The sequence below is a fragment of the Pelobates fuscus genome, chromosome 9, assembly GCF_036172605.1.
Source record: "Pelobates fuscus isolate aPelFus1 chromosome 9, aPelFus1.pri, whole genome shotgun sequence".
Lineage (NCBI taxonomy): Eukaryota > Metazoa > Chordata > Amphibia > Anura > Pelobatidae > Pelobates > Pelobates fuscus.
In genome coordinates this window covers 12,333,910-12,436,572 of record NC_086325.1, presented here as the reverse complement: position 1 = coordinate 12,436,572, position 102,663 = coordinate 12,333,910, and the positions used below count along the sequence as shown (strand labels likewise).

The 102,663-nt window shown below is 41.5% G+C and overlaps 1 protein-coding gene across 1 annotated transcript; it reads left to right on the top strand.

Moving 5' to 3' along the window:
• Nucleotides 1-24,072: 24,072 nt before the first annotated feature.
• On the top strand, nucleotides 24,073-97,395 carry LOC134572281 (cytochrome P450 2G1-like). The gene is made up of 10 exons (XM_063431150.1): nucleotides 24,073-24,204; nucleotides 25,758-25,985; nucleotides 26,348-26,510; nucleotides 35,000-35,152; nucleotides 38,049-38,209; nucleotides 67,988-68,164; nucleotides 73,530-73,671; nucleotides 90,365-90,552; nucleotides 94,989-95,130; nucleotides 96,766-97,395. Exons 2-10 carry the CDS (start codon nucleotides 25,809-25,811, stop codon nucleotides 96,945-96,947), a joined length of 1,485 nt encoding a protein of 494 aa, XP_063287220.1. The 5' UTR covers nucleotides 24,073-24,204; nucleotides 25,758-25,808; the 3' UTR covers nucleotides 96,948-97,395.
• Nucleotides 97,396-102,663: the final 5,268 nt, after the last annotated feature.

Below are 102,663 nucleotides of genomic sequence, written 5' to 3'. Positions count from 1 at the left end.
TTAGAACATTTCTTATTTCTGCTCCAATAAACCTGCTTACTTTTGTTTCACCCTGAGTGCCTGGACTATCATTTATTCTTTGGAATTGTATAGACAAATTAGGAAGCAATGTCAATCGGCAGCAGTTAAGGCCAGTAAGACCATGTTTAAATAGGGGCAATCATTTTCAGGATGGAAATATAATTTTGCCTCTTTATAAATCACTGGTAAAACCAAACTTTGAATATGCTGTGCAATTTTGGACACCTGTTCTAAAGAAATATATTATGGCACTGGAAAGAGAGCAGAGGTGGGCTACAAAATTAATACAAGGAATGGAGCATTTTAGTAATGAAGAACGATTAAATGGATACCTCATTGAAGTGGTTTTGGTTCAGTGTCCATATTGTCCTTAGTCCTGCCAAGTAAAACATTGCAGGTTTAGATGAACTGTAATGTTTCCATTGCAGCACTAAGTCAGCCTTTAGTGTCCAAAAGTTGTCTAACTGACGATGGACATCTTCACACTCTGCATGAGCACCGACCCAGTGCTGAGGAAGATCAGTGCTGGGATCGGGTAAGTAAATAAAAGTTTTTTGTTCCTAACACTACAGTATAGTAGCACTTTAACAAATTTAATTCTGTTTAGTTTAGCTTTCAGAGGGGATATGATAGCGTTATACAAATATATTTAGGACCCTTACAAACCATTGTCTGGATATCTATTTAGAAATAGAACAATACATAGGACATTAGATCATGCATTTAGACTAGAAGAAAGGAGATTTAGTCTAAGACAAAGGAAAAGTTTGTTTACCGTAAGAACAATAAAGATGTGGATTCTCTTCCTGAAGAGGTGGTTTTATCAGAGTCTGTACAGAAGTCTAAACTGCAAGTGGATGAATACTTGCAAAAACATAATATTCAGGGATATATATTTTAATATGTGGGTGACAGCTTCTTGAACCAAGGACAGGGCCGGCGCGTCCATTAGGGCGCCAGAGGAGGGGGGCGCAAAAATCCGAATCCCCTGCCACTGGCTGGAGACTCGGATTTTTAATCTCACCTCTCTCCCTGCAGCCAGCACACAGCAGGAGCCTGGCAGTGAAGTCAGCCGTCCTCCTCTGATGATGTCAGAAGGGGGCGGGACTTCTACTGCTTCCAGACTCCCCAGCGGTCCTGACTCTATCTGCAGCAGCTCCAGCCTGTCCCAGCCGACCACCAGGGATAAGGTTCTCCCTCCTGGCCCAAGGTAAGCCCCTGGGAGGGGGAGGGGAAGGGGAATAACTTTTAGTATGTTTACTTTTATTTTATTTTTTTTAAATCAAAACGTTTTTTTGTTGTTTTTTTTGCAGCCCCTCTCTACTGCCACCACTATACTACCCCTGCCCCCACCATAGTGCCCCTGCCCCACTATACTACCCCTGCCCCCACCATACTACCCCTGCCCCCACCATACTACCCCTGCCCCCACCATACTACCCCTGCCCCCACCATACTACCCCTGCCCCACCATACTACCCCTGCCCCCACTATACACTATACTGCCCCTACCATACTACCCCTGCCCCCACCATACTACCCCTGCCCCACCATACTACCCCTGCCCCTTAACAGCCCCTCTATAGCCTCTGTCCCCACCATACTGCCCCATGTGCCCCTCTACAGCACTTCTACTTCCCTCTATAGCCCCTACCCCCACCATTCTGCCCATGCCCCCTCTACGTCCCTCTATAGCGCCTGCCCCCACCATACTGCCCCATGTGTCCCTCTACAGCACCTCTATAGCCCCTGCCCCACCATACTGACCCTGTCCTCCTCTACTGCCCCATGTGCCACTCTACAGCACCTCTATTTCCCTCCATAACCCCTGCCCCACCATACTGCCCCTCTACAGTCCCTCTATTTCCATCTACAGCCCCTGCCCTGTCTACAGCCCCTCTATTTCCCTCTAAAGCCTCTACCCCACCATACTGCCCATGCGCCCCCTATACAGCCCATGACCCCCTCTACAGCCCCTGTCCCCACTATACTGCCCATGTCCCCCTCTATTGCTTCTGTGACCCCCTCTTTATCCCCTGTGCCTCCTCTATTTCCCTCTACAGACCCTGCCCCCTGCCACTGCCCCCCTTTCACATGCCTCTACTGCCTCTGTCTCCCCCCTCTACTTCCCCTACCCCCTATACAGCCCCTGTTCCCCCCGTCTCCCTCTCTACTTCCCATTTACCCCACCATACTGTTCCTGTGACACTGCTTTATTGCCGCAGTGTCCCTCGTTACAGCCTGTGCCCACACCATTCTGCCCCTGTGTCCCCCTCTACTGCCCGTTTCCAACCACATTGCCCATTTGCTCCCACCACAGCCCCTATACTCCCTTCTACAGCCCCTAACTCCCTTACTTCACATCCCTTCCACTCCCTTGTACAGCCCCTATTCCCTTACTACAGTCCTTACCCCCACTACAGCCCCTCTCCCCCAATTGCTGCCCATATCCCCCACACTACAGCCCCTGTTCCCACTTGCAGCCATCAACCTACTTCAGTCCCTAACCCGCTACTACAGCCCCAATTCCCCACTACATTTACTAAGCCCCCAATTACAGCCCCTAACTCTCTTAACTCTTAACTCTTCAGGGGTCAAGAATGGATTTTTTCCTAGTTTGCTGAAAAATCAGAAGTGCTTCAGACTGGGTTCTTTACCTTCTTTTCGATCAACAGCAAAAACAAGTATGCGCAATGCTGAACTTAATGAACTCATGTCTCTTTTTAGCCTATGTAACAATAAACTTTGACACGTACCACCTACTTAAAGATTGTTTCAGACCATGTACACCCCTTAATGGTAATGGTGTATCTTGATGGCAGTGGTTTCTTTTAGCCAGATAATGCGCCTTGCCACACTGAAAAAAATGTTCAGTAATGGTTTGAGGAACATGACAAAGAGGTCAAGGTGTCACCTTGGCCTCCAAATTCCTCAGATCTCAATTTGATTGAGCAACTGTGACTGTAAGGTTTTATATGGTAAAAGTGGTTGGAGCCCAGGTAGCTGGAGAAATACACCAATTGCAGTACAAATAGGGGATGAGCATACCTGTAGTCGCACTAGCCAAAATGTCAGGACGGGCAGCACAGGTTCACAAATGATAATGTCAGATATTAGATAATCGGATAAAGCAGGATAAGCACACTGATAAGCACACTGAAGTGAACACCCCAGTATGCCTAGTACATTCCACAGTATGCATAGTACATCTAAGCACTGAGGACTAGGAGACAGGCTGTTATATATGTATTGGAGGATACGCCCTTCCATGTCATCCATGGGCTCCTGACACACTTCCCTGCTTGCACCAGCCCTGCCCTTTTATGAGAGTGACTTCCCGACCTCCGCACACCTAGAAAGTCTGAATCTATCAGAGACTCAGTCCACCCACCACGCTGAACTGGAGAAGTCCCTCTCTGCCAATTCAGCAGATCACAGCACTGCCATTGAAGTAGGAATGTAGACTCACTACCACATTGCGGTGTTAAATTGTTTAGGCAGAATCAGCCCTCAGAGGGGATAGGGAGATGTGGTATGGGAGATCGAGGTAAGCCCGAGGAGGCATGGGGACCTGACAGTTAGTGATGTTGCGAACCCGAAATTTTCGGTTCGCGAATGGCGAACGGGAACTTCCGCAAACGTTCGCGAACCGGCGAACCGGGCGAACCGCCATAGACTTCAATGGGCAGGCGATTTTTAAAACCCACAGGGACTCTTTCTGGCCACAATAGTGATGGAAAAGTTGTTTCAAGGGGACTAACACCTGGACTTTGGCATGCCGGAGGGGGATCCATGGCAAAATTCCCATGGAAAATTACATATTTGATGCAGAGTCTGGTTTTAATCCATAAAGGGCATAAATCACCTAACATTCCTAAATTGTTTGGAACAACGTGCTTTAAAACATCAGGTATGATGTTGTATTGATCAGGTAGTGTAAGGGTTACGCCCGCTTCACAGTGACAGACCAAACTCCCCGTTTAACAAACAGTCCATTTGCACAACCGCAAACTCCCCATTTGCACATGTTTTAGTGCAAACTAGTCTAACTACTAATATAGTTGAAACATGCTACTTTTATTCATGCCAGACAACCATGCAGGCCAGACTAAAAAACATGCCAGGGCCAATCATAGTTAACCACCTCAGATAGTAACATGGCTCCCTCTATATACAGAGTAAACATGGCTCCCTCTATATACAGAATAACATGGCTCCCTCTATATACAGTGTAACATGGCTCCCCTCTATATACAGAGTAACATGGCTCCCCTCTATATACAGAGTAACATGGCTCCCCTCTATATACAGTGTAAACATGGCTCCTCTCTATATACAGAGTAACATGGCTCCCTCTATATACAGTGTAAACATGGCTCCTCACTATATACAGAGTAACATGGCTTCCCTCTATATACCGTGTAAACATGGCTCCCTCTATATACAGAATAACATGGCTCCCTCTATATACAGAGTAACATGGCTCCCTCTATATACAGAGTAACATGGCTTCCCTCTATATACCGTGTAAACATGGCTCCTCTCTATATACAGAGTAACATGGCTCCCTCTATATACAGTGTAAACATGGCTCCTCTCTATATACAGAGTAACATGGCTCCCCTCTATATACAGAGTAACATGACTCCCTCTATTTACAGAGTAACATGGCTTCCCTCTATATACCGTGTAAACACGGCTCCCTCTATATACAGAATAACATGGCTCCCTCTATATACAGAATAACATGGCTCCCTCTATATACAGAGTAACTTTGCTCCCCTCTATATACAGTGTAACATGGCTCCCTCTATATACAGAATAACATGGCTCCCTCTATATACAGAGTAACATGGCTCCCTCTATATACAGAGTAACATGGCTCCCTCTATATACAGTGTAAACATGGCTCCTCTCTATATACAGAGTAACATGGCTCCCTCTATATACAGAGTAACATGGCTCCTCTCTATATACAGAGTAACATGGCTCCCTCTATATACAGAGTAACATGGCTCCTGAGCTGCGGGTGGGGGCCCTATAAAAGAATAATGGGGGGGTGGACCTACTGTCCTCCCCCCGCCCCCACCCCTGAGCGGCGGGTGGGGGTCCTAAGTTACAATAAGAGGGGGGGACCTACTGTCCTCCCCCCGGCCCCCACCCCTGAGCTGCGGGTGGGGGCCCTAAACAACAATAAGGGGGGGACCTACTGTCCCCCCCGGCCCCCACCCCTTAGCGGTGGGTGGGGGCCCTAAATGAAAATCCCCCCTCCCCCATCAAAGGTGACTAGGGGTCCCCAAGCCCCTAGTCACACACCCAAATAAAAAAGCCCCTACCTACTCCCCTCACCCTAAAAAATAGTGAGGGGGGAATAAAATTACTACCCTGTAAAGTAAAATTCAACTTACTATTCAACGTCTTCTTTTTTCTAAAATCTTCATTTTTCAGCCCCAAAAAAGGCCAAATAAAAAGCCATCATACCCGTCAAACTTAAAAATAAAATAAAAAAACCGAGCGCCCCCCAAAAAATTAATCCATCTTCACCCATGGAGGGCTCCGCGCAGACTAGGGTATTAACATATACCCTATTGTTACAATTGTTACTTGAAAAGCATGAGGAATGCGGTTGGGGTACCACATGCTCATTTGTTATACCTCCATGCACTACAAAAAGAAAGAATTTAAAAAAATAATAAATAAATAAATAAAAAATGTATGCAGCTTCCAAATGAATCTAAAATGGATGCTGTCCAGGAGGTGGGAGGGTCTGGAAGGGAGGGTGTGCTGCTGAATGGCTGGAATGTGTCTGCTGAATGTGAGGTACAGGGTCAAAGTTTACTCAATGATGACGAATAGGGGGCGGATCGAACCGCGCATGTGTTCACCCACCGTGGCGAACGCGAACACGCTATGTTCGCCAGGAACTATTCGCCAGCTAACCGTTCGGTACATCACTACTGACAGTGGGATGTGTTGGAAAAAAAACAAATTTAATCCATGGAGGCTCCACCTCGCAGCTTGCAGAATTTAGAAGATCTGCTGCTAATCTCTTGGAGCACCCTGAAGTTGGTAATGTCACATAAATATTTATTGACAGGTAACATAATTAGATTTTACTGAATATCCATTGTCTGAACATATGGTAACTTGTACCTGGAGAATAAGGATAGTCTTCTTGTTATAAAAGATTGAGCATGGAAGACAAGGGGGAAATCCAAATACCTGGATTGTACACACAAAACCTTATTTTATTGTTTTCATTGGCATCTCACCAGAAGCACCAGACACTTTCATTATCTGTTAGTTAACAATAACATCTTTCTAGACTACTTTTCTCTGAATATTTGTTTCACATTTCTGCTAATCTTGCTGTTATTGTCAAACAATGAGATTTTGTAGTTTGTATTTTACATACTGGTTATTGTCGTGCAACAACAGAAGAAGTAGGGACATCGGACTCAATAAAGGAATCTGCTCTTGTTCTCAGGGGATCAGTATGGGAACACATTTTATTCTTCACCAACCTATTTTGGTGGGACCTATGCTGAACAGGATGGTAGACGAAACAGACTGTTAGACTCATGGGTCAATACTACCATAATATGGTCTCCAGGAGCTAGCCGTGGAGATCCGATACATATTTATTCTAGTTGAATGAACCCATTCTGCAATAATGTGAAATTTAATCTAACTCACTAAGATTAAGAATCTAGCATCCCTTTTCATCTGAACATAGTAGTTTGTTAGGATTTGCTTAAGATAAACGTATTTGTCTTTTCACACACAAGAAGGAATAGGGATAAGGGAAGAAAAGAAAGAAATTGTTCTATTCTGAGATATAGATAACACTAAAGTATAGCTTAAAAATAGCATAAAGGATATTGAGTTATTATACACTAACTAAATATAAAGGAATTTATTTTTGATTCTCATTATTTTATTAATTTATTTATTTTTCATATACCGGTAATCTCATTCGATCTGAAGGAATAAGAGGGAATAATATCACATATGATATGAATAAGAGTTACTATACATTTTATATACACTAAAAGGCAATAGATAATAGAGAAGGGAAGGGAGGGAAGAAAGAGAACGTAAAAAGTGAAGAAAACAGATTTACTTTATAATTGCATGGTCTTTTTTGTGGAATAGTGGAACTATACTATGGAAGTGTGAAATGATTTCTACTTAAGACAACAGCTGTTATATACAACATATATACATATATATATACATATATTGTATACAGGGAGTGCAGAATTATTAGGCAAGTTGTATTTTTGGGGATTAATTTTATTATTGAACAACAACCATGTTCTCAATGAACCCAAAAAACTCATTAATATCAAAGCTGAATATTTTTGGAAGTAGTTTTTAGTTTGTTTTTAGTTATAGCTATTTTAGGGGGATATCTGTGTGTGCAGGTGACTATTACTGTGCATAATTATTAGGCAACTTAACAAAAAACAAATATATACCCATTTCAATTATTTATTTTTACCAGTGAAACCAATATAACATCTCAACATTCACAAATATAAATTTCTGACATTCAAAAACATAACAAAAACAAATCAGTGACCAATATAGCCACCTTTCTTTGCAAGGACACTCAAAAGCCTGCCATCCATGGATTCTGTCAGTGTTTTGATCTGTTCACCATCAACATTGCGTGCAGCAGCAACCACAGCCTCCCAGACACTGTTCAGAGAGGTGAACTGTTTTCCCTCCTTGTAAATCTCACATTTGATGATGGACCACAGGTTCTCAATGGGGTTCAGATCAGGTGAACAAGGAGGCCATGTCATTAGATTTTCTTCTTTCATACCCTTTCTTGCCAGCCACGCTGTGTGGTACTTGGACGCGTGTGATGGAGCATTGTCCTGCATGAAAATCATGTTTTTCTTGAAGGATGCAGACTTCTTCCTGTACCACTGCTTGAAGAAGGTGTCTTCCAGAAACTGGCAGTAGGACTGGGAGTTGAGCTTGACTCCATCCTCAACCCGAAAAGACCCCACAAGCTCATCTTTGATGATACCAGCCCAAACCAGTACTCCACCTCCACCTTGCTGGCGTCTGAGTCGGACTGGAGCTCTCTGCCCTTTACCAATCCATCCATCTGGCCCATCAAGACTCACTCTCATTTCATCAGTCCATAAAACCTTAGAAAAAATCAGTCTTGAGATATTTCTTGGCCCAGTCTTGACGTTTCAGCTTGTGTATCTTGTTCAGTGGTGGTCGTCTTTCAGCCTTTCTTACCTTGGCCATGTCTCTGAGTATTGCACACCTTGTGCTTTTGGGCACTCCAGTGATGTTGCAGCTCTGAAATATGGCCAAACTGGTGGCAAGTGGCATCTTGGCATCTGCACGCTTGACTTTTCTCAGTTCATGGGCAGTTATTTTGCGCCTTGGTTTCTCCCCACGCTTCTTGCGACCCTGTTGACTATTTTGAATGAAACGCTTGATTGTTCGATGATCACGCTTCAGAAGCTTTGCAATTTTAAGAGTGCTGCATCCCTCTGCAAGATATCTCACTATTTTTTTACTTTTCTGAGCCTGTCAAGTCCTTCTTTTGACCCATTTTGCCAAAGGAAAGGAAGTTGCCTAATAATTATGCACACCTGATATAGGGTGCTGATGTCATTAGACCACACCCCTTCTCATTACAGAGATGCACATCACCTAATATGCTTAATTGGTAGTAGGCTTTCGAGCCTATACAGCTTGGAGTAAGACAACATGCATAAAGAGGATGATGTGGTCAAAATACTCATTTGCCTAATAATTCTGCACTCCCTGTATTGTCATGGGAGATGGGACTCCTAGTACGTATTCCCTTAATTATACTTTGTATCGTCTAATGTTTCCCAGTATTCAAATTGAATTGTTCCCTTCAAACATATTCTGTGTAGTCCCCCTTGTTAACACCTTGTAATCACCGACCCCCCCTGGCTGTTAACCACAAAACAAGAATTCCCTGGGTGGATGCCATTCGTATATACGAACGCACATGTGCAAACGAATGGCGACCATTTTGTCTCCCGAACGCGGGCAGAGGTACATGGTCGGCGACGGTATAAAACTGTTTTTCGACTATGCGAGTTCACGAACCCTGCTGAAACTTGTATCGCTGCCCGTTCAACTTCCCGACCGGCTAAGAGAACTGCTGTTAGGGGGTGTGGATTTACTTAAAAGATGAAAGCGAGAGATTAGCACAGGGTAATGTGTTTTCTTATGTGAAAAATGTAAACTATTGGGAAAAATGTGGCGCTTATTATTAATTTGGTGATTGTATTTTTATGTAACAGCTGTAAACACTCTATGGGTACTCTAAATAACTCACCAAACAAATAGTATACGAAATATGCACCATATATTGAGGTGCTGAACCTGCAATGCTGTGCATTGTATCAATATTAATTGTCATGGCTGTGTTTGTCCAAATCTTACCAACAATAATTTAACCCTTTAACCCCTTAAGGACACATGACATGTGTGACATGTCATGATTCCCTTTTATTCCAGAAGCTTGGTCCTTAAGGGGTTAAAGTGACACACTGATATAGTTTATCAAACAAAAAAATTACCTTGTTCCACGATCTTACAGTCTGTACATATTGTTGGAGGTTTGCTGGTCTCTGCGTCCAGCCGAGTCACCAGAGACGTCCAATGGAACTTACAGTCAAAATGATTCCTCCGTGTTTCAGTGCTTTAAAGATATAGAACACAATGTCAGCCAGGGGGCACATTATTTTAATTTAAAGCAGTTTCCTTCCTACTGAAATCCCTGCTATCTGTGCTGTGACTATCAATCAATAAAGTGATATCTCTGCCAGTAACATTCCACTATTGTTACATTTCTCTTTTTAGAAATATTCACTGCAGCCAAATAACTGCACTTATCTTTCCACTGGGAATGTTTTCAATTATTTATCTTTCCATCCAGCAGTTCTGTTATATTGTAACCATTAAACTGTTTTTCAGGGCACCAATGTTTTCCCAGTGCTCTCCTCGGTGCTAAAAGACCGCTCCTGCTGCCCGTGCCCGTCAGAATTCAATCCCAAAAATTTCCAGGATGAAAATGGGGAATGTATGCCTTGAGGTGCAGGTAAGTAGCATTTAGAAACATTCTTTATTTGCAGCTGAGCTGTAATGAGTTCACAAAGTAGTTCACTGTGCGTCCTGTAAAATGGGGAAAGGACTGAACGTTGTCTAGAGCTGGTCACCAGCTTGAGGAACCCCTTAAGGACAAAACAACACAAGAACACGATAGGAAGAAAACTTGATGTGGGATATTGAGCAACCAGTAACAATCTTTCTGCCATTTTGCTACGCATGTCCTCCATTTTGTAATAACCTAACCTTTGTTTGTAAAAATATCTGATTAATGAGTTGTGTAACAAATACTTATATAATGCATAACAGCCAATATAATGCCCTATTTCTTTATTCTCTATTTTCTGTTCTGCCTCTACGTCCACCTTATATTTATAAATGGTGCAATGGAAAGACATTGGCAAAACAATTATCTGTTTAAACAAACAAATGATCGTTTCAATCTATGTGGAATATGGCATTTCTCATTCATGGACATTGTGTTCTGATGTGATGCGTGATAATGTTCCACACATGTTGGCTTGGCCAGGGCTAGAATGAACTGAATCATAGGAAAGAATTCATGTAGCCTCTTTTATATTCTGACATATGTTCCCAATGAACCATAATCATAAGAGATACTGAGGATGAGAAGATGCATGCTGACACTTGACCAATCTTTTTATGGAGCAGACTACAAACCAGTTTTACTGGTAGTGGACAAAAAAATGTATTGGGCAGGGGTTCAGTGCACATTTGCTCATTAATCTATGCAAACTTTAGCAAAGTCATAGCTCATCAGATTTACAGCTTTGGTCCGGGTTATAACAATGGCCAATAATCATGGACCTATAAACTCCTGCTGTACAGATGTTTCATCTCAGATGTTACTCCTCAGAATGGGATGAGGGAATAGACGGGAAGTATTGTTGTACTTCTGGGATCTATTCATTCCCCCACACATCTATGTTAAGGACGGGGAAGAGACTTGTGCATTCTCTTTTAAACGAATTGCAATCCATCCAAATTTTGGGCAAATGGTGGGTTGTCCGAATTCCGTAACGCTGAAGCGTTAGTATGGATGCATCGCAAAACAACCTGGAATAGGCAACGGACATAGTTTTATTTGTTTTGTGAGTTCTGGCTGTGGCTCTGAAGACAAAACGATTGATCAGTAAAAGATGATTGATGGTTTACAAGTATACAGGTCTAATGGAGAAAGGGACAAGAGCTGAGAGAATTGCATTGGTAGGTTTAATTGGATCCACGCTTTAAAAAAAATGTTTTTTATTTATTTTTTTTAATTTCTTTCTTATTCTATATATTCCTCTATCTAAACAAAAACAAACAAAAAATCACACCTTTCATCCAGTTGCCATCAACCAGTTATGCAATATTTTAAATTGCAATGTGGTAATCCAGAAATGCTAAAGCCATATAAATACAGGAAAGAATGAATTTAGGTACATTGATGAAAGATATAAATACTTTGCCAGGTAGTGTGAATGTTATTTTGTGTATGTTTAACTGTCACTATACTGCACAGTCATTTCTTTTTTTCATATCTACAGGAAAGCGAGTCTGCCTTGGCGAAGGTCTGGTTTGAATGGAACTCTTCCTTTTCCTCATTACTATCCTACAAAACTTCAAATTGAAATCTCCGGTCCCACCCGAGGAATTGGACATCACACCACATGTTTCTGGATTGGGAAACCTTCCAAAGCCGTATAAAATGTCATTTGTCCCCCGTTAACTTGACCGGAGCATCCATAGCATTTAGAAAGTTTGCAGAATAGTTTGTTGAATAGTTTAAATATTGTATAAAAAAATCCTCATATTTTCAGACTGTACAGAAAACTCCACTCTTTATTAGTCACTTTTGTAAGATGGTGACATTGTGTCTACCAGTTGAGATATTTTAAAATATTCTTGAATACGGTACAATCCACTATTGGTATCTGTTCAAAACCATGATTGTATTATTAATCTCACAACATGAAGCTAAATAACTCAATATGGCAAGGTTTAACAAAAACAAACAAACAATTGAAGCCACAGAGTGGTTTTAAAATCCCAGCCCAGTGATAAACCACAATAAATGTAGGTCTGTCCCAGTGAGGCCCTCGATAATGATCAAATATTAAATAAAGAAGAATGGGTTGCTATGGTATAGGATGCAAATAGAAAACACTTTCTGTTAGGGCATAATGGCCATACATTTACAGCAAGGTGCCTCTAAATAGGCTTGTGCACATGTATTTATGTTAGCAATTTTGCTGTAGTATAATTTAATTTGCTGGAACAAGGGATTGTTAGATGATGTGGCTTGGGCTTAGCAGCAAGTTAGGGAGGTGACTGAGGTGTTTGTTTTGCGCAGACATTTATAAATATGAAAAGGTATTGGTTATTCGTTAGAAAAAAGTGCATTTTCAAATATTTTTGAATTGTTGGCTTTGCTTCCAATAGTCTTGTGTTCAATGTAAGAGTAGGATCATAAGGTATCAGAATTGTATCAGAATGGTGGGATTGTGATCACATTGACAACGTTACAGGTTCATCGGCAGCGATTACTTGTCAATAAATGTCACATATGGGACTGTAAATTTCCCATCTGTTTGGTGAACTGAAACGTGAATGCAAATATGTTAAAATTATCATTTTAGAAGTTATTTGAATGCTCAGTCTACACTGAAAAATACATTGAAAAAATAAAATCTCAAATTTCAAATTTCTAAAATAAACTATAATTTTCTTTTAATTTGTGTCTCTATTTTATACTTTCCGCCTTGGCAGAAATACAACTAACATACAGGCCGCTCTAGTACCCCATTTTAGAATAGTGGGGGGAGATCTGCTCTATAATAGACTTATGGCTGCTCATTTACTTAAACTCAACCTGTCCAAAACAGAACTTCTGGTCTTCCCTCCCTCAAGTGTTTCTACTCCTGTGTCTCCCTCCCTCCAAGTCAATGGCACTATCATCCGCACTACCTCTCAGGCTCGCTGCCTAGGTGTTCTCTCTGACTCCTACCTCTCCTTCTCCACCGCTCATGTCCAAACAATCGCCAAATCCTGCCACTTCCATCTCCAACATAGTGTGCATCTGTCCCTATTTAATGCCTGATACGGCTAAGGTGCTGGTCCATGCCACTGTCCTCTTTCGCCTTGACTACTGTAATCCGCTTCTCAGTGGTCTTACGTGTTCTCAACTTGCCCAGTTACAGTCTATAAAGAATGCAGCGGCGAGGCTCATCTTCCTGTCCGCCCGCACCTCCCATGCCTCCCCCTCTGTTATTCTTCTTTGAGATTTTTTGTTCATGTTTTTCCCAAAGATATAATCATGGATTACATTCACAAAATATAACCTTGGAAACAAATTGTATTCCCAATAGGAAGGATGTTTTATTTATTAATCAAAAATGAAACACAGCGTGTCAAAGGCAGCGGGCCTCTCTCCAGCACCATAGTCTTCCCCAATCTATCCAACCTTGGACATCCAGGTTTTTGGAAGGTGTAGGCAAAAATGTGTCTTCTGAGTCTATAAGTGCTTTAAGGACGCTCTCAGTCCCTCTCTCTCTCCCATACCCGGTTCTTGCTTTCCAGGAGCCCAAGTAATCTGTTATGGCTGGAAAATGGGCCTGCCAATATCTAAGGCTGATGACTCCTTCTCAGCTAACTGGTTGGAACATTCCAAAATGTAGAACTGCTATTGGCTGCGGAATATGCCCCCATACTAGATGCCCAATCCACTTACAGCACCTGACAAACCATGTATCACCGTCCACGGGGATGAGAAGCTCCGGAATTCATTTTAGATAAACTGTTACTTCCTAATTCAATTAGGATATTTTTTTTGCTCCAGCTTAGTGCAAATTAGACAAAGTGTATGTCTCCTGCAAAGCCTCATATGCAAATTATGCACGGGTATATAAGAAAAGACCTCCAATTGCAGTTTTGTAAAATGTGTTCTCTCAATGCTAGAACCTGATCACACCCCGCGACATGTAACGGATTAATGCTTGTACTCTTCAATGTAACTGGCAACCAACAACACTAAGAAAAAAGCATGCAAATGTATGAAAGGGGACCAGTCAACACAGCTGCTTCAGTTTGGAAAGGGTAACTGTTCATTTTTATAGAGGGGTGGCCCTGTATGTAAAGGATGGCATAAAATCTAGCCTAATAAAGGTTAGGGAGGCGAACATAGAGTCTGTTTGGGTTACGTTAGAATTTGGTAATCACACAGTAACTCGTGTAGGTGTGATTTATAGGCCCCCAGGACAAATTGAAGAGTTAGATAATCTACTAGTTGAAGAAATAGCTAAAATGACAATGGGGGGAAGTTATCAAGGGGGAAGTTATCATCATGGGTGACTTTAATCTTCCTGATGTGAATTGGAAAACAAAAATAGCTACTTGTGCCAGGAGCACACATATTCTAAACTCCCTACTGGGATTGTCTCTAAAACAAGTCGTTGAGGAGCCAACTCGTAAAGAGGCCATACTAGATTTAGTGTTAACAAATGGAGATTTGGTATCAGATATTACTGTAGGTGAAAGTTTAGGATCCAGTGATCATCAGTCAGTGTGGTTTAATATAAGAACAGTGACTGAGTCACACCACACAAAAACAAAATTTTAGACTTTAGAAAAACAGACTTTTCTAAAATTAGAATATGTGTAAAAGAGTCATTATTAGACTGGAGCAATTTAAATGGAGTCCAAAAGAAATGGGATTATTTAAAAGTTGCACTACTGAAGGCAACAGAAATTAGCATTAGGCTTGTCAGTAAAAGCAAAAAATTCAAGAAACCACTGTGGTACTCCGCAGATGTGGCCAAAATAGTAAAAAACAAGAAGTTAGCATTTAGTAATTATAAAAAAAAACAGAGTGAGGAAGACAGAATGACCTATAAGATTAGGCAGAAAGAGGCTAAGAAAGTTATAAGAGCTTCCAAAGCACACACAGAAGAGAAAATAGCATAGTCAGTAAAAAAGGGGGACAAAACTTTTTTTAGATACATAAATGAGAAAAGAAAAGTAAAACAAGGATTAGTTAGATTAAAAACAAAAGAAGGAAGGTATGTAGATGAGGATAAAGGTCTAGCTGACTGCCTCAATGAATATTTTTGTTCGGTATTTACAGATGAAAATGAAGGAAAGGGACCTCAGTTAAGAAAAAGGATAAATGAGTCATTTATTACACGTGAGTTTACAGAGGAAGAGGTTCTATTTCAACTGTCAAAAGTAAAGACAAATAAGTCAATGGGACCTGATGGAATACACCCAAAGCTATTAAAATAGCTTAGTGGTGTACTAGCAAAACCATTAACAGATTTATTTAACCAATCATTGATAACAGGAGTAGTCCCAGAAGATTGGAAGTTAGCGAATGTTGTGCCCATTCACAAGAAAGGTAATAGGGAGGAGTCGGGCAACTATAGGCCAGTAAGCCTTACTTCAGTAGTGGGGAAAGTGATGGAAACCATGTTAAAGGATAGGATTGTTGAACATCTAAAAACACATGTATTTCAAGATCAGAGGCAACATGGGTTTACTTCAGGGAGATCATGCCAAACTAATCTTATTGATTTTTTTGATTGGGTAACTAAAATTATAGATCAGGGTGGTGCAGTAGACATTGCTTACCTAGATTTCAGTAAGGCTTTTGACACTGTTGCACATAGAAGGCTTATCAATAAACTACAATCTTTGAGTTTGGATTCCAATATTGTTGAATGGGTAAGGCAGTGGCTGAGTGACAGGCAACAGAGGGTTGTAGTCAATGGAGTATATTCGAAGCTTGGGCTTGTCACCAGTGGGGTACCTCAGGGATCTGTACTTGGACCCATTCTCTTTAATATTTTTATTAGTGATATTGCAGAAGGTCTTGATGGTAAGGTGTGTCTTTTTGCGGATGATACTAAGATATGTAACAGGGTTGATGTTCCAGGAGGGATAAGCCAAATGGAAAATGATTTAGGTAAACTAGAAAAATGGTCAGAGTTGTGGCAACTGACATTTAATGTGGATAAGTGCAAGATAATGCATCTTGGATGTAAAAACCCAAGGGCAGAGTACAGAATATTTGATAGGGTCCTAACCTCAACATCTGAGGAAAGGGATTTAGGGGTGATTATTTCTGATGACTTAAAGGTAGGCAGACAATGTAATAGAGCAGCAGGAAATGCTAGCAGAATGCTTGGTTGTATAGGGAGAGGTATTAGCAGTAGAAAGAGGGAAGTGCTCATGCCATTGTACAGAACACTGGTGAGACCTCACTTGGAGTACTGTACACAGTACTGGAGACCCTATCTTCAGAAGGATATTGATACCTTAGAGAGAGTTCAAAGAAGGGCTACTAAACTGGTTCATGGATTGCAGGATAAAACTTACCAGGAAAGGTTAAAGGATCTTAACATGTATAGCTTGGAGGAAAGACGAGACAGGGGGGATATGATAGAAACATTTAAATACATAAAGGGAATCAACACAGTAAAGGAGGAGACTATATTTAAAAGAAGAAAAACTACCACAACAAGAGGACATAGTCTTAAATTAGAGGGACAAAGGTTTAAAAATAATATCAGGAAGTATTACTTTACTGAGAGGGTAGTGGATGCATGGAATAGTCTTCCAGCTGAAGTGGTAGAGGTTAACACAGTAAAGGAGTTTAAGCATGCGTGGGATAGGCATAAGGCTATCCTAACTATAAGATAAGGCCAGGGACTAATGAAAGTATTTAGAAAACTGGGCAGACTAGATGGGCCGAATGGTTCTTATCTGCCGTCACATTCTATGTTTCTATGTTTCTAGAGTCCCACTCCAGTAAAGGATTATTTTATAATCTGCCTTGTGTTTTCATTTGTAAACTAGGTTATGGTCTTTAGCCCTTGGATGTAAGAATGTCGGTGATCGAAGGGCTTGAAGGTTAACAAGTTGCTCTGTTTTTCATCACTGGTATAAAGGAATCAAGAATGGGTAAATGGATTTGGAAGCAGCTTTAGTCTCTTCATTGCAGAAGGTGTGCATTTTATTTAAATCTCCATATCTGTGAAGATTTTACCCTGTAAAAACATGAGATTTTTTTTTCTTCAAATTTAGTTTTTACATTCATCGTAAAACGATTTCTGTGTATTCTAATGGAGAATCACCACTAATTTGCTAAATTTAACTGAATAAAAAATTAAAAATTAAATAGGGCAGGTAGAACACGTCTAGAAGAGATATTCCATTTTATATAATAATATTTGTAGTTTAAAGCGACACTGTAGGCACCCAGACCACTTCAGCTAATTGAGGTGGTCTGGGTGCTGTGACCCTTTTGCACTTAGTGCTGTAATGTTTACATTGCAGCTCAAAGTCTGCCCTCAGTGCGCATTAGGACAGCATTGCGCATTAGGTCTCTCCCCGCCGGCTGACGTTGGCGAGGAAGGGCCTGACCCAGCACAGAGGGATATCGCGCTGAATTTGGTAAGTGACTGAAGGGAATTTAACCCCTTCAGTGCCACTGGAGGTGGCGCTGAGGGAGGGGGGCACTCCAGGAGCCTATAGGGACAGGAAAACGGGTTTGTTTTCCTGGCACTATCGGATCCCTTTAATATTCCATTTTATATAACAGTTTTGTAGTTTAATATTGCATTTTATAATATAGTATATGGTTTATCTTATAATAGTTGAATTTTGACAAAGTACATTTCATTGTTACTGAGCTGAACAATTCCAGCCTCGGATGCCGCCCGCGTCTTCCTCCACGTCCCCCAGCGGCAGCATGCATGACGCTGCACGCTGGTAGACCGCCCAATATATTACACGCCGGGGTCAGTCACCTGACCCGGCGTTAAAGGCACAGTGCCTCAATCACAGTGGGAGGTTTAGATATCTCCCACGTGTGATTGTTAATTCTGATTGGAAATTATCCAATCAGAATTAACCTGATGGTTTAAATACTTACCTTTCCTGTTCCTCTCTGCCCTGTTGTGGTCTTTGCTTGCTAGTATTGCTACTGAATTTGTGTTTCTGGTTACGTACTCTCTGGCTTGTTTATGTGACTTTGTGACTTTCTCCTACCCTTTGACCTCGGCTTGTTTCTCGTTATTCTGTCTTCTGGTTCCCCTTACTCGGCTTGTCTCCTGACTATTCTTTGTGTGCTTAGCCCGGCCACTCTAAGGTCCGGTACTGCACCTTTTCTGTGTGTGTGTGTGTGTTAGCGTGTTGGGTTCCCAGAATCGTGACAAAGTGACCTCTAGTGGCTGTCTAGTAGACAGCCACTAGAGGTGGAGTTAACCCTGCAAGGTAATTATTGCAGTTTATAAAAAACTGCAATAATTACACTTCCAGGGTTCAGGGTAGTGGGAGTTGGCACCCAGACCACTCCAATGGGCAGAAGTGGTCTGGGTGTCTGGAGTGTCCCTTTAAATCCCTTTTTACTTACCTTTTTCCACTAGATGCAGACTTACTCCTCCAATGTAAACATTTCTATCTCTCAAAAACGATTTTACATTGAAGGATTAGGAGAACAAGAATACTGCATCTAGATCACTTCATTGAGTTATAGTGTTCCTTTACCAATATAACAAAACACATTTTAAGGCCATTACAACATCACTATTTAATCCCTTCTCGCCGGGTGATGGACCTGGTCCGTCATGGTGGGGAGAGGGTTAACGCCGGATGACGGATGATAAAAGGAATAAATGCAGCATATATGTAAAAATGCTATTTTTTTCCCCTCACCACAAGCATTGACATAAATTGGTGAAAAAATGGTGACAAGTTAAGGCACAATATACACCATATAAGATACCCCTGGGTGTCTGCTTTATCAAATGGAAGCCCTTTGTGGGGTCATTTACTACCCGAAAAAGAGACATAGGCCCATCATATCCATCTATGACAATTCTAACTATAGAAACTGAAATAGCCTTGTCTCTTATATGGCATTGTAGATTCACAGAATAGTGCCAAAGGCATACACTGGGAGTATCGTTAAACTCATCAGATGTAGCTGTACACAATATGGGGTTCTGTGCAGGAATAGAACACACCAGCTTACGAACTACACGTTACAAAAACCCTGTTATGTGTATATGCCAAAATAGAGAAAAAACACAATTTTACTCCAATATTTAGCAGAGATTGGCGATGAAATGGCTACGTAAAAAGTGTCAAAATAACCTTAGGTAAATAGCCTGCGATGTCTACTTTATATAAATATATACTTTTGTGTGGCAATTTTTTTTCTGTGATGGCTACTAAACTTACAAGACAAACATACCAACTTCTAAAATTGCTTCACATTAAAATGTTATTTTAGTCCTTGTAGTTTGTGACCTGTAACTTTAAAATAAACTGAAATCCTTCACATATTATGCACTTTGTAAATCAAGACACATAAATGAATTTATTTTGAATTACTTTTTCTAAGCTGGACATATAATGCTATTATTACCACCACTGTGAAAATAAATAGTTTTTTTGTTTTTTCCCCCATTTTCTTGGCATTTATTTTATAATTAATGAGAATTTATCTATGTATATGTTAAATTAAATCCCCTTTTGTCCTCTAAAAAATGGTATATAATATGTGTTGGTGCAATAAATGACAGAGATGCAAATTGCGTGTGAACACAAACAGCAAAAAATGAAGAAATGGCTCGTGTCCTTAAGGGTAAGTCCAGTTTTTGAAACTGCGTCCTTAAGGGGTTAAAGTTCGACTACAAAAGCTTGGATTGTGATCCAAAAAACACCAAGGTTCAATCAGAAATGTGAGAAGTCTGAAACCCTTCGGTTTACTTCAATTCCATAAGCTCGATCTAAGAACATGTACTGCATTTGACAAAAACTGCATCTCTGCCTATTTGTCTGGTTCTGTCATACCCACAAGATAAGCAATAGCATGATAGCGAAAATGTTAATCCTCCCAATATTATTATAATGAATAAAGGAATAAATAAAAGCAGAGTACATTATCCATTTTCATTTTATTCCGATCAGCAATCTATGCAAGAAATGTTCTCCTAACTTTAATTATAAACCGGCTATAAATATCATGTTTAAAAGAAATGTGAATTTTGTTTTTCTTTTAAAAGAACTTGGTGGGGTAGGGAGTCAACTTGATGTTGTGAATTGAGTTACTCGGTAATATTTCCTTTTAATCCCTTAATACCTACAGGGAAGAGAGTCTGCCTGGGGGACGGTCTGGTTCGAATGGAACTCTATATCTTCTTCGTTACTATCCTACAAAACTTCACATTGAATTCTTCTATACCAGCTGAGGAGCTGGACATAACTCCGAATGTGTCTGGACTTGGCAACTTTCCAAAGCCTTACAAAGTATCTTTCATCCCACGTTTCTAAATTAAAAATTCTAATTATTTAGTTTGGTTCTTTAATAATATGTATGTTGTATTGTTAACAGTCAAGCCTTTAATCATCATAGAATATTCTACTCTTCAAGCCATTTTATTAATGTTGTTTGAGTTCGCAGTGATTACGTGGACCAATGAAAATTCTTTTGAGCCTATTTAAGGCTAGTTTTAGCCTCTATTTATTGCCCTGTCGTGGTTTCTGTACAGATCCACCTTTTGTGGGTTTCCACTTTCCTCTGTGTTGGTAATACTCCTGTGACATAAAGGTGGACATATAATAATGAATGGTAGGAGTGTTGTGCTTTTACTGGTTTTCTTCATATGATCCTCTGCTTTTTCTCAATTCTTATTTGTAAATTAAATAGTGATAAATAGCCAAAACTTGTTAAATGCTTCTTTTTAAAAATATTTTTTTTTAAAATATAAAAGTAAATTAGAGGGAATGCCGCATCATATATAGTAAAAATATAATTGTTTTACCATAAGAAGTTCAGGCAGGAAAACAAATGAAACAAACAAAACTAAAAATACAAACACAAAATACTGTTTGGAGCACTTAGATTCGGCCACTTTATATATTATGCTATGTGTTTGTACATATTAACGGAACACTATAGTCACCAGAAAAACTACAGCTTAATGTATAATATACAGCTTAATGTAGTTGTTCTGGTGAGTATAAGAACCCCCTTCAGGCTTTTTAATCCAAACACTGTCTTTTCGGTGAAAAGGCAGTGTTTACATTACCCCTAGGGACACCTCCAAGTGGCCACTCCTTAGATGGCCACTGGAGGGGCTTCCTGGGGCAGTGCTGCACAGTAAGCAGCCCCGCCATTCAGCGTCCCCACACTCTGCACAGAGACAATGAATTTTCCTCATAGAGATGCATTGATTGAATGCATCTCTATGAGGAGGTCCTGATTGGTCAAAACAGCGTTTGGCCCAGCCCCTGGCTAAAAATCGTCCATTTTGATTATGTCACAAAGGGGGCGGAGCCTGTACCGGCAGACCCGCGTGGCGCTGGAAATAAGGTGAGTTTTACGCTTTTATAGGGGGCTAAGGGTGGGTTTATCACTATAGGGTCAGGAATACATGTTTGGGTTCCTGACCCTATAGTGATCCTTTAATGTGTAAGCATTTTTACCTACTGATTCATAAAATCACATTAACACTTTTTTGACAACCTTGCACACTTAAAAAAACAAAAACAAAAACTAATCATGTATTGGAGTTTGGAAATGCGCAATAAACATACAAAGAAACTGAAATGGCGAAAAAGACAATGGCAATGTTTTTTAGAGTAGAAGATGAAAAAAAAACAATATATCTAACAAGTAAGGAGAACGATCTCTTTGTTTTATAAAAATCATGCTCTTTATAATTTATTTATACTTTTTGACTATTAAATGCATGTCATTGATAGACTTACCCTAACCCTAGTGCCTGAGACAGATATATTAAAAGACTGCAAGCAGACAGAGGATAAATGGGAGACAGGCCGAGGTCAGAAAACAGGAAATCCAATACGCAGTAAAAACACTCTCAGGTAACAAGAACCACGAGAGGGCAAAGAAACAAGGACAACCAGGAAGTATATACATATATATATACTATACTGGGTTGTGATTGGTTGCAGAGGATCATGATGTCACAGGTGTGTATACATCATCAAGAAGGGATACATGGGCTGACACTATAAAAGGAGACTAATGGGACAGCTCCAAGTCATATATGATATTATAATGAGGCACCAGGAAGCCCAGGGGTGAATGGGTGTGCTTAATTCACGTGATTACTTAATTCACGTGATTACTTAATTCATATGATTGCACAGCGCTGCGAGAGGCAGGTATTGTGACAAAGCCTTGGCATAAATCATTCTATGTTTTTTTTATTCATTCATTGTATTTTTTTTATTGTCAACATATATTACTTTTTTATTTTGCTTTACATACATTACTCTCTCTTTTTTTGCGGTCATATTATTTAGCTACCTTTTTTTACTGTCTAATAAATATTTTTAAATGTTATCACTTATCTGTGTGATCATTTTTTTTCTAAGTTTCAGTACTCACATGTAAAATATTTGTTTTTTGGTTAAAACAGACATTGACACTAAACACAAAATGAAAATTATAAATGCCTATTGGTAGACTCTCTGTGCCTCCTCATATGGCAAAACTGGGGGGTTTCACGTATGAACGTATATTGGTGCACTCCATGAGACTACATAGTGCCTGGATTAATAGCTCAAATTACAGATATAAATAAATGAATGTAGGAGACTGCTTGAAAAGGAGATTCACATAGTATGAGAGGTATTGATATGTCAAACCAAATTTAAAGTGCTGCATAAAATCTTGTGATCCAAATATAGATTTGGAGATTATGGATCTTTGTTGGGCTGCTGAGGGAGTTTATAAGCACTGGGCAGGAGGCTGGTTTGTTTAATTTATGGATATTACTTTTTATTCCGGGATTAGGGAGGCGAATCCAGGACTCTGGGGAAAGCGTCACTCAGACATGAAATGCGTTCAGACAGGCATAAATTAAGCCACCCCTTGGGCTTTTAATTGTGGCACTACACTTTACTTCCTGCCATGTTTTATTTAAGTTTGTTATGTATTTTTTTATTTAACAATAAAGGAGATATAATTTTATATGCCTTTCTTTGGACTCCACTTTGAGTGGAAGGATTTTTTCCAAGTGTGTAAAGTCAAGTTGAAGGTAACCATCCAAATGCTCATTGCATCACTAGGCACGATGTTAGTTAAGGGCCCCTACCTAGAACTCTGAACAGTCACGCAGACACTACACTCACGCAGAGATTTACATTCACAGTTACACACTGCCATACATATATAGAAACAGATACACACTACCACAAATATATACACAGCACATACAAACAGATACACACAGAAACACACAAACACACAGATATTTGCTACCATACATATTGCCACAACCTTATACACAGCACATACAAACAGATAAGCACACATATACACACAGCCAAACAAACATATAGATACATAGAGCTATACACACTGCCACACATATATAAGGACTGGCGAACACACATTAAATTTGGATTTAACCACCCTCCTCTTTGCCTTCTGTGCTGGAGAAGGGTGGCATCCTGTAGTCCAGTGGGGCAGACAGTAAGTCTTCCCTTCTTGCCATGGGGCAGTTCAAGTGCACCATCAAGGCAAGCCTCTTAGGTGAGTCCTACACTAACAATCTCTAATGAGTCAGAAAGGGGTATTCTTGTAAATCTACACACTTATTAACCCTCATTAGGACACAGATGGGGTGGGTTCCAGCTCTGTAACATGGCTGTTTGTTTTGCTTTTTCTTTGAAAGCAATAAGGTGAATTGTTAGTGTAGGACTCACCTAAGTGGTTTGCCTTGACGTGGCTGGTGATTTAACCCTTCAATTCCAGAGAAACTGCATTGTTAACATATTAAATATAAGACCACTGTTGTGAGATTCTGTATTTAGTGTGTGCATATTTCTTTAAATTAGTATCACAGTGAGTCTTTAGACACACGCCCTGTCAGTGATTCCCTGCACTTTAATTTGTCGTAACTTTGTATTGTTTTCCCGTTACTCTCTTGTTTAAGGAAATACTATTGTGGGTCCCACTGCCTTCCAGACAGAACTTTACATCTACATCGGCTTCAAACACTTAATACTCTGTTGGATATACAGGTAACTACTTTTGGCTTTGTACTTTCGGGACTTGACATACAGATTCCATTTTCAGTTCTGCTGGATTTTAGGTTAACGATTATTTTCACTTTGCAATTCTGCTGGATTTACTGATAGCGACTATTGGCTTTAAACACCGGACTTGCTGCATTGCTAACCGCTTACAAGTCTGCTGGAATTAACTGGATAAGATTATTGGCTTGTTACCCTAGACTTGGACTGTTCAAAAAAAAAAAAAAAATAACTTCTTATAGTAAGTTTGGGTTTTGTTTGTCTTTGTTTGGTAACAGTTTGACATAAAATATAAACATCTGAGCAAGCATTTAAGAGAGCAAAGCACATAACACATACATAACGCAGTTCTCCTCTCTCCCAGGAAGATCTGTACATACACTGATCAATGACAGCATTAAAATCAGACAGAATCCATAGATACGCTGGCTAACACTCAATATCATATATGAATTAAGAAAAAAAGTTGTTTTCAAGTATATCATGGTCCACAAAACATTGCATTGTTACAATAGGATACAATATTACAAAAAAACACAATATACAAACAATATATATATATACACATACACACACATATAAATTTAATACATAACAGGTAATAAATATTGTCAACTATTGCTCCCCCCTCCAGTGTGACCGCATCCCATGTGCAGTCCAGCCTGGGCATCCTCGGAGCAACCTGCACGTCAGTGGGGTGAGTTTATGTCATTTTGATGTATGGTACTTAATGATGTATTATTTGGTTGTATGCTGATCCTGATGAAAGTTTGTTAGAACAGACCGAAATGTTTTTTTTTAATTTCTTCCTTTTTCTGCCCTCTCCAGGTAGTATAACCACTGTTTCCTTAACTTTAAACTTGCGAACTATGCTTCCAACAGTGTCTCTAGGAACATTCACTGCCTTCACTATCTTTTTATATCCTGTTTCTGGTTTGTTTTGAATTATATCTTCTTTTAACTTTATGGACCATTCTTTTGACTTAGCCATATTTCTAACATGCAGTCAAATGTGACACTCAACAAACCGCTAGCCAGTTCAGGTATATCAAGTGTTCCAGCTCAAGCACACCTGGTGCAACTAATGAAGCCCTTGCTAAGTTGCTTCAGGTGTGCTTGAGATAACATCTGTTGTGCTGTTATGAGGGATGCTATTCAGGGGGTTTAATACTTTTAAGACTGGAGAAGTCATTATAAGTTGTATTTTTTGTTGAATTTGGGGAAACCACTTAAAACATTTGCTGTGTTGAGCTATTTCAATTGTTTTTGTTTGATTTGTTCATTGCAATAATAAACCTGATTTTCAATTTGGGGTTGAATAATTTTGATTAGAACTATATATTCTTTAAATTGTACCCTAATCAAATTGCAGTGTTCTCTAAATTATCTCATACATTCCATATAGATATATCTGAAGGCCAAAATCGTATTAATTAGCAGTTACTTAGCTTGTCTTAACCTGTTCATATGTTTAAATCCTACTTCCCCTCCAGCATTAGTTTACATAAATGCAATATTAATCATCTTCACCTCTATTCAAGAAAGACATCAAGACACCTGTATCTGAAACACATTGTAGAGCTGACTCCACGATGGATTCCTCTGAAGGGGTAACGCTACTTATTGCCCTCTGCATATCCTGCCTTATCGTGATTCTTGGTTTTAAAATTATTTGGAGAAATGGAAACCTTCCCCCAGGACCTAGACCTCTTCCACTGCTGGGAAATTTCCTTCAGCTGAGAAAGGGGATTGTAGAAACTCTCCAGAAGGTAGGACTGTGTGATTTTACAATGAGAGTTAGCAATCTTGGTATAAAAGGAATAGTTATCAAATTTTCATACAGAGTAATCAAAGCAGCAATTAATTAGGTTAATTAGGTAGTTGGTCAGATAACATAGCGTCTGACCCAACATGGCTGCTCAGCCAGATAATCAGTGACATTTTCTTTAAAAAAAAAAAAATCAAAATGCAGAATTTTTGAAAACATAACAATTTGTTAAATGTAATAAACTTTTAAAACATGAGAAGTTAAAATTAGGTGACAGTTGTCCTTTAATTAATATGATATATATTTGATGCAATAAGTAAAAGTCACACCAGAGTTCACGCAGTTGATTTTCTTCCATTACAGTTTAGTGAGCAATATGGTGATCTATACACGGTGTACTTCGGGATTCGTCCAGTAGTGGTGGTCACCGGATATAAGAGGGTGAAAGAAATTCTTATAGACAGAGGGGATGACTTTTTGGCTCGTGGGAACATGTTGGCCTTTGATGCTCTCTACAAAAATTATGGTAATAAATTATTGCTCTTTACCTTTTGTTTGCCTATTTTTTCTATGTAATTTTTCAAAGTAGACTTTAAAGAGAAAACCACTTTTGCTATATCTTTTTCTTTGCTCCTAATTCCAAGCAAAATGTAGACACTCGTGGGATAAGCATTTCAAGATTATTTTCATCATAGGAAGTATGAAAAATATTGCCCCAATCAAATGTTTGTCTCCAAATGAGATTTGAGATTTGTTATTTTTTTGAATTTATTCCACATTATTTTTTTTGTGTAGTGTAAAATCTTTTATGCACTGCGGAAATTATAAAAATTATCTTTATATTCCATCATTAAAGGACTATGGTCTGACCATGCAATATCCTGTATTTCTTATGTATATAAGATACAGCATGGTCACGTTTCCCAAAATAAAATCTATTCTGGAGTAAGGATTAAATGTTCTAGAATAACATGTATAATCTAAATATGTTGGATGAAATATTTTCCATTTATCTCATATATGATTGTTCAGTTTTGCAGTTTGTTCTAATCTTTTTTCTATTTTTCCTATCATTCTGGCTTTTTCTATCTCTTAGCTGGTCAACTACACAATTGAAATCCCCCATAATTAGTACCAGCCCTATCTGATCAGCTCTTTTTTTTTTTTTTTGAAGACTTACATAGTTACATAGTGTTACAAATTGCTATTTGTAACTGGCCCTTTAAATGAGAAATTGCCCTGCTTCCCTGGATTGTGGAGAAGCCTATTTGCCAGCCTCCTGCCTCATGACTATGGCCCCTGGAAGATTGTGCCCCTGAAAATGTATTAACTTTTATTGGGTGTGTATGGCCCTTTAAGAACCGTCTGGGGACATATTGTGACTTTGCTGAACAATGCCCCTTTAAGACTATGTCCCCAGACCTGTAAAATAACTTGCCCCTGGCTCTCTCCCACTTGGTTCAGTAAATAGGGCTTACTGAACCAAGTACCACACAGGCGGACCACCCAGAAGTTAAAGTATGCAGGCAATTTACCTCCCAGGATGTGAGGTTACTGCAGGTTAATTGCGAGCGCTGGGTGGCCGCCATTCGGCAGCCGAACACGTGGCGGCGGCCATTTTAGTCATTCGAATGTGGTCAGCGGTGTATGCTAAAGATTCTGTGGAACCAAAATCGGCTACACATTTTGCCGAACACCGCTGACCCTTACCTTCTCCTACACTTCGTTTTTCAGCTCCAGAGACTAAGTCCCGTTCGAAATGGGACTTAGTCGTTTTTTCGGCATGAAATTGACCGGCCTCACAGCCCAAATCTATGGAACTGTTTTGGGCAGGAAATTGTGCTTGCGGTCGGTCATAAAGGACTTCCAGCTAACTTTTGATCCACTGGAGGGATTTGGCTGATTTTTGGAAGTGTTTATGTTTGATGTATGCTGAGTCTGAATATGTGCTTTTTATTGAATGTAAATTGAATGTATGGTTTTAAAGTTACAGTGTGTGTGTAAAAACTGTATTTTTATTGTATGTAATAATTGGTTTAAATGTTTATCTGAGGGGTGGGAATGTGTGGGTTGCACCAGATGTGTGATTGGTGATTTTATGCCTCCCCCTGGGAGTGTCCTATTTGCATGTAACCTCAATAAAAGCCAGGCTGGGTGTTCCAGCATCTCAGACCTCTTCTGACCCTCAATACGTAGCCTTGTCTCGTTATTGGAGGGAACTGCTATATCACACTGGGGATTGCTATGCTCTGCATATTCCCCTGAGCTTTCAATCACTTTGCTCTTTTAAGAGCTTGTTCCTGTTACGCTCTCCTGGAGGAGAGGTCTTCCCCACACGGTCCTGGAGGACAGAAGCCGATCCAGGGTGGAAGGAAGACGGCGCGGCTCCAGTTAAGCTACGGCGGTTGTGGAGCCTGCGGTGGCTGTGGTGTCCGGTGCGGTGCTTGTGGTCCTCGGCGCAAGCTAGGAAGCGTCCATCAACGGAGGGTACTCGGTCGGAGTACACGGAGCTCCGTTACACATAGTTACATAGTTAGTTACATAGTTACATAGCTGAAAAGAGACTTGCGTCCATCAAGTTCAGCCTTCCTCACATTTGTTTTTTTGCTGTTGATCCAAAAGAAGGAAAAAAAAAAAAACAGTTTGAAGCACAATTTTGCAACAAGCTAGGAAAAAAATCCTTCTTGACCCCAGAATGGCAGTCAGATTTATCCTTGAATCAAGCAGTTATTACCCTACATTGAAAGATTATATCCTTGAATATTCTGTCTTTGCAAGTATGCATCTAGTAGCTGTTTGAACATCTGTATGGACTCTGATAAAACCACTTCTTCAGGCAGAGCATTACACATCCTGATTGTTCTTACAATAAAAAAACATTTTACTGTATATATAAATATATATACATTTTATTGTTGCTTTATTTGGTGCGTAAATATTGACTAGTGTAAATAACTTGTTGTTTATTTCACATATTAAGATAATATTTTGCTCCTTCTGGATCTAGTTCATAAAATTTAATGATTACGGAAACATTTTTTGCAAAGATAAATGCAACGCCCCCTTTTTTAATTTTTTAAGGCTGCACTTATAATAATGAGGTTTCTTGATGGATTTATTGTCTTTTCCTTGGCTTTTGTCCAGTGGATTTCTTGCAGGGAACAAATTTGAACCCAATTTTTTTATGAAAAAATCTACAATTATAGACCTTTTACATGGTGTGTTAATCCCCTGGGCATTTATAGAGATCAGCTTAATTTATGGTTTCTTTTTGATTTTTGCGTCTCTTTCTCTCCAAGTATTACCATATATATATAAAATAAAAAAAACCCTCCTTTATTAGTGTTTATATAAAAATAAGACGGCTTTGTAACGGATCTCCTGGCACCCCGACTGGGTACCTTCCGTTGACGGATGCTCCAAGTGCTTCCCAAGGGCTCCAAGCACTCCACTAGACACCATAACCACTGCAGACCCCACAAACCGCCGCAACTTGGTTGGGGTCTCCCGTATTCCACCCACTCTGGACCCAAGGCCAGGATCCAGCTTCCAGAGAGCAGGGACAGGAACAAGCTCTTACACTGGGGTGTATAGTGATTATAGCAATCCCCACAGTGTAGGTAGTTCTCCAATCCCCCAAACATGAGCCAAGACTTCATGAAGGGTACAACAAGTCTGAGGCTTTATTGGTACAGGTTTACTTATATACAATTCCTTAGGCCAGAGGCACACCCCCTGGACCTGATGGAACACAGGCACACAAAGAACACAAACCAATCAGAACAATACAATAATGTCCGACACTCCCACTTACAGCACACAATCCCTCCCCTCTGCCTGTGATACAATTAGGTTGCTAATACAATAACCTAATTATCCACAGGCAGAAAAACACACATTTTCCCCAAAGTCCAGCAAGCACCCCAAAACATAACCCCATAAATATATATATATATATAGGGTTCCAGGCTTTTTTTATTCATTTGTTCTGATACTCCTCTGATTCTTAAATTATTCCGTCTTGACCATTCTTCTTATTCAATTTATCCTCCATGTCAGCCATCTTTTTCTCTAGCGCCAGATGTTCTTCTTTGTAGATGTTTTCCTTATGTTCTAGTCCATTTAATTTTTCTTCTATTCCTAGGAATCGTTGGTTAAGAGTCAGCAGTTCTTTCTTGATGTCTATAGTATTTGCTTGAATTTCTTCTCTTAATTTCCCGAATTGTTTGTCTAGGTGTCTGAGTAAATCGTCATATTCACTTCTTGCTTCTCTTTGACTTAATTCTTGGGTTTCTTCCCTTTTCATTTTGTTAATACCTTCTTCTAGAGGGATATTAGAGAGAGTCGATTCCTCCAGGTTTGTTTTATTAATTGTCGGATTTGGTGAAAAAAAGGAAAGGCATTTTTCTGTTTTGTTTTCAGGCTTTTTTTCTTTTTTTTTAGATGCTTGCCGATAAGTTTGTTTATTCTTTTCCTATAGGATATTTTTCCTTTTCTGTGTCTTAATATTTAGTTTCCTATGTTTTTCCAACCTAACCTAGATGCTTCTCTTTTACACTGTCACCTCTCTGTCCTGATACACCTTTATATTTGTTTTTTGTTATAGTAGTATGACACAGGGAAGTTAATCACCTACCCACAAGTTAGGCACTAAAGCAGACACGCATATCTACTCCTTGCTATGGGAGAGAGTTAAATAAATTAGATAGCTTTTAAATCAATTATGGCCCCCTGTGTGCTGCTCTCTATTTGCCCTTCACTTCCACCTTTCTTTTATGGGTCAATTAGCTTTATAATATCCCCTGCATTATAAACTAACAGTGAATACCTAAAATATTGTTTCTGTTAACCCCTGCAGTGTAACTTAGAAGTATGTAGAAACGAATAACCGTCTATTGCCACTTATCTTGTAGAGTTATGCCCCAGTTTACAATCTCCGTCTGTTGCCGGTGTTTATACACGCATTAGGTACACTCTCCCCTGCCGGGCTCCTTTCAATCTTTCCACCGCGTTGACCGCCTGCAGTTCTGCCTGCTGTATCCTCCTCCGTCACGCGGCACCAGGCCCTACCCTCCCAGTGCTCCGAGAGGTATCCTGGATAGCACTGCTGCTTTATTCGGGACAGGTCCTTTCCTCCCGTTTGGCTCCCCCGATCGATACCTCAGACGCATTCTAGGAGGATGCAGCTGTACATCCTACGTCATCTCGCTCCACTCCCTACACCCACTAATCTCATGATATGATATAAACATTTAAATACATAAAGGGAATCAACACAGTAAAGGAGGAGACTATATTTAAAAGAAGAAAAACTACGACAACAAGAGGACATTGTCTTAAATTAGAGGGGCAAAGGTTTAAAAATAATATCAGGAATTATTACTTTACCGAGAGTGTAGTGGATCCGTGGAATAGCCTTCCAGCTGAAGTGGTAGAGGTTAACACAGTGAGGGAGTTTAAGCATGCGTGGGATTGGTATGACATATCCTACATATAAGATAAGGCCAAGGACTAATGAGAGTATGTAGAAAATTGGGCAGACTAGATGTTATCTGCCATCACATTCTATGTTTCTATATACCGTATATACTCGAGTATCAGCCGACCCGAATATAAGCCGAGGCCCCTAATTTTACCCCAAAAAACTGGGAAAACTTATTGACTCGAGTATAAGACTAGGGTGGGAAATGCAGCAGCTGCTGGTAAATTTCTCAATAAAATTAGATCCTTAAAAAATTATATTAATTGAATATTTATTTACAGTGTGTGTATAATGAATGCAGTGTGTGTATGAGAATGCAGTGTGTGTGTATGAGAATGCAGTGTGTGTGTATGAGAATGCAGTGTGTGTGTATGAGAATGCAGTGTGTGTATGAGAATGCAGTGTGTGTATGAGAATGCAGTGTGTGTATGAATGCAGTGTGTGTGTGTATGAGTGCTGTGTGTGTGTGTATGAGTGCTGTGTGTGTGTGTATGAGTGCTGTGTGTGTGCATGAATGCAGTGTGTGTGCATGAATGCAGTGTGTGTGTATGAATGCAGTGTGTGTGTGTGTATGAATGCAGTGTGTGTATGTGTGTGTGTAATGCAGAGTGTGATGCAGAGCCTTGGTGGGGGGTGGGCATTTTTATTTTTTAATTATTATTTTAATATTTTTTTTGTTTCATTACATTTTTTTATTATTATTATTTTTTTATTTTATTATTTTTTATTTTATTATTATTTTTATTTTATTATTTTTATTATTTGTATTATTATTAATATATATACATTTTTTTCGTCCCCCCTCCCTGCTTGCTAGCTGGCCAGGGAGGGGGGCTCTCCTTCCCTGGTGGTCCAGTGGATGGGCACTGTGTAGGAGGGGGCTGTGGGGGCTGCAGAGAGATGTTACTTACCTGTCCTGCAGCTCCTGTCAGCTCTCTCCTCCTCCGCCGGCCCGTTCAGCTCTTCTGTCAGCTCACAGTGTAAATGTGAGCTGACAGAAGAGCTGAACGGACCGGCGGAGGAGGAGAGAGCTGACAGGAGCTGCAGGACAGGTAAGTAACATCTCTCTGCAGCCCCCACAGCCCCAGTCTGTATTATGGCAATGCAAATTGCCATAATACAGACAATTGACTCGAGTATAAGACGAGTTGGGGTTTTTCAGCACAAAAAATGTGCTGAAAAACTCGGCTTATACTCGAGTATATACGGGTATTTCTTATATATATACCTTTTGGCATAATCATATATTGGATAAGTATTCTTTGCTTTATGATATTTGGGATATATTTAGGGTGGATCTTTTGATCTATCAACTTTGTTGTGCTATAATCTGATTACAATATTTCCAATACACATATACAGACTTTTGTTTTTCTATATGCATGGTCGATATGACATTCCAAGCTGGAGTCCACACACATGTCCACACACAACACCATTTACATGTCACTTCTGAAAGGTCCATGCATTCCATGGTGGAACCCACGGCATGTACCAATCATCTGGCTCCCAATTAAAGAAGGAAAAGACTTCAAATTACAGAGGAGAAGCAATACAAAGGGTGTTATTAAAAGCCGGACCCATGATCCCCTGAGAAAGGTTTACAATAAGACGAAACGCGTTGGGGCTGTGCTGTTATTTATTTTATTATTTATTTTGGTTAATTTTATATATTTATTTATTGAAGCCACTTCTACATCTTATACTTGGTGGATAAATTTACCATCCTTCTATAGAGAAGCGTATACCATACCATAGATGATGTGCTTGTTTTTATATCTTCCTTGTAAGTGCAACCATTATTATTACTGTAACGGATCCACTGGCACCCCGACTGGGTACCTCCGTTGAAAGATGCTCCTAGCGCTTCCAGAGGACTCCAAGCACTCCACCAGACACCATAAGCACCGCAGGCTGCAGCTATCTCCCTTCAGAACGAAGCAGGAACAAGCTCTTACAAGAGCTCAGTGATTATAGCAAGGGAATATGCCTAGCATAGCAATCCCTTGTAGCAGATTCCCCCAATAAGAGACAGGACTCAAGTTGAGGGTAAAAATAGAACTCTCTGGTTGCTAGCTTGCAGCCCTTTTTATTAGGTGCTCCCATGAAGGGGAGGGACACACACAGTAACGTACATTAACCAATCACACAATAGTTACATCCCACACATAGCCCTCCCCTCTACCTGTAAACTAATTATCTGTACACACAGGAAAATACAATTATCATAGGTAGGGAAAATACAGTTTTTACACAACATTCATAACTCCCAAAATATACATCACATTCGCATAAAAATACATATTCACAATCAATCCATTCAGGGGAACAACATTCTCAAAAATCATACGAATTGGACCAGGGGTTCAAAAGTTAGTACAAATGTGCATTTGACCTTCTGGAAGCATGGTTTTACAGGGCCCTCTATCCTCGAGACAATGGGGGGAAGTAATCTAATTATCCAGGACTAGAGGCAGACTCCATTAACCACATGGTTGCAAAACGACATAAAACACTTTAAAATACATAAAGTCACATTTTACACATAACACACAGACATTTCACATATCCCCAGATAGCTCAGGTCTGAGTGCACATTATTAGGTGAATGGCACTCAGACTAACCGAATACAGTTTAATCGCCATGGAGCCAAAGTCTTTAATCACACGAATAGGCTCCATGGCATAGCTATCTGGGTTACCACAGCTCACACAGGGCAAGTACCAAATGACCCCACTGTATTTAAAGGGCCAGAATGAGTGACATACACTCTGGTATGGCCGAATACTGTTTTTAAAGGGCCCAATCTCCCAGGGCCATAGTCCAAAGGCAGCAGGCGGGCAGCCAGGCTTCTCCAAAGCAATGTGGCGAGATTGCTCTCGTCACAATTACATTTATTGGTTTTAAAATATATTTTGTGGTTTTAGTTTTATTTACCAGTACCATTATATATATATATATATATATATATATATATATATATATATATATATATATATATATATATATATATATATATATATATATATATATATATATATATATATATATATGGAATTACACCCAAGAAGCTCTGGACCAACAGGAAGAAAGGCTTTTATATTTGTCTGTCTTGTAAGTGCACTAATTTAGTGTGTTTTGTTCTACATTACTCTTTGTACAGTTTATGGTTGTGTTTTTCCAGTGTTACCCATCCTTGCATAAGATTTTTTGGAACTTGGGATTGATCTACTTCATGTTTCTATATTGATTTGTAAGTTTTTATATCATTAGGTGAAGGGAAATTTTTGACCTCTCTCTTTTTTGTTTATTCACTCTGAATGTGTTAAAAATTATAGGGTTGTAGGTGAGCACACTTTTTAGAGGGGGATATTTTATTTGCGGTGTATACCGATAGTTATTTTGGTTTTACACTCTAGCTTATGTATGCTGCCTATATTTTTTCTCTTGGCCAATAATATTAAATCTGCTTAGCTAAAGAACTGTGTAATCAGTGTATTATATTTTTACCATTACATCCTTTACAAACTAGGAATAGCTTTTACCAGCAATATGCACCGATGGCGAGAACTCCGACGCTTTTCTCTCTCTGCCTTACGAGATTTCGGGATGGGGAAGAGAAGCACAGAAGAAAGAATTCTGGAGGAAGCCACTTGTCTGGTTGCAGAGTTAAAAAGAACCAAAGGTTTGAGAAACGAGAACGTATTCTATGAAAATGTTTTGAGTCCAACTAAAACAGGACAAAATAAAAGAGACAGTTTAATTTCTTCAAACTAAGGCCTTGATATAGCAAGTTTCCAAATAATTCAATACCGTTAGAAAATCTATCCAAATGAATTATATACAGAAGTCACCATCAAGAACTATAGGATTTTTTGTAGATAAATCATTTTGAAATATTTCCAACAGTATTGCATTGTTTGGAAAACATATTATTAGAAAATACTCTTAAGTAACATAAATAATTACTGATAGAAATCCTGAAATCATCTATGTAATAACACAACTGGGAAAATATTTTTTTTTTTACTTAATAACTTGTTCTTAATGAGGAATGAGGATAACCTGAGTGAAAACTGGAAAAAAAACTCAACACGTTTAGTTAAAATATCTTTTTAGCAATATATTTCAATTTGGCTAATTTGGTCTTATTTTACAAGTTGTCATCAGCTCAGTTCAACCCAAAATCAAGTGATAAATCCAAATGCATTTATATATTCATTTACATAACTATAGTTTACTCTGCAATATCTGTGGTGCTTTTTGTAACATGTCCAAGAAAACATACAATTTTAGAATAACAAAATAGCAATTTTTATACATGATCTGTTTTAATATGGAAGGCTTCTGTCCTCCCCGACAGCTGAGTTACATAGAAACATAGAAACATAGAATGTGACGGCAGATAAGAACCATTCGGCCCATCTAGTCTGCCCAATTTTCTAAATACTTTCATTAGTCCCTGGCCTTATCTTATAGCTAGGACAGCCTTATGCCTATCCCACGCATGCTTAAACTCCTTTACTGTGTTATCCTCTACCACTTCAGCTGGAAGGCTATTCCATGCATCCACTACCCTCTCAGTAAAGTAATACTTCCTGATATTATTTTTAAACCTTGGCCCCTCTAATTTAAGACTATGTCCTCTTGTTGTGGTAGTTTTTCTTCTTTTAAATATAGCCTCCTCCTTTACTGTGTTGATTCCCTTTATGTACCGTATTTTTCGCTCCATAAGACGCACCTCACCATAAGACGCACCTAGTTTTTAGAGGAAGAAACCCAGAAAAAAAATATTCTGAACAAACTGTCCCATAGTGTTTCTTACTATGGGACAGTTTGTACAGAATATTTTTTTTCTCCCCTGTCCCATAGTGTTCCCCCCTCCCATAGTCTTCTCCTCTCTCCCATAGTCTTCACTCACCCCCTCCCCATAGTCTTCACCCACCCCCTCCCCATAGACTTCACCCACCCCCTCCCCATAGTCTTCACCCACCCCCTCCCCATAGTCTTCATCCACCCCCTCCCCATAGTCTTCATCCACCCCCTCCCCATAGTCTTCATCCACCCCCTCCCCATAGTCTTCATCCACCCCTCCCCATAGTCTTCATCCCCCCATCCCCATAGTCTTCATCCACCCCCTCCCCATAGACTTCATCCACCCCCTCCCCATAGTCTTCATCCCCCATCCCCATAGTCTTCATCCACCCCCTCCCCATAGACTTCATCTCCCCCTCCCCATAGTCTTCATCCACCCCCTCCCCATAGACTTCATCCCCCCATAGACTTCATCCCCCCCATAGACTTCATCCCCCCCATAGACTTCATCCCCCCCTAGACTTCATCCCCCCCATAGACTTCATCCCCCCCATAGACTTCATCCCCCCATAGACTTCATCCCCCCCCAATAGACTTCATCCCCCCAATAGACTTCATCCCCCCCTCCATAGACTTCATCCCCCCTCCCCATAGACTTCATCCCCCCCTCCCCATAGACTTCACCCCCCCCTCCCCATAGACTTCACCCCCCCATAGACTTCACCCCCCCATAGACTTCACCCCCCCCATAGACTTCACCCCCCCCATAGACTTCACCCCCCCATAGACTTCACCCCCCCCATAGACTTCACCCCCCCCTCCCCATAGACTTCACCCCCCCTCCCCATAGACTTCATCCCCCTCCCCATATTCTTCTCTCCCATACTGTCCCCCTCCCCTTGTCCCATAATTACTTACCTGTCTTGTAGCGTTGGCCGGCAGCACAGGGCGCACTGTGGTAGTGGAACTTGAATTTCATGTTCCGTTTCCGGCGGGACTGAAAGGAAGTGCGCACTCAGCTTGTGCACACTTCCTTTCAGTCCCGCCGGAAACCGGAACATGAAATTCAAGTTCCACTACCGCGGTGCGCCCTGTGCTGCCGGCCAACGCTGCAAGACAGGTAAGTAAAGCTTCATATTCGCTCCATAAGACGCACAGACATTTCCCCTCACTTTTGAGGGGAAAAAAAGTGCGTCTTATGGAGCGAAAAATACGGTATTTAAATGTTTCTATCATATCCCCCCTGTCTCGTCTTTCCACCAAGCTATACATGTTAAGATCCTTTAACCTTTCCTGGTAAGTTTTATCCTGCAATCCATGAACCAGTTTAGTAGCCCTTCTCTGAACTCTCTCTAAGGTATCAATATCCTTCTGAAGATACGGTCTCCAGTACTGCGTACAGTACTCCAAGTGAGGTCTCACCAGTGTTCTGTATAATGGCATGAGCACGTCCCTCTTTCTACTGCTAATACCTCTCCCTATACAACCAAGCATTCTGCTAGCATTTCCTGCTTCTCTATTACATTGTCTGCCTACCTTTAAGTCATCAGAAATAATCACCCCTAAATCCCTTTCCTCAGATGTTGAGGTAAGATTTTGACAGGTGTACCTCCCCAGTCAAAGTCCTTGCAGCTGATCACCAATAAAATATATTTTTTTTTATCGAACATTGATTATTGATTAGTATACAAAGGCTATTTTGTCATAAGAGTTGTTTTTACTTTCTATAATCTATAACAAATCAGATTTCTTTACATTTGTTACAGGAGCCGTTCTGGATCCTCGGGAATATCTGAGCAAAGCTGTTTGCAATGTTATTTTCTCTCTAATGCTTGGAAATCGCCAGGACTATGAGGATGAGGAGCTCATTAACGTCATAAACCTGATGAACAAAACATTTTTAATAGTTAGCTCACGATGGGGACAGGTAAGAGAGGAAATGGTCCATAATATGCCTCAGTGGAATTATAACATTAGCATATTGTCCACCAACTAAATGACAGGTGATAACGTGTTTTCAAAGGCATTCATTATTTTTTCTATGTTCTGGATTTGTAACATTTAGTAAACATAACAGTTCAACATAAACTATTCTTTATAGGAAGCTAAACAAACATTGTCACATCAATGCTTTTGCCAATATATGTAGAATACATTCATGGCAATGTATGGGAAATGTCTTGACCTGAAAATTAATTTCTACCAACCAGAGGTGGTCAATGAAGTTTAGAGATGGTTTCTACTTTCACAGTTAATACAAATATACATCTGCATATATAAATATATATATATATTTACCTTGAATAAAGGTGAAGCGGGAGTATTGGAAAAAATAAATATAAGACGTTTATAGAAGTCTGTTAGAAAGTCAGAATCTACATTTAGTCCTTTGTTTATGGTGTTAAAATGTGTAATTATTTTTATCTTAAATGTCTTCCATTCATGAGAGAATTTCATAGACAAAGAATTCTCTGAAAAGTTTCTCCTGCCCTTAAGACAGAAAGAGAGACCCATAGCAGTAGAGGCTATTGATGGAAGACCTCTTGCCCAGCCTCTCATCACACACGAAACTCTGCCAATCACTGTCTCAGTGGGTATTCTACACTCTGAAGAGATGGTTTTTCAAATCCATTTACCTACATGTCAGATAATACTCTGTTTCCCTTGGCTCCAGAAACACAATCCACGTTTAGATTGGGTTGAAGGAGAAATTGTGAGTTCGGGTGAGAGATGTAGAGGTGTTTGCTTAAAGCAGATACCACGCCCAATTGGTACCATCAATGTTCCCATTGCACCTCCCCTGACCACACAAATTCCACCGCAGTATTTGGACTTAAAAGAGGTGTTCAACAAGGCCCAGTCGTAGGCCCTATGACTGTGCCATAAATCTATTACCAGGTACTATGCCTCCTAAGGGAGGAGTGTATGCTCTATCCCCCCAAGAAAACCTTTGTTTAGATGATTATATAAAGGATGCTCTCAGAAAGGGTCATATCCGTAGGTCCTGCTCATCCGCCGGGGCTGGGTTCTTCTTCATTTCTAAAAAAGGAGACCTTTGCCTCTGTATAGACTATAGGGGTTTGAATAGGATTACGATAAAAAAGCCTATCCTATTCCCCTTATATCTGAACTATTCGACAGGTTGAAAGGAGCTTGAATCTTCACTAAGCCCGATCTCAGAAGTGCGTACAACCTAGTCAGGATTAAGGACGGTCACGAGTCGATGACCGCATTTAATACTAGAATGGGACATTACGAATACCTGGTTATGCCGTTTGGATTATGCAACGCTCCAGCGGTATTCCAGGATTTTATTAACAATGTCCTAAGAGAGTACCTCCACATGTTCGTTTTAGTGTACCTAGACGACATTCTCATCTATTCCCCAGACCTAGAGACACATCACGAACATGTGAGAATAGTACTCAAAACCCTGTTGAAAAACGGTCTCTCAGATCAGTTTGAGAAATGCCAGTTTGACCAAACGGAGATACAATTTCTTGGATATGTTATATCTCCGTCCGGTTTCAAGATGGACCCTCACAAGCTGGAAGCAGTCTTACAGTGCCCGTTGCCCAAAGGCCTTAAAGCTACACAACGCTTCATAGGTTTTGCGAACTACTACCGCAAATTTATTAAAGGGTTTTCTTCTGTAATTTCTCCTATAACCAACCTAACCAAAAAGGGAGCAAATTGCAAATCATGGCCCAAAGAAGCAAGAGAGGCATTTGAACAGTTAAAATCTTTTTTTTCATCAGCACCTGTCCTGACTCATCCTGATCCAACCAAGCCATTTATTCTAGAAGTAGAAGCGTCAGAAACAGGAGTAGGAGCCATTCTGTCTCAAAGAGAAAGTCATGATGCGCCTTTACATCCCTGTGGATTTTTCTCTCGCAAACTCACACCTGCAGAGAGAAATTATGACATCGGGAATAGGGAGCTTTTGGCCATTGTACTTGCCCTTAAGGAATGGAGACATCTCTTGGAAGGTTCCAAAGAGCCACTTTTGATCTTTACCGATCATAAGAATTTGGCTTATATTGGGGACGCTAAGAGATTGTGATCTCGTCAGGCTAGATGGACATTGTTCTTCTCCCGATTCAATTTCGTAATTACTTATAGGCCTGGGACCAAGAACACAAAGGCAGATGCACTGTCTAGACAGTTTGAGACAGATGAACAGGAGATATTTCCTATCATACCCCCAGAATGCCTCATTGCCACCACAGTTTCCGAAGTGTCTTCTCCACTCTTCTGTGCCATAATAGCAGATCAAACTCAGGCACCCATGGGAAAACCTCCGGATAAACTGTATGTGTCACCTCCATTAAGACAAAAGGTACTTGATTTATTCCATGATAATCTCACAGCAGGTCATCCTGGAGTCCATAAAACCCTCTCTGCTATCTCCAGGAGGTTTTGGTGGCCTACTCTTAGGAACGATATCAAAGATTATGTGGGGGCATGTCAAATATGTGCCGTTTCTAAAGTTCCTCCTAGATCACCTCCTGGACTGTTACAACCACTGCCCATACCTAATGCTCCATTTAGCAATGAATTTTATTGTGGACCTACCCAATTCAAACGGGTTTAACACAATCCTTATCCACAATCCTAAAACATAGTGTCTGACAGAGGTACCCAATTTATTTCTAGGTTTTGGCGTTCCTTTTGCAAACAATTGGGTATCGAACTCTCCTTTTCGTCAGCATATCATCCTCAAACAAATGGAGCATTAGAGAGAGCCAATCAGCCTTTAGAATCCTATTTATGTTGTTTTATCAATCCCAATCAGTCTAACTGGTATGAGCTCTTACCCATGGCTGAGTTCGCCAGGAATAATGCGACTCATGAATCTTCTAATCATAGTCCATTTTTTGTAAACCAGGGTTATCACCCCACGGTTTTCCCTTTTGTACTTTCAGAAACAGATATTCCTGCTTTAAACACCCGTTTGGAATCTATTCATGATACTTGGAATTCTGTTCATTCAGCTCTGCAAAAGGCTTTGATACGTGCAAAGGTACAAGCTGACAAAAGACGGGGTGCCAATCCTGTCTATCAACCTGGTGACAAGGTGTGGTTATCCACACGCCATATCAAGCTTAAGGTTCCTTCCATGAAATTTGCCCCTCGTTACATAGGTCCTTTTCGAGTCATCCGACGTATCAATCCGGTGACCTATTCCTTGGCACTTCCTGCCCATATGAGGATTGGCAATTAGTTTCATGTATCTTTGCTCAAGCCTCTTACTTGCAATCGATACACTAAAGTGTCTACTCCTCCTCCGCCCTTGGTAGTGGGTGACCAGAAGGAATACGAGATTCGTTCTATAATGGACTCCAAAATTTCCAGAGGTATCTTGTCCTATCTTGTTGACTGGAAGGGGTATAGCCCCGAGGAACGTTGTTGGGTTCCTGCTGACCGGGTTCATGCGCCCTGTCTTGTCCGGTCTTTTCACAACCGCTTTCCTCTTAAGCAGGGTCCTTCCTGCCCGGTGAGCGGTCTTCGAGTGGGGAGTACTGTTGCGGTCGCCGGGCCGTCGCGTGACACGGCTGTGCCCGACCGGCACAGCCTCGCGACAGCACGAGCTTACCTGCTCGTCGGCGAGCCGGCAACCGCTCCCCCAGGTCTTCCGGGCGTCGCGCCCAAATCAAAGATGGCGCTGACCGCGTGGTCGTGTCCATATCTAGATCCGCCCCCGAAAATTATACTAACGTGTGCGTGATGTCACGACGTCAACGCACACGCACGTTTTGGGGTCAGAGGTCACCCTCTGACCAATCAGAGCATAGAGAGGGATATTTAAATCCCTAACTCACCCCAGTACCTTGCCCTGTCGTGGTTTCCTGTTCCTGGTTTCCTGAGAGTGCTTTATCTTTGTGAATCTGATTTCCTGGTATCCTGATCTTGGCTTTTCCCTTGTTATTTTGAATTCTGGTTTCCCTGACTTGGCTTGTGTAAACGGTATTGTGTATTTTCTGGCTTCCTTGAGCTCGGCTTTCCCTTTGACCATCCTTTGTCTCTAGCGTATTAGTCTGGCCATTCTAAGGTCCGGTTTACGCTCTGTCCTTTTATTTTTCCTTTTCTTGCTTATGTATATGTTTACATAGTTTCTGCGTGCTGGACTACACTAGTAGCCATGACAGTCATACACTGTGCACTGGATCATGCAGATATGCACGAATATGATCCCTTAATGTTGTATGATTTGTTCTTGTGTCTGGCGAGTAGTGATGTACCGAACTGTCCGCCGGCGAACAGTTCCCGGCAAAATTAGCGTGTTCGCGTTCGCCGCGGCGGGCGGACACATGCGCAGTTCGATCCGCCACCTATTCGTCATCATTGGGCAAACTTTGACCCTGTGCCTCTCGGTCAGCAGACACATTACAGCCAATCAGCAGCACTCCCTCCCTTCCACACCCTCCAACCTCCCTCTCAGCATCCATTTTCGATTCATTCGGAAGATGCATGCTTAGTGAGAGAAGGGAAAGTTTAGCTGCTGCTGATTACATAGGGAAATTGATAGCTAGGCTAGGGTATTCAGTGTCCACTACAATCCTGAAGGACTCATCTGATCTCTGCTGTAAGGACAGCATCCCAAAAAGCCCTTTTTAGGGCTATAACATCAGGCTGCTTTTTTTTTTTTCCCTGTGTAATGTAATTGCAGGTGCCTGCCTGCCAGCTTCTCTGTGAGGTTCACATTGGATACTGTGTCTATTTGCCCAGTGCCACCACTCATATCTGTTTTAACAATAGGTTAAGCTTTACATTTAAAATATTGTTTTTTTTCACTGTAATAGAAGAGCAGTTGCCTGCCTGCCAGCTTCTGTGTGAGGTTCACATTGGATACTGTGCCTATTTGCCCAGTGCCACCACTCATATCTGTTTTAACAATAGGTTAAGCTTTACATTTAAAATAAATATATTTTTTTCACTGTTATAGAAGAGCAGTTGCCTGCCTGCCAGCTTCTGTGTGAGGTTCACATTGGATACTGTGCCTATTTGCCCAGTGCCACCACTCATATCTGTTTTAACAATAGGTTAAGCTTTACATTTAAAATAAATATTTTTTTTTCACTGTAATAGAAGAGCAGTTAGTTGTCTGCAAGCGTCTGTGTTTCAGGCCTACTTCAGCGTGTGCTCTGCAGACCTGTGCCAGCGTGCTTTGACAGTTGCCAATCATATCTGGTGTCTCTATAGCGTGCTTTTACAAGCAAAATTTTGTTTCCACTGTAATAGAAGAGCAGTTGCCTGCCTGCCAGCTTCTGTGTGAGGTTCACATTGGATACTGTGCCTATTTGCCCAATGCCACCACTCATATCTGTTTTAACAATTGGTTAACCTTTAGATTTAAAAGAAATAATTTTTTTTCACTGTAATAGAAGATCAGTTAGTTGTCTGCAAGCGTCTGTGTTTCAGGCCTACTTCAGCGTGTGCTCTGCAGACCTGTGCCAGCGTGCTTTGACAGTTGCCAATCATATCTGGTGTCACTATAGCGTGCTTTTACAACCAAAATTTTGTTTCCACTGTAATAGAAGAGCAGTTGCCTGCCTGCCAGCTTCTGTGTGAGGTTCACATTGGATACTGTGCCTATTTGCCCAGTGCCACCACTCATATCTGTTTTAACAATTGGTTAAGCTTTAGATTTAAAATATTGTTTTTTTTCACTGTAATAGAAGAGCAGTTAGTTGTCTGCAAGCGTCTGTGTTTCAGGCCTACTTCAGCGTGTGCTCTGCAGACCTGTGCCAGCGTGCTTTGACAGTTGCCAATCATATCTGGTGTCTCTATAGCGTGCTTTTACAACCAAAATTTTGTTTCCACTGTAATAGAAGAGCAGTTGCCTGCCTGCCAGCTTCTGTGTGAGGTTCACATTGGATACTGTGCCTATTTGCCCAGTGCCACCACTCATATCTGTTTTAACAATTGGTTAAGCTTTACATTTAAAATAAATATTTTTTTTTCACTGTAATAGAAGAGCAGTTATTTGTCTGCAAGCGTCTGTGTATCAGGCCTACTTCAGCGTGTGCTCTGCAGACCTGTGCCAGCGTGCTTTGACAGTTGCCAATCATATCTGGTGTCTCTATAGCATGCTTTTACAACCAAAATTTTGTTTCCACTGTAATAGAAGAGCAGTTGCCTGCCTGCCAGCTTCTGTGTGAGGTTCACATTGGATACTGTGCCTATTTGCCCAGTGCCACCACTCATATCTGTTTTAACAATTGGTTAAGCTTTAGATTTAAAAGAAATAATTTTTTTTCACTGTAATAGAAGAGCAGTTAGTTGTCTGCAAGCGTCTGTGTTTCAGGCCTACTTCAGCGTGTGCTCTGCAGACCTGTGCCAGCGTGCTTTGACAGTTGCCAATCATATCTGGTGTCTCTATAGCGTGCTTTTACAACCAACATTTTGTTTCCACTGTAATAGAAGAGCAGTTGCCTGCCTGCCAGCTTCTGTGTGAGGTTCACATTGGATACTGTGCCTATTTGCCCAGTGCCACCACTCATATCTGTTTTAACAATTGGTTAAGCTTTAGATTTAAAAGAAATAATTTTTTTTCACTGTAATAGAAGAGCAGTTAGTTGTCTGCAAGCGTCTGTGTTTCAGGCCTACTTCAGCGTGTGCTCTGCAGACCTGTGCCAGCGTGCTTTGACAGTTGACAATCATATCTGGTGTCTCTTTAGCGTGCTTTTACAACCAAAATTTTGTTTCTACTGTAATAGAAGAGCAGTTGCCTGCCTGCCAGCTTCTGTGTGAGGTTCACATTGGATACTGTGCCTATTTGCCCAGTGCCACCACTCATATCTGTTTTAACAATTGGTTAAGCTTTCGATTTAAAAGAAATATTTTTTTTTCACTGTAATAGAAGAGCAGTTAGTTGTCTGCAAGCGTCTGTGTTTCAGGCCTACTTCAGCGTGTGCTCTGCAGACCTGTGCCAGCGTGCTTTGACAGTTGCCAATCATATCTGGTGTCTCTATAGCGTGCTTTTACAAGCAAAATTTTGTTTCCACTGTAATAGAAGAGCAGTTGCCTGCCTGCCAGCTTCTGTGTGAGGTTCACATTGGATACTGTGCCTATTTGCCCAGTGCCACCACTCATATCTGTTTTAACAATTGGTTAAGCTTTAGATTTAAAAGAAATAATTTTTTTTCACTGTAATAGAAGATCAGTTAGTTGTCTGCAAGCGTCTGTGTTTCAGGCCTACTTCAGCGTGTGCTCTGCAGACCTGTGCCAGCGTGCTTTGACAGTTGCCAATCATATCTGGTGTCTCTATAGTATGCTTTTACAACCAAAATTTAGTTTCCACTGTAATAGAAGAGCAGTTGCCTGCCTGCCAGCTTCTGTGTGAGGTTCACATTGGATACTGTGCCTATTTGCCCAGTGCCACCACTCATATCTGTTTTAACAATTGGTTAAGCTTTAGATTTAAAAGAAATAATTTTTTTTCACTGTAATAGAAGAGCAGTTAGTTGTCTGCAAGCGTCTGTGTTTCAGGCCTACTTCAGCGTGTGCTCTGCAGACCTGTGCCAGCGTGCTTTGACAGTTGCCAATCATATCTGGTGTCTCTATAGCGTGCTTTTACAACCAAAATTTTGTTTCCACTGTAATAGAAGAGCAGTTGCCTGCCTGCCAGCTTCTGTGTGAGGTTCACATTGGATACTGTGCCTATTTGCCCAGTGCCACCACTCATATCTGTTTTAACAATTGGTTAAGCTTTAGATTTAAAAGAAATATTTTTTTTTCACTGTAATAGAAGAGCAGTTAGTTGTCTGCAAGCGTCTGTGTTTCAGGCCTACTTCAGCGTGTGCTCTGCAGACCTGTGCCAGCGTGCTTTGACAGTTGCCAATCATATCTGGTGTCTCTATAGCGTGCTTTTACAACCAAAATTTTGTTTCCACTGTAATAGAAGAGCAGTTGCCTGCCTGCCAGCTTCTGTGTGAGGTTCACATTGGATACTGTGCCTATTTGCCCAGTGCCACCACTCATATCTGTTTTAACAATTGGTTAAGCTTTAGATTTAAAAGAAATAATTTTTTTTCACTGTAATAGAAGATCAGTTAGTTGTCTGCAAGCGTCTGTGTTTCAGGCCTACTTCAGCGTGTGCTCTGCAGACTTGTGCCAGCGTGCTTTGACAGTTGCCAATCATATCTGGTGTCTCTATAGCATGCTTTTACAACCAAAATTTAGTTTCCACTGTAATAGAAGAGCAGTTGCCTGCCTGCCAGCTTCTGTGTGAGGTTCACATTGGATACTGTGCCTATTTGCCCAGTGCCACCACTCATATCTGTTTTAACAATTGGTTAAGCTTTAGATTTAAAAGAAATAATTTTTTTTCACTGTAATAGAAGAGCAGTTAGTTGTCTGCAAGCGTCTGTGTTTCAGGCCTACTTCAGCGTGTGCTCTGCAGACCTGTGCCAGCGTGCTTTGACAGTTGCCAATCATATCTGGTGTCTCTATAGCGTGCTTTTACAACCAACATTTTGTTTCCACTGTAATAGAAGAGCAGTTGCCTGCCTGCCAGCTTTTGTGTGAGGTTCACATTGGATACTGTGCCTATTTGCCCAGTGCCACCACTCATATCTGTTTTAACAATTGGTTAAGCTTTAGATTTAAAAGAAATAATTTTTTTTCACTGTAATAGAAGAGCAGTTAGTTGTCTGCAAGCGTCTGTGTTTCAGGCCTACTTCAGCGTGTGCTCTGCAGACCTGTGCCAGCGTGCTTTGACAGTTGCCAATCATATCTGGTGTCTCTTTAGCGTGCTTTTACAACCAAAATTTTGTTTCCACTGTAATAGAAGAGCAGTTGCCTGCCTGCCAGCTTCTGTGTGAGGTTCACATTGGATACTGTGCCTATTTGCCCAGTGCCACCACTCATATCTGTTTTAACAATTGGTTAAGCTTTCGATTTAAAAGAAATAATTTTTTTTCACTGTAATAGAAGAGCAGTTAGTTGTCTGCAAGCGTCTGTGTTTCAGGCCTACTTCAGCGTGTGCTCTGCAGACCTGTGCCAGCGTGCTTTGACAGTTGCCAATCATATCTGGTGTCTCTTTAGCGTGCTTTTACAACCAAAATTTTGTTTCCACTGTAATAGAAGAGCAGTTGCCTGCCTGCCAGCTTCTGTGTGAGGTTCACATTGGATACTGTGCCTATTTGCCCAGTGCCACCACTCATATCTGTTTTAACAATTGGTTAAGCTTTCGATTTAAAATAAATAATTTTTTTTCACTGTAATAGAAGAGCAGTTAGTTGTCTGCAAGCGTCTGTGTTTCAGGCCTACTTCAGCGTGTGCTCTGCAGACCTGTGCCAGCGTGCTTTGACAGTTGCCAATCATATCTGGTGTCTCTATAGCGTGCTTTTACAACCAAAATTTTGTTTCCACTGTAATAGAAGAGCAGTTGCCTGCCTGCCAGCTTCTGTGTGAGGTTCACATTGGATACTGTGCCTATTTGCCCAGTGCCACCACTCATATCTGTTTTAACAATTGGTTAAGCTTTAGATTTAAAAGAAATAATTTTTTTTCACTGTAATAGAAGATCAGTAAGTTGTCTGCAAGCGTCTGTGTTTCAGGCCTACTTCAGCGTGTGCTCTGCAGACCTGTGCCAGCGTGCTTTGACAGTTGCCAATCATATCTGGTGTCACTATAGCGTGCTTTTACAACCAAAATTTTGTTTCCACTGTAATAGAAGAGCAGTTGCCTGCCTGCCAGCTTCTGTGTGAGGTTCACATTGGATACTGTGCCTATTTGCCCAGTGCCACCACTCATATCTGTTTTAACAATTGGTTAAGCTTTAGATTTAAAAGAAATAATTTTTTTTCACTGTAATAGAAGAGCAGTTAGTTGTCTGCAAGCGTCTGTGTTTCAGGCCTACTTCAGCGTGTGCTCTGCAGACCTGTGCCAGCGTGCTTTGACAGTTGCCAATCATATCTGGTGTCTCTTTAGCGTGCTTTTACAACCAAAATTTTGTTTCCACTGTAATAGAAGAGCAGTTGCCTGCCTGCCAGCTTCTGTGTGAGGTTCACATTGGATACTGTGCCTATTTGCCCAGTGCCACCACTCATATCTGTTTTAACAATTGGTTAAGCTTTACATTTAAAATAAATATTTTTTTTTCACTGTAATAGAAGAGCAGTTAGTTGTCTGCAAGCGTCTGTGTTTCAGGCCTACTTCAGCGTGTGCTCTGCAGACCTGTGCCAGCGTGCTTTGACAGTTGCCAATCATATCTGGTGTCTCTATAGCGTGCTTTTACAACCAAAATTTTGTTTCCACTGTAATAGAAGAGCAGTTGCCTGCCTGCCAGCTTCTGTGTGAGGTTCACATTGGATACTGTGCCTATTTGCCCAGTGCCACCACTCATATCTGTTTTAACAATTGGTTAAGCTTTCGATTTAAAAGAAATAATTTTTTTTCACTGTAATAGAAGAGCAGTTAGTTGTCTGCAAGCGTCTGTGTTTCAGGCCTACTTCAGCGTGTGCTCTGCAGACCTGTGCCAGCGTGCTTTGACAGTTGCCAATCATATCTGGTGTCTCTTTAGCGTGCTTTTACAACCAAAATTTTGTTTCCACTGTAATAGAAGAGCAGTTGCCTGCTTGCCAGCTTCTGTGTGAGGTTCACATTGGATACTGTGCCTATTTGCCCAGTGCCACCACTCATATCTGTTTTAACAATTGGTTAAGCTTTCGATTTAAAATAAATAATTTTTTTTCACTGTAATAGAAGAGCAGTTAGTTGTCTGCAAGCGTCTGTGTTTCAGGCCTACTTCAGCGTGTGCTCTGCAGACCTGTGCCAGCGTGCTTTGACAGTTGCCAATCATATCTGGTGTCTCTATAGCGTGCTTTTACAACCAAAATTTTGTTTCCACTGTAATAGAAGAGCAGTTGCCTGCCTGCCAGCTTCTGTGTGAGGTTCACATTGGATACTGTGCCTATTTGCCCAGTGCCACCACTCATATCTGTTTTAACAATTGGTTAAGCTTTAGATTTAAAAGAAATAATTTTTTTTCACTGTAATAGAAGATCAGTTAGTTGTCTGCAAGCGTCTGTGTTTCAGGCCTACTTCAGCGTGTGCTCTGCAGACCTGTGCCAGCGTGCTTTGACAGTTGCCAATCATATCTGGTGTCACTATAGCGTGCTTTTACAACCAAAATTTTGTTTCCACTGTAATAGAAGAGCAGTTGCCTGCCTGCCAGCTTCTGTGTGAGGTTCACATTGGATACTGTGCCTATTTGCCCAGTGCCACCACTCATATCTGTTTTAACAATTGGTTAAGCTTTAGATTTAAAAGAAATAATTTTTTTTCACTGTAATAGAAGAGCAGTTAGTTGTCTGCAAGCGTCTGTGTTTCAGGCCTACTTCAGCGTGTGCTCTGCAGACCTGTGCCAGCGTGCTTTGACAGTTGCCAATCATATCTGGTGTCTCTTTAGCGTGCTTTTACAACCAAAATTTTGTTTCCACTGTAATAGAAGAGCAGTTGCCTGCCTGCCAGCTTCTGTGTGAGGTTCACATTGGATACTGTGCCTATTTGCCCAGTGCCACCACTCATATCTGTTTTAACAATTGGTTAAGCTTTACATTTAAAATAAATATTTTTTTTTCACTGTAATAGAAGAGCAGTTAGTTGTCTGCAAGCGTCTGTGTTTCAGGCCTACTTCAGCGTGTGCTCTGCAGACCTGTGCCAGCGTGCTTTGACAGTTGCCAATCATATCTGGTGTCTCTATAGCGTGCTTTTACAACCAAAATTTTGTTTCCACTGTAATAGAAGAGCAGTTGCCTGCCTGCCAGCTTCTGTGTGAGGTTCACATTGGATACTGTGCCTATTTGCCCAGTGCCACCACTCATATCTGTTTTAACAATTGGTTAAGCTTTCGATTTAAAAGAAATAATTTTTTTTCACTGTAATAGAAGAGCAGTTAGTTGTCTGCAAGCGTCTGTGTTTCAGGCCTACTTCAGCGTGTGCTCTGCAGACCTGTGCCAGCGTGCTTTGACAGTTGCCAATCATATCTGGTGTCTCTATAGCGTGCTTTTACAACCAAAATTTTGTTTCCACTGTAATAGAAGAGCGGTTGCCTGCCTGCCAGCTTCTGTGTGAGGTTCACATTGGATACTGTGCCTATTTGCCCAGTGCCACCACTCATATCTGTTTTAACAATTGGTTAAGCTTTAGATTTAAAAGAAATAATTTTTTTTCACTGTAATAGAAGATCAGTTAGTTGTCTGCAAGCGTCTGTGTTTCAGGCCTACTTCAGCGTGTGCTCTGCAGACCTGTGCCAGCGTGCTTTGACAGTTGCCAATCATATCTGGTGTCTCTATAGCATGCTTTTACAACCAAAATTTAGTTTCCACTGTAATAGAAGAGCAGTTGCCTGCCTGCCAGCTTCTGTGTGAGGTTCACATTGGATACTGTGCCTATTTGCCCAGTGCCACCACTCATATCTGTTTTAACAATTGGTTAAGCTTTAGATTTAAAAGAAATAATTTTTTTTCACTGTAATAGAAGAGCAGTTAGTTGTCTGCAAGCGTCTGTGTTTCAGGCCTACTTCAGCGTGTGCTCTGCAGACCTGTGCCAGCGTGCTTTGACAGTTGCCAATCATATCTGGTGTCTCTATAGCGTGCTTTTACAACCAAAATTTTGTTTCCACTGTAATAGAAGAGCAGTTGCCTGCCTGCCAGCTTTTGTGTGAGGTTCACATTGGATACTGTGCCTATTTGCCCAGTGCCACCACTCATATCTGTTTTAACAATTGGTTAAGCTTTAGATTTAAAAGAAATAATTTTTTTTCACTGTAATAGAAGAGCAGTTAGTTGTCTGCAAGCGTCTGTGTTTCAGGCCTACTTCAGCGTGTGCTCTGCAGACCTGTGCCAGCGTGCTTTGACAGTTGCCAATCATATCTGGTGTCTCTTTAGCGTGCTTTTACAACCAAAATTTTGTTTCCACTGTAATAGAAGAGCAGTTGCCTGCCTGCCAGCTTCTGTGTGAGGTTCACATTGGATACTTTGCCTATTTGCCCAGTGCCACCACTCATATCTGTTTTAACAATTGGTTAAGCTTTCGATTTAAAAGAAATAATTTTTTTTCACTGTAATAGAAGAGCAGTTAGTTGTCTGCAAGCGTCTGTGTTTCAGGCCTACTTCAGCGTGTGCTCTGCAGACCTGTGCCAGCGTGCTTTGACAGTTGCCAATCATATCTGGTGTCTCTATAGCGTGCTTTTACAACCAAAATTTTGTTTCCACTGTAATAGAAGAGCAGTTGCCTGCCTGCCAGCTTCTGTGTGAGGTTCACATTGGATACTGTGCCTATTTGCCCAGTGCCACCACTCATATCTGTTTTAACAAATGGTTAAGCTTTAGATTTAAAAGAAATAATTTTTTTTCACTGTAATAGAAGATCAGTTAGTTGTCTGCAAGCATCTTGGTGTCAGGCCTACTTCAGCGTGTGCTCTGCAGACCTGTGCCAGCGTGCTTTGACAGTTGCCACTCATATCTTGTGTCTCTATAGCGTGCTTTTACAACCAAAATTTGTTTTTCACTGTTATAGATTGAATAGCAGTTACTTGTCTTCAAGCGGGTGTCTCAGGCCTACAGTGTGTGCTCTGCAGCACTGTTCCAGTGCACATTGCCAATCATATCTGGTGTCTCTATAGCGTGCTTTTAAAAACAAAATTTGTTTTTCACTGTTATAGATTGAATAGCAGTTACTTGTCTTCAAGTGGGTGTCTCAGGCCTACAGTGTGTGCTCTGCAGAACTGTTCCAGTGCACATTGCCAATCATATCTGGTCTCACAGTAGCTTGCACGCATAGTACCACAAATCCCCCAAAAAATGACAGGCAGAGGCAGGCCACCCCGCAGGGGCCGTCGTGGTGCTGTGATTCCCTTTTGCCCTAGAATAATGCCCAGTTTTCAGAAGCCACGTACCCTGAACTTGAAAAGTTCTGAGGACTTAGTTGACTGGCTAACACAGGACACCCAATCTTATACAGCCTCCGCTCGGAACCTTGACGCACCATCCTCCTCCAGCTTAGCTTCAGGCACCTCTCAAGATAGCACTCACCCGCCTGCCGCCACCACCAAAACTAGCACCACAGCCGCTTTACTTGGTATGTCAGAGGAGTTATTCACACACCCGTTTGAAGAAATGAGTGATGCACAACCATTATTGCTAGAGGATGTAGATAACAGGGATATGTCTCAGGCAGGCAGCATTAAACACATGGAGGTACGGTGTGATGATGATGATGTTGTACCCGCTGCTGCTTCCTTTTCTGAGTTGTCAGATACAAGCGAAGCGGTTGATGATGACGATGCATCCATGGATGTCACGTGGGTGCCCGCTAGAAGAGAAGAAGAACAGGGCGAAAGTTCAGATGGGGAGACAGAGAGGAGGAGGAGGAGACCAGTTGGAAGCAGGGGGGGGTCGTCGCAAGGAGCTAGTGGCACAGTCAGACAGCATGCATCGGCACCCGGTGTCAGCCCGACAGCACGCCAATCAACGCATGCTGTGTCCACCACCAGAATGCCGTCATTGCAGAGCTCAGCAGTGTGGCATTTTTTTTGTGTGTCTGCCTCTGACAACCGCGATGCCATTTGCAACCTGTGCCAAAGGAAACTGAGTCGTGGGAGGTCCAACACCCACCTAGGTACAACTGCTTTGCGTAGGCACATGATCTCACATCACAAACGCCTATGGGATCAACACATGAGTACAAGCAGCACGCCTACTCTAAGCCGCCATCCTCCTCCTGGTCCAGCATCTTCAGCCACGTCAACCACTGCTGTCCTTCTTGCCCCCTCTCAACCATGCGCCACTCCGTCTCCCGCCTTGAGCAGTTCCCGCTCATCTGCCCACAGTCATGTGTTTCTGTCAAGGACATGTTTGAGCGTAAGAAGCCGATGTCACCAAGTCACCCCCTTGCCCAGTGTCTGACAGCTGGCTTGTCCGAACTATTAGCCCGCCAGCTTTTACCATACAATCTGGTTGAGTCTGAGGCGTTCAAAAAATTTGTAGCTATTGGGACACCGCAGTGGAAGGTACCCGGCCGGAATTTCTTTTCACAAAAGGCAATCCCCAACTTGTACTCGATTGTGCAAATGGAAGTCATGGCATGTCTGGCACACAGTGTTGGGGCAAGGGTCCATCTGACCACTGATACCTGGTCTGCAAAGCATGGTCAGGGCAGGTATATCACCTACACTGCGCATTGGGTAAACCTGCTGACGGCTGACAAGCAAGGAATGCGTGGCATTGCAGAGGAGTTGGTGACACCGCCACGAATTGCAGGCAGTCCTGCTGCCACCTCCTCTACTCCTCCTACTCCATCCTCTTCCATAACCTCCTCGGCTGAGTCCTCTTGTGCCGCTGCTTCTTGCTCCACATCAACGGCACCCCCCCAGCTCCCCAGGTACTATTCCACATCCCGGATACGGCAGTGTCACGCCGTCTTGGGTTTGACTTGCTTGAAAGCAGAGAGTCACACCGGACAAGCACTCCTGTCCGCCCTGAACGCACAGGTGGAAAAGTGGCTGACTCCGCAGCAACTGGATATCGGCAAAGTGGTGTGTGACAACGGAAAAAATTTGATAGCGGCATTGAAGTTGGGCAAGTTGACACATGTGCCGTGCATGGCACATGTGTGTAATCTGATCATACAACGCTTTGTGCATAAGTACACAGGCTTACAGGACGTCCTGAAGCAGGCCAGGAAGGTGTGTGGCCATTTCAGGCGTTCCTATTTCAACACTCCTAATGTTCGACCGCCTGCTCCAAAAAGAAAAAGCTGTTAATGATAATGAATATTTGTATGACCGGGGTGCTAGGACAGCCTCTGGGGAGCTGGGAATTTTTTTGCCACGTTACTGGACGCTCATGCGCAATGCCTGTAGGCTCATGCGTCCTTTTGAGGAGGTGACAAACCTAGTCAGTCGCAGTTGTGTGTGTGCGTGTGTATGGCTGTCTGCCTGTGTGTGTGTGTGTGACAGGGTGAAGATTTCTTGCACATGGGTGTGACAGGGTGAAGATTTCTTGCACAGGGCGCCCAAAGGCCTAAGGCTGGCCCTGCGCATGGGTCAGTGGCTCTGCACCAGACTTCCCTCCAATTGATCAAAGTTAAAGGATTTCAAGTGGACTGATTACAATTACAGGGCCTCTAAAGAGTCCTGTATTGTTATTTGTCGTCACTACCTTCCCGCGTCGGGAAGATTTCTTGCACAGGGCGCCCAAAGGCCTAAGGCTGGCCCTGCGCATGGGTCAGTGGCTCTGCACCAGACTTCCCTCCAATTGATCAAAGTTAAAGGATTTCAAGTGGACTGATTACAATTACAGGGCCTCTAAAGAGTCCTGTATTGTTATTTGTCATCACTACCTTCCCGCGTCGGGAAGATTTCTTGCACAGGGCGCCCAAAGGCCTAAGGCTGGCCCTGCGCATGGGTCAGTGGCTCTGCACCAGACTTCCCTCCAATTGATCAAAGTGAAAGGATTTCAAGTGGACTGATTACAATTACAGGGCCTCTAAAGAGTCCTGTATTGTTATTTGTCGTCACTACCTTCCCGCGTCGGGAGTGGGTCATTTGCGCCCCTGCTGCCTTCCTTGTATGTGGTAGCTGTTTGTCAGGGATTTGTCAATCCATATCTGCCAAGTGACCCTATGACAGGGTGAAGATTTCTTGCACATGGGATTGACAGGGTGAAGATTTCTTGCACAGGGCGCCCAAAGGCCTAAGGCTGGCCATGCGCATGGGTCAGTGGCCTTGCACCAGACTTCCCTCCAATTGATCAAAGTTAAAGGATTTCAAGTGGACTGATTACAATTACAGGGCCTCTAAAGAGTCCTGTATTGTTATTTGTCGTCACTACCTTCCCGCGTCGGGAGTGGGTCATTTGCGCCCCTGCTGCCTTCCTTGCATGTGGTAGCTGTTTGTCAGGGATTTGTCAATCCATATCTGCCAAGTGACCCTATGTAGGGGGAACAGTCTCTATTCTGCTCTGTGTCAGTGTGCATCAGGGATCATTAGGATAGGTGTCAATCCATATCTGCCAAGTGACCCTATGTAGGGGGAACAGTCTCTATTCTGCTCTGTGTCAGTGTGTATCAGGGATCATTAGGATAGGTGTCAATCCATATCTGCCAAGTGACCCTATGTAGGAGGAACAGTCCCTATTCTGCTCTGTGTCAGTGTGTATCAGGGATCATTAGGATAGGTGTCAATCCATATGTGCCAAGTGACCCTATGTAAGAGGAACAGTCCCTATTCTGCTCTGTGTCACTGTGTATCAGGGATCATTAGGATAGGTGTCAATCCATATCTGCCAAGTGACCCTATGTAGGGGGAACAGTCTCTATTCTGCTCTGTATCAGTGTGTATCAGGGATCATTAGGATAGGTGTCAATCCATATCTGCCAAGTGACCCTATGTAGGAGGAACAGTCCCTATTCTGCTCTGTGTCACTGTGTATCAGGGATCATTAGGATAGGTGTCAATCCATATCTGCCAAGTGACCCTATGTAGGAGGAACAGTCCCTATTCTGCTCTGTGTCACTGTGTATCAGGGATCATTAGGATAGGTGTCAATCCATATCTGCCAAGTGACCCTATGTAGGGGGAACAGTCCCTATTCTGCTCTGTGTCAGTGTGTATCAGGGGTTTTGAGGACAGGTGTCAATCCATATCTGCCAAGTGACCCTATGTAGGGGGAACAGTCTCTATTCTGCTCTGTGTCAGTGTGTATCAGGGGTTTTGAGGACAGGTGTCAATCCATATCTGCCAAGTGACCCTATGTAGGGGGAACAGTCCCTATTCTGCTCTGTGTCAGTGTGTATCAGGGGTTTTGAGGACAGGTGTCAATCCATATCTGCCAAGTGACCCTATGTAGGGGGAACAGTCTCTATTCTGCTCTGTGTCAGTGTGTATCAGGGCTGGGCTTTGAGGACAGGTGTCAATGTTAGGTGATTTCCGCCCTTTATGGATTAAAAGCAGACTCTGCATCAACTGTGCAATTTTCCATGGGAGTTTTGCCATGGATCCCCCTCTGGCATGCCACAGTCCAGGTGTTAGTCCCCTTGAAACAACTTTTCCATCACTATTGTGGCCAGAAAGAGTCCCTGTTGTTTTTAAAAGTCGCCTGCCCATTGAAGTCAATGGCGGTTCGCGCGGTTCGCCGGTTCGCGAACATTTGCGGAAGTTCGCGTTCGCCGTTCGCGAACCGAAAATTCCGGGTTCGCAACAACACTACTGGCGAGTCTGGAGAGACTGAAAAGGGACATACCTACGAATCAGTGAAGAAATATATAAAATAATTTATATCAAAATACACTTAGAATTATATATATATATATCATTGTTTAGTGAATAAGCGAGTGCGCTGGAGCAAGACGACACATAGAATTCAAAGTTGAGTTGTGATATAGGGGTTAAAGCGACATGAGTGCAGATACAGGTTTGATAGAGAATAGACACCATTCTCGCAGAGGGTCGTAAATATCTTGTGTGAGGGGGGAGAGAGAGAAAACCAAAAAACAAGCAAACAGTGCAGAAGATGGTGCTAGAATGGGAAAGTAAAAACAAAATAATTACTTATATTAAGAATGCATGAATTTCCATCCAAGAGTAACAGGATATGCATGAAAGCCTGTATCTAGCATACTTACACACACATACTCACACTCACACTCACACACATGTACATATACATATACACAAGTAGTGTATATGTACAAGTATGCACAAGTACATACACAATATACACAAGTACATACAACAATATACATTTAAATACAACCAAATGCTCAAAAATCTGTACATTCACACCTACACATACATCCACACACAAGCTCCAATGCATGTACCTATACATACTTAGACCCATATATATGTATATGTACACATACACCTATTCACATATACATGCATGTATATACACATTTTATACATAGACACACAAATATAAATATGTATACGCATACACATAAACACATATACATACACACAAACACATATACATACATGCACATGAGCTCACATATATAAGCATACATGCATAAGAGTATGGTAAAGCATAGGTCTACACATAGTACTTACATATTGATAGAATAAACAAATTGGAATGTGTTTTGAAATGTTGATACATATGACAGGACAGTAAGATAGTGTTCATGTAAAGTGTTGGTAGTGGGACAGGAAACCCAAATCAAGATTTAGTCCTCTATTCTTGCTGTTAAACAATTTGGTCTTTCTGGTTTCAAAAGTTCTTCTTTCTTGGGTATTTTTAAAACCCCCTTTCAGTACTTTGATTTTTAGGTCCTTCAGTGAGTGGCCAGGCTGGGTAAAGTGCAGTACGATCCTTCTTTGTGGTGTTTAATAGAGTGTCTGTGCATATTTATTCTGCCATTTAATGACTGGGTGGCTTCCCCAATGGAGCATCCTAGGTGGAATTTTATGCATTGAATCATGTATACCACATTGCTGGATGTGCAGGAGTATGAACCTTTAATGCTGTAGGTTTTATTGTTGTGTGTGGCTGTGTTGTTTGTACATATGTGCTGACACAGGTTGCAGCATAGGCGTGCGCACGGGGTGTACCGGGTGTGCCTGGGCACACCCTAATCCCCGCGGCACGCCTATGGATTGAGTCCTGCAGGAACAGAGTTCATGCACTTTTTTTGAGCAGGAACACCGTTCCTGCAGGCACTCAGCGCCCCCAGATGCCCCCCTTCCTCCCACTGTCGGGCGCCTGTCTTCTTCTCAGCCGCGGCGAGGGAGCTGTGTGCTCTCTGCTTCCTCTCGCCGCACGCCGTTTGCAGATGCCGGGAGCCGGAATATGACGTCATATTCCGGCTCCCAGCTACTGTAAACAGCCTGAGCGTTGAGAGGAAGCAGAGAGCACACAGCTCCCTCGCTGCGGCTGAGAAGAAGACAGGCGCCCGACCCACTGGACCCCAGGGACAAGTCCACGCCAGCTCTCCAGGTAGGGAGGCTGGGTGGACATTTTTTAATTAAAAAAATAATAATTTGTGTGAATGTGTGTGTCTGTGTCTGTGTGTGTGTGTGTCTGTGTCTGTGTGTGTGTGTGTGTGTCTGTGTATGTGTGTCTGTGAATGTGTGTGTGTGTGTATGAGTGTGTGTGTGTCTGTGAATGTGTATGTGTGTCTGTGAATGTGTATGTGTGTCAGTGTATGTGAATATGTGTGTCTGTGAATGTATGAGTGTGTGTGTGTCTATGAATGTATGAGTCTGTGTGTGTGTGTGTGTGTCTGTGTATGTGTGTCTGTGAATGTGTGTGTGTGTATGAGTGTGTGTGTGTCTGTGAATGTGTATGTGTGTCTGTGAATGTGTATGTGTGTCAGTGTATGTGAATATGTGTGTCTGTGAATGTATGAGTGTGTGTGTGTCTATGAATGTATGAGTGTGTGTGTGTGTGTGTGTGTGTGAGTGACTGAGTGTGTGTATGTGTGTGTGTCTTGAGTATGCGTGTCAGTGTGTGTGTGTATATATATATATATATATATATATATATACACATACACACACTGGAGTGTATATTATTATTTTTTTTGGGGGGGGGGGGGTGGGAATCTTGGTTCCCACACTTTATTCCCCAGGACTTTATTCTCCCCAGTCGGCTCATGCGGCAATGCTCAGGTCTCGCGAGAGTTAACTCTAGCCCCGCAGGCTAGAGTTCACTCTCCACTGGACTACCAGTGATGGCACATGGCAGCAAGGATCCCCCCTCCCTACATAAGGTAAGAAGGGAGGGGGGATATTTACTAATCTGCCCCCACCTCCACAATCCCTCCAAACATACAGCACACGCACACACAAACAGCACCTACAGACATACAGCACCCTCACACAAACAGCACACACACAGCACCCTCACACACACAGTACACAAACAGCACCCTCACTGTCACGACTAGTAATGTGGTCCAGCACGCAGAAACTATGTAAACATATACATAAGTAAGAAAAGGAAAATAATAGGAAAGAGCGTAAACCGGTCCTTAGAATGGCCGGACTAATACGCTAGAGACAGAGAATGGTCAAAGGGAAAGCCGAGGTCAAGGAAGCCAGAAAATACTCAATACCGATAAACAAGCCAAGTCAGGGAAACCAGAGATCAGAATAACCAGGGAAACGCCAAGGATCAGGATACCAGGAAATCAGAAACACGAGAATAGCACTTTCAGGAAACCAGGAAACTGAAACCACGACATGGCAAAGTAATGGGGAAAGCTAGGGGTTTAAATACCCCTCTCTAGGCTATGATTGGTCAGAGGGCGACCTCTGACCCCAAAACGTGCGTGTGCGTTGACGTCGTGACGTCACGCACACGTTGGTATAATTCTCGGGGGCGGGGCTGGTAATAGACACGACCACACGGTCGGCGCCATCTTGGATCCGGGCGCGATGCCCGGAAGAACTATGTGCGCGGTTCCCGGCTCGCCGACGAGCAGGTAAGCTCGTGTAGTCGGAGCGGTCGTGCCGGTCGGGCACGACCGTGAGGCTCGGCGGGCCGGCGACCGCAACAGTACCCCCCACTCGAAGACCGCGCACCGGGCGGGAAGGACCCGGCTTAAGAGGAAAGCGGTTGTGAAACGACCGGATAAGACGGGGCGCATGGACCCGGTCAGCAGGAACCCAACAACGTTCCTCGGGACCATAACCCTTCCAGTCAACGAGATAGGACAAGACACCTCTGGATAATTTGGAGTCCATGATAGAATGGACTTCGTATTCTTCTTGATCACCCACTACCAAGGGCGGAGGAGGAGTGGATACCCTGGTGTAGCGATTGCAAGTAAGGGGCTTGAGCAGAGACACATGGAAAGTATTCGCTATTCTCATATGAGCCGGTAGTGCCAAAGAATAGGTCACTGGATTAATACGTTGGGTAACTCGAAAGGGACCTATGTACCGAGGGGCAAATTTCATGGATGGGACCTTAAGCTTGATATGTCTCGTGGAGAGCCACACCCTGTCACCTGGAAGATAGACAGGATTAGCGCCCCGTTTCTTGTCAGCTTGGACCTTTGCTCGGAATGAGGCTTTTTGCAGAGCTGAATGGACGGAATCCCAGGTATCATGAATCGATTCTAAACGGGTGTCCAAAGCGGGGATTTCTGTGTCTGAGAATGCAGAAGGTAAAACAGCTGGGTGATAACCCTGATTAACAAAGAATGGACTGTGATTAGAAGATTCATGAGTGGCGTTGTTTCTGGCGAACTCAGCCATGGGTAAGAGCTCATACCAGTTAGATTGATTGGCATTTATAAAGCAACGTAAATAGGCTTCTAAAGACTGATTCGCCCTCTCTGCTGCTCCATTTGTTTGAGGGTGATATGCTGATGAAAAGGAGAGTTCGATGCCCAATTGTTTGCAAAAGGAACGCCAAAACCTAGAAACAAACTGGGTACCTCTGTCAGATACTATGTTTTTGGGTACACCGTGCAACCGAAAGATCTCTCTCAAGAATATATGAACAAGATCTTGAGCAGAAGGTAATTTCTTAAGTGGGACGAAATGTGCCATCTTCGTGAATCTATCAATAACCATAAGGACTGTATTAAACCCGTTTGAACTGGGTAGATCCACAATAAAATCCATGGCTAAATGGGTCCATGGAGCATTAGGTATGGGCAGTGGTTGTAACAGTCCAGGAGGTGATCTAGGAGGAACTTTAGAAACTGCACATATTTGACATGCCCCAACATAATCTTTGATGTCGTTTCTGAGAGCAGGCCACCAAAATCTCCTGGAGACAGCTGAGAGAGTTTTATGGACTCCAGGATGGCCCGCTGTAAGGTTGTCATGGAACAAATCTAGTATCTTCTTTTGAAACTGAGGTGACACATATAGTTTGTCCGGTGGTTTTCCCACAGGTGCCTGAGTTTGATCTGCTATTATGGCACAGAAGAGTGGAGAAGACACTTCGGAAACAGTAGTGGCAATGAGGCATTCAGGAGGTACAATAGGATGTATCTCCTGTTCTGGTACTTCATCTGTCTCAAACTGCCGAGAAAGTGCATCTGCCTTGATGTTTTTAGTACCAGGCCGGTACGTAATTACGAAATTGAATCGGGAGAGAAACAATGACCACCTAGCCTGACGAGAGGACAGTCTCTTAGCGTCCCCAATATAAGCCAAATTCTTATGATCAGTAAAGATCAAAAGTGGCTCTTTGGAACCTTCTAAGAGATGCCTCCATTCCTTAAGGGCAAGTACAATGGCCAAAAGTTCCCTATTCCCTATGTCGTAATTCCTCTCTGCAGGTGTGAGTTTGCGAGAGTAAAATCCACAGGGATGTAAAGGCGTATCAGGACTTTCTCTTTGAGACAGAATGGCTCCAACTCCTGTTTCTGATGCATCCACCTCTAGGATAAATGGTTTGGATGGATCAGGATGGGTCAGGACAGGTGCTGAGGAAAATAAAAATTTTAATTGTTCAAATGCCTCTCTTGCTTCTTTGGGCCAAGATATACAATTTGTTCCTTTTTTTTGTTAAATTGGTTATAGGGGAAATCACGGAGGAAAAACCCCTTATGAATTTGCGGTAGTAATTCGCAAAACCTATAAAGCGTTGAGTAGCTTTAAGGCCCTTGGGTAATGGCCACTGTAAGACTGCCTCCAGTTTACGAGGATCCATCTGGAAACCAGACGGAGATATAACGTATCCAAGGAATTGTATCTCCGTTTGGTCAAACTGGCATTTCTCCAGTTTACAGTAAAGGCCGTTTCGTAACAGGGTTTTCAGTACAATTCTCACATGTTCGTGATGTGTCTCTAGGTTTGGGGAATAGATGAGAATGTCGTCCAAATACACTAGAACGAACATGTGAAGGTACTCTCTTAGGACATCGTTAATAAAATCCTGGAATACCGCTGGAGCGTTACATAATCCAAACGGCATAACCAGGTATTCGTAATGTCCCATTCTTGTGTTAAATGCGGTCTTCCATTCGTGACCGTCCTTAATCCTGACTAGATTGTATGCACTTCGGAGATCGAGCTTGGTAAAGACTCGAGCTCCCTTCAATCTGTCAAATAGTTCTGATATAAGGGGAATAGGGTAGGCGTTTTTAATGGTAATCCTATTCAAACCCCTATAATCAATACAAGGGCGTAGGTCTCCTTCTTTTTTAGAGACAAAGAAGAATCCAGCCCCGGCTGGTGAGGAGGACCTACGGATATGACCCTTTCTGAGAGCCTCCTTAATGTATTCCTCTAAACAAAGATTTTCCTGGGGGGACAAGGCATAGATTCCTCCCTTGGGAGGCATAGTCCCTGGTAATAAGTTTATGGTACAGTCATAAGGTCTATGAGGAGGTAACCCTTCTGACTGGACCTTGTTAAATACCTCTTTCAAATCCATATACTGTTGTGGAATTTGTGTGGTCAAGGGAGGTGTAACAGGAACATTAATGGTGCCAATAGGTTGTGGGATTTGTTTAAAGCAGACATCTTTGCATCTCTCACCCCAACTCACAATCTCTCCTTCAATCCAATCCAAACGCGGATTGTGTTTAAGGAGCCAAGGGAAACCGAGTATTATCGGAACTGTAGGTGAAGAGATAATTTGAAAGGTCATTTCTTCAGAATGGAGAACACCCACTGAAACAGTGATTGGCAGAGTTTCGTGTGTGATGAAAGGCTGGGTAAGAGGCCTCCCATCAATGGCCTCGACTGCTATAGGTTTCTCTTTATGTCTTAAGGGCAGGAGATGTTTTGCAGAGAATTCCTTGTCTAGGAAATTCTCCGCTGCCCCAGAGTCAATCATAGCCTCACATTGAATAGTAGTGTTCTCGAAAGATAAGGTTACTTTGATAAGGAAATGGTTCTTAGTCAATTTAGGGGACATATACATCACACCTAAGGTCGGTCCCCGTACGTGCCTTAGGTGTGCAAGTTTTCCGGCCGAACCGGGCATGATGACCTTAGATGCCCTTTCTTGCCACAATACATACATAACCCCTCGTTACGTCTGTGTTGTCTCTCTGCCTCAGTGAGTTTAGCACTACCCAATTGCATGGGTTCTGGTTCTGGAAGAGGCGTCTGGCTACTCACCACTGGGTTAGAGAAACGAGGAGCTATGGACAAATTAGAGCGTCTGTTACGTTGTTTGTTTTTCTCTCTCTCTCTGAGCCGGTTGTCAATGTCTATCATGTAGGCAATAAACTCATTTAGACTAACCGGAAGGTCTCTAGCTGCAGTCTCATCTTGTATATTCTCAGCTAAACCTTCAGAGAAAGCAGCCACCAGACCGCTATTGGTCCAATCAACCTCAGACGCTAATGTCCTGAACTCTATAGCATAATCGGCTACAGAACGACTGCCTTGCTTGATTCGCATAAGGGCTTTGGCAGCGTTCTTCTCCCTGCCTTTGGGTTCAAATGTAGCTTTAAAAGCCGTAAGAAAAGTATTGTAATCACGAGCTACTGCGTCACCACTTTCCCATAAGGGGTTAGCCCAGGTCAAAGCTTTTCCAGATAATTGGTTCATCAGATAGCCTATTTTAGATCTATCTGTTGGGAATGAACCTGGAGAGGCCTCAAAGTGGTATTCAATTTGGTTTAAAAAACCTCTGAATTCCTTAGAATCACCTCCATAGCGTGGGGGCGGTGACAAGGTTATGGATGGTGGTTTATGTGGTACGGGAACCACTACAGGTGGCGGAACCACAGGTGGTACCGGAGGGACCTCTAAATAGGCAGTCCTCTGGAGCAAGGTCTGAAATGCCTGGGCAAATTGGTCTAACCTGTGGTCCATATCCTCCACCCTACTCTCACATGCGATCATATGCTTGCATAGTTCTGCAGGATCCATGGCCATGTCGTAATGTCACGACTAGTAATGTGGTCCAGCACGCAGAAACTATGTAAACATATACATAAGTAAGAAAAGGAAAATAATAGGAAAGAGCGTAAACCGGTCCTTAGAATGGCCGGACTAATACGCTAGAGACAGAGAATGGTCAAAGGGAAAGCCGAGGTCAAGGAAGCCAGAAAATACTCAATACCGATAAACAAGCCAAGTCAGGGAAACCAGAGATCAGAATAACCAGGGAAACGCCAAGGATCAGGATACCAGGAAATCAGAAACACGAGAATAGCACTTTCAGGAAACCAGGAAACTGAAACCACGACATGGCAAAGTAATGGGGAAAGCTAGGGGTTTAAATACCCCTCTCTAGGCTATGATTGGTCAGAGGGCGACCTCTGACCCCAAAACGTGCGTGTGCGTTGACGTCGTGACGTCACGCACACGTTGGTATAATTCTCGGGGGCGGGGCTGGTAATAGACGCGACCACGCGGTCGGCGCCATCTTGGATCCGGGCGCGATGCCCGGAAGAACTATGTGCGCGGTTCCCGGCTCGCCGACGAGCAGGTAAGCTCGTGTAGTCGGAGCGGTCGTGCCGGTCGGGCACGACCGTGAGGCTCGGCGGGCCGGCGACCGCAACACTCACACACAGCACGCTCACACACACAGTACACTAACCGCACCCTCAAAAACACACACAGCACCTTTACAAACACACAACACCCTCACACACAGCACACTAACAACACCCTCACAAACACACACACACAAACAGCACCATCACACACACACACACATCATACAAACAGCACCCTCACACACACACAGCACCCTCACACAGCACACTAACAGGACCCTAACAAACACACACACACACACACACATAAACACCCTCACACACAAACAGCACCCTCACAAACACACACACACACACACACACACAAACACCCACATAGCACACTACCAGCACCCTCACACACACATCACACTAACGGCACCCTCACACATACACACACACAGCAGTGTGCTTTAGGGTGCACACCCTAATGCAATAGGCTGCGCACGCCTATGGGTTGCAGCGAGGTTTTTTGCATTGACTGGTCCCGTTTTCTTTATTCTTACCATCAGTGGGCAGCTTCCTGATGATTAATTTTTGTTGGAGGTTTGGTGGTTGTCTGAAGGCCAAAATGGGTGTTTCAGAGAATATGTTTTTCAGAGTCTCATCTTCTGTTAACATTGGTTGTGGTCCATGATTTTCCATATTTCATCAAGAGCTGGGTTGTAGGTGACCACAAGTGTAGATATTTTTTTCTGTACTGTAACAGGCACGTGCGTGGAGTTTTTACAGCAGAGTTGATTTTTTGGTAATAGTCTTTGGTTTGTAGCCTTTCTGTCTCATAGATTGGGAGAGTGCATTTAGATGGGAATTACGGTCATTAGGATCAGAGCTGTTGTATACAGCAAACACAGATTAAAAGGAATCCATGTTTAAAATGGAATGAGGCAAAAATGGGATTCTTTGTTAAACTAATTTGCATATGCCCACCCAGAATCCTTTGCGGTAGTAACATTACTGCAAATCTGTGATTTTTGTGGGAAAAGCAAGTCTTATGGCTTGACTGGCATGCAGATTTTTCTTTAACAATGTATTAACTAACCACAGACTTCAGGTGGAAGGGGTTTTCAAACACATTTTTTTCCCCATACATACATTTAAATTTTATGTGTATATATGTATGTTATCAGTCTGTACAGATGTTTAAACAGCAACTAGATGCATACTTGCAAAAACAGAATATTCAAGGATATAATCTTTCAATTGATTAAACTGACTGCCATTCTGGGGTCAAGAGGATTCCCCCCCCCCCCCCCCCCCTAGTTTGTTGCAAAATTGGAAGTGCTTCAAACTGTGCGTAATGTGAACTTAATGGACACATTTTCAGCCTATGTAACTATGTAACTATATTTATGCAATCTTTTTACATAACTATGTGATTTTATTAATTACAATTTGAGGGATAACCCAGACAGAAAGTCCAGTTAATATAATTTGTTGTAAATATATATAATTCTGTAACTTTCCAAAACACCCTAAAACCTAGACATGGAGGGGGGACTGTTGTACTTCACTATACACAAATATGAGTGTTTCAAAACCGTAATACCTATCACAACAATAATATCATCAGTGAAAGTGCCATCTTTGTGTGAAAAATGCCAAAAACAAATAAAGGGGCTATTCCATATAGCATGAAACCATGTCAAGGGAAGCTAAAGATCTAAACAGATCTAGCATTATATTTTGTATGCATTGTGTGTGTGTGTGTGTGTATGCATAGTGTATGCATAGTGTATGCATTGTGTGTGTGTGTGTGTGTGTATGCATAGTGTATGCATAGTGTATGCATTGTGTGTGTGTGTGTGTGTGTGTGTATAGTGTATGCATTGTGTGTGTGTGTGTGTGTGTGTATATAGTGTATGCATTGTGTGTGTGTGTGTGTGTGTGTATGCATAGTGTATGCATTGTGTGTGTGTGTGTATGCATAGTGTATGCATAGTGTATGCATTGTGTGTGTGTGTGTGTGTGTGTGTGTGTATAGTGTATGCATTGTGTGTGTGTGTGTGTGTGTATGCATAGTGTATGCATTGTGTGTGTGTGTGTATGCATAGTGTATGCATAGTGTATGCATTGTGTGTGTGTGTGTGTATGCATAGTGTATGCAGTGTGTGTATAGTGTATGCATTGTGTGTATGCATAGTGAGCAGTGTATTGTTTGTGTGTGTGTATATGTGTCCCTGACTCTTACATGTGTCCAGGGAGGGGAGACACACTAGATTTACTGGAGGTCCGGTGGCACAGCATGGTTGTCCAGGGAAGAGGTGCTGAGGAGTCTCCATGTTCGTTCCGCTTTCAGCAGGGTGTTTTCTGCTCTCGCAATCTGCGAGAACATTGCTGCGGGTTGCCATGACAACCCACGGCAATGCTCATGCTGCTGCATGTGAAGCGAATGTGGAGACTCCTGCAAGTGGCTCGGTCCCTTTACATATGACACAGGGGCACCAAATTCCACTCTTGTCAAAGTGCGCCTCTAGTGAGTGGCACCCGGGGCAGACCACCCCTCTGCTCCCCTCCCCCCCTTAACCCCTTAAGGACAGATGACGGATATATTCCGTCATGATTTCCTTTTATTCCAGAAGTTGTGTCCTTAAGGGGTTAATATGCCACTGCCTCCTGCTCACCTTTTTTTTGCAGGGAGTGAGCTGGAAATACCCCATTTTGATTACCCTGGGTTGTCTACTTTTTCAAATGGCCATATAGTTTCAAAGGCAACATAGGTCTAGCAAACCAATCTGGCAAATGTCCATGTGTAAACAAACTAAAAAGGGGAAAGCCTGTACATGGGAGGTGCTATTGTACTCGTTAGACATTGCTAAACACAAAACTGTGACATTCACAGTTAAAATGCCATGCCAAATTTCTTAATTTCTCACACTTTTGTTTGATTTTATACATAGTAAATTATGTTTCCTGTGTAAATATTTAATGTGAAATAAAACTGTTTCTCCTCAACAAAATGATATATAAGTATGGGTGCACTTAATATGAATGAGGTAAATTATGGTTGAACAACATATAGATCAAATTTCAGGTTTTGTTTTGGTCAGAACTTGTACAATTACCTCCATCATTAAGGGGTTGGTATTGGTCCTCCTAGAGTCTTGTTCCAAACTGGCTAAAGATCCCCTAATGATGCTTCCGGAGGTGGAGTGACAGCAGAGCAGTTAAACTCTGTATGTTTAGAATTTCATACTGAAAAGATTCACATACAAACTCCAGGCACCATGACCACTTCTGATAAGATGATTTAAGGATTCTAAGCTTGATATTAACTGATTTCTTCCAGTTGTACGATATGTTCCCGGGAATCATGAGATTCCTTCCTGGTCGCCACCAGCTGATATTTAAGTACCTGAAAGAACTACTAAATTACATAGAGAAGAGGGTTCACATGAATCAAACGACATTGGATCCTAAAAATCCCAGAGACTATATTGACGCTTTCCTCGTTAAAATGGAGAAGGTAAATATTAATTTAATAAAACCTATCATGCCCAATGAATCAAGATATATTGTACTGTGACAGGAAGTAAAAACAGAATATTTTAATCAATTATAAGGAGAGTTATATGTAGAGATTGGCGAAGCCATATGAATAGATTATATAGAGTAACAGGAGGAGTTATAGGGAGAGTTATATGGAGTAATAGGAGGGGTTATATGCAGTAATAGGAGGCGTTATAGGGAGGCCTTTATGGAGTATGTTACGACACTCACCGCCACTTTAAATGAAACCGCCGTTTAGTCAATAATCCCCTTTCCCGAATTGCAGGGTTTTCCACGGCCGACTGCCAAACTCCCGAACGGAGATTTAAGGGAACACGGTAACTCCCGAACATAAAATCAGTCTAACTCCTTCCACGGCTAAAACATCCGAAATACGCTTTCCCAAGTAGTAATTCCCCCCAATAACGAGACCAAGCTCCGTCTTGAGGGTAAAACAAGCATCTGTTTACTGAGGGCTACCTGCCCGGTATTTATGCAGGTCTCCCATCTGGTGGACACTCCCCTAGGGGACCAAATGGAAGACTGTAACATTTATTGTACAATAGCCAATCGCAGTGGCTCAGGTATAAGCCCTCCCCATTCTTCCCATAATACCTTTCTCTCTATCCTGGAGATAATTGGGAAGAAACCTAATTATCTCCAAGGATAGAGGCAAATCGCCATTTTAAATACAGTAATAAAAAGACATTAAAATACATAAATGTGGAAATACCGAATGAATATGGTTCGTGTAACGTATCCCCAGATAGCCTGGATCTGAGTGCATATTTCTACCGAATAGTGCTCAGATCCGATGTACACAGTCCAATCACCATGGAGTCAAAGTCTCTCACAAGTCTTACGGTATACGAATGACTCCATGGGATGGCTATCTGGGTCAATTCCATGCGAACTTTGTAAACTCCCAAACGGACCGGTGTTCGTATGCCTCGCCGAAATAGAAGGGCGGTCGGTAGTTTTCAGCGGTGTTCGGTAGATAAAGTAGCTGTTTTTAGTTCCATAGAATCCTCACCGAACACCGCTGATCTTCCGCGTGTTCCAAGATGGCTGCCGCCTCGTGGTCAGCATACGAACGATGAACACCCATACGAATGGAATAACGAGGTGTCTGCGGTTAACCACAACGTTCTAATTGGGGCCAAGAGGTTAACCAGCAGCACACTCCTCTCCTGGGTGGCCGTCCGTTCGGTAGTTTCAGTCGGTACTTTATAAAACATACGAACGGGCATACAGACAGGCAATTAGAGGAATTAGCAGCAAACAGACGAATCAGCAATCCTTAGTTCATACAGATGGGCTTGTCACAGAGTAATAGGGAAAGTTATAGGGAGTGTTATATGGAGTAATCGGAGGAGTTATAGGGAGGGATATATGGAGTAATGGGAGGAGTTATAGGGAGGTTATCTGGAGTAATAAGAGGAGTTATCGGGAGAGGTTATATGGAGTAATAGGAGGAGTTATCGGGAGAGGTTATATAGAGTAATAGGAGGAGTTATAGGGAGGGTTATATGGAGTTATAGGGAGGTTTAAATGGAGTAATAGGAGGAGTTATAGGGAGAGTTATATGAAGTAATAGGAGGGGTTATAGGGAGGGTTATATGGAGTAATAGGAGGGTTATAGGGAGAGTTATATGGAGTAATAGGAGGGGTTATAGGGACAGTTATATGGAGTAATAGGAGGGGTCATAGGGAGGGTTATACAGAGTAATTGGAGGAGTTATAGGGAGGGTTACATGGAGTAATAGGAGTGGTTATATGGAGGGTTATATGGAGTAGTAGTAGGAGTTATAGGGAGGGGTATATGGAGTAATAGGAGAAGTTATAATGATGGTTTTATGGAGTAGAAGGAAGAGTTATAGGGAGGGTTATATGGAGTAATAGGAGGGTCATAGGGAGGGTTATATGGAGTAATAGAAGGAGTTATAGGGAGGGTAATAGGGACTAATAGAAGGAGTTATAGGGAGGGTAATAGGGACTAATAGAAGGAGTTATAGGGAGGGTTATATGGAGTAATAAAAGGGGATGTAGGGAGGGTTATATAGAGTTATAGGGAGGGTTATATGGAGTAATAGGAGGAGTTATAGGGAGGGTTATATGGAGTAATAGAAGGAGTTATAGGGAGGGTAATAGGGACTAATAGGAGGAGTTATAGGGAAGGTTATATAGAGTAATAAAAGGGCATATAGGAAGGCTTATATGGAGTAATAGGAGGAGTTATAGGGAGGGTTATATGGTGTAATAGGAGGGGTTATAGGGAGGGTTATATGGAGTCATAGGAGAAGTTACAGGAGGAGTTATAGGGAGGGTTATATGGAGTAATAGGTGGAGTTATATGAAGGGTTATATGGAGTAATAGTTGGAGTTATAGGGAGGATTATATGGAGTAATACAAGGGGATATAGGGAAGGTTATATAGAGTTATAGGGAGGGTTATATGGAGTAATAGGAGGAGTTATAGGGAGAGTTATATGGAGTAATAGGAGGGGTTGTAGGGAGGGTTATATGGAGTAATAGGAGAAGTTACAGGAAGGGTTATATGGAGTAATAGGAGGAGTTATAGGGAGGGTTATATGGAGTAATAGGAGGAGTTATATGGACAGTTATATGGAGTAATAGGAGGAGTTATAGGGAGAGTTATATGGTGTAATAGGAGGAGTTATAGGGAGAGTTATATGGAGTAATAGGAGGGGTTATAGGGATGGTTATATGGAGCAATAGGAGGGTTATATTGAGAGTTATATGGAGTAATAGGAGGGATAATAGGGACAGTTATATGGAGTAATAGGAGGGGTTATAGGGAGGGTTATATGGAGTAGTAGGATAAGTTATAATGATGGTTTTATGGAGTAGAAGGAGGAGTTATAGGGAGGGTTATATGGAGTAATCGGAGGAGTTATAGGGAGGGATATATGGAGTAATGGGAGGAGTTATAGGGAGGTTATCTGGAGTAATAAGAGGAGTTATCGGGAGAGGTTATATGGAGTAATAGGAGGAGTTATCGGGAGAGGTTATATAGAGTAATAGGAGGAGTTATAGGGAGGGTTATATGGAGTTATAGGGAGGTTTAAATGGAGTAATAGGAGGAGTTATAGGGAGAGTTATATGAAGTAATAGGAGGGGTTATAGGGAGGGTTATATGGAGTAATAGGAGGGTTATAGGGAGAGTTATATGGAGTAATAGGAGGGGTTATAGGGACAGTTATATGGAGTAATAGGAGGGGTCATAGGGAGGGTTATACAGAGTAATTGGAGGAGTTATAGGGAGGGTTACATGGAGTAATAGGAGTGGTTATATGGAGGGTTATATGGAGTAGTAGTAGGAGTTATAGGGAGGGGTATATGGAGTAATAGGAGAAGTTATAATGATGGTTTTATGGAGTAGAAGGAAGAGTTATAGGGAGGGTTATATGGAGTAATAGGAGGGTCATAGGGAGGGTTATATGGAGTAATAGAAGGAGTTATAGGGAGGGTAATAGGGACTAATAGAAGGAGTTATAGGGAGGGTAATAGGGACTAATAGAAGGAGTTATAGGGAGGGTTATATGGAGTAATAAAAGGGGATGTAGGGAGGGTTATATAGAGTTATAGGGAGGGTTATATGGAGTAATAGGAGGAGTTATAGGGAGGGTTATATGGAGTAATAGAAGGAGTTATAGGGAGGGTAATAGGGACTAATAGGAGGAGTTATAGGGAAGGTTATATAGAGTAATAAAAGGGCATATAGGAAGGCTTATATGGAGTAATAGGAGGAGTTATAGGGAGGGTTATATGGTGTAATAGGAGGGGTTATAGGGAGGGTTATATGGAGTCATAGGAGAAGTTACAGGAGGAGTTATAGGGAGGGTTATATGGAGTAATAGGTGGAGTTATATGAAGGGTTATATGGAGTAATAGTTGGAGTTATAGGGAGGATTATATGGAGTAATACAAGGGGATATAGGGAAGGTTATATAGAGTTATAGGGAGGGTTATATGGAGTAATAGGAGGAGTTATAGGGAGAGTTATATGGAGTAATAGGAGGGGTTGTAGGGAGGGTTATATGGAGTAATAGGAGAAGTTACAGGAAGGGTTATATGGAGTAATAGGAGGAGTTATAGGGAGGGTTATATGGAGTAATAGGAGGAGTTATATGGACAGTTATATGGAGTAATAGGAGGAGTTATAGGGAGAGTTATATGGTGTAATAGGAGGAGTTATAGGGAGAGTTATATGGAGTAATAGGAGGGGTTATAGGGATGGTTATATGGAGCAATAGGAGGGTTATATTGAGAGTTATATGGAGTAATAGGAGGGATAATAGGGACAGTTATATGGAGTAATAGGAGGGGTTATAGGGAGGGTTATATGGAGTAGTAGGATAAGTTATAATGATGGTTTTATGGAGTAGAAGGAGGAGTTATAGGGAGGGTTATATGGAATAATAGGAGGGTTATAGGGAGGGTTATATGGAGTAATAGAAGGAGTTATAGGGAGGGTTATACGGACTAATAGGAGGAGTCATAAGGAGGGTTATATGGAGTAATAAAAGGGGATGTAGGGAGGGTTATATGGAGTAATAGGAGGAGTTACAGGAAGGGTTATATGGAGTAATAGGAGGAGTTACAGTAAGGGTTATATGGAGTAATAGGAGGAGTTATATGGAGGGTTATATGGAGTAATAGGAGGAGTTACAGGGAGGGTTATATGGAGTAATAGGAGGGGTTATATGGAGGGTTATATGGAGTAATATGAGGGTTATAGGGAGTTCTATGGAGTAATAGGAGGGGTTATAGGGAGGGTTATATGGAGTAATAGGAGGGTTATAGGGAGTTATATGGAGTAATAGGAGGGGTTATAGGGAGGGTTATATGGAGTAATATGAGGGTTATAGGGAGTTCTATGGAGTAATAGGAGGGGTTATAGGGAGGGTTATATGGAGTAATAGGAGGGTTATAGGGAGTTCTATGGAGTAATAGGAGGAGTTATAGGGAGGGTTACACGGAGTAATAGGAGGAGTTAGAGGAAGGGTTATATGGAGTAATAGGAGGGGTTATATGGAGTAATAGGAGGAGTTATTGTGAGGGTTATATGGAGTAATAGGAGGGTTATAGGGAGTTCTATGGAGTAATAGGAGGAGTTATAGGGAGGGTTATATGGAGTAATAGAAGTTATAGGGAGGTTATATGTAAAAATAAGATGGGTTATATGTAGCTGTTAGTACAATAGGAGGAGTTATGAGGATGGCTATATGTAGTGACTAATGCTAAATATTATTGCATAGTCCAAATATTTATTTATTATTTTTACTGTATTCATCATTATTCTTGTTCATTTTTCAAAGGAAAAGATGGATCCAAAGACCGAGTTCCATTTAAGAAACTTAATAACTAGCACCTTACAGATCTTCTTTGCTGGGGTTGAAACTATGTCTACAACTACCACGTATTCTATTCTAATTCTGACAAAATATCCACATATTCTTGGTAAGTGATAAGTGAAACCTTGTTCTATTTAAATGGACAGTTTAGACATAAAACATCTAAATTACATTTTTATGGTGCTGGGAAGCCCTTGTACGCATTCTTAACTTCAGTGGTCAAACTCAAATGGTTAAAGCCCAAAGTTGCCTCCAGTGCCAATCTCAACTCCCTCCCAGGCGGCATGAGGCTTCTGAACTATTCGGCCCATCTAGTCTGCCAAAGTTTCTAAATACTTTCATTAGTCCCTGGTCTTATGTTATATCTAGGATAGCCTTATACCTATCCCACGCATGCATAAACTCTCTCATTGTGTTAACCTATACCACTTCAGATGGAAGGCTATTCCAGGCATCCACTACCCTCTCTGTAGAGTAATACTCCTGATATTTTTTTTTAAAACCTTTGCCCCTCTAATTTAAGACTATGTCCTCTTGTTGTGGTAGTTTTTTCTTCTTTTAAATATAGTCTACTCCTTTACTGTGTGTCTGTTAGTGTGTGTGTGTGTCTGTTAGTGTGTGTGTGTGTGTGTCTGTTAGTGTGTGTGTGTCTGTTAGTGTGTGTGTGTGTGTCTGTTAGTGTGTGTGTGTCTGTTAGTGCATGTGTGTGTTAGTTTGTGTGTGTGTATTTAAATGTTTCTATCATATCCCCCCTGTCTCGTCTTTCCTCCAAGCTATACATGTTAAGATCCTTTAACTTTTCCTGGCAAGTTTTATCCTGCAATCCATGAACCAGTTTAGTAGCCCTTCTCTGAACTCTCTCTAAAGTATCAATATCCTTCTGAAGATACGGTCTCCAGTACTGCGTACAATACTCCAAGTGAGGTCTCACCAGTTTTCTGTACAATGGCATGAGCACTTCCCTCTTTCTACTGCTAATACCTCTCCCTATACAACCAAGCATTCTGCTAGCATTTCCTGCTGCTCTATTACATTGTCTGCCTACCTTTAAGTCATCAGAAATAATCACCCCTAAATCCCTTTCCTCAGATGTTGCGGTCAGGACTCTATCAAATATTCTGTACTCTGCCCTTGGGTTTTTACGTCCAAGATGCATTATCTTGCACTTATCCACATTAAATGTCAGTCGCCACAACTCTGACCATTTTTCTAGTTTACCTAAATTATTTGCCATTTTGCTTATCCCTCCTGGAACATCAACCCTGTTGAAATATTTGTATCATCAGCAAAAAGACATATCTTACCATCAGGACCTTTTGCAATATCACTAATAAAAATATTTGCAAGACTAGATATTTCTCAGGTCTCTCACACTACCATTGACTTGTCACCAAATTTCTGCTTTTTGGGTTCTCTCTTTCTCAGGCCCCATTGACTTATTTGTCTTTATTTTTGAAATATAACCTCTTCCTCTGTAAACTCGGAGCAGATCACCATTATAAATTGCTATAGTATGTTGTATGTGAGAGACTGTTATATTATGTATAATTCAATTATGTGATTGCCGTGAGTGAGCAGAAAGGCTGGAGATCAGAATTTCAGGACTTTTCTTTTGCTCTGTGTGTCTGTTAACAATCCTCTCTGGGAAAAATTCAATGTTGGGAAAATATAATAATAATAATAGTGGAATATTGTTAGATACAAACAGAGTAGGCAAGTACATTGCACTCACAAGATGTGGGTCAAAAATAGCTCTCCATGGTGTATCTTCCAATGTTTGTGGGGCCAAAAGGATTTGCACACCCAACATTTTCAGATATATACCTGTGCACAACAAAAAGATACTGTGTCCTGAAAGTTAAAATGGTGAACCATGCATATAAAACCTCTTTACAAAATGTTTTCAGGTGCACAGGGCCATCTTTAATATTAATTGGACCCTGGTCAAGCATGTGCTTGGCCTCTTGTACCCTGCCTCCCTCCGACTTCCACCACAGTGCAGGAACTAAAGTAGAATGGCCCTGGTGGCAAGAATATTTTTGGGCCACCCTATAGCAAGGGTAACCAAAGCATAGATCCCCATCTGTCATGCAACTTGCTTTGCCAGCTGGGGCCCTAACATTCTTCCATCCTTGCAAGGTTGTATTTACCACTGCGAAGTGTTTGTGTGTTTGAAACATGCTTTTGTATGGAGTATGTATGGAGTATGTGAATGCAGGGGTGTGTTTATATATATTTTTGGTGTTTAGCACAGAGGTGTGTAGAGGTGTAGTGTCAACATTTCAATGCAGGAGTGTGTTTGTATGTATGGTTGAAGTTTGAATGCAGGAGTGTATTTATATGTAGTTTTGGTATTTGAATGCTGAAATGTATGCACATATACACTCACTGCCACACACACTGTGATGCAGATACACACACACACACTGAAACACATGAATATACACAGATATACACACTGACATACAAACATGCATGCAGATATACAGACACATATTCACACACACTAACACACATACAGATTCAGATACACAAATACAGATGCTCACACTGACACACATACAGACAAAAATACACAATCTGACACACATGCTGATACACAGACAGACTGATACACACACTGAAACATATGCAGATACACAGATTCACACACTGACAACATATAGATACACAGATACACACTCAGATATACACACTGAAACATACACACACATATACACATACTGACAACATACAGATACAGACACATATACTGACAGACATAAACACTGACAGACATACTGACACACGCAAATACATACACTGATAGACATAATAAGAGAATGACGGGAAGCAGAGCTTTCAACTGAAGTCCTTAGTTCCAATGGAGCAATATGATAAAGAAGGGATAAAACCCAAATATAGTTAGTATTTTAGGGTATCAAATATGGCAAATAAAATAGATTGCACTTACACTTTTCTGGAGCTCAAGACCAGCTCCAGATCACTGCGCCTGGACAGTACAATCCCTGTCTGTGGATATGTAGTTGGTCCTGGTCCTATATGAGGAGGTGTCTTTAAGCCAGTGGCTAGCGATGTAAGTTTAGCAGCGGTAGTAGCAGTGCTCACATTCAATGCATTCTGGTATGCCAGTAGATAGTGCTCCAGTAATATAAGAAAGATATGGTATGTTATCCACCAAGTATTATGGAGTTCTTCAGGTAAAATCCTCAAGGATGAAGATATGAAGGTCCAGAAATTAATAATAAAAAAAAAACTAGTTTTAATAATAAACAAAATAATAACATCCAAAAGAAGCCCAAAACATTAAAAAGACACACTGATACACACAGACACACACTGACAGATATACTGATTCACACAGACATAGACTGACAGATACACTGATACACACAGACACACACTGACAGATATACTGATACACACAGACATAGACTGACAGACACACACACTGACAGATATACTGATACACACAGACATAGACTGACAGACACACTGATACACACAGACACACACACTGACAGATATACTGATACACACAGACATAGACTGACAGACACACTGATACACACAGACACACACTGACAGATATACTGATACACACAGACATAGACTGACAGACACACACACTGACAGATATACTGATACACACAGACATAGACTGACAGACACACTGATACACACAGACACACACTGACAGATATACTGATTCACACAGACATAGACTGACAGACACACTGATACACACAGACACACACTGACAGATATACTGATACACACAGACATAGACTGACAGACACACTGATACACACAGACACACTGACAGATATACTGATACACACAGACATAGACTGACAGACACACACACTGACAGATATACTGATACACACAGACATAGACTGACAGACACACTGATACACACAGACACACACACTGACAGATATACTGATACACACAGACATAGACTGACAGACACACTGATACACACAGACCCACACTGACAGATATACTGATTCACACAGACATAGACTGACAGACACACTGATACACTGATACACACAGACACACACTGACAGATATACTGATACACACAGACATAGACTGACAGACACACTGATACACACAGACACACACTGACAGATATACTGATACACACAGACATAGACTGACAGACACACACACTGACAGATATACTGATACACACAGACATAGACTGACAGACACACTGATACACACAGACACACACACTGACAGATATACTGATACACACAGACATAGACTGACAGACACACTGATACACACAGACACACACTGACAGATATACTGATTCACACAGACATAGACTGACAGACACACTGATACACACAGACACACACTGACTGATGCACACAGACACACACTGACAGATATACTGATACACACAGACATAGACTGACAGACACACTGATACACACAGACACACACTGACAGATATACTGATACACACAGACATAGACTGACAGACACACTGATACACACAGACACACACTGACAGATATACTGATACACACAGACATAGACTGACAGACACACACACTGACAGATATACTGATACACACAGACATAGACTGACAGACACACTGATACACACAGACACACACTGACAGATATACTGATACACACAGACATAGACTGACAGACACACTGATACACACAGACACACACTGACAGATATACTGATACACACAGACATAGACTGACAGACACACACACTGACAGATATACTGATACACACAGACATAGACTGATAGACACACTGATACACACAGACACACACACTGACAGATATACTGATACACACAGACATAGACTGACAGACACACTGATACACACAGACACACACACTGACAGATATACTGACAAAATTGACACTTTTATAGCCTACCTCTAGTTCCCTACCTGTTGCAGGAGGGCAGCTTCCCTGGTGTCCACTGTGCAGGCGGATTCGGTTGAGAGTTAAGCTCTGGCACTCCTGGCCTAGACCCCCTCCTCACTGCCTCCTCACCCCTCCCATGCAGCTATGTGTTCTCTGGGAGGAAGTGAACTGCTGTCACTGAAAAAAAAAGAAATTGCGGGCTTTGGGCCCCCCCAGGTTTCCCCACATTAAAGACGGCCCTTAACCTATAATTATATTCCTGCTATCTGAATTTACTATTGAGTCTATTATATCTAATCTAGAATTCAATATTAATTAGTGTAATAATGATATGTGTAGTTTTGCATATTTCAATTCCGAGTGACATTTTTAATTATGGTTAAAAAAAAGTGCCCAATCACTGAGAAAATGAATTCATAGCTAATAAATTAATCAGAAATATTCAATATATTTAAGTTGTTGGGTAATCTAAGGTTTTCTATGTATGGAATATAGATTGAATAATATCTGATGATATTCACACACACATAGAGCCTTCAGGGACCCTGTTCTTTGTTTTAAGCGGTGATATAAACACTTATGAACGGCAGATGGCCAATAAACAGACTTTGCTTAAAATATATATACCGTATATACTCGAGTATAAGCCGACCCGAATATAAGCCGAGGCCCCTAATTTTATCCCAAAAAACTGGGAAAACTTATTGACTCGAGTATAAGACTAGGGTGGGAAATGCAGCAGCTACTGGTAAATTTCTAAATAAAATTAGATCCTAAAAAAAATATATTAATTGAATATTTATTTACAGTGTGTGTATAATGAATGCAGTGTGTGCGTATGTGTGTGTGTATGAGTGCAGCGTGTGTGTATGAGTGCAGCGTGTGTGTATGAGTGCAGCGTGTGTGTATGAGTGCAGTGTGTGTGTATGAGTGCAGTGTGTGTGTGCATGAATGCAGTGTGTGTGTGCATGAATGCAGTGTGTGTGTGTATGAATGCAGTGTGTGAATGCAGTGTGTGCAGGGCCGGTGCAAGGATATTTGCCGCCGTAGGCAAAAAAAATGTTGCCGCCCCCTCCCCCCCCCATATGTCCTGACTTCCCCCCCTCCTCCCTCAGTGGTCCTTACCTCCCCACCCCCGTGTTCCTTCACCCCCCCCCCCCAGTGGTCCTGACTCACCCCTCCCCTAGTGGTCCTTACCCTCCCCTCCCCTAGTGGTCCTTAATTCCCCCTCTTCTCCCATAGTGGTCCTTATCCCACCCCCTCCCTCTCATAGTGGTCCTTATCCCCCTTCTCCCTCCCATAGTGTTCCTTATCCCCCCCCATCCCTCCCATAGTGGTCCATATACCCCCCTCCCTCCCATAGTGGTCCTTATACCCCCCTCCCTCCCATAGTGGTCCTTAACCCACCCCATCCCTCCCATAGTGGTCCTTATACCCCCCCCCCCTCCCATAGTGGTACTTATACCCCTTTTTTGTTATTATTAATTTTTTTTTATTATTATTATTTTTTTATTATTATTTCTTATTTTATTTATATATTTTTTTTTTCGTCCCCCCTCCCTGCTTGATATATGGCAGGGAGGGGGGCTCTCCTTCCCTGGTGGTCCAGTGGCAGTTCAGTGGGGGGGAGAGGGGGGCTGGCAGAGCTGTAACTTACCTTTCCTGCAGCTCCTGTCAGCTCTCTCCTCCTCTGCGCCGTCCGTTCTGCTCTTCTGTCAGCTTACACTGTAAGTCTCGCGAGAGCCGCGGCTCTCGCGAGATTTACACTGGGAGCTGACCGAGGTGCTGACCGGACGGCGCAGAGGAGGAGAGAGCTGACAGGAGCTGCAGGAAAGGTAAGTTACAGCTCTGCCAGCCCCCCTCTCCCCCAGTCTGTATTATGGCAATGCTAATCAATTTGCTATATTATATATGAGTTTCTATCAACAAGTCAATTAGTTTACTTGACAGGCCTAAGAGTCAACATTACACTTTGTCTCATCTATAATCTTATCAGCAAAGGACAATACAAGCTATTGTTGTGGATACTTTTCTGCAAACCAATAAGTTTGAATGACTATCTGTTCCTGTCCAAATTAAAAATAATAAGTTGCGTGCACGCAGAAGTAAATTCACACTGAGACACAGGGTTCAGGTTAATGAAAGAACTTCAGAATGGTTTTAATAGCCCAACTAAAAAGTGGGTGCGCAGACCCTTATAAAGGCATTATTACATCACTGGAGAATTCAAGATAACAACAAGTAAACATTATTAATTGGTTTAGGTGTTAAGTGGTTAGTTAAATGCCCTCCCATCAAGAGGTGGTGACATCCTTGACACGGGAGTGGGCACAAGATGTAGGCGCCATCTTGTTAGCATGAGGTGTTCACTCGATGGGAGGGGTGCTTTGGCAGCCATTTTGAGTAGTTGGCATTGCTAGTTTCAAGGTTAGTTTTCAAGGTTTTTAGTAAATACACATTTTATGATTTAGCTGACACATACTTTATTGAGACCAACATGTCGCTCAGCGGCCACAATGTTTCATTCAACAGGAACTCATTGTTCCGCTGACGCACATTTCCTCCTGACAAAGCATTCTCTTAAACTGATTTCATGAATTCTATAATTCTACAACACTATTACAAACTTCACAGCCGAACCAGTATACATAATTAACCATATGACACCCCTTGCATTAATGATACAATTGACATTTTATTAATTAGTTAAATATCAACCAACTCTGCCAAGTATATACCATCAGTTTAACTACAGTAGTTTATATATGTAGTTTCTGATAGCCTTAGTATATATATATATTGAACTGATCTACGTCTAAAGAAGGAATGAAGAATGTTCCGACTTAGGAAGTTATATCTGACTCAGGCTGCAGGTAGAATGAGATATAACTGTTCTATCAATAGGGATCAGTTCACAATATAGACACATAGGGCATTCAATAGTCCAGTTTATTTAATATAAAGTAAAGAGAAACCTTTATACATTACCAAGAGTCTAGGGTGAAGGAACTCAATTTGGGATTCTCCTCTCTGGGTGCTCTGGTGTGTAGCTCTGGTGTGTAACTATTGCCCTCAGTCAATCTCCTCCTTTCTTAGCCCTCTGTTTTCTCCTTTGATCTGAAGATCTTTTTTCTTTTTTTTTCTCCCTATTTAACCATTATTCCCCCCCCCCCTTATCAGTTCCTGCCCCCTGCTTGTAAATGGGCGGTACCTGGGACTTAAATCTGGCTTTTGATTGGTTATGGGCGTATCTTAATATTTAATTATTAATGTGGCCCTTAGGGACTTTCATCAATAGATGGCACTATTTCCCCAGGTATGAAGACCTGAATTAGATCATTGATGACCTAGTTAAATAAATGAATTGACCTTTAATTCACCTATATGGGGATATTTCAAATTACGTTAAATATCTGTCTTTGGTTATGTATATTCGTTGATTGAAACGGGGTTGGTTATATTAATCATCATGCAATATGTCTATATCCTGTATCCATCTAACCTGTATGAATAACTGATTGATATATTCATATTTACAAAGAAAAATAGAATCTAATTATATTAGTATATCTATATTACCTTTTCCCCCTAAATCAGTCAAGGATGCAGTTTTAGACATTACTGTACTAATCACACATTTAGTTTACATTTGTACATCATGCATGAGTCCAATAGATTCATTTAAGTTCTAATATCCTGAAAATATGGATTGTAAAGTCCCATTGAGTAATAAACCATTGTTCTCGTTACCCTTGTACACATATAGCTCACAAATTAAACTGTAGATAAGTCTTCCTCCTGTTTACTTCTTAAGGTTACAAAATACAAAGTTCCTTTGACCTGTGTTGAAATAACATTACGTAATGTCCAGGCCAAGCTCACCAGCATCCATATTGTTTTTCTTTTAATATTAAAAATTATGGGGCACCAAATAGCACAACAAAGTGTTAATACCAGAAATTCCTAATGTTTTCAAAGTGTATTCTTATTTTATATACCAATGTTTTATAAATAACAAAATAAGATCATAAATCAATCATTCTATGCCCCAAAACCATATTTAGAATTTGGGATAAATGCCTAATTTGTAAGTATTTTTTTATTTTTAATGAATAATGTCTAAGATGTATGGATGTCTAATATTAACATTGAGTACTTACCTCTCCCATCACATCCAACCTAAATGAAATATACCAAATCTATATCAACATTCAACCCATTCGGTTCTGAAGTGTAGATTAGTTGAGTTTGTTCAATTCCTACAAAAATAAAATCTCTCTAATTTTACAAAGGGCAATAATTGTAGATTATGCTAGCTTTAGTGTACCTATAATCTTAATTTTATTAATGACAGGAGGCGAGTATTTGCTTAAGTCTCTCTTTACTAGAACTCCACAGCAGCACAGAAAAAACAACCAATCAGAAAAAAGTTAGGTACTATAAAACTCCCCTCCCCATGCATCATTTCCTCTTTCAAGCTGCGACAAAAACAGAATAAAAGGCAGAGAACATCATGGGGAAGAAACGAAGTCCTAGATACGATGAATATAACGACGTCCACCATCCGAGAGTAACCGTCAAACTAGATAGTGTTGATGGACTGTAAACTGAAACGAGAGAAAAACAGAATCGAACAGGTTGATTATCCAATGAAAAGTACTCTGAATAAACATGTAGGTACCCAATGTAGCAACCAAAATGAACCTTAATATGTAGATATCCCAACCCTACGTATGAAAATAAACATAGATATAAGAACAGGCGACAGGTAGCAGAGACAACAAACAAAGTTGCATACGTACCCGATTAATCCAATTTTTTAACATAAAACAAGGGTGGGAAAAGAATGGGTGGGAAATACTCGCCTCCTGTCATTAATAAAATTAAGATTATAGGTACACTAAAGCTAGCATAATCTACAATTTTATAACATGACAGGAGGCTTCGTATTTGCTGTTTTAACGCTCAGTCAACAAATCCAACGCTGTTTGTTTCGCTGGTACCTATACTCGGGGTTACCCGAGCAATCCCAAATGGACTTTCCAACTGCGATAGATGACAATGCAGCGACCGATGGGAATGCCAGTTGATTAAGCATCCCAAAAAACGGAAAAACATCCTCTGCTGATAGATCCAATGAACGTGGGGTCGCGACCCGTTAGCTACCAGCTAGTCCATCGAGCAGGCAAACTGACCTATTAGCCATTTCCTTGCAGTCATAAAATTTCGAAGGTCATTTGCGGACTTAGAGCCGTGATAAGACACTGCCACCATGTCTCAACTCTTGATGTATAAGGTTGCTCCACCGATCGAGCCAGGGTCACCTGGCAATGTGGCCTTGCAGGCAGATCTTCAATCTCAAGTAATGCGTCTAACACCACCACCCAATCGCAATAGAACCGAGTAGGACCTGTCATTCCCTCCTGGCCTACTCGGTGCGATGTCTCCTCCGAGAATAAATTATAATGCAGGCAAGAGTGTGATCAAACTAGCCGAATCCCAAGTGATTACACAGGTCACTTGGAATATTGGAATCTTCGGACGCGGTAGCTGCAAGACTCCAAACGGGACGTCCATTCAGGGATCCGAACTGAACTTGTGTGGAGGAACGGTGGTCGACTATTCTAGGAGTAGCGAATCCCAGGAATAATAAGTGATGGGCAGTGCCAAACCGGAGTGCAGATTTCTAACCAGATATGTCCTCGTCTAAGAGTGAAAGGTGTCTGAGTAGGAGTCGGGGAACACCAGGTACCCCCACAAAGTCTTGTAGGTCTCCATGACGGTAGTTGCAAATCCAGAACCGAACGGCTCCCGTGAGGGATAAATAAAGTATAGACGGAGGACCCCCATCTCCGAACCCTGATCACCCGGTATGCCTTCCGAGGAGATGGGGTAATCCTGGCATCTCATCCCAAGATCGTAATGGCCGGAGTACTCAATACAACCGGGTTACCGGTCCTGCAATGTGATCCATGCGAACGATTTACCTTCAGACCAGGTAAAAGGCCTTCCTTAATCTTGTTACTTGAGCAGGGCAGTGCCCGTTCGCTCTATGAAGGTCTCCGTATCTCCTGTGACCTAAATATGGGAGAAACTGTCTGCGCAGTTTTCCGCAATGGTCTGGATGTCCAAAAACAGAAAGCAATCCTCTGTTTGTATGGTGCAGAATATACCAAAATCTGCACTCCCGTAATACCTGAGGACCATCCGTTAGCTATATCATCACCAGGAGTGTGTGTAAATAAGTGGGAGACTCCCCCGTTATACCTCAGTGAGAATGTCTTGCGTGGGTTAGAGCGGTCTGGATCCGGTAGATCCATAACAGGCGATAGAATAGAGGGATCCAGTCTAAAATGTATATCTTGTATGACTAGGCAGTCCTCTATAACGAAATCAGTAGTACGGACGTCAGATCCAATTGAATGCAGGAGGGACGCCCCTCTATGTAGTCATCGATGTCTCGCACAGGTACAAGCCTGTTTGATGAGCAAATGGCCGGCCCCGTAGAGTGTTGAGTGTATGAGAGAGCCGAGATGATGGAGGGTCGCACCCTCCTGTGTTCCAAACTAGAGTCCCTAGAGACTCAGGGTGACCAATTGTAGGGTACACCGAATACCAATATCAGTATAAGGCTGATGGCAATCTACGGAAAAAAAGCAACAATGAAAAAGAGAACTACCAACTGACCGCCCGGATCCCGTGCGCGCGCGCGGGGTCCAGGACGACCGTTGGTAGCCTGAGGAAAGCTGGAGACGTTCTCCGCAATCCACAAGCGCCCGGGAGGTCGGGGGAGGTCAAGTCAGGCCTCTCGACGACCCGAGCGAAAGGAAAAGGAAGTCGCGAAAACGAAAAAAAAAATAACGTAGACAAGAGAAAGATACATAAATTCTAGATCAGATAGAAGGCAAATAGCTGGCCGGAAGGTAAGACAGGTAAGCCCCGCTGAACAGAGCCAGTAGCTAACCTAACGTGGGAAATAACTACCGATACCTCTAAGGATACCGGGAAGCAGATACGGAGGTAGATGTAAAAGACAAGGAAAAACGCAGCGTTCTCCTTAGGTGTCTGAGCACCGATCCTTGCCTGTGCGAAGTTTTCCTTGGAGATGTATGACCGAGGTCCTTATAAAAAACCCTGCCCTTCAGGCATGAGGTTTAGGGCCTTCACCCTACCCACCATATTCAGATGGCCGTATTCTGGTGTCCTCTTGGATAGTATGGCAATGGTGCCTGTCTGGACACCTGCCTTTTTCCATGTCACTGGCGGCACTGGCATTTCCTCAGTGATATTCCCCCAGGCCTGTGGCCTAGAAGGGATTCGGCACCAATAGAGCAGGCCCGTCAGAAGGGCACAGGCCCAGCAGGCCAAACGAATGGGCACAGGATAGTCGGCCAAGCAACTAGGCACGGACATAGCAAGCCGTCTTAATAGGCACAGACATAGCAGGCCGTCTTAATAGGCACAGACATAGCAGGCCGTTCTTATGGGCACAGACATAGCAGGCCGTTCTTATGGGCACAGACATAGCAGGCCGTTCTTATGGGCACAGACATAGCAGGCCGTTCTTATGGGCACAGACATAGCAGGCCGTTCTTATGGGCACAGACATAGCAGGCCGATCTTATGGGCACAGACATAGCAGGCCGATCTTATGGGCACAGACATAGCAGGCCGATCTTATGGGCACAGACATAGCAGGCCGTTCTTATGGGCACAGACATAGCAGGCCGTTCTTATGGGCACAGACATAGCAGGCCTTTCTTATGGGCACAGGCATAGCAGGCCGTTCTTATGGGCACAGACATAGCAGGCCGTTCTTATGGGCACAAACATAGCAGGCCAATCAATGGGGCAGAGACATAGCAGGCCAATCCTGGGTTTTGTATTATTGTTATATTATGATAACATGTTATTCAAAATAGCGCCCTCCGATTCCGTAGCGCATTACAATGGGTATGGAATGAGTAATGGGGACCTCCGAGTTTCAGTAGAGGTCCCTAAGAATAGTAGATCCTCAGAGCATCCTGTGACATAGGACCTCTAGACACCAACCCATTAGGCAGCGTAATGCCGTATGAATAACCTGAACCGGGACTGGCGGTCCCTAAATGCCCAGCAGGCAAATAGTGGCATTCCATCCGTATTGGGTATAAGCGGAAGTTGTTCCAGAGGCTATCATGTCCATGAATGTAAGATACACTGAGCAATACTCTCCTTAAACTGTGAATTGGTATGCCCATGTTCACACAGATCTGTTGGAAATTTCTCATCATATTATAGATTACCATCATCATACCACCTGAAGGGTATTGTAACCATGGGCACTTCCAGGAGTAGGGCTAACGATAGCCAACTCAATGAATTCCCCCGGGAATCTGATAAAAAAGTATGGTATCAGCGTAGACTGGTCTCCCTTACCAGTTTGAGTCAGAGCCAGGTCTGTAAGCGAGAAATATATGCCATGGACAGAGAAATCATACCAGAGTAGTCTCATTAGAGACCTCCAGCTGGACAGAAAAAATATATACTGAGAAGGAGATGAATCCTAGAGCTAACTGGCACTGTAAACACCCTGTACAGAGTCTGTGTAACTGAGTTCAAATATACCTGTAACTCACAATAACCTGTGACATATCCCATCAGGCACTCACAGAAACCTGTTGATATACACTGACAGTAAAACTCACAGCGATCCGTGACATACACTGTCAGCAAAACTCACATCAATCTGCGATATACACAGTCAACAGAAAACACGCAGCAATCCGCGATATACACCGACAACAAACCCACAGTAAACCGTGATACACACTGTCGGTAAAACTCACAGAATCTGTGATATCCACTGTCAGTAAAACTAATATGTGACAACCACTGTCAGCAAAACTAATATGTGATATACACTGTCAGCAAAACGAATATGTGATATACACTGTCAGCAAAACTAATATGTGATATACACTGTCAGCAAAACTAATATGTGATATACACTGTCAGCAAACTAATATGTGATATCCACTGTCAGTAAAACTAATATGTGATATACACTGTCAACAAACTAATATGTGATATCCACTGTCAGCAAAACTAATATGTGATATACACTGTCAGTAAAACTAATATGTGATATACACTGTCAGTAAAACTAATATGTGATATACAGTGTCAGTAAAACTAATATGTGATATACACTGTCAGCAAAACTAATATGTGATATACACTGTCAGCAAAACTAATATGTGATATACACTGTCAGAAAACTAATATGTGATATACACTGTCAGTAAAACTAATATGTGATATACACTGTCAGAAAACTAATATGTGATATACACTGTCAGTAAAACTAATATGTGATATACACTGTCATAAAACTAATACCGTGTTTCCCCGAAAATAAGACCTACCCTGAAAATAAGCCCTAAGAACTTCTTTCTTCTATGAGGAGGAGGGGGAGGAGCGTTGCGGGTCGCGGCATCGCGCAGCGTGATGACAACGTGCGCAGCGTGATGACGACGTGCGCAGCGCCGTCATTCTGCCTTCACGGATCTTCAGCGGAAGGATCCAGCGGAGGCACCCAGTGGTCGGACTCTTTGAACGGTGAGTGGATACCGGCATTTTATGTCTGGGACTTAATTAATTAAAGGGGGGGGGGGGGTGAATTAATTAAAGGGGGGGTGAATTAATTAAAGGGAGGGTGAATTAATTAAAGGGAGGGTGAATTAATTAAAGGGAGGGTGAATTAATTAAAGGGGGGGTGAATTAATTAAAGGGGGGGTGAATTAATTAAAGGGGGGGTGAATTAATTAAAGGGGGGTGAATTAATTAAAGAGGGGTAGATTAATTAAAGGGGGGTAGATTAATTAAAGGGGTGGTGGATTAATTAAAGGGGTGGTGGATTAATTAAAGGGGTGGTGGATTAATTAGAGGGGGTGTGGATTAATTAGAGGGGGTGTGGATTAATTAGAGGGGGTGGATTAATTATAGGGGTGGATTAATTAGAGGGGGTGTGTGGATTAATTAGAGGGGGTGGATTAATTAGAGGGGGGTAGATTAATTAGAGGGGGGTGTGGATTAATTAGAGGGGGTGGATTAATTAGAGGGGGTGGATTAATTAGAGGGGGTGTGTGGATTAATTAGAGGGTGTGTGTGGATTAATTAGAGGGGGGGTGTGGATTAATTAAAGGGGGTGGATTAATTACCGTAAATAAATAAGCCCTACCCTGAAAATAAGCCCTAGTGTGTTTTTTGTGACTAAAATTAATATAAGACCCGGTCTTATTTTCGGAGAAACACGGTATGTGATATACACTGTCAGAAAACTAATATGTGATATACACTGTCAGTAAAACTAATATGTGATATACACTGTCAGCAAAACTAATATGTGATATACACTGTCAGTAAAACTAATATGTGATATACAGTGTCAGTAAAAACTAATATGTGATATACACTGTCAGTAAAACTAATATGTGATATACGCTGTCAGAAAACTAATATGAGATATACACTGTCAGTAAAACTAATATGAGATATACACTGTCAGGAAAACTAATTACGTGATATACACTGTCGGTAAAAAACACAGCAAAACAGAATATTTGCCAATAAAACTCACAGCAGATAGGATATATATTCCACTAAAAAACTCACAGTTTACTATATATCTGATGTGAAAAATGCCCTACGACACACAGAATATGTGAGATACACACTGTAAATATATAGTACATAGGAGATAGTACATAGGAGATAGGATACAGTACATTGCCTTCCGTTCTTAGCAAAAACTGAAGGCAATCCGCCGGGGAAAAAGCAGGGCAACAATAGCCGCGATCCGACCACCGTGGGCGGAGGAGGGGCCGCGGGTAGGTGCACTCTCCTCCACCCGGTCGGCCGCCTGCGGCTCTGTGAAGAAGTTGAGCGCGGCGGTCGGCCACGTGGTGGACGGGGCGGCCACGTGGGTGAGCGGAGCGGCCGCCGGGTACTCGCGTCCGACCGCGAGTACCTCGGTTGCCGGAATGGAACTAGGGGAACGGGGAAATCAGGAGGCAGCCAGAGGCTAGTCTCCTGAAACCCCTATACCGCGCAGGCAGCCCGCGGAAAATGGCGGGGCAAAGAGAGTGGGCAGCGAGGGGAGGAAGGGGGGTGGGAAGGCATGGCAAAAAAGAAAAAACCCCAAGAACTCCCCTAAAACTACCACATGAAAGGGAAGGAATCCCTAAGAAGACAGGGGAAGCAAATGCAAGGCAAGAAGTAAATATATATAAGCAGACAATAACACAAAAAAATAACATATAATATATAGAAGTACAGAACACATGGTACTAAATAAAAGGTACAGATAACAAATAAGGAAATATACTAAGATATCAAATATAAATCCTAATAAAAACATAATACAACCCAAAGCCACCCACTATAAGCAAGAGGCAGTGGTACTCTTACCTGTACTGATGCGGAGCAGCAAAGAAAGAGGAAATGATGCATGGGGAGGGGAGTTTTATAGTACCTAACTTTTTTCTGATTGGTTGTTTTTCTGTGCTGCTGTGGAGTTCTAGTAAAGAGAGACTTAAGCAAATACGAAGCCTCCTGTCATGTTATAAAATTACAGTGTACTGAAACCAAATGTTACTGAAAGCATTATCATATTATACTGCTCTAAAATGTTGTTTCCTTTTTTTTATTTGTATTGTCATGATTTTTAAAATAAAGGTGAATTTAATTTATATAACAATTTGCTTAATAATGTCCTTTATTCTGTTTAGCCTCTTCATGGATACAAAAGTGACTTATTAGTTTAGGATTCCTTTATTTGTTCTGAGTCCCTATGTGTCTTCTAATCAGTACTGTTCATCCACTCCATCAATCTCCCCATTAGCCAAAGTCCATGAAGAAATTGACAGAGTCATTGGTAGGAATCGCAGTCCAAAGTTACAAGACCGGAGTCAGATGCCGTATACTGAGGCTGTGATCCATGAAACACAGAGATTCGTAAATCTAATTCCCTTGGGAATACCACGAAAAACAGCAAGAGATGTTACACTACAGGGATACCGCATTCCAAAGGTGGGCGACCATACAGTTAATATTTCCTGAATAATCACATAGTGTTTGATCTCAGAAATAAACTAATCAGACAAGCTGATAAAAGATAACTATCAAAAACATAACAACAACAATGCAACTTTTTTTCTGTATAAATAACAGACAACACAATTTTACAGCCTTAGATTTGATAATTACAGTTTTTAATTTTTATATCCCATTTTAATTTAAGATGATAAACAAAATAGCAAAATTCAAGCAACAAATGAAAGCACAATTTAATACCTTGTGGCCATATGTGTCCAGGATCGCAGAGGGACTAGCATGACATCTCTTCCTCTATTTGCACTGGTACGCACTGCAGTGCTTAGGGTACCTAGAGTGCTCTGGGCACCTTCTCTAATTGTTTGCTATCTGTTTGACAACTTACTTGGAGTTCAGCTCCTCTAAGTGATGCAGGGCTTACCTTATTGGCTGAGAGTGATGCCTGGTAGGGTTTAAATCAGGAGAGCTAATGGAAGCTCCATGAAGGTCTTCTGGCTCTAGTAGGATCCCAGGTAAACTAATAGTTTCATTACTCATAGTAGAGGGGCACCACGGCAGTCTTGACACCATAACCGCGACATTGTGCTGTAGTGGTTATGGTGCTGTAAAGGAGGTCTGTTTAAAACTTGTATAATCTTTATTTGTGGGTGTAGAACTTGTTTTTACAGTTGCTGAGAACAAGGAATAGCCTAGACCAGGGGTAGGCAACCATCGGCACGCCAGATGCTTTAGACTAAATCTCCCCATGATGCTTTGCCAGTATCATGGCTGCAAGAGCATTATGGGAGATGTAGTCCACAACATCTGGAGTGCCAAATGTTGTCTATTCCTGGCCTAGACAATGAGTTGTGAATGTAAATAAGAAAAAACGATCTAACTAAAGTGTGGGGGGAGGAGTGATAACGTAAAGACATAGGCTCAGGGGCTCTGTAGATGAGTGAGTAGTGCGTTAAGCAGCATGTCAATCCCACTTCGAGAACAACATTGAGACAAGACCCCAAAGTAAAGCCCCTTTCTTACCCTGTCTCTTGACCACCTTACTTCTGGCTAGTGGAGGTGTGCAGAGGACTTGGACGGGACCAGGGTTGTGCTCCCTTCTTTCTGGGTTGGATAGGAGTTTGTGCCCCTGTTCTGGAATGACTGGTGCGCGTACAGGCCCTGAGGGGATATTCCATAAAATATGAGTTCTCAGTCGGTAAAGGTGAGGAGAAACAATAAGCTGATTTTCTTCTTAAAAAGAGAGATAAAAGGAAGGAAGGAGAAAAAGGAACGATAAACTGTCTCTGTACCAGAGAAGCTTCAAAGAGTGTTTATTTTATTTTTTTCCTTCATGGTGGACTGACATGGGGCCTTGCCACAATCATAATGTTTCGACTCTACCGGGTACCAAATGTTGCTGCTTTTGCCCCAATAAAGCTGCTATTTTTGTTATCCCAGAGTGCCTGAACCATTATCTATTCTGAATATCTTGGCCAGCCCTGGCTTCAGAGCACCTGGGTTATTTGGTGAGTGCGGTATCCAGTGCGTCTCTACGGTCATAATCACAGTCATAAGTAATGATTAAATATCTTAACTTGCTGGAACTTGCAATTAACGATAAATCAGCTGAAATCTGTTGATTAGTAATACATGCTGGCTATTTTACTAAGAAAGATAAAAAAACAAATTAAAGAACCTAAACAAAGATTAGAAAAAAATGTTCTAGCTTCCAATGATTTTTTCCAATAAGCAAAAATGTAAATAAATATCTCAGAGTTATGAGCTAAATTGAATCCTATGATGTACTCCATAGCAGAGGACTCACAACTAGATAGGAAAAGACCATGCGGTTGTCTGAAAAGATTATATATATAAAAAAAAACAAAACAAGATACAACAAAATTCTATGGAAACAGAGAATGATACTCTATCAGGGAAACACTTATAAAAAAAGAAAAAATGATCTCACATCCTAGATGGGAAAATAAGTCAAGAGCAGTTGAGAAAACTGGCACAGAAGTAAAAAATAACAGATATAGAAGATAGAGCAAGAAGACAGAATCTTCCGATACAAAATATCCCAGAAGCTATAACGCATGATAAATTGGAGTCTTTCCTACTTGAATTTTTTTAAAGCTTAGGAGTCAAATCCGATAAGGAGGAACCAATATTGGATCGTTAGAAAAAATGATTATAAATAGGATGGCGCAAATGGGAGAAGGATCTTAGTACATGCAGCAACCAACAAAAACAAATCCTGGTAAAACGATTTGAACATAAAATAACTTACAGTAGTGATGGTGCGCAACAACAAAAATCGTATTCACTATGGACCTCTTATAGAGAGTGAAAGTAACCCTGTGTACATAAAATGAGGTGTTTACAGAGTGGAAATATTAAAAATAATTGAAACACAAACAGTGGTTGTGGTGAAACAAAGCACAATCTGTAGGTATACTTGCAAACATGGAAATCACTCTGACACCTATTAAGGAGACAAAAACAGAAAGAGAGCTCCTAGTGCAGCATAGTAATTCACTTATAGATATATAAAATAAAGCAAACAGAGGTGCCCTTAAGGTATTACACTCACAAGATTGGAGTGGTAAAAGCACCACTCGTTGCTATAGCACTCAGGGAGGATCAGCCCCTAGAGTATGTGGGATCCGTGGAAAAGAAGCTTGCAATCTGGATCTCAGGTAAGTATACTTTATTAATAGCAATTTAAAAACAGTAAAACTTGTTGTGGAGGTAGTTAGTCCGCTCACCAGCCTCAGGAAACCGCAAAGAAAGTTCCATATACTCATGCAAGGTAAAAAATCTTCCGGCTGCTATCCTGGCTGCTGTGGCCGACTGTCTCCAAATCACTTCCTGGTTCCGGGTTCGTAATGCATTTCGCCCCACCCACAGGGCTTTGTCAAATGGCTGATGTTGCGCACCATCACTACTGCAAATATTGGATCGCTGCCATCAGACAAATAGACTCAGCTCCAGTATGTGATCCCACGAGGCCAACTTCCATCCTCAACATGATGGGCAATCGCCAATCAGCCCAATTCATACTTAGTGTCTCACCTCACCCCCCTGCTTAGTGTCTCGCCTCATCACCTGTCATGGCCAATCATATTGAACCGAAAGCCAAAACGTTCACAACACCCCTCCACAATACTCGGTGGCATCAGCCCGCAGCCCAAATCACAGACAGAGCCTTTGTCAGCCGCTTGACATCTAGTAGAGTACAACTACATAGGAACTACAAGATATAATCACCTAATTTTTATGACTTATTGCACAGAATCTATCTGCTTTTTTAAATATACCTTCATGCATTCTGAGCATTCTTGTGGCAAGACACTCCTACCAAGAAGAGAGCTTCCCACAAGAACTTGTGTTGAATTTAATTTTATGGACTAAAGAAGCAAAATCCACACCAGAAATATATTTTTAAACATATGTAATCATAAGGATTACGACTCCGGGACTGCAACTATTTTTTTTTCTGGGTATTTACTTGTTTACTTTTTACTGTTGAAGGATATTACTAGATTTTGTTGTGTCTTTCCCTTGTCTTGTTTTTTGTTTTACATATTATCTCATTCCTGCACAATTTAGTCCTTGGTGCATCCAATTTTTTGTTTTTCTAGGTGTGCTGCCTCTTGCCCTGTTATTTAGCGCTGCTCCATTCTAAAGCTAACATAATAGGCTTATTGTATGCCTGAATACTACAATGTCATACCGTATATATGTATTTTCTGGTTTCTATGATTATGTATAGAATGGTTTAACTCTGTATGGCATTGCTATTTTGCCAAGATTAAAAAAAAATAATTACTGTCAGACATCGGCCAATTGAAATCCTAGGCCTTTCAGAACTTTTGCTGTTCAGTTCTATTAAATCACAAATATCATTGCTTTTTAAAAAAACTTATATTTTAAGAGACAATAAATATTTGTCATTGGAAGGAAGAGTGTAAAGGTTTGAAACATAAAAGAAAACACAATTTCACTTCATTATCATCTCCCACTTTAATTACTGCTGCTTTCCTCTTTCTTAAACTTCATGCTGACCCTACACGGCTAACTCCATCCTACGCATTTCACTGCCACCATGCTTATCTTTTTTTTCTGCTGCTCCACGGACTCGCCCACAATTCTCCCTATTTTTTCTCTGCTCCGATAATTAAGTGTTACTTTTGTTATGACTTTTTGTCACTTAAATTAAATTATCTCTCTTACTTTTCTGTTTCTATATCTCTCCAAAATCACTCAATTAAGTGTGTCCAACAGTTGAGCTCCCACACTGTCTTCAAGAACTCTCTTAGAACACGGCTGAAACCATCTGCTTGTATTTTCATTGCTTTCTGATATTAATTGTACATTTATTTCCTCTGTACTTCTCTTCATTTTAAATAAAACATCCATTTTTTTTCCAGGACACTAATGTCTTCCCAATGCTCGGCACAGTGCTAAAAGACCCCTCCTGCTTTTCATATCCATCAGAATTCAACCCCCAAAATTTCCTGGATGAAAATGGAGAATTTAAGCAGAATCCAGCTTTTATGCCTCTCTCTGCAGGTTAGTATTACCATTGTATCGTATACTTTGTCTATGAATTCTTCATTCATAAAATTAGGAGGAGGGGTGCAGCTAAGAGGAAAGCAGTCACTGTGGGGTGGCGGTATGATGGGGATCCCTAATGCCACGAGAAAAGATCAGCTACCTGGAATTGATTATATAATATTAATAGAGCTCATTATAAAGTAAATTATTAGTGTAAAGTAATTACTACCCTCTCACAGTTTTCTGTGATATATAGGTATGATTGGAGTGTTCGTTCGGTTATTTGATGTAAAAAGTAAAGATAGAAATTTTGTTCAAATACACGGGATGCACTCCAGCCTCTTTATGTAAAACCAAGTTACCCAAGGCAACACACGTATACCCATATATTTAAAGGACCACTGAAAGGACCCATACCACCCAATCTCAATGAAGTGGTCTGCCACTGTCATTTTAACCCTGCAATGCGGAACATTACAGTTTTGCAGAAAATGGGATGTTTCCATTGCAGGATTGACCAATCTCTAGTGGTTGGCTTCCTGACATCCACTAGAGGCACTTCTGCTTTGGGAACCAATTCAAACTTTATTCTCAATCTAAGGCCTTCCCTTTGGGGATTATCTCATCCAAGGAGGTGGGACTGATGATGGAGAGAGCAGCATGGTGAGGGCTGAAAGTTAAGTAAATCTGCTTTTGTACTCAATGAAATGGAGAACCCCAAAGTCTTGAATCCAGAGCCTGATGGCTAGGCCGCTGAACAACCTTTTCAGTCCAAGACTATATTCAGGAAGTGGTGGCATTGATAGACTGAGACTTTAAGGTGCATATTAGCCTATCACCAGTGCACCTGCAATAGAAGTTCTGGGGCAGAATTGATCGGTGCTGGATGAACCCCTTAAGGACACATGACATGTGTGACATGTCATGATTCCCTTTTATTCCAGAAGTTTGGTCCTTACGGGGTTAAAGTCTTTGGGTTAAAACCACTAATGGTTGAACCTCTGAATGTAAGCTGGCGCCAAGACCTCCTTGCACATTTTTTTTTTAAAATTCTTTATTTTATTTGTGCATGGATAAACATAAGTTAATTACATTGCCACAACAGCATGTATGCATAAACAATATGTCGTAGTGTTGCCATAGTGAGGCGTTCAGAGGTTTCTGCACCTTTTTTTATATATATGAACATTGCTTAACAGGTTGTTTGTTCTGTTCAGCTCAGCTGAATAAGAGGAATACAGGATTGACCATAAAACATGAATAAACAAAAACAATTTAAATGACCAGAAGAGTAGTTCTAGGTTTTAAATAATGTGTTATATATCTTAAAACTGCTTTACCAGATAGGGAAGCGAGAGAGCATGTACTTTGCCCTGCCTTTCAGGGTGTGTAGGTTTGGGCTTGAGGGAAGTGTTTCGATCCAGCATACTAACTATGCCGGTGTCCTTGCACATTTAAGGCTTTTATATGCACATAAACAGAGAAAACTGGTTGTTTCATTTCTGGTTTTATGCTGGTATATTGTAGCAGTACAGGTGAAAATTAATTCCACCACATGAGACTAGCGAAGATAATACAGGTAAAGTATTGCAAATACGTGGTGTGCTAGACCACACTATAATGCAGGTTTTGTTTTTTATTTTTCTACAGGGAAGCGAATCTGCCTTGGAGAAGCTCTGGTTCGGATGGAACTTTACCTCTTCTTTGTTACCATCGTACAAAACTTCACTTTTAAATCCCCTCTGCCAATTGAGGAGTTGGACATCACACCAGCTGTGTCTGGACTTGGAAACTTCCCAAAGCCTTACAAAGTTTCTTTCATTCCCCGTTAATGTTCTAAACAAAGGTTATATCCTCCTTTTACATCACGCATTCTGTGTAACCAATATCAAGTCTTTACTTTTAAATGTTACATGTACGGCTTTCAACTAGTTTCACTTGTAGAAAATAAAACATTTTTTATGTACAATTTGTTGGAAAACAAATACATAATTGATGTATTAACCAGTTCTTGACCAGAACTCAGTAAAATCCCCTTGTATCATGGCACACATGGTATTCACCATTTGGGTTGTGCTGTTGCAGTTCAAAGTTACATTTATTTGAAATCAGTTCTCTCATTGTAACCCCATCTTCAAATTATTTTAGCATTACATTAGCCTTTAGAGTTTGATACAGATTGTTCTAGATTTAACTGTATTTACTTCACCGTGTGCTCATTTGAAGACATTCATTTTGCATTTTCATTGTAAATTGTCACTGTACTGTCAGTAACGCATTCAAATAATAATACATTAAAACCTATAAGCCGGCTATTTTACAATTTTTACTTATCTATTTTACTGTATGTGAGAAATTTAATGTACACTGTGTGCAGAATTATTAGGCAAATGAGTATTTTGACCACATCATCCTCTTTATGCATGTTGTCTTACTCCAAGCTGTATAGGCTCGAAAGCCTACTACCAATTAAGCATATTAGGTGATGTGCATCTCTGTAATGAGAAGGGGTGTGGTCTAATGACATCAACACCCTATATCAGGTGTGCATAATTATTAGGCAACTTCCTTTCCTTTGGCAAAATGGGTCAAAAGAAGGACTTGACAGGCTCAGAAAAGTCAAAAATAGTGAGATATCTTGCAGAGGGATGCAGCACTCTTAAAATTGCAAAGCTTCTGAAGCGTGATCATCGAACGATCAAGCGTTTCATTCAAAATAGTCAACAGGGTCGCAAGAAGCGTGTGGAGAAACCAAGGCGCAAAATAACTGCCCATGAACTGAGAAAAGTCAAGCGTGCAGCTGCCAAGATGCCACTTGCCACCAGTTTGGCCATATTTCAGAGCTGCAACATCACTGGAGTGCCCAAAAGCACAAGGTGTGCAATACTCAGAGACATGGCCAAGGTAAGAAAGGCTGAAAGATGACCACCACTGAACAAGACACACAAGCTGAAACGTCAAGACTGGGCCAAGAAATATCTCAAGACTGATTTTCTAAGGTTTTATGGACTGATGAAATGAGAGTGAGTCTTGATGGGCCAGATGGATGGATTGGTAAAGGGCAGAGAGCTCCAGTCCGACTCAGACGCCAGCAAGGTGGAGGTGGAGTACTGGTTTGGGCTGGTATCATCAAAGATGAGCTTGTGGGGCCTTTTCGGGTTGAGGATGGAGTCAAGCTCAACTCCCAGTTTCTGGAAGACACCTTCTTCAAGCAGTGGTACAGGAAGAAGTCTGCATCCTTCAAGAAAAACATGATTTTCATGCAGGACAATGCTCCATCACACGCGTCCAAGTACTCCACAGCGTGGCTGGCAAAAAAGGGTATAAAAGAAGAAAATCTAATGACATGGCCTCCTTGTTCACCTGATCTGAACCCCATTGAGAACCTGTGGTCCATCATCAAATGTGAGATTTATAAGGAGGGAAAACAGTACACCTCTCTGAACAGTGTCTGGGAGGCTGTGGTTGCTGCTGCACGCAATGTTGATGGTGAACAGATCAAAACACTGACAGAATCCATGGATGGCAGGCTTTTGAGTGTCCTTGCAAAGAAAGGTGGCTATATTGGTCACTGATTTGTTTTTGTTATGTTTTTGAATGTCAGAAATGTATATTTGTGAATGTTGAGATGTTATATTGGTTTCACTGTTAAAAATAAATATATGAAATGGGTATATATTTGTTTTTTGTTAAGTTGCCTAATAATTATGCACAGTAATAGTCACCTGCACACACAGATATCCCCCTAAAATAGCTATAACTAAAAACAAACTAAAAACTACTTCCAAATATATTCAGCTTTGATATTAATGAGTTTTTTGGTTCATTGAGAACATGGTTGTTGTTCAATAATAAAATTAATCCTCAAAAATACAACTTGCCTAATAATTCTGCACTCCCTGTATGTAATTTTTTTTTTATATGTTAAATCCACCTTTACATCACGTACATTCTGTGTAACCAATATCAAGTCTTTAATTTCAAATATACATATATTCTTCTAAATGATAAATAAGGAATAAAAATTCATGTAAATTAATGTAATTTTTACATTTAGTCTGAAAAGAAATCTAAATACAACGTTTTTTACACATTTATATGTTAGCTATTCATTCCTTGTTTCAAATAAATCTTGTGCTATTGTTTTCTCTCAAATAAAGACGTGTTTGGCAGTGAATGGGTTAACTGCTCATCTCTTGCCTGACGTTGCTTGTTATATTTTCTGGTTTATTTAATTGAATGGATGTTTGGATGATTTTAATCAGGGAGCGGCTTCTCAGACTTTGCTGTGTTTCATCCACCCTGTCTGTGTCTCATCATTATATGTGTTATCATTTATTAAATCAGTGCAGACATTGACATTTAATTACAATAAGCTGTTTCTTATATACTGACAAATACAGAATTAACAATACGTTTTAACTCTTTTTGCGTCCTGATGACCACCTGTCACCCTCCCCCCAGCTTTGTAATTTGTTGGGTACAGTTTTAGTACTCAAAGAGTTAAATAAATGGAATCAAGAGTTACTTTATATTTTTTACAGACATTATACTTGAGTCCAGCAGAGGGCGAGGTTTACAGAGTGAGAGAGAGCGTGTGTGTCAATATATCTTGTCGATGCAGATCCAGACAATGTTTGTATGGGCAGCAAATGAGTTATTGTGAAATACATTAAGCTGTGCCTGAGGTGTAAATAATGTGATCCCAGAGTTCTGGTGATATCGTAAACTGCACGAGTACTCACCTTACCAGAAACCTCTTTTGCCATGAAACAAGTTACCTATTAAATCTCTGTTTCTGTCTCTTCAGAAGTTACACTTATTCTATCAATACATGTTCTCTCGAGTCAACTACCCGGAGCAGTCAGGATGAATACATTATGTCTTAGCATTGTTTTATGTATTATTTGTCAGTTATCACTGTAAGTTATGGGATTCTTCAACCCCAAATCTCTTTAGATGGCGAGATACCAGAGCCTTTACAATTTTACACTAGGCAGCAGCTAATCAAAGCAGCACAACAAAAATAGGGAGAGAGACAAAGTGGTTTCAGGGAGATGGGGAGGGAGAGTCAAGGATTTGAAGGGCGATATGGAAATAAAATGGAATGGCAGGGTCGAGGGTTGTTGATGTAGGACTGCACAAATTCAATTATAGAGATGTGGATGTAGCATTGAGGAAGGGATTATTGCAGGAAGGGGTTATTGCATTTTTATTTGAGCTTCATATTATGGTTTAGCACTAGCAATACCCCATTTGAATTCCTAATCAGTGAATTGCAAAATTTACACCAAAATGGAAATTAAATCTCCCAGTCAGATATGTAAATGTGTGTGTAAATGTGTGTATGTATTTGTGAAAGTATGTGTAAATGTGTGTGGGTAATATGCAAAAGTGCCATAGTTTCTACTGCCACCTACTGGTTACATTTACCAATTGAAAGTACGTAAAGGGACACTATAGGCACCCAGACAACTTCAGCTCATTGAAGTCGTCTGGGTGCAGTGTCCCAGTACCCTTAACAGAGCAAGAACTATATATATAACACACGTGCTCCCCGATAGGTAAAAAATATATAAAATAAGTTTACCAATAGTATGATTGTAAGAAGAACCTTCTGATCTTCTTAATATAAATATAAACAATACAATCTACAAAAGGAAAAAATATTTTTTTCCCAGTACCCTTAACCCTGCAAAGATAATTATTGCAACTTTTTATAAACTGCAATAATAACCTTTGTGGGTTAACTCCTCCTCTAGTGGCGGTCTACAAGACAGCCACTAGAGGCGACTTCCAGATCATTAGGCGACTTTTGGTAGCCTGATTGAAGCTGGACGTCCTCACGCTATGCATGAGGACTTCCAGCGACACCAGAATCCCCATCGGAAAGCACTGTAAAATGCTTTCCTATGGGAAAATCCTAATGCAAGTGTGGCCACAGCCACTCATACGCATTAGGTCTCTCCCGCAGGCTGGACCCAGGTAAGTGACAGAAGGGTTTTTTATGTGCTTGTAAGTGTGCATACATGTATACTGGCAACTCGCCAGTAGAAAATAGAAACATTACTGAAAACAAACCCTAACTATGGCAACAAAAAGAAATGGATTAATAACCAAGCAAGGTCATAAGGTCATTGAGTCATAAGGCCACTGTTTGCAAAGAGAATGTATTGATCCAGTACAGCTAAAGTGTCTCCTTGAATTACAAATTTGCTCTGATTTTAATTTGGTTTCTCACTTTAGTAAATAACCCTCTACATTTACATTAAAAAGAAAAGTCTTGCACCGTTATGAGCAAGCATTCAAGAAAGCAAAACACAAAGAACCTTGCTCACTTTTCCTTCAGAGAGATCTATACAGCGACATAACTATTGTGGCTGCACTGGGGCTCACATGTTTGGGGGACCCATGGGTTGGCCCATGCACTTAGGGCCAGCTGATGGCATTGCAACAGGGGTCCAGTTGCGTTCAGCGAGCCTTTAACAGTGCTACCTAGCCCCTGTAGTATCGGCAGCCTGGGAGGTAGTGAGATAGCTGGTCACTTCCACCTAGCTGCAGACAGAGTGCTGCGTGGGGCAGAGATGGAACTACAGGAGGGGGAGGGCAAAAAGAGACTCAGCTCTAAGCAGCCCCATAATCCCATTAGCCTCAGCCAACAGAACCCAGGTAAGACAAACTCCTGCACATAAAACAGGAGGATGGCTGATAATATAACAATTATAACATATAATAGAAAAATCTCCCCATATATGTACGTTGGATGTAGACAGGAGGATCAATGTAATCTTCTTTATCCCAGCATATTAACTTTAAGGGAAAGAAGATAAAAGAACATAGTGTACCACTTTAAAATATAGTAAACACTTTATTGTCTGCACTTACAACATGCAAGAAGGTTAAAAGCCCATCAGGTATTGTTGTGAACTTCTTGGTAGATCTCCCAGTCGGAAATGCAGGAAACCAAATTGAAGAAACACGAACAAAAATAAATTGGAACTTAAATAAAATCAAAAGTCCGTAAATAAAGTGTTCTTTGCCGCCCTACGCGTTTCGTCCTACGACTTCGTCAGGGGCATCCGGCTGGTATGATACACTCTGTGTTCACCCGGTCTTTTAAATATCCCGCCAAAGGGGAAGTCCTTTCTATCGGCCAATGAAAATCAGTTCCGCACTCTTGTGAGCGCCTATCGAAAAGCCCGTCTGTTCAACCAATAGGCTGCTCTGTGTTATAATGTCTCTCAACCATTGAAAAAGTTACTCTAGACCAAAGAGGTGGCGACCTCCTACTCAGACTCAGACAAAGAGAGGGGTTTTGGATACATACCCTCAGTACTATGCAACCTGAGGGTATGAACATAGATTTTGATATGGTTTGTTTCTTATAATTTGTATGTTTATCTTCCATTCAAAATAGGATTGTGAATTTTATGACCAGACTCTGTATATTTATTAGTTTTTTTCACGGTACGTTTTTATGGTCCTTTTCAACTTATAATTTACAGCATCTGCTTTTTATTGTATTAAAGTTTTATTAATTCAAGTATT

Excerpts from the sequence above, each read along its gene's own strand:
- LOC134572281 (XM_063431150.1), top strand. The coding sequence starts at position 25,809 with ATGGATTCCTCTGAAGGGGTAACGCTACTTATTGCCCTCTGCATATCC. Across the intron at positions 26,511-34,999 it reads TGCTCTCTACAAAAATTATG|GAATAGCTTTTACCAGCAAT; the intron begins GTAATAAATTAT and ends TTTACAAACTAG. Across the intron at positions 90,553-94,988 it reads AGGGATACCGCATTCCAAAG|GACACTAATGTCTTCCCAAT; the intron begins GTGGGCGACCAT and ends TTTTTTTTCCAG.